Source organism: Alligator sinensis, unplaced genomic scaffold, assembly GCF_000455745.1.
Source record: "Alligator sinensis unplaced genomic scaffold, ASM45574v1 scaffold651_1, whole genome shotgun sequence".
Lineage (NCBI taxonomy): Eukaryota > Metazoa > Chordata > Crocodylia > Alligatoridae > Alligator > Alligator sinensis.
In genome coordinates, this window is record NW_005842014.1 from 2,060,849 (window position 1) to 2,205,027 (window position 144,179).

At 45.6% G+C, this 144,179-nt stretch overlaps 1 non-coding gene across 1 annotated transcript; it reads right to left on the reverse strand.

The window, feature by feature from the left end:
• Positions 1-35,728: 35,728 nt before the first annotated feature.
• On the reverse strand, positions 35,729-35,801 carry TRNAR-ACG. The gene has a single exon. It is a non-coding gene; the product is annotated as a tRNA-Arg (tRNA).
• Between the last annotated feature and the right edge of the window lie 108,378 nt (positions 35,802-144,179).

Genomic DNA, 144,179 nt, shown 5'->3' on the forward strand with positions numbered 1-144,179 from the left:
GGGACTTGGTGGACTGCACTGTACAAGAAGGGACTGGATGCAGGAGGGTTACCAGGTGAAGGGCACATATCCCAAGTGTGACAGAATCCATAAGATGAAGTGAACTTGGGTGCATGAAAGGCCAAGTTAGAGATGGAGCTCAGGCTAGCATCCAGGATTAAGGACAACAAAAAGTCCTTTTTCAAGTACATTGGAAGCAAGAAGAGGGCACCAGGCAATGTAGGGCCCCTGCAAGACTCAAATGGTAATCTTGTGGCTATGCCAGACAAGAAAGCTGATATTTTTAACAGTTTCTTTGTCTCTGTTTTCTTGAACAGGGATTGGGATATCCCACCTACCAGAGGTAGGGACAATCTTGGGGATAGCTCTATCATGCCTTCAGTCAGTGCAGATGTAGTTAGGGATCTTCTGGATGGGCTAGACATTTTTAAATCTGCAGGTCCAGATGCCCTCCACCCAAGGGTGTTGAGGGAGCTGTCAGGGGTTATTGTGGAGCCTTTGCCCAGCTATATGAGCATTTGTGGTCATCTGGCCAGGTGCCGGGGGATTGGAAACTGGCTTATGTGGTCCCAATTTTCAAGAAGGGGAGGAAGGAGGACCCAAGTAACTATAAGCCCGTAAGCCTCACCTTGGTGCTCGGGAAGATCTTGGAGAGAGAATCATCAAGGAGCACATCTGTGGGGGGCCTGCAGGGGAGATCATGCTCAGGGGCAATCAGCATAGCTTCATCAAAGGCAGGTCCTGCTTGACCAAGCTGATTGCCTATTATGGCCAAGTAACTAAACCCTTGGGTGATGGTGTCACCATGGACGTAGTCTTTCTAGACTTTAAGAAGGCCTTTGACAGTGTCTCTCACCCCATTCTTATCAATAAATTAGGCGACTGTGGCATTGATGCCTACACAATTGGATGGGTAAAAAACTGGCTGATGGGGCGCACCCAGAGAGTAGTGGTGCACGGGTCATACTCAACCTGGTGAGATGTGAGCAGTGGGGTACCCCAGGGCTCGGTCCTTCAGCCCACACTGTTTAACATCTTCATCAGCAACTTGAACAAGGGTGTTGAAAGCGTGTTGTCCAAGTTTGCTGATGACACTAAGATGTGGGGCGAGGTGGACACACTTGAAGGGAGAGAGAGGCTGCAACTAGATTTAGACAGACTACAAAAGTGGGCAGATGAGAATAGGATGGGGTTCAACATAGACAAATGCAGGGTGCTGCACCTTGGGAGAAGGAATCCACAGCATACATACAGGCTGGGGAGTTCCTCTCTTGAAAGCACAGAGGCGGAAAGGGATCTTGGAGTCATTATTGACTCCGAGATGAACATGAGCCGCCAATGCCAGACAGCCAGCAAGGCCAGCCATACCTTGTCATGCATCCAAAGGTGCATCTCAAGCCGGTCCAGAGACGTGATACTCCCCCTCTATGCCACTTTGATCAGGCCGCAGTTGGAGTTCTGCGTCCAGTACTGGACGCCTCACTTCAAAAAGGATATGGCCAGCCTGGAGAGAGTTCAGAGGAGGGCCACCCATTTGGTGAGAGGGCAGCAGGACAGGCCCTATGAAGAGAGACTGAAGGACCTGAACCTGTTCAGCCTCGGCAAGAGGAGGCTGAGGGGGGACCTGGTGGCTGCCTACAAACTCATCAGGGGAGATCATCAGAAAATAGGAAGATCCCTATTCTCCCCAGCACCACCTGGGGTGACAAGGAACAATGGTAATAAGCTGATGGAGAATAGGTTTAGGTTAGAGATCAGAAGGCAATATTTTACAGTTAGGGTGGCCAAGATCTGGAACCAACTTCCCAGGGCAGTGGTCCTCGCCTTGGGAAAATTCAAGAGGAGGTTGAATGATCACTTGTCTGGGGTCTTGTGAACCCAGCATTCATTCCTGCCTGTGGCAGGGGTCAGGCTAGATGATCTGTTCAGGTCCCTCCTGACCCTAGCTACTATGAAACTATGAAACTACTACTATGAAACTATGAAAGCTTGTGCTCTCTCTCCCTCTGACTGTCTATATATATCTATCTATCTTATTTAGTTGGTCTATACGGCTAGGGGCATAAATTACACATAAACTGGTATAAGTGATTAGAAACCAGTTCAAATCCATAATGCAACAGAAGTTCAGTGCACATAAACCACTTTCAAAATGGCTGAAACCAGCTTAAGATAAACCTGGATGGATGTAGTATGAGACTTAACTGATTTAGGTTAAATCAGTTTATTGAACTTCAGTCCCAGATCCCCTCCAGGTTCCAGTTAACTTACAGTCCCCCAGCATCCCAGGATGCTTTGCACCACCCCCACAACCCTCCCTCCTTGCAGGGTGGGTGGGCTAGCCTTGGCCCAAGCTGTCTGCTCCAGCTGAGCAGGGAGGCATGGTCTAGTGCTCCCCCAGCTTCTGGCCTAGGCCACTGCAGGCATGTGGCTGCATTTCCGTAATCAAAAGTGAATGTCTGTTCACTTGCTTATCCATTCAATCTATGCAGTTTAAACTAACCTGTGAAGATTGAATTGATTCACCCTCAAACTTTTTGACTGTCTGTATTTAGCCTAAAGGTGTATATCTACTATGCCTTATGAATCCAACAAGAACACCTTGTATAGCAATGTACATTGATGGGTGTGGCATGGGCATTTGGGGGTGGAGCCAGATAGATTGCTGCCATTTCCCTCTTCTCCTCACACACATGGATCAGACCATTATCTCTATTTCATTATCAGCAAGAAAACAACTGCCCGAGCTGGAATGAAAGCGTTCCTCCAGCTCCTTCTCTTTATGGGAGTGCTTCGTGCTGCCTTGACACCATCATTTTTGTGCACTGGACCAGTGGATTTGTGCTGCACAGTACATTAGATGCTATTCCCCATTATAAGTCTATAGCACCTTGTGGCAGTGAGATGTGGTGCCTGATTCCTATAGGTGCGAAGTACTTGAAATGCACACAGACGCCTCCTTGTATTATATATTCTGTTAAGCAAGTATAAAATGTATGTGCTTTCTAGCATAGCCAGATGTGAAAATGGGATTGATATTACTTATCTGGGGGGGGAATGCATTTGAACTGAAAGCATAGGCGTATAGGTAGCAGTTTTAACGGCTATAAGCACTGGATCATTTTTCAGATAAGGCTGGAGATTTTTATTATTACCTTCCCTGAAGGAACATGTCTCTATTTAATTAGTGAGTTCTTTCCAATTTACCATTTTATTTTACACAGGTTTTCAGAGCTCAGGGATAGGTAGTGGGGCCAGAGGAAAGTTTTTGTTCTCTTACCTTTCAGTATTGCACTGCAACCACCATTTTGCCCAACACAGGACTGAATAATTGATTACTGTTATCAGCGTTTGATAAAGGATAGGGAATTCCATGCACGTACTTTAAAATACCTTTTCAGAAAGCATCCAGACATGCAATGGAAAAAAACAGGCTACCCTTTAAAAATGAAAGGCTTCAATTTTAGTGTTCACAGATTGTAGTCGGATGAGAAGCCTGAGAAACTGGAATCCCATGACTCTCTGCTGTAAAGGAAGGAAACGAGCATGTGTCCACCTCCCCTACCCTGGCTCTGCCAGCGTGCCATTCATCTCTGAAGGGCCTATGATCAAATCTCTTGCTCTTTTTCTTGCCATACTGCTCCCCCACCTAGATGCTCATAACTTCCCTCAGGACTTCATGACTCTACCTTTCTTCAAAAGGCCAGGCAGACATGCAGCTTTATAGCCTAACTGTATAAAATACATGTACGGAGAGTACAAGCTTTCATGAAACCAAGTTTACATCATGTGATGCCTACCTTTCTTTAGTCCTTCCAACTTTCCACCAGTACAAGACCTTCCCTCTCTCACCACTCTTGTGGTGCCCTATCCCTTGGTCACCTCCCCCTGCCTGTAGGAAGTTCAGATTCCTTATATCTGCTTCTATTCAGTTCTTCACTGTGATCCATCTAATTTTTCCTGTTTTACCCCTCACCCCTATACACAACTCCTCCTTATAACCCTTTAGACCCCTTCTTTGTTTTCTCTCATTCTCTCCCTCCTGCTTTTTTTTTTCTTGCTGCTTCCTGTCTCTGAGAATGGGACCTTTTTTCCAAGCAATCTTACACTTGTCTTTCAAGTCTTCAAAACATACGTCTGCCCCTCACAATCCATTCAATGCATTTCCACTCCTGTGTTGACTATTCCTGTGTTGTGTGATGTAGTCTCATGGCTTACAATAGTAGTGCTACAGCTGCTCGGAAAATAGGCCATCTCCCGTGAAAACTTGAAAAGAAGTAGTTTTCATTTTTGTCAAAAACTATATATTTTTAAAATAGTGCAGGTTTCTGTCAACAAATAAAAACATTAATCCAAGATAACTGCATTTCAGTTCATGTATTTAGTTTTATTCAGTAAGTTATGCATTCACACTTGCTGTAATGAAGCCCAAGCTGTCCTCAAATAATGAACCCAGACAGGATTTGAAGAATTAAAGGAGAAAAGTTTAATAACCCATGTCAAAACTCCTGGACCCTTTAATAATTATGCTGGTGATGAGGAGAGGGGAAGGAAATCAATAAGTGGTTATTTTCACAGCTCTTTGGTAAACCCACCTGCATGGGTTTGCCATGTTTGAGACTGGATTTGCAAGAGCTAATTAGGTGAAGTAACAACAGGCAGCCCCCGATGGATTGGGCACAGCCTATATGTACATCTCCGCCGAATATGATGAAAGCAGCATATCTAAGGAGGCACATCTAATATGTTTCTCATTGGCAGCTGGCACTTTTCTGTAGCCTCCAGTGATTTGTACAATAACAAGCTGTCGGGATCAGAAAAAGATAGGAATATAAAATGTTTCAAGAAAGGTCAGGTGATCACAGAACAGCAGGTCTAATCCAATGTCAAAGACACTTGGCTGCAGGCAAATCGACTGATCTATGGTTTCATTTGCTTGATTCTCAAGAGGTATGACCTCCACTTCCCTCCCCATCCTAATGATGTGCAGTCAGGTTAATTTGTCAGACTTCTGCTTTGTATGATCCTCTGGGAACAAGCTGTGCATTTCAAAAAGTAGTTCCTACAGCCTGAGTCTGGAGCTAGTGGGTCAAAGGAAAAGCATGTTTCAGATTTCTGTGTTTTGTTAAACAACAGTTAAGACACATTGAAGAAATGAGTTAAAAGGGGCCTGAGACTTAGCAGGGACTTTGGGAACCACTTGGGGATGAAGTAATTTGATGCATTGCTCTGAAGACAATGTCTAGTTGCGTGTAATTCTCAGGACACAGATTATACCAAGCAGTGGTCTGTGGTCAGTAGGCAGACATGGTTCCCTGAGGTCCCCATACAGGGTTTGGAGGTCCCCAGCCTGCTGTTTTGATCACAGAGCTCCTAGAAAATTCAAAGCAGAAAAGGTAGCATTTGCACATCCAGCTAAGAACTCAAGATCCTTTCTTGTCTCTCCAAGCAGTCAGGGAATGAGGAAGAGAAGAGAGAGAAAAGAGAAACATCATTCCCTCTCTGCAGTGAGAAGATGGGCAAGGGAAAAGGGGAGAAGAATCAGCCATGGCGTGATGCCTGTCTGCAGAAACACTGCGTTGATAGGCCTTCGGTCTGGGAACTGTCTGTGGCAGGGATTCTGGAGTAGGCTTTGGGGCGATGATGGTCCAAGAAATATGCGAGAAGCAAGATTTCTTTGGCGATAGCATTTATCAGACCACCTGTGTAGTTGTGAGAGATGTTAGATGAGTTTCTGGGAACAAAGTGTCCTTCTTCGGGGTTCTGGGGACAATCTGCCAGCAGGGGAAAGCCTGATAGCACAGCTCTGTTAGAATCACTCCGGCAAAGAAAATTGGTATAATAAAGTCCCAGTTAATTAGATAGACTTGAGAAATGATCTGCAATGAATCAGATGAGGCTCAACCAATACAAGTGCAAAGTTCTGCATTTGGGATGAAATACGTGCATGCACAAATACAGACTGCGGAACAACTGGCTAGGCTGCAGTACTGCAGAGAAGGACCTGGGAGTTATAGTAGACCAGGGGCAAACAAAATACAGCCTGTGGGCTGGATCGAGCCTGCCAGGAACTTTCATCCAGCCCGGGGTGCCCAATGAATTGTACCCCACCCACCCTTCTGCCCACTAGGCGCCCACATATACACATGCCCTACATACCCTACTGCGCCTTGCTCCCACCCTCGTGGATGGAAGGCCCCACCCCAGCCAGCATGCAGCTTCCAGGCAGGACTGCTGCTGCTGCTGCTGTAGCCACCAGGGACCTGCTTGGCTTCCCCAGTGTCCCACTCACTCAGGGCAGCAGGTAGGGAAGCAGCAGGGGCAGGGGCAGAGCTGCAGGTGGGTGGGAGCATGGAGTGTGGGGTTAGGGCTGGCGGCAGTGTGCAGCCAGTATCCAGGGCGGGCAGCAGCAGCAGTGCAGAGCTCGGGTGAGCAGGGTGTGGATGTGAGGGAGGGCAGGGAGCCCACTCCCTCGATGGCACACAACCCTGGTAGTTGATGGCAGCAGCAGCAGCAGGCAGAGACGTTCATGCCCAGCAAGGCTCTGGCCAGCACTGCATATTGCAGCGAGGAACACAGCCCCCACCAAGCCATCTCTATCGCTGGTACTCCCTGCTGCTCACGCACAGCCCCTACACTAGCATGCCATGGGACAGAAGCCCTGTGTGCTGAAGCTGGTGCAGGGGGCGGGGAAGGCAACCAGCTCCAGCATGCGGGACTTCTCTCCCATGCCGTGCAATTTCAGGGGCTGCGCGTTTGTGGTAGGGAGTGCCAGCAATAGAAACAGCCCAGCAGGGCCTGCGCCCTTCACTGCAATGTGCAACTCTGGCCATAGCCGCATGCCCACCAGGCACCAGCGCCTGTGCTGGGCATGAGTGTCCCAAACGCAGGGACTTTTTCTTTCCCATAAAAACAGAAAACTCTAGTATTCCCTACTGGATTCAGGACTAAGATTAAATCTGCAGTCTAGCCTAATGAGAATAATATTGGCAACGCTGTGCTTCAGGATGGCTGCATACTACAGACTCATCAGTATTAATGTCCTGAAGTAAGAGCTGTGCATTTAAGTGCATTAATAACATGAAATTACGTGAAGAGTAGCTCTTTTGATCTTATGCTGATATATTTGCTTTGAGCGCAAAGGGAATTATTAACAGAGTGTATGTGAAGTAGATGTTGTGTGCTTTGATACTGTGTATGTGTTTAGGGGGAGAAATACTTTCTTTCATTGAAAAATGGGCAAGAGAAACTAAGATCAATAGAGTTGATCCTACCTTGAGAATAAGGGTATGGACTAGATGACCTCTTGAGGCTCCTTCCTGCTCTATTTTTCATTGATAGCAGGTTGTTACAAGAGTGACCTATTCTGGGTACCAATAGGTGGTATTCCTGAGTATGCAGCATTACAGTTGGATGGAAACCAGGGTTTAACTTTTGCAGGAAACTTCACTTGGAAGGTTGGGTTTTGGTCTTTATTGGGCCAAAAAGATTTCCATGAACCCCCAACATTTCCAGCAAACAGAAATTCCTGCAGCTGCTGAGTGAAACAAGCAACCTAGTAACCTACACTGCTAACACGGGGTGCATCTACATGGGACATGTTACTGCACTGTAGCCTAGTTTACTGCACAGTACAAGTGAGCGTCTGCACATACACACCCTTACTGCGCAGTAAGAAATGGCTAACCGCAATTAAATTTGCTACCTACAAGTGCAGGTAGCAAATTTAATCATGATTAGTTACTGTGCAGTAACACACATATAAATACGACCCGGCAGCAAGTAGATGCGACCTACATGTAGATGTAGATATGACCTGCAGCTGCTGTGGGGCATACATTGTGCTGCACAGCTGCTAGTTCCTTGCTGTGCCCCTGCTCTGGGTGCTGCTGGCAGCTGCCCAGAGCCAGCAACAGAGGGTTAGCTGTGCGTGGGCCCAGAGAGCCAGCGTGAGACCCAGCAACATGGCCTCATCCTCCCCATCCAGGCCTGGAACTCCTTGTGTGTGCACACCCATGCCCTCCACCTGGGGCCCCGACTGGAGCCAGGATGAGGTTGGCAACCTAGTGACACTCTGGGGTGGCACATAGGTGCAGAGGCAGTTTGAGCGGGGTGGGAGCTTGAATGCCCACATTTATGAGGTCTTGTCTGGCAGGATGCATGAGTGCAGACACTCCTGGTTGACATGGCAGTGCCACAATAAGGTCAAGCCCTTGTGGGCACAGCATGTGGCCATGACCAACCACAGTCATGGGTCCGGTTGTGCCCGCAAGACTGCAGTGAATTCTGGGATCAGATAAGCAGGGGAGCATTGCATGATGGGGAATCTATGCTCCAAATGCTAATCAACCCACATTTACACACACCCAACTCAGCATTTATCCGACCAATTCTAATCTGGATTTACAAAGGACTCCCCCCTGCCACCCCACACACACACACACACACCTCTAAGCAGAAGTAAAGTTTAATAGGCCTCTCAGGCCGTACATTCCCCAGTCCCACTATGGGAGGCCTATTTAAACTTGATTGATTAAAACTCGGTTGCTGGGTTAGGGAATGCTGAGGCAAAGAGACTGAGTCAGAGGGGGTATGAACAACATTTGTACAATAGTAAAGGGTTCATCACAGAATGCAGCCCATTGGAGCCCTGACCACAAGTGTTGTCATACTTTTCCCAGGATGACTGGTGGAAGTCCTCCCCACAAAAGGTTATGAACACTCCAATAATTGCCTTCAGTCTGTTAAAAGACTATAGTAAGATCTGGAAAAGTCATGCTAATCTGAGGCTTGTTCACAAAGGTAAAAATCCAAAACCCTGATGCTGCAAGCTATCTATTGTTTCTGAAGAAACCATGAGATATCCCATCAGTATATCTGCTATCCATAGGAATTTTAAGCTGGCTCCTAAGTGTCTGGTTACTCCTTAACCTTATGTTTTCCTGATTATCAATCAGTTTCTTGAGATGTTCCAAACCAGATAACCCCTTGTCAAGAGAAAAGACAATTATTTACACTATTAAGAATGTTTTCAAGAAGCTGAACTGAGGGTATAAAAACCTGTAAAAAAAAGCAGCAAAGTGTGTGTGTGTGCGCTTCAAGAGGAGAAATCTCTCTCACACCACCCGCTGTTGTTCCGGAGAAGCTGGAAGAAACAGATCGTCTCCCTTCAAGGATTGTGCTAAGAACTTTACCTGTTAGCATTGGAACTCGAGTGCCTTGGATTGGTGAGATCCCAGCTCTCGCTCTCTCTCTCTTTTCTCTTTTCCCTCTCGGCATAGATTTCTGAACCTGAACTGTATTACTTAAGCTTGAGCTAAGTTTCCCCAAATACTTAGTGAAACCAGGGTAGTACTGTAATTGTTTGTGTTTGTTTTCCTTTGCATGTCTATCACTACTAGTACCATTATATATTTCATATACTTAGCAATAAATAACTTTTATAGTCAAACTGGTAGTAGCTGGGTATATTTTTCCTTCTCTACTTCTCTTTCCCCACTTGCTCTGCAGCAACACTTTTTTTACCTAAGCTAAAGATCCCTGTGAAGCCCAGAAATACTGTGGGGTCTGCTCATCAAGAGGCTAAAGATTGGGACGTGCTGAGTTTGAAACACATAAGGGGATCAGCTTGTACAGGCTGATTGACCCAGTTTGGCTCAGACGTGCCCTAATGAACTGAATGCTAGCCCATGAGGGTGCCAGGTGGACACCCAGTCAGATTCAGAGGTATTCTGCTTGCCTGTGTGCTTGTGTCTGACTGCAGTTTATTGTTGCTCTGATGAACTGATTCTTGGCATATGAGGATGTCAGCCTGTCCATGCTGAGCAACCCAGCCAGGTCAGGTGTGTCACATTAATCTGTGTGTGTTTGTGTGTATGACTGATTTGGTGACTGGAGGAACCCAGCCCCATTGAAATGGAGTCCTGCAAAATAGCTCCACTGGGGGTGAGGACTTGCAGAAGGGAGATATACAGCTCCGTATAGAAACACAAGTAGCACATTGATAGAATTACCAAGACCCTAGAAACATATCTCTGATAAATGAGCACACCCCAGAGTGATGGGCAAATCTGGTAACACCAGTACAGAACGGGAACATCTGCAATAGCAGAGCTGTGTGGGATAAGAGAATGGTTTCTCACCCACATTCAGTCCTCCTCATTTTTTCCTGTGAAAGCAGGGATCCCCAATATTTCCCAGGCAGAGGATTGCACTAGCAGCTTGCCAGGGGCCCAAGGGATGCATGTAACTTGTCTGAAAGAAATGGGAGTAGAGGTGTCACAGTCATGGTGTGTGGAAACCAGTTCTAAGCATGTAGAGGTCTTTCAAGAATCAAGAAGCCTTTCTCTGGGCTTAGGATGGAGCATCCCATACTAGGAATTGCAGTCTCCATGAGAAACTCCTCTGGCATAAAAATGAGGGAAGCCTTTGTATATGCACACAAGCCCTCTGAAATGAATAGGGAGTAACTGCATCATTCTGATAGGCAGAACAATTGCACTCCCAATCTATAGTCAACTCCCTTCTGATTTGCTAGAGTAAGTTCTTGATAGGGAATGGCACTGGTATGTGTAACTCTGCTTTTTAGATTATCAATGGGCTCCTTTAAACTGCAAAAATGCAACACCATTTTTCTTCCTAAAAGGTAGATGCAATCTTGTGGTTCCACTTTAAAAAACACACATTAGGAGATTGTAGTATTCACCCTGCCTCCCTCCCTCCCACAACCTCCTTCAGTTCCTCCCTGATTGCTTTTGCAAGTTTGCAGGCCCGCTATAGGCCCCTGGTTAATGTCTAGACCTATTTACGAGAGAGGATCAATCAGAATTGTTTTTGTTCTTGCCTGATTGATAAATATTTCTCAGGCTTAGCTGACAGTTGAATCACCCTGCCTTGGTGAAGCTAGATTGACTTGGCAGCACACTAAATTTCACCTAAAGTCAAATCAACTGAGCCTCCTTTCTTTTTATATTTGCATAAATTAAACCTGAAGCACTTTTCCAATCTATATTACTCCAGGGTTTTTTTCATTCATTCTTTTTTTTTCCCATTGCTGGGGACTTTAAAATGATAAATTGACTTTTTTTTACTGGATTCGTCTTATCTGCTTGCCCTTTTGGAAACATAACTGTATGCACTTTCTTTATCTCAGTGTGGGACCATGTCTCTTGTCACATAATTTACATTCTTTGGGAGACAGGACTGGTAATGCTGTAATATTTTATCACCAAGCTGATAGTTAACAGTTCTAGCTTTCCTGTCATAATAAGCAATTTTTGTCCCCATTGTGTCTTTTCTTTGGTTTCCTCCTGTCTATTCACCTGCCTTATTAAATCCAGAAGTATTATGATTCCATAACGTGCAATGTTTTCTGCTGAAGGAATCTTTGCCTCCCACTGTTTTTCCTCACTATGTGCATGATGCCCTTCAATTGTTCTTCCAATTACTATCTCAAATACAGAATAGGCCGAAATGTCATGGAGTGTTTCCTTACAAGCAAATACGATGGAAAAGAACAACCAGTATGTTTGTCACGTTTGGCAAGTGTGTTTGTCACATTCGGTGCCTTGGCAAATCTCTGCTGGCTGTTGCCAGGCTGCTAATGGAACGTACAAATGCCAACCAAGATCATGGCCCCATAATGCAGGAGACTGTAAACAGTTGTGAAAAGAAACTGTCCCTGTCCCAAAGACCTTCGATTTAACTAGACAAGATAGATAAAAGATAAGAGGAGAAATAAAAGCAGTAAAGTTTTTTGAAGTGTTTTGAAGTAAAGTTTTTTGAGAGGCTGGACCCCCATAAATTAGCTGGTCCGGATAGGTTGCACCCAAGAGTGCTAAAGGAACTGGCAGACATCATAGCACAGTCACTGGCAAAGATATCTGAGAATTCGTGGTGCTGAGGCGAAGTACCTAAAGATTGGAAGAGGGCCAATGTGGTGCCCATCTTCATGAAAGGGAGGAAAGAAGACCCGGGAAACTACAGGCCCATCAGTTTGACCTCAATCCTTGGAAGGATTTTGGAAAAAAATATCAAAGAAACCGTTCTTAACAGGCTAACAGAAGGCACCATCCTGAGGGACAGCCAGCACGGGTTTGTTGCGGGTAGGTATTGCTTGACTAATCTCATCTCCTTCTATAACCAGGTGACCTATCACCTGGACAAAAGGGAAAAGATGGGTGTCATATATTTGGACTTTAAAAAAGCCTTTGACCTGGTGTCCCATGATGTCCCCATGGCAAAATTGGGCAACTGCAGCCTCGACTACTCAACAGTCCAATGGCTGGGGAACTGGCTCCAAGGTCAGACCCAGAGGGTGGTAGTAGATGAAACCGAATCAACATGGCACTTGGTGACTAGTGGTGTCCCTCAAGGCTCCGTTCTCAGACCTGCACTCTTTAATGTCTTCATAAACGAGCTTGACACTAGTGTCCAAAGCAGACTGGTCAAGTCATCTGCTGATGGCAGCAGACTTTGGGGAAGAGTATCCACACTTGAGGATAGGCTGGTGATCCAGGCCAACCTCGATAGTCTTACTATATGGGCAGATCAAAACCTGATGGCATTCAATATGGAGAAATGCAAGGTGCTCCACCTCAGGAATAAAAACCCACATCATACTTATAGGCTCAGCAATGCTACACTCACTAGCACCATGACCAAAAGAGACTTGGGAGTCATGATTGACCGCTAGATGAATATGAACTACCAATGCGATACCGCAGCTGGCAAAGCAAACAAAACTCTGGCTTGCATCGACCGATGCATCTGGAACAAGACCTAGGATGTCATCCTCCTGCTGTACTCGGCCTTGGTGAGGCCACAGCTGGACTACTGCATCCAGTGCTGGGCTTCACAATTTAGGAAGAACATGGAGAAACTTGAAAGAGTCCAGAGGAGAGCCACGCGCATGATCAGAGGGCAGGAGAACAGGCCTTATGAAGAGAGGCTGAGAGCTATGGGCAGTGTTCCCTTTACGCTGCATGGCTTGCACAGCTGTGTAGGCACACCTGCACAGCCACGCATGCCACACAGCTTAGAGGAAACACTGGCTATGGGACTCTTTAGCCTGGAGAAGCACAGGCTCAGGGGTGACATGGTAGCAGCCTATAAGTACATAAGGGGTGTGCATCAGGATCTGGGGGAACACCTGTTCACCAGAGCACTCCAGGGGATGACAAAGTCCAATAGTCACATACTCCTGCAAGACCATTTTAGGCTGGACATAAGGAAAAACTTCTTTACTGTCCGAGCCCCCAAGGCCTGGAACAGACTCCCCACCACCCCGGAGTGGTGCAAGCACCTACTCTGGATACTTTCAAGAAACATTTGGATGCTTATCTTGCTGGTATCCTTTGACCCTAGCTGATTTCCTACCCCATAGGCAGGGGCCTGGCCCCGATGATCTTACGAGGTCCCTTTCAGACCTAATCTCTATGAAATCTATGAAGTGACTTGCCTAAGGTCACATGCCAGATTAGTGGCAGAGTTGGGTAGAAAACCCCACCTCTGGTCCTGTATCTCGCCCAGCAGATCATGCTGCAATACCCATTATTTGAGTGAGTGAAGGACTCTGATACCTTTAATACTCCTATCTGGGACTTTCATAGATTTCATAGACTTTAGGGCTGGAAGGGACCTCGGAAGATCATCAAGTCCAGCCCCCTGCCCAAAGGGCAGGAAGTTAGCTGGGTTCATAGGATCCCAGCAAGATAAGCATCCAGTTTCATCTTGAAGGTGTTCAATGAAGGCGCTTGAACCACCTCCGGTGGCAGGCTGTTCCAGACCTTGGGGGCTCGGACAGTAAAGAAATTCTTCCTTATGTCCAGCCTGAAATGGTCATAAACTACTACAAGACCATTTCAGGCTGGACATAAGGAAGAATTTCTTTACTGTCCGAGCCCTAGGGTCGGCTTCCCTGACCTCTGATCATGCGCGTGGCTCTTCTCTGGACTCTCTCAAGCTTCTCCACATGCTTTTTGAAATGTGGAGCCCAAAACTGGACGCAGTACTCCAGCTGCGGCCTCACTAAGGCCGAGTACAATGGGAGAATGACGTTCCGGGATTTGCTTGAGAAGCATCTATGGATGCAAGCCAGTGTTTTGGTTGCTTTACTAGCCGCAGCATCGCATTGCAGGCTCATGTTCACCTTGTGGTCAATGATGACCCCCAAGTCTCTTTCTTGCATAGTGCTAGCCAACATAGCACTGCCGAGCCTATAAGGATGCTGCGGGTTTTTCTTCCCAAGGTGGAGAACCTTGCATTTATCGGCGTTGAACACCATCAGATTCTCGTCCGCCCACTTGCCGAGCCTGTCCAGGTCAGCCTGGATCACTCGCCTGTCTTCTGGTGTATATGCTTTTCCCCAAAGTTTGGTGTCATCGGCGAACTTGGCCAGTCCGCTTCTGACTCCAGTGTCCACATCATTAATGAAGATGTTGAACGGTATGGGTCCGAGGACAGAGCCTTGGGGGACCCCACTGGTCACAGAACACCACGATGAGTGACTTCCATCAATTATTATCACAGTACACCACGATGAGTGACTTCCATCAATTACTACAATTACAATTACTTTGACGCCCTATAAGACCACATTGCTATTAGAGGAACTTTACAACTCCTGAATGTATGATCAGGAGTTTAGCCAATGCTGTGCAAATATGCATAAGGTAGCATGACATAAAGTTCAGAAGAGATGTAGCTAACTACTGAGTCTCAGGTCCCTGATGTAAGTACTCCATGTTAAACTGGGATGTAACAGGAACAATTCAGCCAAAAAACATTTTCTCAACAGCTAATGCTAACAGCTCATTAAGTGAAAATAACCCCATTTTGATCCAACAAACACAAAGTGGAACAACTACAGGGCATCTGGAGCAAGGGCAGTCAAAGCCGTTGGCTTTGGCTCATCTACTCAGAAGCTGAACAACTACCCCTGAAAGGATGTTAACCTGAGAGGCCTGCCACTGTCGGGGTTTGAAGCTCTGAACTTAGACACCTAAGTTCTCTCTGGGTCTAGCTCTTTTTTTCCAAAAAGCTTAGTGTTTGGGGCACAGCTTGCATGTGCAGGACTAACAGAGAGCTGGGGGTGAAGACCCAGCTTGGCAGAGGTAAGGAGACAGCCTAAGGAAAGGCAAGTTAGTTCGGGAAGAATGTCAGGAACAAGATAAAGCCTAGATGAGTTTAAGGCTCAGGAAATTGGCCATCCTCCTCGCAAACCTTAACTTTCTATATAGGGAGAGTCTCCTGAATTTGTACCCCTGTCCAAAACGCTTCCTTAAATATACTTGACATGAAATGTTTGAAGCATAACTAAAGTTGGGCTAATGTTGGGAGATCCAGGCTGAGAATCAAATAAATCAGGACAAGGCCGGCGTATCAGTTATTGAAGGTATGAGTATTGATGGTTCTCCCCCATTTCAGCTGTCGCACTATCCATTGAACACCATTTATCTGGTGGGTAATTGCCTGTAGCTGATTGGCTAAACATATCCTATATAACAGCATCTTTTAAATGGAAAGCTGTGTCTGAATTGCAAGTTTAATATTCCTTTTCCAAATTGGTTTTCATGGTAATTCACTACCCAAACCACACAAATCAACAGAACCGAACAGAAAACAGCTTCACATCCATAACTAGAAATGTAGCTTGTCCAAATTCTGCCTTTAATCACCTCTGTACAGCTTCATTGACTACAACCAATAACCTTCTTGTTATGCTCCATTCTTCTTGGCCTGTCCTAAAGGAAAACATTCATTACCCTAGCCTCAGATCAAAATATTTTTTGTTTCCAAGCTGAAATAATTTATTACATGCTTCTTTGTATTTGCAGCCTATTGCTAAAAGGGTTTAGAGGAGTCCTCTGATACCAGTCCTCAAATAATTACATATATGTGGACCTTTCCTAAATACAGGACATATCAGATGGACATGTGAACTAGCGATGAAATAAAGCCGCTGGTGGGAGGAAGGACCAGTGGGAGGAGGAAGGAGCCACTGGTGGGGGGAAGGACAGTAGGAAAACTGGTGTGCAGTATAATGAACCCCAGTAATAAGGGGGAGACACTTCAGGCAATGAAGAAAGCCATTGCTTGATAAAACTGTCATTGGCTCTTCAAAGGAAAAGTGTAACTAGTTTTAAACCTTATTTAAAATACTTGTGCACAGAGGTAGGCTGTGATGTACCATTTTTCCATTGGTCTGGGTACATCCACAACTCTGGCTAGATGAGACTTCATGGTCCTAGACAGTCTAAGTAGATCAATTGTATTTTTCAAGACACAAAAGGGTAGTTTTAAGGGTAACAGTTGGTGGAAATGTCTTTGGTTTTCACTATCCAAACCAGGAAGTATGATAGGACAGTTGGACAATGAGGATGACACTTGAGGTGCAATAGCTGGTGTCTGAAAGCACTGTAGAGGTCAAAGGGACAAACTCGTGTCCAGGACACAATGACAGCAGCAGCCACAGCCAACAGCCTAAGATCTGATTTTTTAAAAATAATTGTATTCACTGCAGAATCAATCCATTGTGGGGAGCCCATAGGAGCAAATGGCCTTTTTACTTCATTATGAAGTGACTTTGTGGAACTGCAGATTCTTTCAATTGACAGGAAGCATGACAGCTAATTGGTGCTGGAGAAGCACTGAGAACCATCTTGCCATGTTATCTGTGGTGCCTTTTGGACTATTAAATTAATATGAATTGCTTTTCCTTCAATCCCAATGTATGTGTTGAATGTGTTGCCTGTTTGGTCTTTCACAAGAGATTGTTTTAGTAAAACTAATAATGTTGGCCTTTTAAATACAAATAAGCCAATGCCTAAAAGTTATAAATAAGATGTGTCTCTATGTGTATAAAGGTTTCCTGTATCTGTTGATTTAATGCTTATTTGTGCAAACTAAGGTATGCCCAAAATAGACAAAGCTACAGAATCTGTGTCTAATATTAGCAAAAGATAAAATGAATCATTAATCCTTGCTGAAAGATATTACTTATGCATTGCTACAAAGGCCAGATAGATGGAAAGAGGGGAGGAGAAGGTTAAGTCTACATTGTACAGTGCCGAGCAGTGTAGAGATACCTGAGCCAGCTTGAGTATTGTCATGTAAGTGTGATACTCTGCTCAACAAGGTACCCTGAGACTCCAGGGTAAACCAAACTCTGCATAGCTGTTGCAAACACAACTATGGTGCTCCCGCTCCCCCAGCTAATTCTAAATACCTGAGCTTGGGGCCTGTAGTGTAGAAATACCCTCCATTGGTTTTATTTGGCATGGCAAATAAATGCCAATCGCAAAAAGTTACAAATAGGTTGAAGAAAGCTTTGTGGACAACAGATCAGCCAACATTTAGACCACTCCTCTCCATTGCCTTCAGTCAGGTTGGGATCAGGACTTTGAAAGTTATACCAATGGCCAAAACACAAAATTCAGATTTGGAAAGCCTAGATGTGGAATTGATGCTTAGGGAAGTTGTGGACTCTCCATCACTGGAGGTGTTGAAGAAGAGGTTAGATAGCCACTGGTCAGGGATGATCTATGTGTACCTATGCCTATGTTCTACCATGGGTCTTTCCCATGCTTCTGGGCTTTGCTGGTTGACCCTCCCCACCCCTTTCTGCTATATGAGTCAGGGTGTTTTTTAAGCTTTCCAAGAAGCACTGGGTGTTGGCTACAGCCAAGGCAGGAGACATTGACTGGGGTCCAAAGTCAAAGTTTCCTGGCTAGAGGGTCAGGAGTGGACACATATGGCCCACGGGCTGAATTCAGCCCACCAAGGAATTCTATCCAGCCCGGCAGGTCCCTCGGCACTGCCCAGTTCAGGTGCAGGGGTCAGCCTGGGTTGTGGCTCATGTGGCCAGTTCGGTTGCCTCTGGCTGCATGGGTGGGCAGGAGCAGCACTGCAGCCAGACTCAGCTTCCCACCAGACCAGACCTTGCAGCAGCAGTTCACTCTACCTGGCTGCCACTGCCAGTCCACCCCATACCCACCACTGGAGGTGCCAGAAGGAGCAGGTAGGTGGCCAGGCAGATAGGGTCTCCATGGAGACTGGCCCAGGACCCCTGCAGGCAGCAAATGCTTGGCCAGGCAGCTCGGATGGGGCCATGAGTGGGCAGGAAGTGGCATCCCAGGAGCAGGATGAGTGGGCAGGGACCAGGGCCAGGGCTGGGGCAGTGACAGCATGAGGCCAGGGGCCTGGGGCACAGCTGCAATCCATTCCCCACAAAACCCTCTCTGCAGAACCAATGCCCGTCACAGGGATGTGTGGGGAGTGCATCATAGCTCTGCCCCAGGCCCTGGCTCCACACTGTCACAATCTCAGCTCTGCCCATCCATCCTGCTCCCAGACACTGCTCCCCACCTGCCCACAGCCCCATCCCAACCGCCTGGCTAAGCGCACCCTCCCCATGGGGGTCCTGAGCTGAACTCCACAGAGAACCTGCCCATGTGCCTACTCCATCTGGCACCCCTGGCATTGAGTGCACAGCAGATGGGCCCAGGGCTGGACAGGATCAATTGCCTTCCCTCCCCACAGCATGCCAAACCAAGTCAGGTCAGCACCCCCGCAGCCAGCAACAGCTCGCTGAAACTCTTTAAGTGGCCCTCCAGTCCAAATAACTGCCCACTTCTAACGTATAGAATCGTAGAAAATTAGGGTTGGAAGCAGTTGCATAGTGACAAGAGGGTGGAGGTGGGCTATGCCCCCAGGCACAGGCCTGGTGGGGGGGCACCAGCCGCATCCTCCAAGGGGTACTCAGTCCCCTGGTGGCACTTCTGGTTTCGCTGCTGGCACTTCCGGTTTCACCACTGGTGTTTCTGGGCTAAACGATCAGCCGCTGGGAAACCCATCCCCTGCCCCCCTGCTCGGTGATCAGAGACCCATGCTTCACCATTGATTGGAAGGGACCTCAGGAGGTCATCTAGTCCAAACCCCTGCTCAGAGCAGGATCATCCCCAACTAGATCATCCCAGCCAAAGGTTTGTCTAGCCGGATTTTGAAGCTTCCACCACCTCTCTGGGTAACCTGCTCCAGTGCTTTACAACCCTCCTACTGAAAAAATTCTTCCTAATATCTAACCTGAACTTCCTTTGCTGCAACTAGAGACTGTTGCACTTTGTTCTGTCATCTGCCACCACTGAAAACAGTATGGCTCTATCCTCTTTCGAACCTGCCTTTGAAGGCTGCTATTGAATCCCCTCTCAGTCTTCTTCTCTCTAGACCAAATAAGCCCAGTTCTCTCAGCCTCTCCTTAGAAGTCATGCTCCCCAACCCCGTCATCATATTTGTTGCCCTCTACTGGACTCTATCCAATATGTCCACTTCCTTTCTGTAGTGGGAGCCCAAAACTGGACACAATACTCCAGGTATGGCCTCACCAGTGCTGAATAGAGGGGAATAATCACTTCCCTTGACCTACTGGCAACACACCTACCAATTCATCCCAGTATGCCATTAGCCTTCTTGGCAACAAGGGCACACTGTTGGCTCATATTTTGCTTATTGTCCACTGTAACACCCAGGTCCTCTTCTATAAAGCTGCTGCCCAGCCAGTCAGCCCCCAGCCTGTACTGGTGCATGGGCTTGCTCCATCTTAAGTGCAGGACTTTGCATTTGTCCTTGTTGAACCTCATGAGATTCCTTTTGGACCAATCCTCCAATTTGTCTAGGTCACTCCAAATCCTAGCCATACCCTCCAGTATATCTACTACTTCCCCCAGCTTGGTGTCATCTGCAAAAGTTGCTGAAGGTGCACTCTATGCCATCTTCCAGGTTGTTGATGAAGACATTAAAGAAGACCAGCCCCAAGACCAACCCCTGAGGCACTCAACTTGATACCAGCTGCCAACTAGACATTGAGCCATTGATTACTACTCTCTTAGCCCAATGCTCCAGCCAGTTTTCTATCCACTTTACAGTCCATTCATCCAACCCATATTTCCTTAGCTTGCCTGGAAGAATGTTGTGGGAGACTATACCAAAAGCCTTGCTAAAATTAAGGTAGACCACATCCACCAGTTTCCCTGCATTCACGGAGCTGGTCATCTCAACATAGAAAGCAATCAGGTTGGTCAGGCATGACTTGCCCTCGGTGAATCCATGCTGACTGCTCCTAATAACCTTTTTCTTTTCCAAGTGACAACATTTTATAGAAGCAGATCATTGGCTGCCATGAATGCATTGTAGCAATCATATGGGTCTACACGTGATTGGCAGCGATGTCACCACAGCAACACACTCCCCCAAATCTAGTGTGCCACTATGGCGAGGTAGCAGCAAAATCTAACCCAAAAGGATGTACTAAAGCACGATCACCATATGGCAACGTGTAGACATGCTCTATGGCTCTATGATTCAAGGTTTGATGCAGAACAAGTTTCCTAACCCCTCTGCGTTTAAGCTTGCTCTACTGTAAATAGAAATCTTAATGCATTATTGGTTCAGAGGATGATTGTGAGGCTTATTTCATTAATATTTATAATGTATTCTGATAGGAAGCAGTATTGACATGCAAAATATTATGAAAGGTGCATTTAAACTGAGGGTCATGCTGACAGTATGTCATTTGGATTTCTAATGGAGAGAGATTATTGCCAAGGAGTAGCTGCACAGGAACTTAGAAATGCAACAAATGAAATAGCTTCACTTGGACAAGCTTTTCTTTCATTGTAGGTTGCTGACAAAGCATTCACAACTCTTGTTTGGAGTGCATGTATGCGATGCAGCATCCTGTCTCTAGGTTTTAGCTGAGCACCAGAGTCAGGTGACCATGAGTCACGAGGCAATTTGGCCGCCTGTAAAAGGGAACTGCCACAGTCCCAAAAGGATATGGAGGTCCTCTGAGGGAAGTCTGCAGTAGCCTGGGCAGATAATATGCAGAGACAGACGCGGGAGTGGGAAGAGATTATAGGAAGGACCAAGAGATGGAACAGGTTGGAGGAGGAATTGTCTGTTGGAGGGTTGTCTTTTGGGGACAGGCAGGAGTATCTATGCCCACAAGAAGTCTGGTGGATGTAAAGCATTCAACTATGTGAATGATTAGTGAATATCTATGCAGCCATATGATGAATTTTGCATGGGTTGGTTTTGCTCTGTTCTTTTTTCTTTCCTGTTAGCTGCTTTAAAAACCTAGGAAATGCCCCAAAAAACCTACATTAAAATGATGAATCGGTCTTGTGGAGTAAAAAATAAATGTAATTAAAAACTTCATCATATTGCATATGAACATCGGGGCTGAAGTAAAGCTCTGCAAGCTGCTTTAATCCTACCCTGTCCTAACTCTTGAAAGCCTTACTTTGGAACATGAATTAAATATAAGTGCCTGTGTGATAGCTGTATATAACAAAACACTCTCAAACCAAAGATCTGGATAGCTTGCTTCCAGCCCAGCAGCCAAAGGGAGATGGATTTGAATAGCTTGTAAGGTACTTCTTTGGTTGCAGGTCTCACAGCCTTGCTGTACTCCACCCACTGAGGCCCTGCCAGGAGGCTTCATCAAGTCAAACTCCTGTGCCATGGAAGAACACATCTGTCATAGGTAGTAAGCTCTCAGGACACACTCAGATTCTGGGGAGCTACAGCAAGCAGATTTCTCTGATCATGACGGCAGTGCTGCACTTACGTGCCGACCCCTTGGGATGCACTGTTTACATGGTGCAATGGCAGCCATGTGAGGCACAGGGAGACCTGGGTGGAGAGGTGGGCTTTTCTCCTCCTTCCTGCGTGGAGTGAGGACTTCTGACACGTGGAGGAAGATCTCCACACAATCAGTCTGATACAGTCCACTCCCCAGTGCTAACAGGTAGGCTCGGACTGTCTTAGGGACTTGGAGCAGGTTTGAGCTACATGGAGATGTAGGCTTCTAGGGTTTACAGTCTTCATGCATCCCGGTGTTTTCTTAAGTATATGTAAAGTGATGGTACCTGGCTCTTCACATGTTCTTTTCCACAGCATGTACCCACAACGGCCAGGGATTGCCTCCCATCATTGGACTGGGAGCCCAATGTTTAGAGCTCAGACCAGGTGGGAGCCAGGTGGCCCGAGGTCTAGTCCCCGTTCTGCCCCTGGCCTTTTGAGGGACCTTGGGCAAGATGTTTCCCTGCTGTTTCCTCTCTCTAGCTGCACTGCTCAGACGGTGAGCTTTTCAGAGCGGTGTCTGTCTCTGACGAGTCTGTACGTTTCCCAGCATCCACTAGGGTTTTGATGTCATTTGGGGCCTCGAGGTAAGGTTGTTAATAATTAATAGTAAGACATTTAATATTGAGCAGATTACACTTATATAACTCTTCCTCCCAGAGGACCTTAGAGCATTTGGGATCATCTAATTATTCCACAAAAGAATGGGCTTCTCTCTCTTTTTGTGCTAAAATCCCAAACATTTTTAAGACTCCAAGAAAACTGGCCACCTTCCAGTTAATTAACTTAACAGTAAAAGGAGTAGAGGAAAACAAAATTAAATGCTATCCAATTTCCTGTCAACCCGTTTCCTCGCTAAAAAATAATGACATTGCATCTGTCTCTCTTATAATACGAAAAGCTACACTTGCACACCCCTGCAACATAGTTTTTTTTGGTTCTTTATCACAGACTGATGATTAAAAAGCCCCTGGTTTCAGTCACGGACAGCGAAATAACTTAGCAAGAGCTCCTGAATACTCTGTAAAGACAGAGTAATTAAGGCGTCTTGCCGCCAATCCAGAGGTACAAGGTTGGAAGAATGGCCATAGGAACAATTTGTGGGAAGTGGAAGCTAATCTGTGGCAGTTTATTTCTTTTATAGCAATGGCTGTGCTACGGTGGTAAGATGATGAGCGTATAGCTGGGCACTTATCATGGAGCAGCTGATATTATAAACCCCCTACCCCCTCTTTTCCCCAAAATAAGCTAGCAGAATATCTGGACTCTTGCTGAAAGCTGCCCCAAGTGACCCAGCTGTAAATTCATTCCTGGATATTGGGCTGGGGTGAAAGGTCAAAGGCAAACACAACACCAACCGCATCACTCCCTTATGTACCCCTGACTTCAGCCCTTATGTACCCATGACTACTATCCCTGATGTGTTTTAACCATGGTAGCCCAATGGGCACAAGATTTGGGGCAAACCATCAACTCAGGCTCCTGAGTTGGAAGCATGAACCAAGAAACAGCATTTGCAGACAGTTTTGGATAGCTGCCCTCAAACTTAACCCCTTGTTTGGACTTCAGTCGTGCTTCTGCATATGAGCACTGCTGAGAATGGTCCTCAAGAAAAGAGCTAAGCACATATTTGAAGTCTGTGCTGGATCCGGATGCTAAGTATTGCCTGATTTCTTTGATCAGTTATGCCACTAGTGTTGGTGCTAAGATTCTAGTATCTAATAGATTCTCGCTCCTGATATGTTGCATCGTTTCTTCAAGTCAGGTTTAATAAACATGAATTTAGCACAGGTAACTCAAAGATATTCATTTTTAGCCAGCCGTCTAATTTCTCCCACCTCAGCCATTAAAATGGGGGGAAAAAAAGCATTAGATGAGATGAGATGAGATTTCTGTACAGAAATCTGCCTGCTGGAATTTTTTCAAGTAACACCTCGCAGACTCCTGGCTCTCCACAGAAATACCAGATAAAAGACAGAGGAAAAGAGCTGACAATTCCTTGACAGAGGTACATAATAAATATCAAGGAAAAGCTAGAAATATACAGCTTGACCAGAGGTTTATATCTAGTAAGAATTGGGAAAAAATTAAGAATAGAGAAACTTGGGTTGAATATCCAGGAAAAAAATGTATATGGGACTCCTATATCAGACTGAGAAATGGCTCCCAGGACACCTGGGAATGCCTGCTATTGTATTTTCACTCTTAACTATCTTACTAAGTGGTCATTTTGCATCTTAAACAGGTTTAGCTGCAGGTTGAAGCCAAGTAAGCTACAACTATCTTGGTTAGTAGATATTGTCTGGAAACAGGGGTCTTTATGTCTGTAACAGCTATCTTGTTAATGCACAATGCCATGTTTTCTCACATACAACATACCCCTTTATTCCAAAAGACAGCTTCTGGAAACTGGGATGTGCATTATAGGCAATAAAATATGGTAACAACAGCTTAAGCCTCTGCTGGGTAAAAGCAAAAATAACTGCACTCGCTCCGTGGGGAGCAAAACAGTGAGCAAGCTGGCCTCCCCAGCTCCTGTTACTCAGTTACTTACTGTAAGGAAGGATCTTTTTTTCTTCATTCAGCCTTTCAAAAACAAGGTGTGTAGCTTATTAGGGGAGTGGTATGCATGAGAAAATACAGTACTTGGAACAGCATCGGTACCCAGTTTGTACTGGAGTTAGCTAAATGTCTTCCCGGAGAAGTCGATGGAGATTTTGCAAGATTGTCTTTAAAGACAATCTAAATGTGTTTGTTTGACAGGAAGGGTTCTGTTAACTTGTCATCTTCTTCCATCCCACTGCATGGAAAGCAGCATCTCAATCTTGACCATTTAGCCTGGGCCTGAGCAGCAGGAAGGTTCAACCTAATTTTGCCACTGATGTCCTATGTAGCTTTGGCCCTGTCTTTTCACTTCTCTCCCTCAGTTTCCTTCTCTTTAATATTATGATAGCACTTACCTGCCTCTCATGGGTGCGGTGAAGGTGATTTGCTAAAGCTTTACACACTACTCTGAAGATGTAAAGTTTTAAGACTCAACTATTCTTACTGTTCAGTTTTTTGTAGCCTGGGAATGACTCCAGAGCAGTTGCATGCTAAGCCATGTTGTAGTGGTGAGGCAACACTCAAGTGTTAATACTCAGATCCATCACCAGCGATGCTCTATTTCTGTCATGTTTGCTAACCTTAAGAGTGCTTGCAAATAATGAAACTCCATGTTGGAAAAATCAATATTACATTATAGCACGTAAGTCAACACCCAGCCTGACTCATAAGCTCTGCGGTCAGCCCCGCCACGCGGCTTAATACAATAAGAAATGTTCTTCTGTATCGACAGATCATGAATATGATGCTTTCTCCGTATTTCTTTTGCATTTTTTCATTTCAACTCTCCTTTTGCACCTGAGGCCCTCCTGTTCTGCAGGAGCAAAGAAGAAAGTTCTGTTTGATCTTTAACTAGTTTTCAAGGAGACATAACATGATACAGGCCTTGTTCCATGCCATGGAAGTTCAAGGGAGCCGTGCTATTGACTTCAGTGGGTGCAACATGATATGGAGTACATCGGGGGTGGCCAGCCTGCCACCACAAGTGGCACAGGAAAACTGTGCGGCAAGTGGCAGATTGGGGAGGGAGCAAGGAACACAGCGGCCGTTTAGGCAAGAAGTAGAAAGCAGAGCAACGGACTGGGCAAGGAGCACAGGGCAGGGAGCAGAAAGCTGAGCAGCAGATTAGGCAGGGAAAGGTGATCGGAGTGGCACTTGAGGAGGGCACAGGGCTAATTTCTGGCATGTCTGCTATAAAGGCTGGCTCCTACTCTGACTACATGATGCAAAAACGTTTTAAGTGTGTGAAGATCCCTGGGAACTTTTGGCTTCATCTCTGCATGGTACTCAGGACACTTGGTGCCCACTGTCTTCAGCTGATGTTGTGGAAGGTCAGTACATCCCAGGACGTACCAGCACCCTGCACAATGAGGGCTAACCTGCTATGGGTTTGCTTTCATTCACCATGGGCTAAGAGCATGGGCACCAGCTGTTAGTCTTGAAGCTGCCACACACTGAATATCCTCTCGTATTTATTTTTGTGTCAGTTTGTGCCCCTACATATTGCCTTGCACAAGGAGGAAGGAGGTCTCACTGAAAGCCAGCCTGATTGTTAATCCTGAAAACAACCTCCAAGTGCAAAGGTCTGTGTATACCTTCAGCACTAGCGGTGAAAGACTGACTCAGTTGCAAAACAGTGTTTGGCTTTCCCTCTGCATATTGGCCTTGGACTTTAGCTATGCTGGGTGTTAGGAGCCTTACAGCTACCCCTAAAGGCAGCCCTTCAGGCCACAACACCAGTGTCAAAAAAGCCAAGGCTGGTCAGGGACAGTTTGCTTATACTGCTTTGAATCCTGCAGTGTGATCATTACCTCCTGCTGGGAACACGCTCCCCCACCAGCTGAGCCTGAGCAAAGAAAAACCTCTGCTGCTGCCTATTTCTTGCTGTACACAGGGGCCTGATGATCAGCATTTTAATTGCCAGGTCTGTGTTCAGTTGAAGGAAAGTGGCTTTGTTTAGCAGCTCATTTGACCCCACCATTCAGCTTATCATCCCTCCCCGTGGCCAAGTGCTCTTCAGTTTGGCTTCTCTCTGAATACTAACAATGATTATTTTTATCACAACATTTCTAAATGGAGCACTGAAGTGGTGCTGTTTGAAGGGGTGCTACAGCATACACAGGCATTTCAGAGGAAAAGGTCCACAGAGAGTAACTCGTATTTACACTCTCTCCCGAACAGAAGATTGTATCACTGGCCATTATCACTTCCATTTGCTGAAAGATTCAACTGGAAATAAACCGCAGAACATGGCATTGCTTGTCTGTTCGTGTTAGTAAAACCGGTTTTGTGACAGCTTGCTAAAAATGTCACAACCCTACCCGTCAAAGCACCTTTCATAGTAGATAAACTGAACATTAATTCTAAAGTTCACGAACACAACGGCTAACTGGTAGGATTACAGAGCACATGTACTAATGTCTTCTAACTGCCCCATGTTTTTAAGCAGGACGTGCAGTTCTGCCAACAGTGAGGTGACGGGGAAGAACGCTCTCAGAATAAAGCTAGCTGCTTTTGGACCTGTACGATCACCCTGCAGCCAAAATTTAGTTGGGTTGCATCAGTTCCTAGGAAATGCCAGTTAACATCCATTTGCACAGACAAAAAGCAGGGATTTACAAGTGCATTACAAAAAGTACAGTTGTAAAGATAGGCATGCTTTTCATATCAAGCTTTGCAACGCACCTATCTTGCATCTTGCTTGTGGAAAAGAGTGTTTTGTAATATCACCTGATCCTTGCTGTTTGAACAGAAACAAGATGCAGCCTTTAATACACTCCATTGGCATGACAAGGTTCCTGAAGTCCTTGTCAACTGGTGCACGCGAACAGAGAATTTGCATGCGATGGTCTTGTTCACAGCTTGCATGGGCACAAGTTATTATGCGAAAGTGGAAGGGAAGAATTTCCAAGTCAAATGGGTTTTCTCCACCCCTGATTTCCTACTTTTCTTGGATTGTGTGGTTCTCTGATACATGATCCATTCAGAGAGGCAAAGGGAAGAAACTGGGTTAGAAGACAAAGGTTAGATTCCCAGCTGATATAAATAAATCTGGCTCTGAGCATAGTGGAGCCTAATTTATATTAAGTAAGAATCAGGCAAAGGTCTACTAAGGAGAATTGGAAAATGAAATTGATATATTTTTTTTTTGGATCTGGTCTTAGATAACTAGCTAGAAGTCCTCGTAAATTAGGAGCCTAAAACTGGAAGCGGGCATCTCAAGTTCACAGTCCCCTAGTCAGCAGCTGCCTAACCCAGCTTCATCAGAAGGAGTGAAGAGTGCCTCCCACCCTTCCCCAGCCCCATAGCCTGGTGATTAGGGCACTGCCTTGGAAGGTGGGTTATGTGAGTTTGAACCTCCTCAGACTAAGGAGGGAATTACCAGTAAATCTGGGTCTCCCATTTCCTGGAAAGTGGCTCTAGCCACCACTTTTTTTGTACAGGAATCTTCATTCCCCAATCCCAACCCCCAAAAGTAGCATTTCATGGCAATTGAAGGTAACTCCTTCAGACTTTGTGCTAAGAATTTGTGGTAAAATAATCCCTGAGATATTGGTCGGCCGCTTCCTGACAATTGACTCCTATTAAAGTTGAATCGGATCAGCTGCAGCTAATTTAAGATTTCACAGGTGCAGCAATGATACAGCCTACAGGAAGAAACACAATATAGAAGATCTGCATCTTGAGCTGGTGGCTGATTTTAGATGTGTCCTCCACTGTGATAAAAGGATTAACATAAAGGGTATATTAAAGCTATTAGCTTCTGTCAGCCTCTCCATTTATTGTTATTATAACAACAATTATACTTGTTATTAATTGTTAACAAGTATTGTTTTTTGTGGATTTATGTCTCATGGATATTTTTAGCCTTTTTAATGCCATGCTTGGTGCAGTACTGTTTGCAATTAAACAACTGCTTTCACTCTAACCTTTCCATGAGCTTTCTACTGATAGGGAGCTGTAGAAAAATAATGCTGGAAGGGCCCATAGGAGGTTATCTAGTCCAATAATCTGCTCAAAGCAGGATTATTCCTGTCTAGACCATTCCAGATAATTGTTTGTCTAATCTGGATTTGAACTTCCAAAGATAGATTGCACAACTTCTCTAGGTAGCTTGTTGTAGTGCTTAACTATCCTCGCAGTTGGAAAGTTCTTCGTCATATCTAATCTGAATCTCCCTTGCTCCAATTTAAGCCTGCACACTAGTTATCCTGTTTGCTCTGGACATAGAACAAGTGATCACCATCCTCTTTGGTAGAATGCTTTGAAGACTGTTATTAAACCCTCACCTGTTGCTATTAAATCCTCACTGGGTGCAGTAAATTACTGCACAGTAAGTGGGAATAGGCCAGCGTGTACACGTGCAGGCGTTAAAGTGCATTAATGCTGCATGTGAACTGATTTAGGAGTAAAGTTATTCCCAAGCCAGTCCACAGACACAATGTTACTGTGTAGTAAGGTGTCTGCACATGTGTTACTGTGCAGTAACTAATTTGGTGTAAATTTGATACCTGCATGATGCACGTATCAAATTTACACTCAAGTCAGCATAAGTCATCATATATACTGCGCAGTATGGGTGTGCATGTGTAGAAGTGTGCCCATATTTTGCAGTAATTTCAGTTACTGAGCAGTAAATTAGCATGTATAGATGCACTTACTGATACTAAGTCTTCTCCAGTCTGACTACTCTCAGTTCTCCCAAACTTTCCTTGTTTTAGAGGTTTTCTAGACCTCTAATAATTTTTGTTGGACTTCTTCCAGTTGGACTTCGCCTTTCTTGAAGTGCAGCATGTAGCCAGCACTGGATATAGTACTCCAGGTGATGCTGAATAGAGTGCAAAAATCTCTTCCTGTGACTGCTAATATTGCTGCAAAACAAAAACGAAACAAAAGGACTGTTGACTTGTATTCAGTTTGCTGTCCCTAATCCCAAATCCTCTTCTGCAGAACTACAGCCTAGCCCATTGCCATTTTGTGTTTGATTATCTGTCTGTTCCCTCCTAAGTGTTGTACTTTACACTTGTCCTTAATGAATGTCACCTTTTACTGATTTATCATGGATGTTATTTCATCTTAATCCTGTTGTCCAAAGTGCATGCTATCCCAGGCAGCTTGGGGCCATTCAGAGGTTTTCTAACTATACCCTTGATTCCATTTTCCAGGTCAGTAGTAAAGAAACTGAACAGTACCAGATACAGGACACATTCTTGGGTCAGACTCCATGGCTGTGTCTACACGTGGCTATATGGTGCCTTTGTTACTGTGTCATTATTTTGGAAGTACTAAAAGATGACACAGTAACAGCCTGTACTGCACAGTGCTGGCTGTGCATGGTTATTTTTGGTGGCTATGTCACCAAAGCAACATGCTATAATGAGGGAGCGTATTGCTACAGTGACATAGCCACAGCATCATGGCTTTTGCCAATGGATGCTATGGCGCCATAGCATCTTGTGTAGACATGCCCACTGACTCCTCCCAGTATAATCATTTGACCACAGTTTTCCTAACCTGGTGTGTACCTACTTGACAGTAATTTCATCTAGCCTGGAATTTATTGTAAAATCAAAGGGCAAGAGGGCATGGGACAGATTTGTTATCGTGTTTAGGCTTCTTTATGTCATTCTAGCAATAAGAAGCAGCTCCAAACCCAGCTTCACTGGCTGCTTTGGATTTACATCAGTTCTGTGCCATACTAACTTCCCCTGTTTCTACTTTCTTGATGATACACAACTTCTAAGGGGTCCAAGCAAACAGATAGTAAGTATATACACTAAAGGAGTAATTTTTCAGAAGTATGTTTGCAGTATAATGGTCAGCAGGGGGGAGAATGGGGGAGGCAAAATCCACTTTTGGTTTTCCTCTGCCTACCAATGGGAGATATAATTGTATGGGGCTTTTTGACTGGGAGCTTCTTTCACACTAAATTGGATGAGATTCTTGAGGGGAGATCAATAATTAGATGCCTAATTTAGTATTGGTCATGTTATTAAGTCTCACCATATGTGCACTAATCAGCTTGAATGAATGAAATAGGATTGTAGTGGCATAGTAACTGGTTGATATGGTCTCTTCCCATATTTTTCTTCTCCTTTACTGAAACAATTGGAGCATTTTTTTAGCTACCGGCAGACTCACTTAAACAAATTAAATAATTCAGAGGAGAAGTGATTTTTTTTTTTTTATTTAAACTATACACAAATAATTTTTTGAAAGTTTATAACCAGTGAATGGATTTTTCAAGGTTAGCTTGAATCCATATAACATACTTTATGTTCTTTTCCTCTGGTCATAATAAATGTTCTGAGAAGTCTTCAGATTTGAGGTGCATAGTAATATGGGCAACAACTGACAGCTCTGTCTAAAGTATCTTCTAAATCTAAAGCACGAGAGAACTATTCCATTACAAGCAAGGTGGTTACTGAATCTACAACCAATCTTATCTTAACTATTTTTGATTAACAATTAGCCCATTATTAGGCTACAAAAGCAAAAGTATCCTCCATGCCTAGAATGGTACAGGTGACAGTGGGCGCGCCTACACGAGAGGCTTTACTGCCAAGTAGTGTAGTTTACTGCGCAGTAAGCATGTACATCTACATGTGCACATGCTTTGCGCACAGTAAATCTCACTAATCACAAGTAAATTTGCTACCTGCAAATGCAAGTAGCAAATCTGTCATCATGATTAGTAATGGCACAGTGGCACTCATGTAGACGCCCGAGCAGGAGCAAATCTGCTTCCAGTCAGCCGGCTACCAGGGGGTGGGAGATTGCTCCCTGCCTCCCAGGGGCTGCCTGCTCCCTGCCCTGGGGAAAGCCTGGGTGGGGACTACGCTCCAAGCCCCCCGCTCTGAGATCTCCATCCTGTTCCCTACCCAGCTCCATGCTCATGGATCTGAGTGAGGAATCGCCTCCCTAGCCTCTACCCTGCAGTTGTGGAGCAGGGACTGGGAACTGTCCTGGTCAGGGTGAGGATCCAGCCCCATGCCCCTTGATCGCTGCAGGGGCAGGGGAATATTGTTCCCACCCTGGTAGCAGGCAGCCTCCCCAAGGCTAGGGGAGACACCCTGCTCTCATGCTCCCTGCCAACCCCTGGGCTAGCACCCTGGGGGAGCCTTGAGCTCCTTGTGGGGGTGGCAGGGGTCCATTGCCATTAGCAGCAAATCTGCTCCCACTTCCCTGCATATGTAGATGCTTGCCCAGGAGCATTTACTTTCAAGTAGTTTATTCACAAGTAAACTGATCCCGGATCAGATGCATTGTGTTGATGCACCTACTGTGAGTCAAATACCCCACATTAAAATTGAATAAACCAATGAGGAAGATAAAGGCGTCTCTTCCTTTCTGCTATGGAAGAGAGACACTTTCTCACTCTTCATATTTTCTAAGTTCTGAATAAAAGGCCACATCTTCTTTGTTACTCAGAAGTTTGAGGTCAGATTTTTTTTCTTTGTATAGAGATTTATCTCTTGGTATCATTATCATGTTAAAATAGATTTTCCTTTTTATTCTATAGCTCTTTTCATGTCCAGTTCCTCTTCGCTAGCCTTGATAGACCTCCATAGACTTATATATGAGCTAAGATTATTTACAACTTACTCCATTCATTTGTTAATTTACAGTACCTATAAATAATTTGTCACATTGATTTCCTAGATATGTGGGATACCAACAAAAGTACTACCAAAATTGAATGCTGTTAAAAGCCTAGTTATACCTGAGGGTGCCTTACATTTTTTAACCAGATATGTAGCATAAGGAAAAAGTAAATCAAGACAATAGCATGATAAAGGGAGTGCTGGTAAACTCGCTGACTGTATGAAACTAAATCCAACATAATATTCCAGTCCTTACACAAGGAAAGAGCGCAATGTCTAATAGAGCATTCATCACCGAGACATAAACTTTACCCACTATTACTTGGTACATAAACTTCCCTTTGCAGGTATTCCATGGTTTTTTATATTAAGTACTGACAATGCAATTATGCCTGCTTTGTCACACAAGAAGTTATGTGAATGCCCTCTAACCCATTAAAAGTACAGAAGTGATAGCTTAAAATTACTGGTGATATATAGCCATCCATTTATTAGGCTCTCCCTATGGCAAAGGGTCTTAGGTTTCTTAATTTTCTGGTTACAATACCCAAGATGCATAATGTATAATCAATAAAGTTCTTGATCTGTTTTATACAGGACGTGTAATTAGCACTGAAATGCTGTTTCTGGGATGTATTATAGAATAAAAAGTAGCCCATTAAACTAGATACTTAGGCCATTGCCTTTCTTGTCCTTTTCTTCCTCCTTCCCTAAACATATCTTGTGATAATTCTCATAAATGGGGATGTGTGTGGGAGGGAGAAGCAGTAACAAATAAATGAATGGGCTAAAGGCTGATGCTTCCTCATGAGATAGCGGAGTAAGAGGCAAATCCTATTTAATCTTTTATGCATCTAAGCCTTTCTGCACCTTGCACTGAATACATGAATAAAGTCTTGCCCCATTAGGGGAAGGGGTCGGGGCTAGAACCTAGGAGCCCCTTCTTTCTCCAGCAGTGGTCATCTCACTGAGCCCCCCTCCCTCTTCAGCCTCACATATCTTCTTTCCTGGATGCCTAGTGCAGGGGTGGGAATTTTTTTGAGCCTGGGGGCCACATAGAGAGTTCTTATTAGTTGTAATGGGCTGAGTCGCCACCCCCCTCCCACAACAACTCACCAAAACTCCTAATGTGGGATGTGGCCTCAGGCGGGCAGAGAGCAGTGTTCAGGTTGGGACAGGAGAACAAGGCCAGGATCACGGGGCAGGGGCACGAGGCAGTGACAGTGCAGGACCAGGGCCCGGGGCAGAGACATGATCCGCTGCCTGCACACCCCTGCGATGGGCACAGGTTCTGCAGGCAGGGGTGTACAGAGAGCGGACTGGAGCTCTGCCCAAGGCCCCAGCCCCATGCTATATCACTGCCCCAAGATCCCCCCGCTCCAGAGACAGCTGCCTGCCCACTTAGTTCCTGGCCAATCTCCAAGGAGATCCCAGGATCGCGGGGCAGAGATAGCATACGGTACGCGGTGCGGAGGGTGGGGTGCAGGAGGGAGGCATGTGTGCGTGTGTATGGAGGGGGGCTGCCTGGGCGCTAGGTCCCGGGAGCTGGCCAGGGGTGTGGGGTGGGAGGAAGGTGGCACGTGCAGCGGAGCTTGCTGGCGCAGTGCAGTCCATGCAGCTTCCTCTCTTCCCTGCTGAAGCTTCCTTCCCACCCAGAGAAGTAGCAGGAGCAGGAGGAGAAGCTGCTGCTGGAGCGAGGGGAGCTGAGCAGCACCCAGGGGGCTGCAGCCCCACCAGAAGCTGTGTGCGTTGGCTGAAACTGGGCCCAGAGGGCACAGGCAGGAGTGTAGCGCTGGCTGCCCTAGGTGGGGCTTGGCCCCATGCTGAGCACTGCAGGGGCAGCAGGGGCCAGATCCAATCAATTGGCAGGCTAGATCTGGCCCACAGCCTGTATTTTGCCCACCCCCATCCCTAGTGGGCCAAGTTCAAAAGGAGACCCAGAGACAATGCCTAGCCCATGACCTGGGGGTTAAAGTGCTTGGCTGGGAAGGGGACATACAGGTTCATGTTCCCTCTGGATGGGGTTGGGGTTAGGATCTGGGTCTAACCACTAGGCTTTGGGACTAAAGAGGTACAGGGTCCTTCCTCTGTCATGCTGTGGCTGTAATTTGACAGTGCTTTTGACCCGAACCCATGCACATGCCAGGTGATCCCATTTTGCCTTGGAGCCCACGTAGTCATAGTAGAGCCATAGGGGGCAAGCAGGTAGAAACAAAATCTCAACTGTGCATCAGTTCCCAAAACAGTAAGACAGGTTTTAGCCCCAGGTTTTAAATCCCATAAATGTCATGGCTGCAGGCCCAGGAACCCCAGAGAACCCAGAGGAGTCCAGATTTAGTGGATCTCAGAGGGAATTTTTGTTGAGAAATAAAATCAGTCTAAATAGTACAGCTGCTTTAGCTGAGGGAGCGTTATGAACATGAAGCTTGTATTTAGCAAGATCAATTTGTATAATCTACTTTTTTAACTTAAAAGAGCTATTATACTGTAATTGTCGCAAGATTCATTTTGCTACAAAGCTGTCTCCAAAGTATTGCCAGCATTCTCTTATGGCAGTTTTGGATTAAAATCAAAACACAGCAAACACTTTCAGTAATGGTTGCCTTGGTCGTTAGGATCTCAACACTGTAAAAGCCCTAAATAAGATCATACGAAAGTAGGGCTGGACATGGGCAGATCTAGGATTGTGTAAACAGGGTGTAGATGGTGTGAGGGTTCATCACATATAATACAGCACCCATTTTCCTCCAGTTAAAGAGAAACTAGAAGCTTTACAAATATGCTGGTGGCCGAGGGCTATATTCATTCAGTTTAGGATCAAAGCAAAAACAAATAAAACTTTACTAGAATATGCATTAACTTGCTAGATCACACATTATGTTTAAAAAGCACAACAAACTAGGCAACAATTAGTCAAAAGATAATTGTTTCATTAGTACATTAGTACTGTAGCAGCTATAGTAAAATGTATCTCTCTTATTTAGAGTCATAAAACAAAATGTAGCCTTCTTGAATGTCATAGATTTCATAGACATTAGGGCTGGAAGGGACCTTGGACTCATCGAGTCCAGCCCCCCCCGCCCAAGGGGCAGGACGTCAGTTGGGGTCATAGGATCCCAGCAAGAAAAACATCCATGTTTCTCTTGAAGGTGTTCAATGTGGGTGCTTGAACCACCTCTGATGGCAGGCCATTCCAGACCTTGGGGGCTCGGACAGTAAAGAAGTTCTTCCTTGTGTCCAGCCTGAAATGGTCTTGCTGGAATTTATAACCATTCGACCGCATCATCCCTTGGTGCGCTCTGGTGAACAAATGTTCCCCCAGATCTGGGTGAACTCCCTGGATAAACTTATAGGTGGCCATCAGATCACCCCTGAGCCTGCGCTTTTCCAGGCTAAAGAGCCCCAGGGCTCTCAGCCTCTCATCATAAGGTCTGTTTTCCTGACCTCTGATCACGTGTGGCTCTCCTCTGGACTCTCTCAAGCTTCTCCACATCCTTTTTGAATTGTGGAGCTCAAAACTGGACACAGTACTCCAGCTGCGGCCTCACCAAGGCCAAGTACAACAGGAGAATGACATCCTGGGATTTTCTTGAAAAGCATCTATGGATGCAAGCCAGCATTTTGCTTGCTTTACTAGCCGCAGCATCACATTGAAGGCTCACGTTCATCTTGTGGTCAATCCTGACCCCCAAGTCCCTCTTGTCCATAGTGCTAGCCAGCGTAGCACTGCCAAGCCTATAGACAAGCTGCAGGTTTTCCCTCTGAAGGAGGACAACCTTGCACTTTTCACTGTTAAACACCATCAGGTTCTCCCCTGCCCATTTCCTGAGCCTGTCAAGGTCAGCCTGGAAGAGATCTCTTGGCTCACAAAAGAAGCTCTACGAGCCAGGCAGGAGTCGAACCTACAATCTTCTGATCCGTAGTCAGACGCGTTATCCATTGCGCCACTGGCCCCTGCACAGTAGTACAGTTAAATACGTTACAGCCAGGCATTTCCGCACCTGAGTTAAGGGTTTGGGCTAAAGCTAAAAACAGTTTGCAGTTCTGTGAATGAGAAGAGAGGCATTACCAAGAATGGCTAACAGACAGCAAAACCACAAAAGAAACTATAGCTTGAATAGTATAACATCAAGATCATTAAAAAGGAGAGGGGGTCATTAACAACTGTTAAACCAAGAGATATTAGCAGAAATCAGGTAGATTGTCAAGATCCATTAAGTCAGTTGGTTTAGGGGTCAGGGCTGCTTGACTAGAAATGTCTCTCCCCTTTCCCTGGCACTTGGTTTTAAAGTGTGAGTGGAGCATAAATCAAAGTGGGGAGTGCAGCTGCTCCATTGCATCCCTCCTGGATCTGGCCCTGGGGTTAGAAGGGCCTCACAAGGTCATCTAGTCCAGCCCCTGCTCAAGGTAGGATCTTCCCTGACTAAACCATCGCAGACAAATGTACATCTAACCTGCTCTTGAAAGTTTCCAGGGGTGGAGATTCAACACTTTCTTTAGGTAGCCTGTTCTAATACTTAACCACACTCAGTCAGAAAGTTCCTCCTAATCTCCAACCTAAATTTCTTCTGCTCCATCTTGAGACTGTGCTCGTAGTCCTGTCCCCTGCAGCCACAGAGAAAAGCTCATCTCCATGCTCTCTATAAGCTCCCTTACTGTATTTGAAAACTCTTATTAAATCTCCCCAATCGAGGCACTGCACCTCTTCCTTCAATTCCACAGTGCTAATTCAACCAAAAAGAAAGGTTTATCTTGTGGATAAGGCAGTAGCGCATCTACATGAGACACTAACTGTGCAGTAGCCTAATAACACTGTGAAGTAGCGCGCTGGGCAAAAACCATGCTAATACTCTACTGTGCAATAGTATTAGGCTACTGCGCAGTAAGCGTCACTAAAAACCCGTGCGCTGGCACTGCTGCACAGTAGCACAAGTTACTGCATGCTGATTTAGTACTTGGTTAACCAAGTGCTAAATTTAATGCACAGTAACTACTGCACATTAATGAATGTGTAGACACGCCTAGTGTCTCTGCATTTTGTTCTTATTTAACAAATGATAACTTTCCTTGGCTTTTTTCATCTGTCTTATTTATTTCAATGTTCTCTGTGGCAGGGCCTGTCTCTTACCAAGTTTGAGTCCAGTGCCTAGCACTGTGTAGTACTGATCTCACCAGGGGCTTGAAATTGGATTGAAATAGAAATAAAAACCAGAATGAATATTTAATCTGAAGTCATTCAATGAATATTTTATCTGGCCTCCTGCTGGCTGGGCTGCCGGCGTACAATTTGCACCTAGCAGTCACCATCTACACAAGTGTTTGATTGCAGTTAATTACTCCACTATAAGATAGCACTGCCCCTAACCATACGATCTTATGGCAGAGTTAATTAATTTACTGCACCCTAATATTGGTGTACATCTGGACGGTGACACTTTGCTACGGAGCTGATTAGTCAACTCTGCAGTAAAGCTCATGTGTAGATGCATCCAGTAATAACAAAACAAACTCTTGTACCACGTTCAGCTCTGGCTTATACAAGCAGCACTCTCATTGCTTCTATTATAGTATACTCGCTGTCTTGCTTTAAGCCTATGTGCAGCGGTATTGAGTGGGCAAGAAAGCAGTTAGGTTGATATTTTAAAAACAACATTTTGAATTGGTCCTTGCTCTCTTTTGCAATCCATTCTAGAAGAATGCTAATGAAAGCCCTACCAATCTGCTGATGATGCTTTTTAATGGAGTTAATAGCCTAAAATTTTAATAGAGCAAATGAATTATTGGCTAAATATGGAAACCTCTGTGAATTATGCTAAAGAGAGGGCAGTGCACAATGGCAATTCACATCTCACCGATAAAGAGGATCTTAGACCAGCGTAAGCAGGGACTGCTTTCTCTTAAAAAGCACACTTATAATAAAGTACCCCTTTGGAATATTAAGCAGTTATTTGGTCATAAACCAGTATTCAAGTAGCTCAGGAGGACTTAGCAAGCATGATCACTGAAGAGTACTAATGGCAATTTCATGCTAATACTAAAGTTGGCCACAGAGCTACTGCTTGGATTAAACTTTTATAAATCTTTATTAACAATAGATTAAAATAGACAGTGGATAGAAGCAATTTTTACCCACTGCTTAGCTTGCTCTGTGGACAATTGGTTTGTTAGTGGTCCACTAGTTGGGAGCTCGCCGAGGTCTTGGGAAACACGGGTTCCAGAGCATGGCCTGTGCCAGGTTTCTTCTGTGACCTTGAACAAGGCAGTTAGGGCTAGATCCACAAAGTTACTCGGGTTCATATGGGATCCAGGTGGAACCTCATTGTCCAAATGCAGTCCTCAAAACCCATGCCTCACCCCAGAGGCATACAGGTTCTTGCCTGTAAGTTTCCTGGGCGTCTAAAGTCTCCCCTCTTTGGAGAAGGACTAGGCACCAGGTTCTTTTGGGTGTGGATATTCTCCACTCCTCCTGTGCCAGATGTGCCAGAAAAAAATCAAGACATGTTTGGCCCAGGAGGTAGACTACAAGGGCAAAAAGGAGCATGACTCTGTAGGCTAGTGGTTAAAGCATTCATTGGAGGGGAGGGATCAGGGGCCTTTTCATTCCAGTCTCAATTCTGAGAAGAGTCAGTGCATTTTTGATTCACTGGAACATGCAGATCTCAGATTGGCTTCCTCAGTTGTCTGTGGGCTCAACGATGACTTCCCTGATTGCTGGAAGGCTGTCATCCTGCTGTCTGGAGACTGCCACCAGTGATGATGACTGGACAAGATGCACAAATTGTCCTTGGATCTGTGGCTGGAACCCAGGGCTCCCCTTGCTCAGGTGAGTGCCATAATACCTGCATTAGTTGACCACTCTTTCCCCTCTTTCCTGCACCAGCTTTCTGGCCCAACAAATCTTAAATTTCTTCATGCACAGTGCTATGGCTTCAACTGGAGGGGTAAAGTGCACCCTACTGAGAACAGCCAGTAACCTAATGAACTTGTGAGAGCTGCAGGTTTGAACCACCTCAAGCAGAGGTTGGAAATGACCCCGGCTCTCCCGCATCCTGAGGACATGCTTTGATGCTAATCCCAAAGCTAGTGCATGAAAGATGGGCGGCAGCTCTTTTGGCTCCGGTTTTACAAGAAAGCAGCAGCTTCCCCTACACAGTATGTGCCTATCTCAACCTGTGAGGTGTTCTCCAAAAGTGCCTGGATTTTATCCTGAGGATTAGATACCTGGAAAATTGGCATCCTGACACAAAACACCACAGAACCAAGTCCTTCTGAGGATCTAGGCTTTTATCTCTCTGTGCTTGAAATGTCCATCTGTGAAACGGGTATAATAGCCACCCCTCCACTTCACACAAGTGCTGCAAGCATAAATAACAATTGTGAGGTGCTGTATTACTGTCATCATGGGAACCATGTACATGTGAAAGAGAGACGTCCTCTTCTGTTGTGCGTGACTGGTTTTCAATCGCAGGGGTAAGAAGTTGTGCATGCTCTAGGAGTGAATAAGTGCCTCCATAGCCCGAGTGCAGAATATGTGCATAAGGGGGATCTTGCAGGGGGAGACCAGAGAAACAAGTTTGCATCTAGGAAGACTTGTTGTCAGGCCTGTCATACTGTTGAACATTGGAAAGCTTACTTCTGTGTGTAGTAATACGCAGAAGCACGAGATATTGCAGTCCAGAAATGATGAGGTCATTTCTTGAATTCGGAAAAGCCGACACAAGCTGACTTGAGCAGTCGGGGCTGCAAGCTGAGAATGCCTATGTGGGGAATCAATTGGTTGCTACCCTTAAAACTCAGTCATTCCCATACCATATCACCTAAAACATTACTACTATTTACTATGAGATGTAAAGGACAATCTTCTCTGTCTCAGTGTTTGTAGTCATTGGCCCATGCTGAATTCCTAATGGATATTACAGCATGCAGTAGGCAGAAGTCAACAAGGCCTTTAGTTTTTAGGTAGCACTTGTTTCCAAATGAAACCCTCATTTTAGCAGGGGAACACTGCCAAACCAAGTCAAATTGGAACCGTTCACATTTATACCAACTGTAGCTCGAGCCTTTTAACTGCAGTCACAATATATCACTTTCCAGTGGCATCAGGCTCTTGGAAGATCATACAGACATGGAGTTGATGGTGGAAAATCAAAGCATTGCCAAGAAATGAAGCCACCCAAGAAAATAGCAGAAAGCTCGTGGACTAACATTGTCAGTCCTTGAGGAGTCCTATTCAAATAAAATGTCTGGAAAGGTGAACAATTCTTTATTTGTGCTTGTAAGACACCTTTTTCATGCAGAAAATGGATAGCAGTGGGGTAATTTTTTTCTTCTCTTTTAATCTGAAGCTCTCCAGGGGGAAAGAGGATAATCATTGAATTCTGATAAGTATAACAAAAGGGCCTTCACAGGTTATTCTGAATTAATTGTGCAAAAAAAGGAAACTCCCACTAGAGGCTTCTGCTCGGAGCTATATTTCTTATATATATGGGAAAAGCAATCTCTGCTGTAGGAGAGATAGGATTGGATGACTGAAGTTATCAAACAGCGGAAAATCTCTCAGAAAAAAATAAGTACTACTTCAAGGATTTAATGTTTGGGGACATTAGACCTGCAGGAAATCACTCAGTAAGGCAATTAACTCAGAACACAAGTTACCAAGGGGATCTGAACTCTTATTTCCCTCAGGTATTTAGAGGGTGTTCATCACTGCAATATTGAGCTGTCAAGATACAGAAGTGTACACTAACTAACCCGTAATAGGATTCAAGTGGATTTTTCTCTTGCATATCTGAGTTCAGCCACATAGCTTTGGATCGTGCTAATAATATCCTTCCACTCTTTGTAGTTCTCTAGCTTCAGTTACTCTGCAAAAACCTTGATGAAAAAATAGGTTTGGTAAGAGGATCAGAAGTTAGTTTGGATTCTGGACAGCTTGAAAAACCAGTAATGGGGTCCTTTCACTAAGATGGTCAATGCTCCAGCTACCCAGAGTTTCCCTTTAGACCTCATTAATATCACCTCTCTTGAAAAGACCAACTCTTTGTGAGATAATAATGAGACTTCCCCTGAGACAGCTCAGTCCCTGTGTACAGAGTCTTTGAAAATACTGTTCTCACTGGGTGCATCTACATGTGAATTAAAGTGAAGTAATAAACTCTGGGGCAGTTTCAGCCAGAGTCATAGATTCATAGATTCAATGATTGTTAGGGGCTGGAAGGGACCTTGTAGATCATCGAGTCCAGCCCCCTTGCACTAGGTAGGAAAAGACACCTGGGGTCAAGTGACCCTGGTGAGGTGACTGTCCAGTCTCCTTTTGAAGATGTCCAAGGTAAGTGACTGCAACACACTGGAGGGAGTTTATTCCACAGCCTGGACACCCTGACTGTGAAGGAGTTTTTCCTGGAATTGAGCCTGAAGAGGCCTTCCAGGAGTTTGTATCCATTGCTCCTGGCCTTCCCCAGGGATGCCCTGGTAAACAGATGTTCACCAAGTTCTTAATGTACTCCCCTAATACAGCGGTAAGCTGCTACCAAGTCCCCTCTCAGCCTTCTCTTCTTTAGGCTGAAGAAGCCCAGGTCCCTCCATCTTTCCTCATATGGCTTGTCTTGCAAGTCCCTGATCATACGGGTGGCTCTTTTCTGGACACTCTCAAGTTTTTCCACATCCTTGTTGAAGTGCAGCGCCCAAAACTGGACGCAGTACTCCAGCTGTGGTCTCACCAGTGCAGAGTACAGTGGGAGTATCACTTCCTTAGTTTTGCATGAGATGCAACAGTTGATGCATGCCAGTGTGTTGTTTGCCCTGCTGGCCACAGCATCGCACTCCTGGCTCATGTTCATGAGATGGTTTAATCACTACCCCTAGGTCCCTTTCAGATTGTTACCATTGCACCTGTAGGTATGTTGGGGATTGTTTGCCCTCAGATGGAGCACCTTACACTTCTGAGTGTTGAACTTCAGCGTTTACACATGCGCCCAGGACAGCAGCACTTTGAGCTGGATGGAGCAGCCCCGGCTGGCAGGGGGCACAGAATATGAGTCCCGGGCTCTGCGTGGTGGTGTTGGGTGGCTAAGGGGCAGCTGCACCACGGGGGTCAGGCAGGAGTCTGGCCCCTAGCTGGTTGGGGTGACCAGGTGCAATTTACATCTGCAGTCCCCATCTCCACGTGTGTTGGATCACACGTAATGACTCCACCCTAAAACAGAAGCCTCTGGAGTATATGCTGGTATTAGGACTCAGTAAACTAATTAACTCTGCCATAAAATAGTAATCTTATGGCAGAGTTCATTAGTTTACTGAGTCCTAATACCAGCATATATGTAGATAGTGACCCTTTACTGTGGAGCTAATTAGTCTAATCCACAGTACCATATTTTTGCACATATATCCTGCACGATTTTACAAAAAATATGGATGGGAGTGGGCTATATGGGGGTGCGGGCTATCGATGGACTTTTTTCCCCCGCAGGGCCTGGGCAGGCCGGGCTGCACTGCTGCCGCTGCGGGGGCCCAGGCAGGCTGCACTGCCACAGCCGCGGGGGCCTGGGTGGGCCAGGCTGCACCGCCGCTGCCGTTGCCCCTGCCATGGGGGCCAGGGTGGCCTGTGCCACTTCCCCGCTGGGCCGGCGCAGGCTGGGCTGTGCCACCACTGCCACAGGGGCCAGGGCGGGCCGGGCTGCATCGCCTCCCCGTGTATACGCCGCCGTGGGGAATATAAGGGTGCGGCGTATACATGGACTCATTTATAAAAATACAATTTTCTGCGGGTTATACATGGGTGTGCCTTATACCTGTGGGCAGGCTATATGCACGAAAATACAGTAATTATCTGTATCTGAAACTTTTGGGTTTCAGAGTTTCTCCTCGGTCCATTTCTCAGGTAATAAATGCAAGAAGAATGGTACTTAGTCCTGTTCTAGACAAGCTTATGAACACACACTTAGCAGTACAATGAGGAAGCTATGTTGCACCATTTCTTGGACTGGGCATGCACAGAGTAGGGAATAGATAAACCAGATGTACCTCATGGGCTAGGGGCACACATTACACATAAACCAGTTTAATTGTTCAGAAACTGGTTTAAACCTCTAACAGAATATAAGTTCAGTGCACATAAACCAGTTTCAAAATGGCTGAAACTGGTTTAAGATAAACCTGGTTGAATGTAACATCAGATTTAAATGATTTGGGTCAAAATGGTTTATGCAATGTCTGTCCCAAACCCCTTCCTGGTTTAAGTTAAACCAGAGTCCCCCAGCATCCCAGATGCTTTGCAACCCTGGGCTGGGCTGTCTGCTGCAGAGGACAGGGCTGGCTCCACCCCTCTGCTCCCTGGCTGGAGCTCTGGCAGAGACGGCAGGCACAGCAGGCTCTGCCTGGCTTTCCCTGGCCCTCCCTCGATGCTCAAGCAATGACCCCCCCCCCCTCCCATCTCCTGTAGCACGGACCCCAGCCCCACAGACCATAGGCATGTGGTATGCTAGCTAATGCTAAGAGGTGTCTGTGTGTGTCCAATTTCACTGGACCGGCAGACAGAACAGTGTCCTCTTAGGGCTTTTTGGAGCTAATCAACAGGTCAGCTGGTAATGTCCCTCCATTCCTTCCTTGGAAAAGCCTGTTTAAGAACTTGAACTAATGAAAGAGGCTTTTGGTTTGTTGATGGGTGATAAAAGATGTGTTATCAGCTCCCTGCTAGCTCCCTCACCTGTCAGGTTTGCTGCAGACAGTATTAAGAAGCAAGGAGAGGGAGATTGAAAAGCCCAGTATCATCAACAGATGCATGCACTGCATACAAATAGTCCTCCCTCCCCCTTCCCCTCCCCCTTTGCCTCAGAGTTCTAGCCTGGGGTTGGGGTACAGCAACCCTCTCGCCCCTTGAGCAGCGTGCAAGGAAAAGCCTGGGATGGTACAGGCCAGGGTGTTCATTTATACCCCTCCCTAATTACAGCAGCCTGCTGGGACCGGGCCACACCTCCCCCACTCGGATCAGCATTGTGGAAAGGAAGGGAGGGTGCTCTAGCACCCCTCAGCTTCTAGCCTGAGCCACTGCAGGCATGTGCCTGTACTTCCTTAGTCCAGAGAGGATGTCTGTGGTTACAAACCAGTTCAGCCTAGCCAGGTTAGACTAAGCTGTAAAGATTGATTCAGTTCAGGCTCGGGCTTTTTGAATGTCTGTCCCTAGGCATGGAGTCACTTCTGGGGATGGTATGGACATGCCCCCAGAGTTTTCAAGGATTATGTTAGCCTAAAATGAGACAGCTCATCACTTGTGTAAAGGGCAGCAGTTCCCAATGAGAGCTGCCTTTTTACAGGCGCATAGTGCTCAGTCCACAAGAAAAAAGCACCTTCCCCCACTCCCAGCTGCACACAGCACCCAGCTGCACTCCACGCAGCCCAGCTTTGTTTTGCTCCCAGCCACCATGGAAGGAGCAACCAAGGGTGACTGTCAGACAGTAACCAGCGGGCTGCATGTTAACCCTTCAGGGGCTGCCTGAGCCACCAGTTGGACAGCCTTGAATTAGGGTGTGGTTTTTATGTGAATAGCAATGTTGAAGTCAACAGGATTATGCCTGGTTTGCAAAACTGCAGGGCCAGGTCCATAGAGTTTACCTCATTTGCAACTTCCGTATCAACAGAGCTCCACATGGAAAAGTCCCCGTGTTTCCTTTCCACTAATGCTCTGTGACCTGGTCATCATCACAGGGGGACCTTCCCACAGAGTGTCATACAAGGTATACGAGTGTATGCCTGGAATTGGTCAGATCAGAATACTGTAAATCATTGCAAGCAAACTTGTGGTTTTTCAGAGATATGCGGCTATAGCATAACATGGATATAGCTCTCATGATCTTACAGTGTATAATATCTCTGTTGCATACACTCGATCCATGAAAAATAGGGGCTACATTTTTCAATCTCATGGTTCAGTCCCTTTCCTCCAAGCTGATCCTTGAAAAGAGATTTCTCTGGGGTTGGAAAAAGTGGGGAATAATGAAGGGCCAGATGGTCTCCTATTTTTAAACTTAGGTAGTTTAGCAGCTGTTGTGAAAGCAGAATGTGGTCATTCCAAGTACTAACAAGCAGAGATTACTCATCTGTTTGTACTATTTGGGCATATATGCACAGAGAGAGGTGCCTCAGCCTTTAAAGCAGCATGCACTGTGTAATAGCTTATTGTCCCACTGCACCTTTTATCCAAAGACCTGTTACCATTTCCATGCAGCACTGTTGAATTTTATGCCTTTGATGCAGTGATTAGTGAATGAGGGTCTCTGGCCTGTTATGCAGGACCCAGGCTAGTTGATCTTAATTATTCCTTCTGGCCTTAAAATCGATGAGCTGTAGCAGCCTCTGGCATAGAAGGTAGCAGCTCCCTGGCTCCCAGCATGCTGTACAACAGTGGTGGGAGTGTGGGAAATCTGAACTAAGGACTTGCCCTTGGAAAAAGTTTGATTGGGCCTTTTAATGTGGCTTGTGATAGGACTTGGAAGGCCTGAAAGTCCCAAGCACAATCAATTTATCTCAGTAAAATTACCAAATGATTCAAAGGGATCTTTGCTGACCTCAGGTCCATAGTTAATTATGTATTTTTTTAATCCAGAAAGGGACAGAGAATAACTTCATAGTTTCATGGTTATGGTGCTTGCTTGGATGATGGGGTCTGGAGCTCAGAAGTCCTGATCCAGAAAATATGTAAGCATTTTATACAGTGGAGAACAGCATCATTAGGGGAGACCAAGCACAGTTCACCCCAGACTACCATAGAGTATTGTGGTTAAAGCTGTTTCCCGAGAGGTCTACGTTCAAGACTCCTCTAAAAGAAGAGGGAATTGAACCAAGGTCTCTCTTGCTCCGGATGAATATTATAATGAATAGGTCTTTTGACTCCCAGCCACAGCTGTATTTTGGGAACCCAGGCCTTTGTTTCCCTGGATTTTATTACATGTATCCAAAGGTGAAACAATGGTGAATCAAACTGAAAATCTGTCTCAGTATTGTCCAAACATTTAATTCAATCCCAAATTGAATTGTTTTCCCTGTGTAGGTAAGGGAAATGAGAAAACAAAACTAAACATATCCTGGGTCATTCTGATGTGAATTTATATCTATTTTTTTTTTCTGTTTGGAAGATGAGCCCTAAGATCAATTATTTGTGCAGCCCTCTGGGCAGAACACATTTATTCCTTCTTATGCCACAGTGTCTGAGCACCTCCCAGCTCTCAATGCATTTAGCTTCTCATCAGCTCTTGAAGGTAAGGAGGTATGATCCCTATTTTATAACAGGAATTGAGGCACACATGATATGCCTTTGTTTTAAAACTAGAAGAATGAAGCTGGGTCTCATGAGTCCCAGGCTGGTGTGACTTATTCAATAGATTATCCTTCCCCAAGGGTCAACCAAACTGAGATAATTCCACACAGCTAAACCTTCTCTGCAGGGAGACGGCATTTGAACTCCATGTGCATAAAAGCAAGCCAGCTGCCCTGCCCCTTTGAGGAAAGGTTAAAGAGGAATTCTCATTTATACTGGTTCAAAGCAAGAACATATTGGCTCGCTATTATTTGCTTCCATTTTTTTTTTTTACAGAGGATCCATTCATTATTCACAGAATGGGCAATATTTAATATTTATAGCTCTGATAGAAGTAATTGAGATGAAAAGCAAAAATTAAATTGGATCCCATACTGGGTTTGAATTCTCTTGATAGGCCCATTACAGCAGCACTGGCACGGTCCCTAAAGCGTTCTGGTGCATTGCCACATGAAGAGGAAGGAGAACAAAATCAACACTCATTTTGCTTAATAAAAAAAGAGCGGGGTGGGGGATGGAGGGCGGGCGGAGGATCATCCATAGGTAGGATGTGTTTTATTATGAGGTTATTGGCCTGAAACAAAGCTTGGCAAACTCTCCCATCCCCAATCGTTACTGCCTAATTAAAATTTGGAGACGAGTGCTTCATCACAGCCCAAGGAGAGTGCAACAGTCAGAGTGCAGCAGAAACTTATACAAGTTTATTTCTTTTAGTCACCTGTATGAAAGTACAGTACAGCTTAGCTAGATCCTACCCAATATGCTCCGGTCAGGCTGCTTTACCTCAGTCTATTATGCCATTAGCAAGGAAGCAAGTTACCATCCTGAAGATAACACAATTTTCCTGTGTTGCAGAGGGTTGTGCACTGTCAGCTGCTGGACTCCAGCATAAGTCATGTCATTCGGGCAGCGATTGGGCATGTCAGGCTCCTGTGACGCTTTGAAGAAGGCTTAAACACCGAGTAGTACTTAGGATGTGGAGCTCATCCAATGCCATGTCATCTCCTGTTCCCAGCAAAGCTTTCAAGCCCGCTCCAGAATGGCACGTTTTCACGCATGGGGAGTTAATAAATCCCAGCAGTTGACACTTATTGATTGGAGCTCCTGAATAAATTGATCAGTTGCTCTCTGGTGCTGGTAAGTTATTAAAATAATAATCTGGGAGGAAATCAGTGTCACGGTAGTGAGGCTTCACATTCCACCTGTGACAGAAAGGACCTGGGGATAGGACAGGCGGAAACTGTGGAAAATTGGGTTTTCAACCAAAGAAACTTTCACTGAAAATGCCTGTCTGTCTGATTTACCATGCAAAACCTCCAGTGCATGTGCGTGTGTGTGCGCGTGTGCGTGTGTGCATGTGTGTGTTAGGGAAGGGTGAGGGGAGAAAGAGAGAGAGGAGACTTTTTGCTTGATTGTGTCCCTCTTACTTCCTGCCCCCCCACTCCACCAGTATCCAAGATAATTATTTTCACTCCAATTTTCAGGGGGGGTTAAGATGGAAAACAGTTTTCCAACCACTTTGAGACTCAGGGAATCGGAGCACTGCTCTAAGCCCTGTTATGGGCCCACCCCGTAACCCCACCACATTTCTTCTCCATTCTACAAATGGAGATGGCAATGCTCTCTGCTCACCTCTGAGCTAAAGAACATGTTGAGAAAATGCAATGTATTACTGCAAAACAAAAGGCTATGTGTAGGACAGTTCAAATCCTCGCCTGGCTTTTATTACCAACCTTGACATCAGTAGGCCTTGCTCGAAAGCTGACTGGAGTGGAAAACCTGGGAAGTGAGGTTCCTTCTGATCAGGGATGAGCTCAGTAAACTTAAGGCTTGACCTTTTAAGGGTCAAAGGCCCTCAGCCCCTCATTTTTCAGGATCTGACCCTGTACCTGCAGCTCAGGGCTTGATGTGTGAAATTGGAACCCCCTCCCCACCCCCCATGGATCCAAAATTGTTTTTAAGGTCTGCTCTTAAATTTCTGGCAGCACCGCCTACCACCTGCCTGCCAGAGCAGGCGCACACACACACACACACACACACACACACACACACACACACACACACACACACACACACACACACACGCCCTTTCAGTGATGAAGTGCCCACTGGGAAGGGACCAGCTGCTGAAGGGACTGCAGCAGCTGGCAGAAGGATTTAAGGGGTCTACATGTGCTTTCTGATGGCTGCCAGGCACCCAGCAGAAGCCGCACATGGCTCAGGAGCAGCAGTGTAACTCTGCTGGCTGAGCGCAGGGTCCTGCAGCCACAGATGAGCTCTGAGTCTGAGCACACACAATCCCTCGCTGCAGAACCGTGAATGGGGAAACCAAACAAAAATCCCCTCCTACCACTCCCGGTACATGCACACACACATGTACATGCACACGCACACGCACATGCACACACACATGCGCACACACTGAGCTGGTGCAGGTGCTAAGGCACCCAGTTAACAGCCCAGAGGTGGCAGGTTTGAGGCCATAGCAGAAGTGCTCATGGAGCAGCCACATTAGAGTCCAAAGGACCTGCAAATTCTGCTAAATACCTTGTCACGAAGGCATGACAAAGGAAAGGAAGAACATGTGTGTGTATGCACACATACCCAGAACAAAAATGTTCTGTGTAGACTAGAGCCAACACTCAAAAAACAGCAATGGCTTTTTACAATAGAGAGTGCTCCTGGGCACAACCTGCACTGAACTAGCATCCACTGCTACCTGTGTCTGGAAAATCCCTTGTACCTTAGGATGTGGACAGCCATTTCCTCTTCTTTTATCTCCCTTCCTTTCCATGGGGAATTATAATTCTTGTTTCCAGAGTGTGAACCTCAAGAACTAAATTCTGGAGGACCAGAAATGATCAGGACTCTCCACTTGTTTGCTTTTGGGGGACAGGAGGGGCTCTGAGACCCAACATCTTATTAAACTACCAGAGGTGTTTTCTTTGCACGGCCTTAGCAAGAGTTGAAACGGGGCTCAGAAGGAAACACCGCAGCATTCAGCCACACTGACACATTTCTACTCATGTCTTCACATCTCTGCCCCCAGACTGATTGCACAGCACAGTGTGCAGGGCATGAATTGGGGCCCGCTGGGCCAGTGTAGGCTACTGCTGATGGGACCCCGACGGGAATGGAGAGAAGATTTCTGGGTTTCCATAGCTCCAGTCATACGACAGTAGCTGTTAGGTGCTGAGAGCAATCAGCATCTCCCCTCCTCCTGCCTTGGATGAAGTTCCCTGGAACAATGCTATGCTTATTATGAGCCAGCTGTGCAGCTCTATTAAATGTTGTCCTTTCCTTTCATGGCTGGCAGGGACTTTTTCAAATTTCTTAGGCTCTGCCAAGTAGAACATCATAGTCTTCTACTTACGTCGCTTCAGGTTTGTAGCTGTGAACTGGGTCTCTGTCCGAGCAGCTTGTTATTCTCTATCATCTTGAGGCCGCCCAAATGGCACATGAAATGGTAGATCACATGGCCACTGACCAGCTGCCACTGAACAGCTGTATAGAGCGGTGTCTCTTCGCGTTCTCAACGGTTTTTCACCGATTCCCTTTTCTGCGCCATTTCTGAATGAGCAGCATTAAGAGGCAGTTTTTAAAAGTGCTCCAGTGCTCAGCCCTGGTGCACATTAGAAATAGTTTCCATTTCTAAAGAGCAGGTTGAGAAATCAACAACTTTCGCTTGTGCCGGGTGAAAGTTTCTCTCCCCCCAAGATCCTCACCGGGAATGGGAAAGGATGGATTACATAGAAATGGTAAAACATTTGCAAACTAACTTGAAGCATTTTGCAGTTGCAACTCTGGGACACAAACCCTGCAGGCGAAATGAAAGAAGTTTGATTATTTTGAGTGATTGGTGTGACTCTCCGAGCATTTCACAGAAAGATGGAGATTAGCAGCTCATCTCCCTGCTAGCGCGGCATTATTCCCGCTGGTACGTTCCTTGTGTTCTGCCCCATTTTAAATGTTCAGTGCTCTGTGGAGAAGTCCATACTTCAGACTATTAGATTTCACTGTCGAGCTATTTTTCTTACTCTCATCCTATTTCTATTATGGTAGTTAGGCCCATTTGCATCACAAGATACTTCATCATACTTCAGAGCAGCTGACAGAGAGGGTGGAAACATTTCCATGTGGGCTCCATATGCCACATAGCATGAAGGGCACCACGCAAGCAAATATACTTCATCATATCATCCTATCCTCATTACTTGTAGCTTTTACTAACATGGTACCCTGCTGTCATTTCTTAGCTCTCTTGAACCAGTACTTAAATGAATCTGTGCAAACTCGGATGATTATTGGTGTGAATCCAGAGACGCTCAACAGCCAGATACTTTCTTTATGGTGAAAAGGAGCCCACATTTCAGTTACACTAAACCAGAGAGAGAAGGAGGGAGGGTTTTACTTGCCTGCTCTACAACTCAAATCTTTCACAGATTGCAGTCCAAGTCCACAGTACCCATTTTTTTCTTCCATTATGGCTTAGTACAGACAGTCAAAAAGCCTGAGGCTGAATCAATTCAATCTTCACAGGTTAGTCTAAACTGCATAGATCGAATCAGTATGCTAGTGAACAAACATTCACTTTTGATTCTGGAAATGCAGCCACATGACAGCAGCGGCCCAAGCCAGAAGCCGGGGAGTGCTAAAGCATGCCGCCCTGCTCAGCTGGAGCAGACAAGGGTAGCCTGCCCACCCTGCCAGGAAGGTGGGGGCGGGGCGCAGGGGAGGTGCAAAGCATCCTGGGATGCTGGGAAACTGTGAGTCAACTTGAATCTGAAGGGGATCTGGAGCAAAAGTTCAATAACTGATTTAGGTTAAATCAATTTGAACTGATACTACATCCATCCAGGTTTATCTTAAGCCAGTTTCAGCCATTTTGAAAGCGGTTTATGTGCACTGAACTCTTATTGTGCTACAGATTTGAACTGGTTTCCAATGATTTATACTGGTTTATGTGTAATTTCTATCCCTAGCCAGTATGCAATAAGCCTATCTTTGCTGATCAGTCTTCTCTATCAGGCTTTCACAACATTGCTGCTTTCCAGTTGTGAATATCTGGAATATAGATTTTTTTTTTTCATGTTAGCAACTTATGCACTTATTTCAGCTATTTCGCATATTTATAACTGAATCGTGCTTTGTTTTCCATCCATATATTACCAACCTTTCTGGGTGCATCTGCATTATCCCTCAGCTTTCACTGCCTCTGTGTGTCATGTGCATTTCGTTTAAACCTTCCCCTTTCCAATGCATTAATTAGTATCTTAATGACTGCCTTGGGTCTTTTTTTAACTATATTCTACTCTTTCACCTAACCCTAAATCACTGCATTGCTGTTTATCATCATTCTTCATGACGTCTCTTTAAAAAAAAATAGCATTCGTATCCATACTCCTCTCAAACTAAAACCATTTTACCTTTTTAGACTTGTTTTAGTTTCTCACTTATATAATAAACTAGTTACAGCTGACATGGTGAAACACAAAGCTGAAAACATGGCTATGAAAAGTATTGCAGCATACTCTGATGCTTCCTGTGCTGCTATGTCTTTCCCTCTGTCCTTTGTGTTGAGTCTTTACTCCCTATTTCTCATGAAGATCATAGCAAGATGATCCTCTTCTTTTTCATTGTGCCACTTATTGACCCCATTTGCCCTCCTTATTTTTCTGACTGTTAAGCTGTGATATCTCCCAGTGGTTTCAGATAGGCCACTTTGCAATAAAAGCAACCCCTCACACACAACGCTGCCATATTTCTGGAGTATTATCACGCTCTCTGTGCACTCACAGCTAACTTTCCATAGTGCCAGAAGCATTTTGAATGAAGACAGAGTACAGATGTTTCACCTGAGAGAGGAAACTCTGAGAGATCTTGCCTGTACAGTGCACTTAAAAGTAGAATGTCTTCAGTGTAGAGTTGGGCAACTTATTTATTTAAAATTTAATTTGTTTATTTTATTAATAGTAAATTCACCAAGAAAAAGAAAAGAAGCAGAAGAAGAAGAGTTTATGAATGCAGGGTGAATTCAGTGAATAGTTTTAATTGGGAAGTCACTGGTAGGGGAAGTCATTGAAAATATCAAAACATTTTATTTCCGATTTTGTTTAAATGAAATGTTCTGTTTTCAGAACAAATCTTGTCAATGTTGGTCTTGAAATGCTATTTTTCATGTTAAAATTTGTCCTATATATTAAAAAAAAGGTGGGGGGGGGGTGTTCCAAAGGGTTCAATGCAACAAAAAATATCTTTTGGGGGTCATTTTGGGGTCAAAATATATCTACTTATGTTGACCCAAAACAATTTGACCTGAATCAGACGTTTTACCCCTGACACTTCTTCCTGACTCTTTTATCCAGCTACTGAGCCTGAAAATCGATAATTTGACCTGTTCTGTGCTGGACTGCTAGAGACTTGGAGAAGGGCGAATACTCAGCAGTCTCCATCTGTGCTTACTTTACTGGCTGTTGCTTGCAGTAACTTCACTGCTTTTGCTCTACTCCGTGTGAAAATTTGAACTACATTTAAAATACTAGGACAGTTGATAGGAAAATACTCTAGGTTTTTTTAAACCCCTGCTGAAATGTTCATGAGTTGTTTTTGTCATCTGAAATGTCAGAACATCCCCTCATCAAAATTCCTTCTCCAGCTGTACCATTTATACTTCAGAAAAATTTGCTTTCACCACTTCCGTTCAGGTACCCAAGAATAACTTACTGAGGTTCTTTTTTTTTTCCCACCAAGAACCAGGCTGTAATATTTGCTGCAATGAAAATATAGTTAAGGGATATATTTATTTTTTGGCTCTGGACATGATTCTATAGCTGAAAACTTGTGATTGACTGTGCATATTTTCACAACTGAAGAGTTAATTAATTACAGTGAAGAATCTTCTGATGCCTACATTTTCTAAGATCTCGTTTTTTCTTGTTTTCTCAGTTGCTCAGGGCCTGATTCAACAAGACTTTCACTGGGCCAGATCCTCTGCCAGCTTTATTCATCTGAGCATTGACTTACGTTGCCAGGAGACCCATTGATTTCAAGGAGGTCTTCACCCCCTGCATGCTGTATACGATTGCTCCATGGGGAGCTGTTAAAGGTGAGCAATATGGAAGAGAAGGGCAGATGGAAGCAGGGTTGATGGTCTTTTACCACACTCCCTCAATAAGGGAAGTATTTTTGTCCTCTTCTGAAGCTCAAGAGGCAGCCGGACAGAGATTGCACAGCCCCTCTGTGAGGGATCATTCTTTTTACCTTCTTGTCTTCCACATACCTCTTCAGTTCATACCCATCCACTGCACTCGAGCGTTGTGTTGGGTATACCTTTTCTACAGGGGAAGCAGGAGAGTTGTCACTATTAGAAGGCAATAAAAAAGCAGAAGCAGAATACTTTCAGAAGTATTCTGAAAGAAAAGGAGTTGTTATAAATTGAGCCACCAGGGTTTTATCTTGAAATGAATTTGTGTTCTGGAAAGGTCTTCTTTCTGGTGGTGACACCATTAGGTTCTAGCATGGTTTTCTCATTAATGCTGGAGCAAATCTGCCAGATTTAACAAGTAAGATATATGTTGTCTTCCTGCCAGTCCCACAAATTCTGCTCCTATTTCTCCTATGTTCCCTATCTTTGGGTTATCTCATTTATGAACACATATTCCTTTCTCTGCTGATGACTTGCATCCTGAAGTAATCTTCAAGTTAGGATTCCAACTGACAATGAACAAGAAGAGACTCCAGCTTCTTCTCCCAAACTAGAGACAGACATTCAGAAAGCCTGAGCCAGAACTGATTCAATCTTTGCAGGTTAGTCTAACCTACCTAGGTTGAACCAGTTTGCAACTGTAGAGACATTCCCCCTTGACTGAGAAAATGCAGGCTCATGCCTGCAGTGTCTCAGGCTAGAAGCAGCAGGCCACTAGAGCAGCCCTCCCTTCCCTTTTGCAGTGCTGAGCTAAGGGGAGGGGGCATGATCAGGCCCCAGCAGGATGCTCTAATTAGGCAGGGATGTAAGCCCCCACCCTTCCTGCACCATCTCAGGCTTTTCCCCACCCACTGCTCAAGGGGTGAGAGTGTTGCCAGACCCCAGCCCTGGCTAACACTCCGAGGCAAAGGGCAGGGTGTGGAGGGCATGCATCTGTTCATGATACTGAGCTTTTAAATCTCCCTCTCCCTGCTTCTTCATACTGTCTACAAACCTGACAAGGGAAGGAGCCAGCAGGGGGCCGATAACCATGTTTATCAGCCCATCAACAAAACAAAAGCCTCTTTCATTAGTTCAGGCTCTTCTTAAACAGCTTTTTCCAAGGAAGGAATGGAGGGACATTATCAGCTGATCTACTGATTAGCTCCAAGAAGCCCTAAGCAGACACTGCCTGTCCCAGTGAAATTGGATACACACACGCAGACACCTCTCAGCATTAGCTAGCATACCACATGCCTAGGGTCCGTGGGGCTAGGGTACTTGCTGTGGGACATGGGAGGGAGGGAGGGCCCTGCTTGAGCAGTGAGCAGCGAGGAGTGGGGGGGCAGGAGGAAACCAGGTAGACCCTGCTGTGACTGCAGTCTCTGCCGGAGCTCCGGCCAGGAAGCAGAGGGGCAGGGCCAGCCCTGCTGTGGAGCAGAGAGCCCAGCCCAGGGCTGCAAAGCATCTGAGATGCTAGGGAACTCTGTTGTAACTTATACCAGAAAGGGGTCTGAGACAGACATTGCATAAACCAGTTTAACCCAAATCAGTTAAGTCTGCTACTACATTAAACCAGATGCATCTTAAACCAGTTCCAGTCATTTTGAAACTGGTTTATGTGCACTGAAATTATGTTCTATTACAGTTTTAAACCAGTTTTTGATCACTTAAACCAGTTTATGTGTTATGTCTGTCCCTAGGCCCAAAGGCTGTTAGCTATGATGAAGAAACAAAAATGAAAACTTCTTTCTGAAGTTGAAAAAGCAGCTGAGACTCCACTTACCGATGTGGAGAAAACCTATTTGAAAGTGCCATTGCTACCTAGTCACTCTTTAGAATAGCTGCACATTAAGGTTCATGCCAAAATCACTGGAAAGGTTTTAACTTCTGGTAAGGTGCCTTCTTCCGGTTGCTTTTTTGCAATCTAGAAGCCTGCTGTCTTTGAAGTTGATGGGATTTTTTAGTTAACTTGTCAAGTTACTGTCACTTTTTTTTTTAATTGAATATTGAAGAGAAAATGTTGAAATGACACAAAATACCACACACCTTTCAAAGGCACTTGCATGTACCTCTCTTGTGATCAAATTATCTTAGTCTGCCTGTTTGTCACTCTGTCAACCAGCCCTTCAAAATCGAATTGTTCCATCTGCAGCATTTACAGTGTAACTGTTCCAAAGATTCAGCTCCAGCACTTAGTACCCAGAACGCCCCTTCGTGGCATGAAGTAAATGCAGATGGGTGTGGGCAAAAGGGAACTTGTGACCTATAAATCCTTGGGGAGAAGGAATTTAAAATACTCACTATACAAAAACAAAGATATGCACGCAAAACTCCCTGAATGATTTCTGTGCTTCCCTGCTCTGGTTAAAAAAAAAGACATCTTGGGGAGGAAGTTGGCTTAAATCCCCCACTAGGTAAGATCAAAATGTTGATAAAAAGCATCTGGAGGAGGAAACCTGGAATACAACTGCTCTTTCCGTTCAGCCTGTGTATATGACCCTCAACGCATGGTGTTGTTTTCATACCCTCCTGTGACAGTCGTCTCCTTTTCATCCTTTGCAACCTGTAGGATGTGTTAGATAAATGCTGTGTGGGTCTTCCTATGACTGATTGACTTGAACTGTTCTGGCATGGAAAGGTTTGCTTCTGGAGTGGCGTGAGCTTCGACTAGAGGAGGCCTGCGAGCTGCGTGTACATGTAATACAGAGGGGACAGCCCAGGTGCTGCTGCAAACCAGGAGGTTTTGTAACTCTCTGATCCCTCCTTATAGCCTTCTGACTCCCAGATAATGTCCCTTTCAACTTAGTCCCTGCCTATCTTTTTCATGGCAGGGGAAGTTTAGCTTCATTTTCTGTCATATGGCCAAACACTAGTTCCTGTACGTCGGCATAGAAAGCAGTTTCTTTTTCTTTCTACTACCTTACAAGAGTGCATGGTCCAGGTTACAGCCTGGGATTTCTATTCTAGATCAGATCTCCCTAAGTGGGATGTTGGATAGGCATTATGGGGAGGGGGCAGAATTGGGGGAGCAGGGATGGGGACAGGAGCTAGGAACAGGAGCTGAGAAATTGCTAGAGATCGCTGCCCTCCAGACCCCGGAGTCTCAGCTCTCTATATTCTCTCAGCAAATAGGTGTGAAACCCTCCCCAGCAAAGACTGTATCTCACCTGGCCCACATAAAGGGGAGCAGCCTACTACTGCTACTGGTTATTGCAGCCGCTCAAGGTACAGGGATCTGGATGGTGGATCTAAAAGCTACAATTCTGCCAGTGACCCAGTTTACGATCATTATGATTTTGCATGACAGCAAGTGAAATATGCTTTCCTCTGTCTTAATTTACTTAAAAGAAATGGCATTTTTGAAAAGATCATAAGGTTTGCAAAGCCAAGCACTCAAACATCAGTTGCCAAACTGAAAGGTGGGCATGAAAGGAGTTCTCTGTAAAGGATCGTTCAGGTAGCGAAGCATTTTTCCCATAACTTGATTTTTTATTGTGGTCTGGTGTGCTTAGAAACTTGTGTTTGAGTTTTGGATGCAGCTCACTGTTGGCAGGAGGCTGCTATAGAATCGGAGAAGGGTGAAACAGAAAAAGGCTTCTTTGGTCATCTGCTTCTTCTCATTGCCAGTACAGGATTATTCTTTATTATCGAGCATGTGCTAGTGGTTTGTCCAGCTTAGTTTCCTATGTGCCAAGCGATGGGCTTTCACATTTCCTTCTGGGAGGTTATTATTCAGGCTAATAAAGCTGTTAAATTAACTTAAAAACTGAGGCTGCTCTATTCTATATAATTAAGTTCTTGCTGACGGTAATGTGCCCAAAGTCTGAGGCAGTAGGATTTTTAATTTTTATTGATCTGGGGTCTTTTTTAATGTGCTTCAAAGAAGCAGCATGCAAGGAGCCAGGAACTGCTGGGCACTGGCATTTGACAGACTGTAGACATCAGCTTGGCCATCACATCTGCAGTGGCGGGCTGGCATGATGGCACATTTAGGGCACAGCTGATCTCCAGCTTTGTGCTGATAACACAAGTGCACCCTTGCTTAGGAAAGCACAATAGTGGTGCAGTAGCCAAGTCGTTCATGCCTGTTCAAATCTAGACTCGGTGATCAGAGGAGTTAGTACCTAAGGGCTGTTTAGGACGTGTCTGATGGACTCAGTTAGCATCTGTTCAGCCAGGGCAGCGCACGCTGCAGAATCCAGAGGCTGAGCAAATTGGGCTGTGTCCATGAGGATGCCCCTATATCCTTCATTCCCCTCTCACAAGCAGTTTCCCAGGCCCCTTTATTTCAAGGAGTCCCTCAACCCTGAGTCCTCCCCACTGCCCTTCACCAATGCCTCTTTGTAGTCTCCATGCCAGGGTCTCTGCCCCCTCCCCAGTGCCCCTGTTTTTCCCCTTCCCATCTCCCCCCACACTCCGAGTCCCTGCTTCAGCCCACATACCCACTTCCCTTCTTCCTTGGACCCCACTGCCTTCATCACTGACACTTCCCTATACCCCCTTTCCCTTGTGGGTCCCTGCTCCCCCCAGCACCACCTCCTGTTCCCCTGATTTTCCTCCCCTGCACAACTTCTGCCCCAGGTTTGCACTTCTCCCTCTTCAAACCTTTCCTCTGTTAACATCCAGGCTAAAGTCTCTGCACCCAGTAAGCAAAGCTGTCGCCCATAATATGCCTAGGCAACAACAGAGAGATTTTTCTGCCTGCAGCACCAAGCTGCCCAGAGACTCATTTTTCCTGGGAAACTAACTTTTCTGTTTTTCACTGCGCCACAATCAGTCTGGCTGTGCAGGCCGATGCAAGAATTTCCTCTCAAATTCTGGAGCTGACCAGCTGCAGGGTCCCAAAGTTACCGCTTTCCAGCTGAGCATAAATGCTGTTAAATGCTAGACCTCACTCCATGTGGCCAGCAGTGCGGTGGACCCACAAAGTGTATAATTGGGCACATTTTTAAAAGGTACTAAAAGAAATCAATGGTCTCAACGTCTGTTTTTCTCCTATCAGGGATTATTCTGCCATGGTGCCTCCACTCTTGCCCAGTATTGTCCTTACCAGGGGGTGTGCGCATGTGATACTATAACTATGGACTATTTTTCCTCAGATTTAACTGTGTAGCACTTTTACTCCATTGTACAAAACAGACAGAAGCAGCTGTCCCCAGTGCGGTGATGAGGAAGCTTTTTTGCACTGGCTGCCTTGGAATAAAACTAACTAAAGGAGCAGACCCATGACACTGAGATAACTTACTCCTGTGTATTGTTACTCCCTAGTTTCCAAGAGGTGACTGTGTTCTGGAGTAGAGTGACTTACACTGGTATCAGAAGATATATCATACACCTGTTCCATACTTACCCTGGAATAAAGTCAGATTACTCCAGAGTAAACGTGTTGTGTGTCCACACTGCATGTTACCTTCTGGTTGTGAGACCCTATATTTCCTCCAGATATTAATAGTAAATAATCAGCATTGCCCAGCTTGTCAACTTAAGGTTGCACTTCAGCCAGTAATTGTCCTTTCAGAATATTATGGGAGGTCACGTCCATCCTGCTGTCCAGTTGAAGGTGCCACAGTGGTGAATGAGGGATGGATTTACCACTGGTGTTTGTAGCTGCAACAACAATGAAACCACTCGTCTTTCGGGGCAGTTAAACAGATATGTTGTTTCCACCCTGAGGATCATCTCTAGCTAGACAGTGGGTGTAAAGTTTTAATGAGTCACCTACTAGATTGGATTCTGCCTCAACGGTCAACAGGGGAAGGGTAGGTCTTGGGCAGCCTCCACTCATCTATACTCTTATATAGGTGTACACATCAAAGGTCTTGGTGTGATGGTTGTAGGACTCCATACAAGTGGATTCATCAGGCGCCTGACTTAGACCTCTTATGTACACACCATGCTCCAGGAGATCATCAGTTGCCTACTACTATCTTGACCCAAGGACAATTATGTGTTTTCTCTATTAGCTGTCCTATGTTACAGTAGCTGTTAGCTCTTCTATATTAGCTGCATAACATGCTTATGGGACTGTATGTGCTTAAGTTCTGTAATATTAGGGAAAAAAAATACCTAACCATGAAGTATGTTAGACTGGAGAATTTTATACGGATCTTTCTGAAGTCTATCCATCACTAGTTAATACACCAAAAGTAATATTAAAACACTGGCTACATATTCAGTGCAGTAGATCAAGTGCATATTGAATTAAATAAATCAAATGCAAAGGGGAATAGTACATGAAACATGAGCCTGTGGTCTGAGCACTGTGAACTGCACAGTGATTGTTTATACATGTCTACTTCAAATGTGCATATAAATAAGACAGAGTTCTTGCACTGATATATAGCATAATATCCTGACATTTAATACTTTGCAGGGTTTTGGGTTTTTTCAAGTCAGTTAAATGGAAGCTTTAGAGCAAGATAAACTTGAAGACAAGCCCAACTTCTATATCACCTCTAAGCCACCAGTCACTTAAAGAGGACCCTGCACAGTAGCAAACATCCTTCTAAGACTCCTCAATCCCTTTTGTACCTCCATTTCCACCTGACACGCTCTGTCCATGACTAGACTTGGCTTGTTACACATGCTCCAATGTGATCCACTACAGCCAGCTAAGCAGCTAACTCCACTTTCCTAAGTAGAACAAGATCACAACAGAGGTAAGTTCATAGGCTCTGCAGAAGTCTCCGTGTTCCTGGGCAGGAAAGGCTTGCACAGTACAACTGCTTGGTACTAACATGAAACACGATGATGGCATGAATTCTCAGTTCACACATGGATTCTCCCCACATGTAGGAGATGTGAGTTCAACCCTCCTCATTCTTAGGAAAGTGCTGTAACTTAGCTCAGGCCATAGGCTAGGTTAAATGATGGTCTGCTATGGCCCGCAGGACAGATTTGGCCCACAGAGCTATCTGATCCATCCCACAGACATGGGGATTCAGCGGTGTTTGGAGGTATGAATAAGAGGCATTGGGAGCTTTCTAGTGCCCTAGCACCTGTCTGCCTCTGAATCGAGCTGCGTCATTCCAGCTCATGGTCTGAAAAGGTTGCCAACCATGAGCTAGGCTAATACCAGAGGATACTAAGCTTGAAAAGGACTCAGGGGTCTTCTAGTCTAATCCCCAGTCAGTATATGGCACTATATTGTGGTCCCTTTCTGCCTAAAGTTTTTGGGTCTTTTTGCAGAGTCTAAGCACTTTCCTGGATGGGACGGGATCACGGCAAAGCATAAGTAGAAACAGATGCCTAGGTGGATGGATTGGATCACTTCCCAGCGTGTGCAGGAAGCCAAGTCTAATCGTGTACAGCACTTCCACACTAAAGTCAAATAGTTCAAGCCATTGATCTTTCCTCAACACTTCCTTTTGGTTAGTTTAGGCAGGTCTCTGGCTATGAATCCCAGGCCATGACACACGGGTTTGTAGCAGGTAGATCATGCCCGACTAATCTAGTCTCCTTTTATGACCAGGTTATAAAACACCTGGACACAGGAGTAGGGGTAGATATCATTTACTTAGACTTCAGGAAAGTCTTTGATACAGTATCCCACACCATACTGGTGAACAAATTAAGAGGCTGTGACTTGGATGACTGCACGGTCCGGTGGGTGGCAAATTGGCTAGACGGTCGTACCCAGAGAGTGGTAGTGAATGGGTCGGTATTGACCTGGAAGGACGTGGGCAGTGAGGTCCCGCAGGGCTTGGTCCTTGGACCAATACTCTTCAATGTCTTCATCAGCGACTTGGACGAGGGAGTGAAGTGTACTCGGGCCAAGTTTGCGGATGATACAAAACTGTGGGGAGAAGTGGACACACTGGAGGGCAGGGAACAACTACAGGCAGACCTGGACAGGTTGGACAAATGGGCAGAAAATAATAGAATGCGTTTTAACAAGGAGAAATGCAAAGTGCTGCACCTAGGGAGGAACAATGTCCAGCACACCTACTGCCTAGGGAATGACCTGCTCAGCAGCACAGAAGCAGAAAGGGATCTCGGAGTCCTAGTGGACTCCAAGATGAACATGACTCGTCAGTGTGACAAAATGTAACTTTACTGTGCATCAGCAGCTGCATGACAAACAGAACCAAGGAGGTGATACTTCCCCTCTATCGGGCGCTGGTCAGATTGCAGTTGGAGTACCACCTCCAGTTTTGGGTGCCACACTTCAAGAGGGATGTGGATAACCTGAAGAGGGTCCAGAGAAGGGCCACTCGTATGGTTAAGGGCTTGCAGGCCAAGCTCTACGAGGAGAGACTAGGGCACCTGGACCTCTCCAGCCTCCACAAGAGAAGGTTGAGAGGTGACCTTGTGGCTGCCTATAAGTTCATCATGGGGGCACAGAAGGGAATTGGTGAGGCTTTACTCACCAAGGTGCCCCTGTGGGTTACAAGAAATAATGGCCACAAGCTAGCAGAGAGCAGATTTAGACTAGACATTAGGAAGAACTTCTTCACAGTTAGAGTGGCCAAGGTCTGGAACGGGCTCCCAAGAGAGGTGGTGCTCTCCCCTACCCTGGGGGTCTTCAAGAGAAGGTTTCCTGCCTATGCAGGGGTTCAGACTTGATGATCTGTTGAGGTCCCTACTGACCCCAACATCTATGAATCCATGTATCAAATGGAATGTGGGTGCCTATTTCAGAGTAATGCAAGCCCAGTACAATGGGGTGCCTCAAAGTTAGGTATTGCAAAATTCAATATTGTGTCTGCTCAGCCCAAGCCTTTAAATCTAGCACCCCTGTTGAAAAATCTTAGCCATGTCTATGAGAATTAAAACCGCTGAACTAAGAGCTTTTTTTTTAAAGTACAAAATACTGAAGGGTTAGTACTGGGCCAGATTCCCAGAAATATTGCACAGCACATACAGAGGTGCACAGGACCTTATGAGTAGTTCTCAGAGCAACCCAAGGCTTTGTCAGTAATTTGACGCTAGTTTTTAAAGAACCCTAAGGCTCTTTTATACGAGTTGCACCTTTTGTACTTCATTTCAGTTTCTTTGGCTAAGTAGAGAAGCACATACTCACAGCATGTCTTTAATACTTCCATTTAGCACAGGAGACAGAGCAGTGAAAGAAACTGAGGATGAATGGAAATTGTATCTTGGTAAAGGTCTTGGTAAGTTCTGTCTCTATATAATTTTACATATGTAATATTGCAAAATATATATGTATTCCCTGGGTACATTTCATGCTGAAAGAATGGGAAGGTCTTCATTTTTTAAAAGCAATGAGGATATTTTAGTGTGAAGGCAAAATATGGATTAGATTTACTCAGTTTGTTCCAAAACCTATCAAGGCAATAGGCATCTTTTGACAGACTTTGAATCAGACCTCATCTAAACTGATGATGACCCAGAGCTCCTCATCAAATGATAAATAAAAGGTATCCAGAATGCTAGGATTTTTCAATAGACCATTCAAGAGCATTAAGGCCAGTTGCAAAGTGACAATGGGCAAGACAGTGTTCAAAAAAGTTTGATAGAGAAGCATATAAAGATAAGCAGAAGGATGAAAAGGAAACAAATGCATCTGTTAAATGTGGCTTAATTAGAAGGAATACAGAGTGGACTGGCAAGAAATTGATAGCCAGATTGTATATATTTAGATTTATAAAGCTGCTATATGCAAATGCAAAAGAAAGGAAAGCGTATAACAAGTCTTTCTACAGCATTCAGAAGTTAAAAACAGATGTAGAATCTGTAATCCAATTTTGGATTAAAACCTGTGACACTGAGAGGATCCTCATATTCAGGGCAAGTGCAGACTTTAAGGAAGCTCCTTTGGTTATTAATGAGAACTCTTGAAAAATGGGGTGCTGAGACAAATTTGGGAATGGAATAGATCTGGCTTATGAGATATCTGAAGGAATAAATTGATGATATTGTTTCACCGGTTGCTAGTGTCATGGTACAAGGGTTGAGAAATAATTTCCCAAATGGAAATGGTGCATAATTGATAGGGTAATAATGGGAGGTTTAATTACCTAGGCCTACACTGAGTTACTTTCACAGAAGGCAATGAAATTACCACTGTGTTTTGTAAATCCAGCCTGGGATTGCTGCTTAATTTTCTGTGCTTATTAATGAACCAGGAGGGGGATGAGAAAGGGAAAACACAGTGACAAATATGGTTTCTGTTTTTGAGAACCTAGCCTTGTCTCAAAGCTGAAGTGTCAAAGCTGAAATACAAAAGATTGACCCCAAAACACAGAAAGACTTACTCAAACAGGTTAAAAAATTGGTTTTTATAAATGAGAACACAGAGGATGTGGATACAAGGCCATGGGCCTGGATGCATAATGAAGAAGGCGCAGTCTGGTAAGGCAGTCTTTAGTACGAGAAGCCCCCATTGCCCAGGAAAGTCTATTCGCTCGGGTGTGTTTCAATTTCGGGGCAGCAACTAAAAGCATTCCTAAAAATTATTCCATTCAAGAGACAATTGCAGGAACATTTGGATTGGAAGGAGCCACTTGGTTTATGAGGTCCGGTATGCTGCAATCACAGCATCAACAAGAACATCTATTGTACCATCCCACACACACACACACACACACACACACACACACACACACACACAGAGCAAGAAACAAAGCATCTCCTAACACCCTCCAACAAAACATGGGATCTTTGGTGAGAATAAAACAGGATTCCTCAGACTCTAAATGTCCTGTCTGGAGGGACGTCAGATACAGAAACCAAAACAATCACAGGTTCACATAGGCCTGAAAGGGACCTCGAATCCAACCACCTGCTTAAGGCAGGATCATCCTTGTCTAAACCATCTCATCCAAGTGTTTGTGTAATCCAGTCACCAGTGGTACTCAACCAGTAGCCTGCAGACTGGATACAACCCATTGAGCTATGTCATTCAGCCTATGGGACACCCCAGGGGGCTGGAAATTTGGTGTGGTGAGGAGAGGTACCATTGCGAATTAGTCCCAGAGCCATGGAAATTAATGATGCCACCGTTCTGTCACTACCCAATTTATGGGACTGTGGGGAACCCCATGGTCCAGATGACATAGTCCCACATGCCAGATTGCACCTCCATGTGGGGTCACACTGAAGGATCTGGCACATAAGGTCACACCAGTGCACCAGATCACACCCATGTGCCAACCTTGCATGGACTGGCCCCCCACCACTTATCTCGGCAGCATAGCCAAGAGGTTGAACACCACTGGGGAATGGATTACAAAACACTTGGATGAAATGGTTTAGACAAGGATGCTGCTGCCTTAAGCACAGGGTTGAACTAGATGACCTCCTGAGGTCCTTCTGGGCCTATGAGTCCATGATCGTTATGTTGTCTGCAGACAAAGACTCTCCAGAAAGGACATTTAGAAATGTCTTTGAAATCTTGAATGGCCAGCCCTTGATAAAGAACTCAAGTGCCTGATGGCTGTAGCAGATGAATACAGGCAACCCTGACTTAGCGCTCTTAATTGGTTCCCGTAAAACCGAGCATTAAGCGGAAATAGCATTAAGTGAAACCGAAAGTTTTTGATGAACCAAGATGGTGATCACAAGCATTATAATGAAACTCATTGAGTGCTAAATGGAATCAAGTACCAATGTAAAACAAGAGTTGTAGCAAAATAGCGCTAAGCGGAACAGTGTTAAGCGGGGATTGCCTGTACTACCATTTAATTGTTACAAGAGGTTCCCCCCCTCCCCCTGGTAATATGCCATTTTTTAGACAATATAGCTGTATATTCTGCCAAAGACTATAATTCGCAGTACATAATGAAATAGTTTTTTTTACTAGCATGTGTAAAACGTGTATCCTGATTCATCTGGCTCATAATTGGTACCATTCAGTCACCCTGAAACAAACAATGCTTTCTAACTCCTAAGACTCCTGCTGGATTATAGCACAACCAACACATGTTCTCCTAAATATTCTGGAATAATTAGATGATTTAGGGTTGATAGAGAGACAAAACTACAACCAAAAAAAAGGGTTATACACTAAGCAACCACTTTTCCAGTCCAAAACTAACATTTAGGTGTCATTAAGCTCTTAAGTCCCCTGCTCTTTTCTGGTCTACTGCTTATAGCACCTAACTTGTCTCATGTCGTGTACTGGAGCTTGACTTGATGCTGTGACTTCCAGTAGGTTCAAGGGTGCCTCAGAGTTGAACATTATGACACCTACATCCCTTTATAGATTCAGCATGGAGTAACTGAGGGGTATTTGAAAATTTTACCCCCAGATGTTTTTGCCTATATGTGCTTACATATATTTGTATCTTACTTTGACGTGTTGGGATATTTAGTTCATGGCCAGTTATTTCAGTCCAACTGAGAGCAATCACTGACTAAGGCATTCCCAACATGTTGCACAAACCTAATGAGGTAACCTTGTGGAAGTTTAAATACATCCATAAATCTTTAATTTTTATCCAACAGAGAGCTTTCACCCACAGATGAGATAAAAAGCAAACTCAACTCACACAAGGGTTACTAGGAAATCTCTGAACCTATTGTTATGGTGCCTTTATACTGACTGGGACTCTATTGATAGTCACCCAGTTACACACCTCAGACCTGCTCCAAGGTTACATCCTACCTCCATTATTTTATCTGACACTAAAGGCCCTCAGACAGGTAAAATTCTCAAATGCCCCTCAGTCACTCCATGCTAAATCTATAAAGGGATGTAGGTGTCAAAGGACACATTTACACGTTCCTTAATGTGCCATAATTATGGTGCATTAAGTTTAGTGCATTTAGTCTTTATGCGCCATAAAGAGCACCACTGAACATGAATGCAGACGAATGCTTTTTAAGTGATGTTAATGCGCATCAGACTAAATCTACTGTGCATTAGTGTATTAGCATGTTTTTTGCCAGCCACATTAATGTGCAGTACAATTAGTCTCCTGCACATTAAGCAGATGTCTTGTGTAGATGCATCCAAAATGTTTGACTTGGAGGCAACCTGGAACCTACCAGAAGTCACAGCATCAAGTCAAGCTCCAGTACACTACACGAGACAAGTTAGGCACCATAAACAGGATACTCAGGAGCCAGCATGCTTGATGGGGAGCCACTGAAGCTAGACGATAGGAAATACAGAGGAGAGAGATGAGGGCTAAGTCCCACACCTCAGCAGTAGCTGGGGGTTTAACTCTGGGCCATCTGGTGGCCTGTCATCTCAGTTCTTGGGGTGCTGGCCATGACTTCCTTCCTGGAGTTGCACCTCTAAGCCAAGCCAGCCCTTTTATAAAAAAAAAAAAAAAAAAAAAAAAAAAAAAAAAAAAAAAAAAAAAGAGAACAAGAAAAGGCCTCTGCCCCACCTCCAGCCTCACCATTATTACGAAGAGTCTAATGGCTGTGCTGGGAGGCAGAAAACATGCTTTCAAATTTCCCTTCTGTCTGATGTGGCCAAGGACATGAGCCTAAGTCTTCCACATCCCTGGAGTGCCCCGACCACCAGACTGCTGAGCTGCTGGTGCACCTCTTAACCTATCCTGCTGGAGCTACTCCACCTTCGAGAAATAATTAGCCACTGACTCACCAAGGGCAAGAGAGACCGACTAAAAGGGCTGTGCAAAATTTTGCTGGCCATTTCGTTTTGACACTGTTTCAACTCATTTCAAGGTCAAAACAGCAAAATCAAAGTGAAACAAAGGTCATCGAAATAGCCTCAAAACAAAACAAGGCTAGTCAAAACGTTTCAAAGTTGAAACATTTTGACCATAATGCTGGGGATGGGAAGTCAGTCCAGCTGGGTTGACTTCCCATCCCCAGTGCTAGATCACGCTGGGGGTGAGGAGTCAGCCCAGCTCCGGCCTGTGGGCCAGACTTTGCCTGCCCCAAATTAGAGTTATGGGCCCAGGAAAGGACTCTCAGAAATCAGCCCACTGAATGGGAAGCCAGCTAAGCAAGCTAATAGGCAATTCAAAGGAGAGAATGCCTCTCTTCAAAAAGTGTCATGGTGAGGTCATGCAGGAGGGCCGTGATCTCCTCAAGGCCCCCTTCCCGCGCCAAGTTGGCCCAAGGGCACCCTCAGATTCTCGCCCGCCACGTCTTTGGTGTTTCAATATATTAGGGAGGCTGCCTTACGTCTTCTTGGACACGGTTCGCTGTAACCTCTGGCCTCGTGGACTCCCGGACCCCTTGTGGGTCCTGTCCTGCAAATGGGAGCTTCAGAGCACCCTAGCCTCATGGGCTATGCATGGCTCCAACCACCCCTTTATCACGCCCCAAGCCTCACAGCTGGAATAGATGTTGTTCAGTCTGGGTCTACACCCTCTCTCTGGTGCTCGGGCTCTCTGTGGCCCTGTCTCTCTCTGCGCCTTCTCTCCTCCGGGGCCTTCTCAGTAACACCGCCCTGTCCTCTGGGGCCTTCTCAGTAATGCCACCCCTTTTCCTGGGGCTCACCACAATGCTGCCCCCTTCTCTGGGGCTCACCACGCCCGCACTGGGGCTTCCCAGCAATGCCCCCTCTCCGGGCTCCTCAGTAATGCTGCCCCTCTCTGGGGCTCACGACACCCACACTGGGGCTTCTCAGTAATGCCCCCTCTCTGGGGCTTCTCAACTGCCCCTCTCTGGGGCTGGGGTCTATGCACCCCAAATGCTGTGCCCTCACTGGCACTGGGGTTCCCATACTACTGTGAGTCCCCTATGAGGCCTCCTCCAACCCCTAATCGCCTCACCCAAACCACCGGTGACAAACAATAAACAAAAATGCAAGCCCTTGGCTATAACATAAACAGAAGCCGCTTGGCCATAACAACATCCAAGCCTACCGGGGATTCATCATTTCACAGCAGTGTTAAATGCTGCTTCTGCTTCTGCTTCTGCTTCTGCATCAGGCTTCTCTTCTCTTCTCTTCTCTTCTCTTCTCTTCCATGGCAGGAAGTTCTTTCCTCCTTGGCTGCTAGCAGGGAACTGCCTCTAGCCTCAGCCCCTAAGGTTTATAAGGGAGCCAGGCCCTGCCCCTTTCAGTCAGCTGACCGCTGGCAGGTGAGATTGGTAGTTAGCTCCAGTTGCCCTGGCAACCAACAGCTGGAATCCTTATTCCCTGCTAGGGCTCTTTCTCTAGCAGTTTCCCCTCTTTGGGAGCTGGGGTTTCCCCTCTTTAGGAGCAGGGCACCTAAGTGCTCTGTGACGGAGAGCTAGACACGTAATGTGCTACTGAGATTAAGAGCAAAATTGGCCTGCTGGCACACTGAGCTGATGCAGCCGTATTGGTGTTGGGACCCAGCTAGTGCCTCAACACGTGTCTCTTGGTGAGCTCTGTAGACAAGCCAACTTGCTTGCACCTAGCACAAGTGCTGGATTGCACCAAGAAGAGATATTCCCTAAATCCCCCTGTAAATCTACTCTTAGGTCTGTAATCTGTATTGCGAAGCATTTAACATTTTGGAAACCAATGACAAGGTAATCTTCCACCCTGATTCTGGAATGGTGCTGAGTCAGCACTGTGAGCTTCATACCAAATGGGAATTTCAACAAGAAATGAATCGGAACATCGCAATCGGCGCCAATTAAAATGGGCTCAGCAAGTCAGGCCCGTCGTGTGTTTCTTAACAAAGCCTGAGTAGGATGGAGGCAGCTCTCCCCCAAAGTGGTCAGGGAAGGAAGAGCCATCTCAGAAAGGGAGTGAATGAGACTTATTGGAAAAGGGAGTACAGCAAAGCTGTTTGGGAAAATGGTTTAGATTGGGGAAGCTGTTTTCGCTAGAGCTCTTCAGGCCACTAAACTAGACTCTACAGTAAAATCTCTCTTTTCTCCCTCATTGCAGCACCAGTCCTGTCTGCCAACAGAGCAAACTTTCATTTTACAGCATACGCTTTGCTTCGCTTCTCTTTTTTTGACTGGTAGTCTGCAAACAAAGCCGATGCTTATGTTCGCAGTAGGATTATAAACTTCCTACTTCCAAGCCATTAAGCATGGTCTGTGACAATGTGCACACCGTATCGTATTATACAAATACATGTAATCCATCAAACAAGTCAAAACATAGGAGTCTTGCAAGTTTCTATAGCCAATTTATAAACTATATGCGCATTGTGGAATATGCAAGGAAAACACAAGTTAACTGAACTGTTGAAAGAAAAACATACATTATGCATGAATCAAAAAAGATATGGAAATTTGTGTGGGGAGAGAAATGGAGGCAGGTAATTTAAAACAGTAAATCCCTAAAAGGCATGTTACGTGTTAAAGGTCCTGGACACTACAGGCCAGATCCTGTTCCACCTAGGGTCATCTGCACATCACCCTTGCAGAGTGATGTAGCGATGCACTATATCGCTGTATGGCATGCTATGGTGACATAGCGATCACATGGGTCTACATGTGCTCAGCAGCTACGTTGCCATAGCAGTGCACTCCTCCGGTGTAGCGCACAACTACAGCAATGTAGCAGCAAAATCTAACTGTGTGCCATGTGCATGGTGCAGTAACCACCACCATGCTTTAGTGTTTCTAAAGGGATGTACTAAAGCATGGCGCTGTAGCAACATTGCCATACGGCAACATGTAGATGCACCACTAGTGACATTTAAGTGGCATTTAGGTATCCAAGGGATAAAAACTGTTTCCCTTTATGCACCTAACTGCCTCGTCCATAGCTGCTTACCTGCAGGTTTGGGCCTTTATGCACCATTTGTGATTTAGCTTTGGGTGCAGAAGTAGACAGCTGAGCAATGAAACAGGCTCTTACCAAGGAAGTGGTATACCTTGGTTCTAGCCCTCACCTGGGGTTTGATCCAGCAGCTACAGGCTTGTAGCAGAGGGCTCTGACCACCAGACTACAGATTAGATATTGCCTTGAGCCTTCTATGGGCTTCCTCCTGAAGACAGCCCCCTGGGCTATGTGGGGCAGCATGCAAGGTAGAGGAAAAGCTGCTCAGAGGGATGGATGCTTCTCTTGAAGGGATGTGACCTAGGCTTCTAGTCTGATTTCTTGCACCCAGTGGGTCTGGAAGGTTTCCCAGTGCTGTTTACCCAAAGCAAGGTGCTGTGGGTCAGCTTCAAGACGAGGGCTGAAAGGGGCACTGTTCATGCCAGGACCAAGGTCTAGTTGTTATAGTGCATTGCTAGGAAGCAGGAAATGCAGGTTCAGACAGTGTTTGATTGAGGGGGGTTTCTGCTACCTGGGAAGTGCCCTAGCGCTTGGACTAAAAGTTGGGAGCATTCTGCTCCCCCACATCAGGCAGCAATGCTCACGGAGCCATTCCCTTTTATCACAGGAAGACTCACATGCTTCAGAGCCAAAAGCTTGCCAGTGAGGCTGCTCTGGGTTCACCCTGGGCCCACAGGAGAGCAAGGGCAGTGCCCCCTTATATCCTGTATCACAAAACAGAATTCCCTTTGCACTTTTTCCTGACCATGCATGACCTTATAGACATCTCTCATATTTCCCTTTAGTCTTTTCAGTCTCTCCTCACGTGCAAGTCAGTCCATTGCTTTAATCACCTGTGCTGCCCTTCACTGGTTTTATGTCTCTTTTCTGAGATGATATACTGGAATTAGGCACATTACTCAAGATATGGGCACAACACAGATTTATGGAACGATGTTTCTGTTGTGGTTTCACAGATTTCATAGACATTAGGGTTGGAAGGGGGCCTTGCAAAATCATTGGGTCCAGCCCCCTGCTCAAGGGGCAGGAAGTCTGCTGGGGTCAAATGATCCCAGCAAGATAAGCATCTAAGTATGTTTTAAAGGTGTCCAGAGTAGGTGCTTGCACCATTCTGGGGAGAGTCTATTCCAGACTCTGGTGACTCGGATGGTAAAGACCATTTTTTCTTATGTCCAGCCTAAAATGGTCTTCCTGGAATTTGTGACCATTAGACCTTGTCTTCGCTTGGGGTGCCCTGGTGAGCAGATGTTCTCCCAGTTCCTGGTGCACACCCCTAAAATAAGTATAGGCCACCATCAAGTTCCCCCTGATCCTTTGCTTCTCCAGGCTGAAGAGTCCCGTGCCTCTCAGCCTTTCCTCATAAGACTTGTTGTCTTGCCCTCTGGTCATGCCTGTGGCTCTCCTCTGGACTCTCTCAAGCTTCTCCACATCCTTCCTAAAGTGCAGAGCCCAGAATTGGATGCAGTACTCCAGCTGCAGCCTCACCAAGGCCGAGTACAATGGGAGGATGACATCCTGGGTCTTGCTCGAGATGCATCGATAGATGCAAGCCAGGGTTTTGTTTGCTTTGCCGTCTGCAGCTTTGCATTGGTGGCTCATGTTCATCTTGTGTTCAATCATGACCCCAAAGCCCTTTCAGTCATGGTGCTAGTGAGTGTAGCCCTGCCAGGCCTGTAAGTATGATGTGAATTTTTTTTCCCAACGTGGAGCACCTTGCATTTCTCATCAGGTTTTTGCAAGGCTGCCCACCTTGCAAGCCTGTCCAGGTCAGCCTGAATTGTCAGCATATCTTCAAGTGTGACCATACTTCCCCATAGTTTGGTGTCATCAGCGAATTTAGCCAGTCTGCTTCTGATACCTGAATCCAGATCATGTATAAATATGTTCATTTCCTTTCCTAATGACTCCAGATAGTTTCATTTGCCTCTTTGGCTGTCACTGCACATTAGCAGATGCTTTTAGAAAACTGTCCATAATGAGTGCATCTACACAGAGCTGACTAAATTAGCTTCTGTGCTGCTGTCCACATGTACACGCTGCACCTAGTAGCAGTTTGCTTCAGAGTTTGCATTAATTGCATGTGTAGATGCACCACTGACTCCAAAATCTCCTTCCTCACTGGTTATCACGCACTCAGAGCCCATCTCTGTGTGTGTGCAATTGGGCTAGTGTTCCTTTTGTGTCAGGCTTTTTCAGGGATATGAACATAGGCTTTCAATTCCTGCAGTGTTTTCTGGATGCCAGACTTTGGTGGGGTTCCTGAATAGGGCACTCAAAGCCTGTTCTGTTGAAGCTGTTCCACTTTGTTTAAATAATAAAACTATATTTTAGAGCAGGGGCTCTCTGATGTGCCAAGTACTGCCCAAAGCGCTGGACTGTAAAGTCAATCTCACACTTGCTTTTTCCCCAAACTCTCTTTAAAATTGCAGTCCAGAGCTGCTTGAGAGCCCGGAGGTGGCTGAGCCTGTGTAGGAGAGGGAGAATTTGCTGCCACCTCCTGGTGAACACGGAGATGCAATTGCATGGGCCAGGTTGGGTCTGCATTTCAGTTATGCAACTGCTTGAGGCATCCCCAGGGGACTACAATTATGATCGGGGCCTGGGGGAGACACAATGCTGCTGTCCCTTTAGGTTAACCAAATGACAAGAGAGCTGCACAAAAATGCGTTGGAGTGAGGAACCGCCATGACCAATTCCACATTTAGGATCAGCAGATGATAGCATCTGGTGAAGTGAGGCATGGCTCACAAAAGTGCATTCATCTCTGATTCAGTTCATCTATCAGGTGCATCTGAACCTTGCCGGCTGCCTGATTTGACACTGACATAGCTAAGTACCTTTCTCCATTCAATTTTCTAGCAAGGTTGGATGAAGTTAAGGAGAAAGCAAAAGCACTGTCATCCTTGGCTAGAAAAGCTTTTTTACTGGGTTGGGAACCATGTAGCACTAAGCTGCTAGAGCTGAGGCCATATAAAAGCACGTGGCCAGTGGTGGCCAGCGCAGAAACAGCTGCGGGGGAAGCCATGGAGAGCAGCAACTTTGCTGAGCCAATTCTGAGGACTTCCCTAAGTGGAGCAGCCCAAGCATTGCATCCTGCTCGACATTTAGACGTCGCTAGCCCTGGACAGCAAACCGCAAGCAAGGCACAGGGTGAGAGGGAGTTGGTTGACCTGCACACATGTAGTCATATTAGTCCCTCACAGCTGAGAAAGGACTAAATACAGAGACATCCCAGGCTGGGAGTCTTACCGCATACATTTGGTTCAATTGCCAATGACTTTGTTGACTGATTTATTGCTGGCTTTTTCATGTTTATTCTCTAGCAAAGGTCTTTGTTTTCAACCCCTGGATTCATTGTCTGCAAGCGGAGAATTCTTACCCATCTAGGGCCGGAGAGCTGGTTTTCTGGATTTCCCAGCAGAGGCTCTGGACAGTGTTAAGTTTTCAGGCAATTGAACCCCAGTCATTTTCCTGCTAACAACACTTGGCCAAGGGGTGTACAAGACAGTAGTAACAAGAGAAGAGGTGGCAGGATCTGACTCTTTTTAAATACTTTTTAATACTATTTGTACTTTTGATTAAATGCAACATCTGACAAAGTGGGTTGTTGCCTATGAAAGCTCCAGCCTCTCTGAACCAATTAGTCTCTAAGGTGCCACCCTGCCCTTTCCTTCTGCCTCTTAGTTGAACAATTTATCTAAAAAATGGCCTAGAGGAGGCATTTTTGGCACAAAATGGCAAAAAAAACCTGAGGACAGACCTCCCTCAGCTCATGCAGACAGACTGGCCTCTGCTTTAATTTCACGGATGTCAGCAACGTTACCCCAGGGATGAATTTCTGCTTTACTCTTCAATACATTTGAGTTGCATTTCTAGTGATTGTCCCTTATCCTCTGACCAAAATCTTTCTGGCCATGGGCCACAGTGCACATTAAGTACCTGAGTTCTGAATTTAATTACAGTGTTTAAATAATGATATAGAGCCCTGATTCCATTTACTCACAATGAAGCAAACCAGCTTTATGTATTTAACACCTAGGGCACTTCCTATCTCTATTAGCCTTGGCTATCTCTCCATTTGCTATTTAATCACCTGCTGTCAATTATAAAATCCCTAAGAGGTTGGTCTTTTTTACCATTAGAGGAACTGAATACGCCTGGCATTTTAGCAGCTTTTAGTTAATGCGTTATGTCCTGGAGAGAGAAAGATTTGATTGACACAAAGTAGATTACGTATTTGAATACTTTTTTATACTATGCACCCGCACAGCTCTATTTAGACAGCTTGGGTATTTGCACAGTCTGGTCTGACTTTCCAGTTACGCTAACAGATGCGTCGTAGCATGGTGGCAGCAAAAAGGGACCTTGAAGTGAGTGCAAATGCAATTTCTGCTCAGCGGACAGTATAAAGGAGCCTTGGTAAACCTGAGGATGAGGCCCACTGCATTAGATATCTTCCTGACTGCCTGCAATATCTTTTTGGAGGCAGTCAAAAAAAGTCACGATAGGTACTGGAGGCAAGACTCTGTTCCATGCATTAGCTGCTTAAATGCACTAAGTTCAGTCTTGTTCTACCCTGCTCCAGGCTTTGCAAAGCAGTTGAAACAAAACATAGGTGGGTCCAAGGGTGGATGCAGAGGGGGTGCAGAGGCACAGCTGCACCCTGCGTTTCTGATCATGCCACTAGGGAATTTTAAGTCCCTCAAGCAGGTAAGAATTCCCTTCCCCTTCCCCTCTATTCTCCGAGGCATGTCTCCCCTCCTCCCCCCAGTACACCCTCTCCTCTGCCACTGCCCCCCCTGTATCAGGGAGTGGGGAGAGCTCCAGAGCTGCTCGTGTCCTGCTCCAGTTAGGCTGCATGGGGGCTGGGTTTGTCCTGAGACAGCAGCAGCTCCCTGCCTGGTCCCCAAGTGTTTCCCACAGACATGGGGAGGGGGAACCTGCCCACCGCTGCTGTCCCCAGTCAAGCCTAGCTCCCACACAGCCCAGCTGGAGCAGGCCAGAGCAACCCTGGAGCTCCTCCTGCCCCCAGGACAGTGGGGATAGCAGCAGCAGCAGATGGTAGGGGAAGGAGAAAGGTAAGAATGAGCCTCTGAGCAGAGAGCGGGTGGGGAAGCAGGGCAATTCGTACTTGTTTTGGGGAGTTGCTTTGCTGTTCCTGTCTGCCCACCCTGGCTGGGATGCATGGTCTGCCCACCCTGGCTGGGGAAGGGGAGGAAGCCTGGAAGAAGGGGGTGCACCCACACAATCCTGGAGTTGCTTCTGGGTGGGTCCCCAATCCTCCTCTCTGCTGTTTTGTGACTCAGTCTTAATGTTTAGATGACGGTGTGGTTACAAAAGGACATTCATTAATGGATATTCAGGACTCAAAGTGGGTGGAAGAGGCTCACACCTGGATGTCTAAGTCCACTTGCATGCCTAAGAGGTAGAAGAGTGCCTGGCCCTGTAGCAACACAGCAGCACGTCTCTGCTGTAAGAAGCAGGAATTTCTGGTTCAGGAAGGCACCTGCTGATGCTGGGTGAGATGCTTGCCCGTCCCCTGAAACCTAGACAACTCCACGATGTTAAGTCCCATTTCTTCATGTCATGACTGGCACCTGCAAGTTTGCCCCTGCTGCCAAGCCATCTCGCCTCTACCACTGCAAACTCCTTGTTTCTAGCTCTGCCTCCATGCTTGCCTACCCATTTTCTGTGTACAGAGTTGTTCCCTCCTTCTGTAGGACCTACTTGGTCACCTATATTGGCTCCCTGTCATCTTCCCCACTGAGTTCAAACTCCTTGGGGGAAAGAGGTCCATCTCGGGTATGAATAATCACCTTCCTGCACCGTGACTAGTCGACTGCAGAGAGCAGAAGGCTGATCCCTCACTGCTTTATTCTCCCTATTACCTCTGCCTTCCGTGCAAAGAGTTTAAAGGGCTGCCAGTCTGATGTGTGTATTTGAAGGGACTGCTTGCATTTTTATTTATAAAGATCCTGATTTATGAAGCAGCTCAGATTTCTTTCCATTTGGGGCTCTCTGACTACCAGCATGATACCACAAAAAATATGCAAAGAAATCGGTATGCTGTTTTCTACTAAACTGCTCCAATGGCAGACTGGATTGAACGGCAGTAAGCTAACGGCGCTCTCCATGTGAATGTCCAAGGATGTATTAATGAAAGTACTGGTAGCAAGAGGCTCATTGTGTTGTTATGTGTTCAGCGCACCGGCAGCCTTTTCGACTGAAGTCTATGTCAAAGTTTTCATTGATATCAATGCCAGCAGGACTGTATGCCTTATTCTTGCTGTGCCTTTTGCCTGTATTTGCCATATGCTCCAAAGCTACTGTATCTTTTGAACAGTACCTACTCTTTGAGGATGGCAGAAAGGGAAAGGTAATAGAGGACACAAGGGCAATTAAGACAGACCCAGCTTTGGTATCTTTCCAACTTGGAAAAGGACTTTGCGTCAAAGCGAAAATTCCCCAAACAACGGCCTGTGGATTGACTGCACAATTCTCTCCCTGTGCAGTGTATCATTTTTTGCCACTGGAGAGTCTAATTTAGCACCTCCCTTGCACTGATTAGGAACAGCTTTACATTAATAAGAATAGCCTCTTGACAGCTCTTAACACTGATTTACCATGCTGCTGCTGACTGTGCCAGCGTCTATCTGATCTTCGTAAATGGATGATCTGCAAATGCCTACTGCTGACTTGCTGAACCAGAAATATCACATGCACCAACTCGCCAGACCCTGCTCCACTGAGAACTTCCACAAGGCAGATTTTCTCCTTTGTAATTGCCAGTATGTTGGTGTCAAGTCTGCAGAAGCATGTCTGCTCTGTCTAATGATCATTAGATACCAATCTGGGAGCCCTGTTCCCTCTCTTTTTGCTATTCCACCTATCACCAGGAAGCCTTTACTTCATCAGTGGTCTGCTGTCAATCTCATGCGTTAGTCTGCATTCCAGGGAAAGCTAAGGAGAGAATTACTTGCTAAAAACATTACAGCTTTTCTCCCACATTCTTCCAAGACCCATGATCATACCATATTTTCTTGCTCTCTGCCTCCCATCACTCAAAGAATATGTAAATCAAGATGCTGATTGTGGTCTGGGATCTTGTTTGACTTTGCACCTGCCTGTCTAGTATCATTTAACGCTATTAAACATCCAGGCATTCATTTTTCTTCTTGTGATGACTCTCAGTGACTTCTTTACAAGCATCTTGATCATTCGCAACTCCATTTGATTGTGTTAAGAGCAAAGGTTTCTCGGGTGTTACGAGGAGGAAGTTACATCACTTTCTTTTTTGTTGTTCTTTTCCGCACACTTAACAACTGCCCTATCGTAAGCTGTCAAATCTAGTTGTTCATTTTCCTGCTCTAAATATTTGGTTGCACCTTTCTACTGGCTTCATGGTTATCAGTCTAAAAGAGACCATTGAGCTTCCCCTGCCTATTTTCCTGAGCCCCTTTTCCCCGTCACCCCATATTTTTCAACTATGATTATTCTCTTTTAGATGAGAGAGAGATTCTGGCCACTTCTGGTCATTAAAGCCTCCTGAAATTTCCTCCAGAAGTAGCAGAGATGGAAGCCATCATGTAATGCCCAAATTCCATTGGTCGAGTTGGACTCTACTTTCCATAGATGCGGCACTTTTCTCTGATCTAGAACTTGTGTCGGCTGTAAGGGCATAGGGTATAGACTACCAGCATCCACAATGACTGTACCTTTTTCTTATTGGTATTGCCGCCTACCAAGATGGTCTACAATCCTATACCTAGCTCATGCATACAGCTCCTGCTTTTTACAGTTTTGTGTGTGCCAGACAGACCCGTGACCAGATTCTCGGCTAACTGTCCAAACTCTGAAAGCAAAGTTCGTGGACCACAGAACTGACAATGTTTTGTGAACAAGCCTGCCACAAAACCATCCACAGATACCCATCTGAGTTTCTCCCTGCCCCATTGCTTGTCTCAAAGAACAGAGAAAGATTTGCCCTGGGATAACTCCTTATCCAAGTCTGAAATCCACTGCCCTTATAACAAACCTCACAGATACAGCAAGGGAATCTCTGCTAGCCCTAAGTGGCTTCCCTTTTGGGTTGTGAAAGAAATTTTAGGTCCCCCTTTCTGTAGATTGGCTACCCTAGAATATCACTCTTTCAGAAATAACTCTTTACTCAAGGCAATAAGTAAGGAGACCAAACGACAAAAGGGTTTATCATTTACAATAAAAGATTTATAAAAGAAAAACATACTTCTATTTTGGAAACAGGACAAAGGACAAGTAAGGTTTCTTACCGTCTCGTCTCATCTAACCCTCCTGAGAGACCTGGCAGTATTTCCAGAGAGCAGCCTCCCTGCTGATTCTCCCAGCCCTTCCTGCTGGGGACCTGGAAACTCCAACGCCTGGGATCCAAAGACCATGAATCTATCATAGATAGACCCTAAAATACCTGCAAGCCACTGCCTGCCCCCTGCCATCAGCATCATCCTGATTGCTCCTGGGCCTCAGAATTCTTCAGAAATTTCTCTCCCTGGGACATCAGGCATTCCTCCGGCCACTTATTTCAAATCCTTTACTATTGTGCAGTTGTTTTTCCCATTACAAACAGGCAATAACTTGCATGCCCATCCCAGCAGTGGTCCTTTCTGTTTGCAAATAGGAATAACAGTTGTCCTTGTCCAAAAAGGCATATCACCTGACCAAGGGAGAAGCAATTAACATCATATATCTGGACTTTAAAAAAGCCTTTGATCTGGTGTCCCATGATCGCCTCATGGAAAAATTGGCCAACTGTGGCCTTGGCTACATCACAGTCCAATGGCTGGAGAATTGGCTCCAAGGTTGGATCCAGAGAGTGATAGTCGATGGAAGTGAATCATCATGGTGCTCTGTGACCATTGGTGTCCCCCAAGGTCTGTCCTTGGACCTATACTCTTTAATATATTTATTAATGATGTGGACATTGGTGTCAAAAGCAGACTGGCAAAGTTCACCGATGACCCCAAACTTTGGGGTAAATCATCCACACTTGAAAATAGGCTGCTGATCCAGGCCAACCTTGACAGGCTTAGAAAATGGGCAGATAAAAACCTGATGACATTCAGTATGGAAAAATGCATGGTGCTCCACCTCAAGAGAAAAACCACGCATCACACTTATAGGCTTGGCAGTGCTATGCTCACGAGCACCACGGCCGAAAGGGACTTGGGGGTCATGACTGACCACAAGATGAATTTGAGCCACCAATGTGATGTCACAGCGGCTAAAGTCAGCAAAACTCTGGCTTGCATCCATAGATGCTTCTCAAGCAAATCTCAGGATGTCATCCTCCCACTGTACTCAGCCTTGGTGAGGCTACAGCTAGAGTACTGCATCCAATTCTGGGCTCCATAATTTAAAATGGATGTGGAAAAATTTGAGAGAGTCCAAAGGAGAGCCACACATATGATCAGAGGTCAAGAGAATAGGCCTTATGATGAGAGGCTGAGAGCCATGGGACTCTTCAGCCTGGAAAAGCGCAGGCTCTGGGGGGACTTGGTGGCTGCTTATAAGTAGGTAAGAGTTGTGCATCAGGATTTGGGGGAATGTCTGTTCACCAGAGCGCCCCAAGGGGTGACAAGGTCCAATGGTCACAAAATCCCTCCATGACTGTTTTAGGCTGGACATATGGAAAAAACTTGTTTACTATCCGAGCCCCCAAGGCCTGGAACAGACTGCTGCCAGAGGTGGTGCAGGCACCTACTCTGGACTCTTTTAAGAAACATTTGGACACTTATCTTGCTGGGATCCTTTGACCCCAGCTGACTTCCTGCCCCTGGGGCAGGGGGCTGGACTCAATGATCTTCTGAGGTTCCTTTCAGCCCTAATGTCTATGAAATCTATTAAATCTATGAAAACACAATGCAAAGGGATAATTAGCCATTCTGCTCACTCCCTTTTCCTGACATATGCTGTTCTTAGTTCCTTGACTATACTATGTCCAAAATTATAAGCATATACATAGACATGACAGCATGATGTAAATGGTACAATGATAGAAGTGACATAAATTAATACAACATAACATTGGCAGACACAATGCTTTGGTTAAATCTGATATCTTTTATTAGACCAACTAAATAGTTGGAAAAAAATTTCTTAATTAGCTTTTGGGTTTAAAAACCCTTTCTCAGACTGAGGAAGCATCTGCAGTTGGTGTGTGCTCTTCCTACAGCATAACATTGGCTTTCCAATGAGACCACACCTGCCACATTAGTGAATAAACCCAAAAAATATCTGCATGACACTCCACGAAGCCCCCCAGCCCATGGTGGTGTCCATGACAAAGCCTGATTCTAGCACCCATGTCACCAGTGAAAAAATGAGTGGAGGAATCCAGGCAGACAAACAATCATAGGAGTTGACATGCCGGACCAATCACTGGCATATCTGCTCACTTATATCATTCAAACTGGCTCCCAAGCGACAGCTGCAGCAGAAGGAATGCTGATGAAAGATCAACACTGGGACTCAAGGACCCAATCAAGTGAGACCTCTTCCACCAGTGCCTCAACAAAAAATGGTGAATTCCTTCAACAACAATGGGAGAATGTTATCATCACTTGGGGTGCCTTCAAGTCCACCATCATTACTACCTGTGAAGAGACATTTGGATTCTCTACCAAGAAACATCAAGGCTGATTTGTTGAGAATGACCAGGAGACCAAGAGTTGATTAAGCTCAAGCACAAGACCTTTTGTGCTTGGCAGAATGACATCAACTCCAAGCAAAAGAAACTGAATCACCAAAAAGCCAAGGTAGAGGCCTAAAGGAGGACCTGTGATATAAAGAACAAATAGTGGGAAGACAAAGTGAAGGAGATTGAACATCTTTCTGATACCCATGGTATGCACAGTTTTTATAGTGCCACCAAAACCATCTATGGTACAAGCACCCAGGGACCAAACCCCTTGAGACCTAAGGATGGAGGAACCTGATCAGGAAAGGGGAGCCATCAATGCCCATTGGAAGGAACATCTTGAAGACCCTTTCAATCAAGATGCTGTTGTCTCCATTGAAAAGAGTTCTCAACTGCATCCCACAACGCCTAGTCAGAGTCGATCGTAGAATCCCTCCAACCCTTGACAAGATGAGGAAAGCCATCAAGCAGATGAAGAATGACAAGGCACCTGGATCTGATGGAATCCCTGCTGGATCCAGTGGGTAGACACATGCACCAACATTAGCAGAGGCACACTGGCATCCTCTTGCAAGCTAACATGACAAGTATTGAGGCATTGATCATCCAACAACAACTTCACTGGACCAGCTACATGACCTGTATGTCTGACTTCAGACTCCCAAAGCAAGTTTTATTCTCTCAGCTCAGTCAAAGCATATGCTCAAGAGGAGGGCACAGAAAGTGCTTCAAGGACAACCTTAAGGTCATCTTGAAAAAATGCAACATCAACATCAGTTCGTGGGAGACTATTGCCCAGGACAGCCCCAAATGGAGGAAGTCCGCTGCAAAGATCTCAATACTTTGAAACCTTACAATGACAATAGGAGATGAAAAAGGGAGCAGCAGAAACAGCGTGTCACAGACCAAGCCAAGAACCTAAAGTCACCTACCCCACACAGAAACATGTGCCTAAGCTGCAACAGGATCTGTTAACCCCAGATGGGCCTCATCAGCCACCTTCAGACTCACAGATACGACAATTATGGAAGACAATCTTCCTCAACTGCAAAGGATTTCCAATGATGATGATGATAATGATAAAGATGATGAACATGGTGGAACCCTGCTCTACAGATAGGAGTGGCATCGCAGGCCATGAGCAACATCTCATCCAGACTGCCCATAACTGTGATGTTCCACTATCTTTAGGTGCTCAGAGTTATTCTGTCAACAGCCATGGACTGCGATCCTAATCCTGTGGAGTGTCATATTTCAGTGATAGGACAAGGGAATGGACAAAGGGGTACAGGACCAAAGGAAGAGAGAATGGCAGATATTGCTGTGCTAGCCACCATCACTGTAATCCTTTCACGTGTGGTATCACAATTGCTGCTATTAGTAAGAAGTCCTGTATCAAGGGGAGAATCATGAAGCAAAAGTCCTGGTGGTGCAGGCATACAGGGGGCCCAAAACAGCAGCTGGACAGTGAGCTACCAAATGGCAGCATCCTCTGGTGAATTTGGGGATGACTGAGCAGCCCTGTTTAGGACTGCACTGCTGTCCCTAAAAATTGCCTGTTTTCATAAGCCAGACGGGGCTACCACATCTTTTGGTCATCTCTTACATATAAAGTATTAAGGAAATCAATAATCACATGTCAACTGCCTAAAATGAAGAACAGTGTTGGTTGCTGGAAAACCAGTTTGAAACTCAGCTAGCAACGGACAACTGACTGAGCCCAAAATAGATAATACCTCCTTTGGTGCTGGTGCTCAGCTGGAGACTGTCACCATGCTGTTGTTGGCTTTGTGATCCATAGTGACATAGTCATTAAACTTGGCAACCTGCTGCGGACCATGAACAATCAGCTGAAGCATGCATGCCTTCCTGTTTTATGAGAGTGCTGTGCAAACATCACAAATGCTTATGAACTATCTATGATGAGCCGCCAAGAGAAAAAAAAATTCTACAGCAAGCTGGACATCCTCATTAGCTCTTTCTCTAAGGATGAAAGAGGTAGCCTTGTGTCTTAGGCAAATGTGGACTAAATAATGCCAATTTGAATGGCAACCCACTTCTTAGCCCACAGTGCAGGGGCAGGCAATTATTTTGTGCAGAGGGCTGCTTATTGAGTTTTGGCAAGCCATCAAGGGCCACATGATAGGCAGCCAGGGGCAGATAAATATTAATTTTCTAAATTTTTAAGGGGCCCCCCAGGCTGGATAGAATGGCCTGGCAGGCCGCATCCAGCCTCCAGGCTGCATTTTGCCCACCCCTGCTGTAGTGTCAGGCACAAACTGGTGATCACTAGTGCCATGTTCTGGTGAACAGATTAAGGAAAAGGCACCTTAAATGCATTCAAAAATCTCACTGATGGCACCTTATTGACCATATCATCATGTATCAGAGGGGCTTGTGTGTTGTCAGACTAACTTCTGCCATGCATGATGCCAACTATTGGATGGACCACCTTAGTATTTCCTTATAACTGTCCCTGCAAGTCTTTCCCAAACATGGTATAACAGCTGCGAAACAACTACAACAGTTAGAAAAGGAGAAACTGATTGCTGGGGCAATCATAAGGAGCTGGCTGTTGCCCTGTCTCCTGCTGATGCTCTTTCCAAAGATGCCAATACTGAGAAAGAATGGCAAACTATATGGGAGTCTGTGTACCACATATGTGAGTTAACTGTGGGTTTTTGTATCTAGGCAGCATCAAGAGTGGTTTGACTCAGCAATGAAGTCATTTCATGTCCATTCAAACAAAAGCAGAGCACTCCTCAAGCTGTGCTGGCTCACCTAGATTCAACAGCCAGCTGGCTTTCAGGAAGGATTGCCATGAAACTCAAATCAGGGTGTCAAGTGGAGTACCGATACTGATAAATTGCAGGCATAGGTTGACAGACACCATATATGTCGTTTTATGCTGGTTTCAAGATGATATATAGACTGATGCAAGCTGTGATGATGCCAGGCAAGAACAGACCAAAATGCGTTAATCATAGATTGTGAAGCCATAAGACAGTGCTGGATCCAGCAAGTCCAGTGTCTGTTCAGTGTCGACATGGTGTCTCTGGGAACATGTTGGACTGCATCCCACACTAGGAGGCCAATGTTGCCTTGGACAAATTGCCAAGCGTCAATTAAGCTGACACTGGATAGGTATCCATGAAGTGTGGTAAGACACCAGTCCAGATGGTATCACAGCTGAAATCTACAGTCAGCTGCAGGCGCTACCCTGAGCAATTGCACTAACTTTTTCTATCAAATTTATGATACTGGGATTGTTCTGCAGGACTTAAATATGAAACAGTTTTTACTTACAAGGGCAAAGGAGAGAAATCAACTGCAGTAATTATAGACAGATCTCTCTACTGCTCAAAGTTGGCAAAATCCTTTGTCAGATGCTCTTCAACAGACAGCTGTTGCACCTAGGAGAAAGAAAGCTTCCGGGTTCTGGCAAATGGTTGACATGATTTCATTACTTGGCAAATCTAGAAGAAGCATTAAGAGCAAAATTTGAACCTCTACATAGCTTTTCTTGATTCAGGAGAAGCGTTTGACACAGTAAGCTGATCTGGACTTTGGAAAATGTGTAGACTTTTCTATTGTCCAAGAAAATTTCTGTCAGTCTTTAGATAGCTCCATGAGGGCGTCCATGCCAAGATAAAGATCAGTGATGACCTTCTACAACCCATTCCCTTTGATGAACACTGTCGAACAGGGAACGATTCTGTTTGCACTACTCTATGCGTGGTGCTAGATGAGACAATGTGCAACCGTGATGTGGGAATTGGGATTTGCTTCCAAACTACAGGATGGTGAAGTAACCTTTTCAGACCACCTGCCAGGACTAAGATCACCAACCAAACTATACAGGAACTCCTTTATGCTGATACTGCACTGGTGGCCCATTCCAGTGAAGCTCTTCAGCTGTTGACAGACCCTTTTGCTGTCTCTGCAACCATCAATCATCAATTTGAGGCGAACCAGCCTAGATCTACATCCATTGTAAAAAACTGAACTTCTGGTGCTTCACTAATTTTGGAAGCACTTTAAATGTTTGACAGGGGCTTGGTTTTTCACATTCAGAAAGCTTTCATGGTCATTTTCAGACTTATGAAGCAAGCTTGGAGTCAGTGTGGGATCAAGATCTGCCCCAAATTAAAAGTGTACAAAGATGTTATTCTCAGTACAATGCTGAGCAAGTGTGAGATTTGGACACTAGACACATCCATGAATAGAAGCTGTTTCAACAGCTTCAACAGCCTCTCACCTTCTTGCCTTACTCTGAATTAGGTGGTTCCATAAGCCAACCATTGACAAAGTCCCGTGGCATCTTGCCTGCATGTGTGCTGAGGCATTAATACAAAAAGTCCAGCTATGATGAACCAAATACATGGCTTTGATGGATGAGACATAAATGCCTGAGTAGTTCCTCTACCGAGAACTGGAGTGTGGAAAGGAGGGTGAACGCTCAAATAAAGAGCTTCAAGGACATCCTAAGGCAGTGGTTTTCAACCTGTGGTCTGCAGACCCCTGGCGGTCCATAAACTGTCTAAGGGGTCTGTGAAAGAAAACTCTGATCAATCAAAAGTATGCGAATACCCATACTCACAATCCAAAGGGGTCCATACCTCCATTCAAAATTGTTTAGGGATCTGCAAATGAAAAAAAGGTTGAAAACCATTATCCTAAGGTATTTGACCCAGTACAACCAGCTGGCTACCTCTTTTGCACTGTACGTTTTAAGTAGGCCAAAATGGAGCACCAAGCTGGGAGAAGGCATAACAGCATGCACTTGGGCTTGGAAAACCCATAATCAGTAGCGACAGACTGACTCACACGGTGAGCAGCTCTGCAAATGATGTGACACAAAGTGGTTGTTGAATGTAGGCCTGCATGGCCATCTGGACACCCACCATGCTTGACTCAGTCACTCTCCTGTGGTCCTCTCACCCTCAGCTAAGAGGGACACATGACTACAGTGACAGCTTGAGCTCATGCCACATCTCCGTAGCTGTGGAACGAATGCCTCCTGAGTGACACGCAAACAAGCTGAATTCAGTACAGTATTTGGTGAAGTATTAGGGGCCTGCAAATGAAAAAAAAAGGTTGAAAACCACTCTCCTAAGGTATTTGACCCAATACAACCGACTGGCTATCTCTTTTGCACTGTAAGTTTTAAATAGGCCAGAATGGAGCTTACTTAAATGTATTAGGTTGCAAAGGGCTTTTGCACAGTGAGAAATGAAAAACTGCACCTGGATGTAGGGGCAGGATGTCCTCATATCCCTGGCCTGCTCAATTTATTTATCCAGCCCCTTCATAGAGTCTCGACATTTATTCACTTGCACACTGCCTTAGCCCTTGTACCATTTTCCAGTCATCTGCATAAAACATTCCCACTCTGACCCAAGGGCTTATTTCACTGGCATTGTGCTCAGGCACCAGTGCCCACACGAGAGGCAAAGCAGAGGAAAATCACACTTGGATTCCTGCCTGTTGTGTTTGGAAAGGTAACTTTGTGAATGTGAATTGATGGAGCAGTGCTGCAGAGATCCTGGAGTGTGAACACAGCCATTCATCTCAATGGAGCGTTGACATGTGAGATTAACGGCAGCCGCTTGAAGAGCAGCTTCTCCAATGAATTCAGCACGCCATGGCTCACCTAATTTGTGACTGCAATCACTGCTCTTGGATGCAGTGTTTCGGGTATGGTAATTACACTGGCCAGTGGCCCACAATTAGTGGAAGCAGAGTGGCTGTGGATGGAGGGGAGCATGGTCTAGAGCCTCGGTCCAAAGTCCATAAATAAACACTATAATTTGGCCTTCTCCGCAGAATGGGTCTGAAACCCCCCCATCCACTGGAGAATATTCTCATCAGGATAATGAAGAAAGTTTCAGCTCCCTGATTGCAATTGCTCTGGTGCTGGCCTGAGTTAGAGCTGAGTTGGGGTCTGTGCACTGGGTACATTGGGCTCTATCGTATTCCTCCTTCCTTTGACGTGCTCCTTTGCATTGCCGGCGTTCAGGAAATGCAGGAACTGGCAACGCGGGAGCTCCCTTTACTGAGGGAATTCTCATCTGCCCAGCTGGCACTACAAAATGGAGTAATAAATATGAATCCAGCAGAAAGATGAATGATTTTACCCTGCTCACTCTTCTTCTGAGTTCATTGTTTCACCTTAGAGGAAAGGCCAGTTCGACTTGTTCTCAAAATCCACTGATTTTTTTTTTTAATTTCACATACATTTAGCAGGTTTTGCAAATTTCACATGAGAGCAAGTTTTTATGACCAGTCTTCTGGGTTTTTTAAGGTAAAGGATGACACAGCAAGCTGCAGGAGCAGACACTGTGCTTTAATGTGAATACCCAAAATAAAAACAAAAGGATTATGGAGGTGGTGTTCATAAAATAAAATGAGGCAATAAACCAAAATGAGCCATTCCCAAAAGTTAGTTATGACATTTCCCATCCTCATGGCATCAGCCCCCACAAAACAAACAAAAAAACCCATCCAGATGCTCATAATCTTTTGCCACATAAAGTTTTGCCAGGAGATAAACAAGAGTGGAGCCACAGACTGGAATCGTCTGATTCCTCTTGATAGCCAGAGAAACAATGTACCCTACTGAGTAATTTTGAAACCAGGAGCTGTTTGCTATTATAAAGTAAGTAGTGCGGATTGCTTTGAGTGTCTAGCAGTCCTGCAAAGCTTCCTTGTGATGAGGGTAAAGCTTATTGCAAGTCATCAACAAAATTCTCTTTGACTTTTCATAATTCGAGATCCAGGCTAGCGTTATCCAAAAATGATTCTCATCTAGAGTTCAGCTTCCAGCCGCCGTAGCGAGTGCAACTGCAAAGTTTGCCTACCCATCCAGATCTAACCTTGCCCAGAGTTTGGATTCAGGTATTTAGCTAATTCATCTTATAATGCTGTGAAACAGCCATAAAGTTTGGACCCAGATTTTACACTCCCAAAGTGTGGGCCTGTTTACAACTTTGATTTCTCACTCTTTAGCAAGTTTAACTTCATCTCATTTTTTTTGCCTGTTGGCTGTAGCCCTTTGCAACCTGTTTGACATGAAAAAGAAGTTTTCTAACATTTTATTTTAACAACAGCCAGCCAGGAAAGAGTCAAGCTGAAGCCTTACAATTCTCCCAGGATATTTTGCTAGCATATGAAAACTGAGTGTTTTATTTATTTTGTTTTTAATCCATCCATCTGGTCCTCAGGGCCTGCATGCACTAGAAACCAGCTACTGCTATTACTACTTAAATCACATGCAAACTGCTCAACATTAACACACATCACTGCCTTAGAAGCTCAGAAAAGCAGATAGGCCTTGCAGAGCGGCCTGAAGGTAAACAGGAGCTGAATGTGGTAGAACAAGAGGGTCAAGCATGTAGTAGCATCAAGGGCTGTTAATTGAGGCCATGTGTAGATGAAATGAGAGGTGTGTGTGCACAACACTTTAAAGTAGGCTAAATGCTTTTGCATCGCTTTAATGGAGTTGGTGTTTGCACGACTCGGCAGCGTATTGCGCATTAATTCCAGCCGCTGTAGGAAATTCGGCAGCATAATGCACCTTAAATGACTTGGGGTGCAGCCAACTAAAACTCCTTCGAACAGCTTTAGTTTGCTGCCCTTACAGTCGTGGAGCGACGCACCAGGCTCCGTGCAGCTCTGCAGCTCTGCAGGAAGCCCATGCAGGCAGCCTGGCACCAGCCTGGGAAAGCAGGCGCAGCCCAAGAAAAGCGACGAGCTTGATCTTTTTTTTCCCTCCTCTGGAGCCTGCCTGCATGCATGAGCTGCGCGGGGGCCTGGTGCTTCCCTCCACAGTTGCAGTGCCCCCTGGGACTGCCCGAGCCGGGTGCCTGCAGGTGGGTGCCACCGGGGGGAGGGGGGGGGGCACCAGCCCACTCCGCAGCCCAGGGACCACTCCGCCCGCCAGCAGCTTGCCCTCCCCTCCCCGCTGGAGAGGCAGGGAAGGCAGAAGGGTATGTGCATGACACGGGGGTTTAATCAGCCCTAAATTGAAGTGGTGTTTTTTAAACCCACCGTTTCAATTTAGGGCCCCCATTTCGTCTACACATGCCCTGAAGACGGCAGCCCTCTCCAGCTGAACTTAGGGAACTGTCTCTTGCTGCAGTGGCACAAGAAGAGGAAATTAGTCTCTCAGGCAGCCAGAATGAAAGCATTTATGGCATCATCAGTTAAAACTAAAGCTAGGAAATGCTAATGTAATGCTGTTTCTCCTTGATGCTGTACAGGTTTTTATAGTGCCCTTTTCACCATAGCATCTGACCGCCTTCTAGCACTAAATTAAGCAACAGGACTGACATCTGCCGCGCTTTCTCCATCCTCTCTCTAGTGGAAGACATGTGTGTGGTGGGGTGTTTTGTTTCTGTGTTTTTTAGTGTGCCATGCCATAGATATGTGAAAGAAGGCAGGTTGAGGCAGTGCCACTTGTCTGAGTAGTGCACAGATTTATTGCCCCCGAGAAAACTGTCTTCTGCATAGGTGAATTTTATCCTTCCAGCAAAAAGCTACTCTGCACTTGAGGAGTAGCATTAGGCCTGGGCCATTAAGTTTCTCTAAGGTAACTTGATTTCATATCCTATGAGAAACCAGCATAAAAAGCACAAGCTAATTCTGATGTTCTTGAGGTAGCCCGTGTTACTGAGGGGATATGTTGCAGCATCCTCTACTCTTGCAGGCTCCTGGCAGGTAGTCCAGATGGAAGTTAATGAAGGGGTATATGGCAGAAGCCAGGTCATCAACTGCCAGGATGAAGTCTCTTAGGCAACCAAAATATAAAGACAGGCAAGCAGACTATAACGTGCTACCTGTAAGATACTCCACTCAACAGATGGGCAGCCACGTTCTACATGAGCTGAAGTTTCCTAATAGTTGTAAGGCCATATCCCATGTAAAACGTAGATCCCAGAAGTGTGGATGTAAGACAAATAGAGACTAGCATTGAATGGACACTTGAATGAAGAACCAATGTACAGGCATGTCTGAACTCTGAAATCATGTCTAGATTAGGAACTGGATTTGATTTTAACCAACTGTAGCCAGCGGCAGCAGTGCAGCTGTTATCACCACCGGGCTGCACTGCAGACAGACAGAGGCCATTTAGATCAGGGAAAGCTGCAGTAGAGCAAGTCATGCCTTATATCTCTTTACCCATCTCAGCCAGAGGCCTGGACCTCTGTGACTACCACAGTTGCTGACCGGGGTCTATTAGTCAAGACCCCTCCAGATGTTTTGGTGGTAAGCAGCTAGAGCCTTCTTGATAGTCAGCCCCCGCCCCTCCACAGCTGGAATCTCCCAGAACAGACCCCCGGGCATCCCTTACCCTCCTCTTCACGGGGAGGAGAGCATTAAACAAGAGATTGAGACTTGCTTTTGAAAGCAGGTTGCTCATAAGGACAGAACCAAGTCAAATGACTTAGTCTGGGAGTTTCAGGCTTCATTCAGGTCTCCTTGATACATGCTGAAAATCTTTTTCTCTCTCTCAGGGAGGATAGTTTTTCCAATGAATACTGAGGAGCACAGTAAAGAAGGAGCCCATTTTCAACTGTCATTATTCGTCCCATTAGAGCCTATTAGGTACTTGCAGTTTGTCACTGATAGATGAGTTCAGACTTCATTTATAACGCTGCACACCCCTTTCAGCCCACATTTAGCGCCGTGCAAAGAATATCTCCTTCCTCATCCAGTTAGAGCTACTATTCTCCAGTAAAAGTGAACACTTACTGTCACAACCCTACATCTATGCCCTCATGGCAGTCACAAGGGGCAGGCCTAGATACTGTAGTTGCAGAAGGGTGGGTGCCTGTCATTTGAACTCGACTGAAACAAAATCAAGTCAGTGGTAATGCCGGTGATGTTCCAGTTTCATCCCAAAGACAACAGTGGTTTGCACGTGTACTCATACTAACTAGTACAGAGCAGTATTTTGGCAGAGGGGGAATAATGAGGGGAGAAGTATTCTCTGGAAAACATAGATGTGGTACAAGTTTTTTTGGTTTACCCCCCATTAAGTCATTATCCTGCAACCTGTCGGTCCAATGACTTTGTTAATATGAACAATTAAGGTTTATTACCTAAATGACACGCTGCAGGAACAGTGCATTGCATTAAAAGGCTTCCTTATTGGATTAATTAGCTACCACTTGTGGTTTTATGACCAGAAAAAATAAACAACCATCGTTAGTCCACGTTAATGTCATCCCGTTCTTGCCCAAATTTAGCTGTGGGGGGTAGAAACTTCAGGCTCTGTCCATATGTCAGATCATTACCGCATTTGCTGCATGCCTTACAATAATGCCCTAGAAGTGCAGTGTTTGTCTCAACGGATCGCGTAACTTCATTAGCAGCAATTGGCAATACATAAAGGCAGCAAAGAGAGACTTTGTCCCAAAGGGTCATTCTCATTTCCCTCACTTTGATGCTCCAAGCTGAGACAATGAGGGTTGATCTTTTGTTCACATGCATCTTTTCCAGAGAATTGTGGGCAAAGAGCCCTGTGGACTAGGATGTATGGAGAGTGCAAGGGCTAGGGACAAGATCCAAGGGACTTCACTGCCTGGTCACTGGAACCATATCTAGAAGTCTGTATTAGGCGTGTAGGCTCCCTCTCCAGAGTGCAGAGGGAAGTCTGGGCCCTTGTAAATGGGATTCACAACAGCCAGCACACTGGGCAAAGAGCCACCTAGAGCCAGCTACCTAGAAATGCTGAGGACAAGGGTATTTCTTAAGCTCTCCTGGGGTTTAGGTTCTTCATCCAAGGTGTTAGGGAGGCATCTCTACCCATTTTGAATCTATCCTGTCCTGAAGTAGACCTTTTGCTCAGGGACCCTGATTTCATAGATGTTACAGCTGGAAGGGACCTCGAAAGATCAAGTCCAGGCCCCCGCCCCAGGGGCAGGTCGTCAGCTGGGGTCAAAGGATCCCAGCAAGATAGGCATCCAAATATTTCTTAAAGGAGTCCAGAGTAGGTGCTTGCACCACCACTGCAGGAAGTCTATTCCAGGCCTTGGGGGCTCGGATGGTAAAAACGTTTTTCCTTATGTCCAACCTGAAATGGTCTTGGAGAAGTTTGTGACCATTGGGGTGCTCTGGTGAACAGGCTTTACCCCATATCCTGATGTACACCCCTTATGTACTTATAGGTGGCCACCAGGTCCCCCTGAGCCTGCACTTTTCCAGGCTGAAGAGTCCCATGGCTCTCAGCCTCTCCTCATAAGGTCTGTTTTTCTGCCCTCTGATCATGCACGTGGCTCTCCTCTGGACTCTCTCAAGTTTCTCCACATCCTTTTGAAACTGTGGAGCCCAGAATTGGATGCAGTACTGCAGCTGTGGCCTCACCAATGCCAAGTACAGTGGGAGGATGACATCCTGAGATTTGCTTGAGAATCATCTATGGATGCAAGCCAGAGTTTTTCTCACTTTACCAGCTGTGACATTGCATTGATGGCTCATGTTCATTGTGTGGTCAGTCATGACCCCCAAGTCCCTTTCAGCTGTGGTGCTAGCCAGCGTAGCACTGCCAAGCCTATAAGCATGCTGTGGGTTTTTTATCCTGAGGTGGAGTACCTGGCATTTTTCGGTGTTGGATGTCATCAGGTTTTCATCCGCCTATTTTCTGAGCCTGTCGAGGTTGGCCTGGATCACCAGCCTATCATCAGGTGTGGACGCTTTACCTCAAAGTTTGGTGTCATCAGCGAACTTGGCCAGTCTGCTTTTGACACCAATGTCTACATTGTTAATAAAGATGTTAAAGAGTATAGGCCCAAGGAGGGAGCCTTGGGGGACCCCACTGGTCACAGTGCACCATGATGATTTACTTCTGTCGACTACCACTCTCTGGGTCCAACCTCAGAGCCAATTCCCCAGCCATCAGCCTGTGATGTAGCCAAGGCTGCAGTTGGCCAATTTTTTCATGAGGAGATCATGGGACACCAGATCAAAAGCTTTTTTAAAGTCAAGATATATGATGTCAATCTCTTCTCCCTTGTCCAGGTGGTATGCCACCTGGTCATAGAAGGAGATGAGATTGGTCAGGGAAAACCTACCCACGACAAACCCATGCTGGCTGCCCCTTAGGATGTTGCCATCAGCCAGTTTGTCAAGAATGGTCTCTTTGATAATTTTTTCCAAGATCTTCCCTGGGATAGAGGTCAGGCTGATGGGCCTATAGTTCCCAGGATCTAATTTTCTCCCTTTCTTGAAGATAGGCACCACATTGGCCTTCTTCCAATCTTTGGGCACTTCACCAGAGTGCCACAAGTTCTCGAAGATCTGTGCCAGGGGCTGGGCTATGATGCTTGCTGTCCAAGCTAGCTGACTTGAAGCTGTCCAGCCTCTCCAGGTGTTCCTTTACATGGTCTACAGCAATGTAGGGTAATAATTCTCCCTCACCCTAGCCTTTAGGCTGATGAAAAACCAACGCAAAATACCCATTACGCAGGTTGGCTTTTTCCTGGGTGTTGGTTCTCAGTTGTCCCATTTGGTTTAGCAGGGGTCCAATGTTACCCTTGCTTTTCTTATGGCACCCCACATATCTAAAAAAGGACTTTTTTTTGTCTTTGATGCGTGTAACCAGTTGCAGTTCACTCGCAGCCTTGGCTTTCCTGGTTCACTCCCTGCAGGTCTAGACCAGTGCAGAATACTCCTCCTTTGGGGTGGATTCAGTCCTCCATCCTTTATAGGTCTCTGTTTTTAGATGCAGGATGTCCACAAGGTCTCTGCAGAGCCAACGGGGTTGCTGTGCCCTTTTGCTGCCTTTCCTCCGAGATGGGATAGACGTTGCTCATGCTTTCATGATTGCTCCCTTGAGGAACAACCACTCATCCTGAACTCCCCTCCCCTTAGGTCGTGGTCCCTGAGGGCCTTCCCAACAAGCCTCCTGAGCTTGTCAGAGTCAGCTTTCCTGAAGTTGAGGACTTCTGCATTGCTCACTGACTTGCCAGCAATGAGGAGCATTTGAACCCCTTCCCCCCCACACCCTTCAAATCACTCTATGACAAGGAACTTGAGCCCATACATCTCATGTCCTAGAAGAAGGCCACAACCCTAAGTTGCTTGGCATTCTGGAGTTGAGGCTTTCTGTGTGTTCTGCTTGAAGCTATGCCACTTAGCCTGGCATAATTAAATATTAATTGTGCCAAAGACAGTGAGTGAATACTCAATGGGCTACTGATTAGGGCAGGCACCTGGGAGAAGAGAGCTCCAGTCCCTGTTCCAGTTAATATTTAATTATTATATTCAGAGGAGAACAGCTGTGCAGGGTGGGATTGAGAGAAGTCTGTAGCTTGTTGATTATGGCACTTTTCTGGGAGACAAAAACTGTGGGTTCAAGTCCTCTTAGGCAGAAGAAGCATGTCTACATGTATGCATTTACTGCATGGTACAGGGGTGTATTTACAGATGCACGCCTGTACTATGCAGTAAATATGGTGGCTTGTGCTGACCTGAGCATAAATTTGATACCTGCATCGTGCAGGTATCAAATTTACGCCTGAATAATTACTGTGCAGTAACACACATGTAGACACCTCATGGTGTGGTGACACTGTGTGCGGGGACTGTCTTGGGACTAACTTTAGTCCCAAGTCAGTCCACACATGGCGTTAATGTGCTTTAATGCTTGCACATGTAGATGCCAGCCTATCCTGCTTACTACACAGTAATTTACTGCACAGTAAATTTAAGCCAGCATAAATGCACGTGTAGACATGCCCAGAGAGACCTGAACCCCTGTCTACCCCATCCCAGGTTAGTACTTCCAACCAGCAGCCTCTTAGGTAACAAGGGCAGGGCATCTCCTCAGCTGGCCATGTTTTGTGGGAGGTCCACTCCAATAGGTGTGCCATAAGCTGATTACCCGACAAGTGACTCTGTAGGGGAAAGCCTAATTTGTGAATATCTTCAGGACTTAGATGTAAGATAGGTGCCCAGATGATCGGCTCCGTCAGGATTTAGTCTGTTCTGACCACTGCCAGAAGCAGATATTTAGGAACCTGGGGCATTTTACTCACAGAAATATAGTCATCAAGTGACTTCAAATGTCTCCAGGATGAGGTAGCCACTGATCAGTTCTAAATTTTGGGCTTGGGCGCATAAAACAGTAGATAGTTTCAGCATTGGGAGGCTTAGCTGTTAGAAGTCCTGCCACTTTGTGGAGTTCACAATCCCAAGTTAAGTGTTTAGGACATTGGATAAGTAACTCTCGTCTAAGCCAGTCCCTGAAGTGAATCTGGTCATATGCTGAATGCGAGTTTCATGAGATCTATTGCAAAGTTGCATCCTGTGGATAAGTGTCATGATCCCATGAAGTTCAATTAGGACTGGCATTTAGGAGTTAAAAGGCGTTGTTGTGTTGACACAGAAAGTCAGTCATTTTCAGCCCAGAAGCAAAATGACTGGGAGATGGAATGCAATCTTGATTCATTATCTCTCTATTTTAAATGTCCATTACTGCATCTATCTATCCTTTGCTCCAGCACCCTCCTGCAGCCAAGCTGGCTCCAAACGTACTGGCTCTTGTCTTTCCTTTGGATTAAACCAGCAAGACTGAGAGGTGGACACTGGTGTGTAAGCAACTCCGTGTGTATGGGCAGCTCAGGCCATATACACTGCCAAGACTTTCTACTATTACATATACCACTTTAAAAATAGTGGCTCTCTCCTTACCAAATCTGAGTAATATAAGTGCAAAAGCAACCACTAAATAATGCAACATATAGTCTTAATATCTGTTATTAAGGAAAATCATTAACCTGTGGAAATCTAATTTACCAAATGTCCTGCCTGATAATTGAAGGGCAGGAAAAGGGTAAATGTATATTAGATCATAGAAATGATGATACTTGGTCCTAATAAAATGCATTAGTGTCATCGGAACAACTTGAAATATTTACAACCAGCGTTGCCTTCATCCCATTGCATCTGCTGTGATTCAATTATGAAGGTAGCACTGATCTGGTAATACTGTTTTGAGCCGGCTCAATTTGCCTTTTGCAATTTACACAAATTAGAGCAGGCGAGAGGGGCTGCAAGAGTAACTTTATTAGTGCAAAGGCTCTTTGGATGCAGCTTAAATGAAGGTTAAAGGAAGAAACACCGTTCAAAAGGCGGCTCCCCCTCACAAATTGCTTGCTGCTAGGAGAAAAACTTACTTGTTGACACCCATGTATGATCAATATTTTTTTATTAGGTTTTTCCTCCTTAGTCTGGTATTTTGTTGACACCATGGCAAATGGACCTTACCCAATAGCCATTATAGGTCTTTATGGTGTTGTAGATCATTCTTCCGAAAAAACAAACAAAAAAAGCTTATGCTTGATAAAATTGCTTGTATTTAATTTACACATTTTTTTTCTCCTTTAAAAAGACATTGAATATAGAACCTGATTCTTCTTTCTTTCTCTCTGTCTCACACACAGAAAGAGAGGGGGGGGCGGGAACTGTCTTCATTAGAGGCTATGAGAATACACTGGTATAAAAGCAGTATGAGAAGTAATTCAGACCCATCTTCACATGAGCTCATAGAACCGGTAGATGTGAATAATCCTGTGGCACATCAGTGGGAGCTTCATTCATGCAACTCAGGGAAGAATCAGGTCTATTGCTCCTCATAATATTCCTTTCCCCTATTTTCACCAATCTATATTATTGAATAAGTTATTATGACTTGATTGATTTTTAGTTCTTCAGACGTGTGTTTTAGAGGCCAGCCAATTCCTGTAAAGGGAAAGAAGAAGAAGAAAAAAAAAGGTGGCACAAAACATTAACCTCCCGCCCCCAGCTTTTCCAAGGAAAAAGTTTTCTGTAAGGTTGCCCTGAAAGGAAAACTGCAGTGATGAGTTCTAGTGCTCTTGACCGCCAACTACATTCTAGAAGAGAATTTCCAATATCACTTTTTCAATTGGTATTGACATTAAACCAGTATCTCCTATTGCTGTGACTGATCATTCCAAGCCTGTAAAGGCTATGTTGAGCTGGGATGGTCTTTGGCACCCTCCCAAGCATGCTTCAAATGCAGAAATGCACCAGTGGGATGGCTCTGGGGTCACCCCCAGCGGCCATTCTCAAGCCTATTGGAGACCAAGGTGTGCCAGGATACCCTGGTGCATCTTCATCACACTATTTCCATGTATGGAGTTGGCGGGTGGGCAGGACATGCTTGGGACACAGGGCCACAGCACTGGCAGAGTGCAGACATACCCTTGGGGGTCCCAAAATCATAAGGCAGGTCTGATGCCTACTGGCTTTCTTCACACAGGTCAGTGAGACAAAAGCCAGATTTCTAAAACTGACAGGGTAAAAAAAAAAGAGGGGGGGGGGTAGATTTCTTCCCTGTGGAAATGTTGTTTTTTGGCAGAAATCGAAATACTGAATTATTTCAAATGAAAACCAAATTGAAACCAGTGTGGCTACCCCAGGAAACTGAACTTGTGTTTTGATAGTCCTCCAGTGCTATCCCACAGTTCTCAGGACCTGCATGTTCCAGCCTTATTTTCCCCACAGCTCCTCACCAGCTACTTTATATTCCCCTGCTTAGCATTTAACCCCTTAGTCCTTAACTGCACTTGGCCTGTTTAGCCTAACAAAATGAAGGCTGATAGGGCAGCTGATTGCTGACGATCCATAGCTCTGGGCTAAGCACTAGGGAGATAAAAGAACTACATAAGCTAAAGGATGATGTTAGCGCAAAAGCAAATGGTATAAGCTGGCCATGAACAGCTTGCATGTTAGTTAATGGCACTGCTTTGCATACATTTTCACTTTTAAAATTGTTTGCAGGTGGCTGGAAGGCCTGAAATGGTTCATAATGTGGTTTTAGTTGGTTCCATTCTTTGCAGTTGCTAGTGATGGGTTTGGTGGTGCCGCACGTTAGCAGGTGAGCACCGGGGAAAGCAGGAAGAGCCAGGAAGTTGTATCCAGAGCTTCAACGAAGTACCAGATGCTCCCATAAACACATATGTTAGTTGCTACAGTAGAAGCAGACCCTTCTCAGGATCAGGTTCCTTGCCCTGTGCAGATGGGAGCTGCCAAATTAGCCACATAGACAGAGCCAGGCATAGCCTACCACGGAGCCACAGGTGCCACTGGCATTCCAGCAGCCTCCCTGCCCTCTTGCTGCTCCAAAGGCCCCTGTGTTTAGTGCACTGAGTTTGGCAGTCAGGCCCCGGTGCCCCCACATACAACACATGACGCACAAAATCCTATCTGCCGATTTGCCTCTGTCACACACCAATTGCTGCTTGGTCCCCCTCGCTCTATGCAATTCCCCATCTCCGCCTTCCACCTTCAGTCCCAACACTGCAGGAAAGGCTCCTCAAGAAACTCAGGCTCCGGTCATCCAGCCAGTCTTTCCTCCGTTCTTCCATGCAGCGGAAGGCATTTTGCACGCTACCCCTCTTACCGTCAACACCCCCCTTTGGCAAGGAGCCACAGGGCAGGTCTCTCCAAGGTCATGATCCCAGGCAGCCTCGCTAAGCAACTGCCAGATGCAGGAGCCGGGTTCCCTTGCTGGGCTCCCAAGGTCCTGTTTAGCTTCTGTCTTTCTTATCCATTTCACCAGCAGGGTTGTACGTGGCCAGGCTAGAGCGGTCTTGTGGTAGGACCCTGGGGCACGGGGCTGCTTGCCACTGAGATACTTTATGACCCTGGCCAAGTCATATAATATCCCCAGCTCTAAGCTAGGAATGATAGTGTTTCCTTTGGCTACAAACCAAGGGCCTGGTCAGGCACAAGAAAGCACTTTTCTAGAGGAGGTAAAGAATGAATAGATCCATATGTCCTTCCTCTCCCCTCTGTGCAGCACAAGCCTTCCTCATATGGGAGGGCTGTCACAGGCCACGGAGGAAACTTTCCCTTTCTGTCATGTTGGCAGACCTCACTCTGCATTCAGGCCTCAATCCTCCAAGGCACTTATATGCCAACTCCAGCTTGGGGGCATAAGTCCCTATGAAAATAATTGCAGACTGATGCAAGATCATTCGGAGGCTGGCTTCCAAGTCTTAACTCCCAGCACTAAAGAAAACCCTTCCCTTCTGCGCCAGCTGCAGCTCAGGGCTGGATCAGTGGATATCTTGCTTGCCACTTTAATTGAATTGAGTTGCTTCTGTTTGGCTGAGAAGTCACCTGCTGAGACCTCCACTCAGGCAATTGGCCTAAAGGCCACTGAAGGTAGTAGGAGTTTTCCAATGATGTCAATGGGCTTTGGATCGCACCCCAAGAGAGTGGTAATCCCCTCTAGCTTCCTACTTGGAGAATCCCATCTGGAAAATTTTCCCCTAATAACAATCCCAGACTTCCTTCTAGTTTAAAATATCTTCACTTGCATCTTGTCAACCAGCCTTCCAACCCCCAGGGACTGCACCTCTGCTGGCTGGCCACCAGTTGCTCAGCAAATTCATCAGACCCAGAATCTTATGCTCCCTGCTTCCCATTAGACACAAACACAATTGTCCCTACATAAATAACAAACTAGAATTAAGGCTGAGAGTGTCACTAATTTGGGGTACAAAAAGAATCCACAGTGCTGGAGGCATCTACATGTACCTTTAGCAGGCAGCCATGAACTCCAGCACCTACCATGCCAGAGTTTAATTGCTCCAAGGTACCACATTTACATATACGCCTGGGGCTGCAGCATGTTGAGCTGGGGCAGACCAGCCCTGGCTGGCAGGGAGACCCAGGGGAGGGGCAGCCTGTGAGCCTAGGGCTGATCCAATTTGGCTCAGTGTGCTGCGGAGGGGGTGGCTGCGGCCCGAGGGTGCTCCAGCGCGGGGCTAGCCGGCAGGCATCTCCCACACCGAAGCACCCTCGTGCCACAGCCAGCCCCCCCGTGTGCACTGCTGCGCACTAAAGAACTCCACCGTAGGACATTACTTGTATTTGCAAGTCCTAACCTGCAGCAGAGTTAATTAGTTTCCTGCAGCCCAATACAGGCACACATGTAGACACTGAGACTTTTCGGAGGAGCCAATTAGGCAACTCCGCAGTAAACTGCTTGTGTAGATGCTCTCAGTGTTATATAATTTCCTCCAAATGCAAGCATTGTGCAGGGCACTCAGAGCTAGAGTAACATTCATTCCGACATATATTAAAGCACAGAATAAACAATCTTAATTTGGCCTTCCGTGATACCATGCAGCACATATACAAATCTGCAGTCCTGGATTAAATTTAACTAATTCTTAATGCCCAGTTATTTTTCCCTTTGCTGTGTCATGGTAATATAAATCAAAGCCTGTATTATTTCTACAGAAACAGGAAGACTAGTAGTTCCTTGGACCCTTATTCAGAAGCTCTTACTTTATTTGAAATTGCATTTTCCCATAAAAGTTTAGAGTGACTTTGGTTTCCATATACAGGTGGGCCTAAAATGTATTTGAGACCAGAGCAGGATATGCTGATAGACTAGATTTATGCATGAATGAGCCCCTTTTTTTAATGATTCAATGCCTGAATAAATAATCTTGCATATATCTCTTGCCTTAAGATTGATGAGCTCCCACACTGATATTAAAGATAGTTAAGAATTACCCTCTATAGTATAAATCATCCAGTTGCTTTGAGGGATGTCACCTGGTATGACAAAAATGGGAGTGTATGAAATTAGAGAGGAGATTAATGTCATGTTCTCATGCTTTTCCCCCTACTACTTTATATGGTTTGCATCTTTCCTGTTTTATCTTCCCCTACCTGAGGTAAATTGGTTTATGAAACACCCAAATGCACGTAATGAAAGATTAGATACAGTAAACATTTAAATTACTGCATCTACCAAGTGTGACCAGAATGGATATAAGGGTGCAGATCTTTTAGCATCGTGAGATAAATTCCTCCCAAATGAGAAGTTTATTTTTCATTTACTATAACTCATCTAAGAAGCAACTGCTGGCCATCACATAAATGGCCTTCCCTTTGAAGTTAACTCGATGGAGCTCATTATATTTCAGTGCTGAACAAGGGAAGACATTTGATCTTCTAGTAGTAGGAAAGGCAGGGCAGAATAGCACCTTGGAAAAGAACTGGTTCAGGGAGGCCTAAACGTTGATAGGTAACAGCCTGCTTCAGCAGAGCTTAGCATTTGCTTTGCTAGCATCTGGAATTAGGCTGTCACCTATGAAAATGTATGCCTCTCCGAACCAGGACTATCCAGGAATGGGAGCCAGAAATGGGTAGGTGAATGTGCTGCACATGCTCGGTGAGCTCTGAGCTCACTGCCTGGTCAGCATGGGCTCCCACCAGAGCTCCACTTGAGAGTGATCTCTGAGCTCACCAGCTGATTGGGGCAGGGTCTACCCAGAGCCCCTGCTTTTGCACAACTCCAGAGCCCAGAGGGATGAATGCTGCTGCTGTTCACCCTCCCCCTCCCTCCTTCTCCCTCGCAGCAGGAGAAAGAAGGGGGTGAGCTGCCATAGCAGCACTGAAGCCCTGGCCTCTGAAGCTGAACCAAACCAGGGGCTCCAGGAAGACCCCACACCCAGAGCTAATGTGCAGCTCAAACAAAGGGGAGGGCACAACCATGCTGCCATAATCCTTTGGGATCCTCCCCCGGTCTCTCAGGTGCCACTCTGCCCTGCTTTCTGCCTGACTTCAACTAACATGTCTAACTGCCTCTGTCTACCAGTAGTGGCAGGCAGCGCCATGGCATGGCAGGCAATGACTCCATGTGTCGCAAGTCATTGACTTAAGTATAATCAGGATAGGATACATGCAGCATGTGTTCCCTTGCACTAAAATAAGTAAAGTTACAAATTAAAACCCATCTATTCATTTTGGTGCCAGTTTGTGTTCATCAAAAGTCTCAGGATTTGCCAACACTAAGAAGCTTCCTGAGATACTCAGATTGGTACCGCCTTTATAGTAAAAAGTAGGGGTGCACCAGTAGAAATTTTGGGGGGCAATACTGATGGCTGATTTTTAACGAGCCATATTGGCTGATACCAATCCCATTGCTGATATGCAGCCCACCAGCTTGGAAAGCAGCATACAGCTGGTAAGTCTGTTGTGGGGAAGGGGCAAGGGGAGGGGAGGGAAGGGCAGGGATGTGCGGGGAGCAAATCAAGGCCTCTGCAGTGAGGGAGGGACTGGGGCTGGTGCTGTGGCTGGGGCAGGGGCAGGTGCTGCACAGCTGGGGCAGGACAGGGCATAAGATGGAGCCGTGGCTCATCCAGAGGGCATGGTGGGGTGTGGTTCCTGCTGCTATGCACACCCCAGGAGGGCATGGGGGGTTTTGTGCCCCCAGGCCTCTGTATGGGGCAAGGGCAGACTGCTGCTGTGAGCTGGGGCTGGCACCAAGCTCTTCCCTGGGAGGTTGGTCCAGGCTGTATTTGGGGCAGGCGGTGATGGTGCTGGGAGGGTAGCTACAGCAAATTTTGGGGTGGCTGCAGCCCACCCTATAACTCCCTCCCAGTGCTGCTGCCACCTACCCCAATCACAGCCCAGCCCAACTCTCCCCTACCAGAAAGACTCTGACACAGCCTTGGCCCCAGCCCACAGTGGCAACCCACCCTCACTCTCCACACAGATCTGGGGGCACACGCCCCCCCATTCCCTCCCAGGGTGCATGTAGTAGTGGGAGCAACCCCGCCCCCCCCCGCACTCCCCAGATGAGTCACGGCCCCACCCCCACCTGGAGCAGCACCTGCCCCAGCCACAACACCAGCTGTACTCCCTCCCTCACTGCGGGGGCCTCAATCTGCCCCTGACACACCCTTGCCCTCCCCTCACCCCTTCCCCCACAACAGATTTACTAGCCGGACGCTGCTCTCCACGCTGCACTCCTGGCTGCCTGTGTGCTCTGCTGCAGCTGCACGGATGCATGGGGCATTTATCAGTGACATTATCGGCCACATCAGCCAAAAAACACCAATTGCCAATAATGTCAATTTTCCTTATATTAGTGTCAATATGATATGGGATCGATGTATCGGCGCACCTCTAGTAAAAAGGCAATTACATTAATACAAAGGTGCTTTATACTGGCACAGCTATCCCGATATGGGAAAGAGATTGAACTGCATAGTGATATAAAGGAACCAACCTCCTGAACTAATAATAAGTGGCGTAACTTGGAATTTTGCCCCCCGGGGCAGAGGGGTGGGAGTGTGCCAAGTCCCAGGCTATGTGTATGAGCAGGGAAACACTGAAGAATCTCATCCCCCCACATGCTGCTGATATCATGCAGATTTATCCAATGGCTTCCACTCTTGTGACACCTCTCAGTCAGTGCCCCAGTGCTGGTACCCTGCTCTCCCACACTTAGTTATGCTACTGAGTATAATGACTATTTCAATACCAGATGAAGCACTGCTGATGACATGTATTGTCTTGGACAGTCTAGAAATAGGATGTCAGTCAGTGCTTCATCACAGCTCATAGGACTGAGTGGAAAGTTCTTGTTGGCCACTGAGTTTGAACATCCTGGACTAAATCATATGTCACTTTTGCATACCTGAGTGGCACTTATGCAGGCTACAATATTTGGGACTTATGCATAGTTTGAGTGCTGTTTTGAATTGTGGTAAAACAGGATTGCCCAGAGACATGCATAGCTCTGGAAGTAAAGATGGAGGAGGGCAGCAGCCCACCCACCTTTTAGCCTAATGCATGGGTGTCAAACATGTCTGGGACCCCAGGCCATGTCTGTACGGCAGAGCAACTTGGAAATACACCAGTGGCAGCAGTTAATGCAGCTGTTGCTTGCCCCCCTCCCCTCACCTCCCCTCCCCTCCCGTGCATACCCAATATAGGACATCATAGTTGGGAACTCCAGGCCCCTCTAGAAGCCCCCCAGGCCATATCTTTGACACCCCCGGCTTCATGATTTAGGCCCTTTCTCAAGAAGGAAATTCAGGTTCTAGCTCCAGCTCACAAAGGGATTTGAGCTCACAAATGCTGCTCCCTACCAGATTGCTCCAACCACCAAGCCACAGACAAGGCATTTCCCAGAGCACTCCCTAACTCTTTCCTTGAAGCTGACCGACTGGGTAGCCAGAAAGAGAAGATACATGGGACGTGTAGAAGAAGTTCGATGGAAGGTGACTTAAGGATCCAGCTGCTACCTCATTCAGTCATTCATTTACTTTCTATGCTACTTCCCCCCATCCCCCCAATAAAAGGTGCAGGGCAGCATATAATAAAATCAAGATAAGTCATATAAGCATAACGTACATGATAAAGCAGTTCCCCAAACAATGACTCTAAACTTAACCCCACCTGCTAAAAGCCAGCCCATATAAGGCCTTATACTGACTGGTACCAGATGATGTCCAGGCTCGGTCTCTGGAAGGCCTCAAGGTGGAGGGGTTACAGAAATGAGAAGTAATTACTGCAAACAACTAAGATGGGAATGCAAACTTCTGAGTGCAATACAAGGTATATCAATCTTGGGAACTTAGCTAGCTTGGGAATTTACCTAGGATTACCCATCTCCTGTGCTGCAGCATGTCCAAGCAGGCTGGTTGGTATTTGCAATTAAAAGGTCTGTGCCAAATGGGGGAGAAGGGGGAACCATCCAATAAACTTTACCTTTGTAATTACAGCCTGACTTTTAAATACAAAGGAGCTGCATTCTAGCTCAACGTGCTCTGCCATCTGCCAGATGCTGCCCTTGGGAGAGAGAAAAGCTGTGCCATAAAGCACAGAGTCTATTTTCCATAATAGTTTTGCTTCTTTGAGTCCTTAGATACATTTCAATTAAAAGAAATCCTAGGAAATGCCCATAAAGAGCCTCTTACAGAAACAAATGCTTTCAAGTTCTTGTCTCCAAATTCCCTACTTTTTGAACTAGTCTTGTCTGCTAATGAAGTCTGTCTGTAATGGGATACAGTCTGATGTGACAGTTAGTGCCTAGAAGGCAGGTATAAATTGGAAGTTATTTCAGAATTATGATACCATGGCATTGTCTGACTTAGATCTGCTTAGATTTGTAGTTTGAAATAAATTGGATCATTAGAACGGGTACTGTGGCTAATGCTAATGAGCTGGGTGGTTTAATTACTTAAGAAAGCAGCTCTAATCATCAGAGTTTGGTTTGGTTTTTTTTTTTTTCTTTCCAAACCAGGAGCAGCGAGGCTGGTAATGTTCTCTGTGCTGAATGTCTTCTGATAGCACATTTACTACTTATCATGTCTGATTATACAACCATCAAAATGTTAAAAAGGAGGAAAACCCACACTGAAAAGCCTGGCCTTCTGTTGATAGTCTGAACATAGTCTCGTTTTCTTAATTTATGTCCTTGTGAGATAAGTTGGAACAATTAGCACCTTTCCTATCGAGGAAGAATAACAGGTATGAAAACTATGGTCCCCAGCTCATAACTGAGGAAAATGTTAAACAACCTCTATTAGAGATAGGATTTTTGTGGGTGATATCTGTTATCCTGAATGGTTAGGATAGAATTAGACAAACTTTCAAATGCAGTGCATTCTTCTTCAGGCCTTCATGAGGTCATGAAGGAGTAAATGTTTTTAAACAGCAGGCCCCATTAACTCATCTATAGAATACATTTAGGCTTTCTTGAAGCATTTGACTTAAAAACAGGGTGTCATATGATATAAAAAAATAGCATTATCCAGAGCCTGATGTAAACAGCTTAAAAGGACTGCAAAATAGCAAACAGACAGCTTACAAAGAGTGAGCAGGGATTTTTCCCTTAATTGAGTCTTTTCAGTGGTTTTAGACTCGGTGGTATTCAGTATATTTGTTCATGATTTGGAAGTAAATGGAAGTGTGCTATAGCTAAAAGTTGTGGATAGCATAAAGACTGGCAGAATAACAACCAATAAGGAGACAAGAGTAGTCATGCCTAATAATCCAGAGTACGAAGCTATGGCATCCAGCCTGGGGGTCTCCCTGTGAATTGGGAAATTTGGTAGCAGGGGAGCAGTGGCAACTCATAGTGGCACCCTTCCCCCACTACCAAATTCCCAAGCCCCACACAGCTGGATCAGGGTCAGGCCATGCCCCCCCCATGTCTGGATCAGGGCTGGGCTACTCTTTCTGCCCCCCATGCAGCTGGATTGGGGGCTGAGCTGGGCTGGGCTGGGTTCCCCCCCCCGCACACCGGATCCGGCCTGTGGACAAAACAGGTATCACCTATCCCGCCCATGGAGCCAAAAGCTTGAGCACCACTGATCCAGACCACTTAATAAGCTGAATTACATGCCTTTTAGGCAACCATATATCTGGAAACAAGGAATACATATTGTTCTTACAGAAGGGAAATGTACTGTGAAAAGCAGTTACTCTGAAAAAGGATCCAGGGGTCAGGATGGGCAAGAACCAATCTGAGCTCCCAGGGTGACCCTCTGGCAAAAAACCAAAAAGAGCTGATATGAGTATTGCACATGGACAAAAAGAGGATTTTGACTCTGAACATGGCACTGGTGGACTATATACTGGAATAGCACATCCAGTTCTGAGGCCCATAGTCTATGGCTTGTGTTATATCAGGGGTCAGATAAATGATCTCAGGGTAAAGTTACACATCACACTTAGACTATACTAAATCTGGGGAATGTTAAGCAGTGTCAAAATTAGATCATGCTGTGAGCAGTCACGAGTTAAGGGTTAATATTGTTTCTTGCCTGCATAGCTCCGACTTGCCACTAGGGTGCTGGTGAGCAGGAGCGTGGCTAGGAGCCAGGACACCTGGGCTCCATCCCTGGTCTGGGGGAGGGGGCAGAGGGGGGCTGAGCATCCTGGAAGACTGCAGATTGCTCATTTTATCTCCATGGAGCAGACTGAAGTTACCCTAACATAAAGCTAGGTAGCACAGCTCAGAGTTAACCCTTGCCTGAAGTGGTATAACTTTTGTTAGACCCTGACTCCGTGCGGCGCCCAATGACTAGGGAGATGACAGTCCAATTGCTCATGGATCCTGGTACTCACTAGCCAGAGCAAGCAGGGAGCAAACACCAGCACACGTTGCTCGCAACAGCTTTATTCAGAGTGGAGACAGCTTCGGACAAGGGTCCCAAAAAACAACAAACCGGGGACCTGCACTGAACAATAGTTTTTCCCCACATTTATACACTTTGGTTTATACTCATTAACATTCACTCCACCTCTGTCCCTCCTTTTGTTCCACCCATTTCTCCTCCTATCTCAAGCTCCACCTCTGTTTACTGGTTGCTTCATTAGCATGGAATTGCCTATGCATTTCATTCATTTACGTGTCTTTTAGTGGCTTCTTCACCAATCACCATTCACCTTTTTGCATATGTTCATTTCAGATTCTGTTATCAATTACATGTTGTTTTTCACATTCCAAGCTGTTTTTCTGTCTCATGTTGTACCGTCTTCCATCTTTTTTGGGCCCCTGCATCTTATTTCATTCCCCGCTGTAGCTGGTTCACAGCACACAGGCTTAATTGCTACTTTTTCCAGAAAAATGGTTAACACAATTAAGACGGTTACTTAGCATAAGCAAATGGCTGGATTAGCTATCATTCTGCCTTGTGGTCAGCAGCTTTGCTAGGCCACAGGTCATGCCTTTATTTAGCTGCAAATCTAGAGCTCCCTAAGATCCAAATATTGTCACCCTAACAGCTTTGACATGCTCAGAAAGCACTTGGCATAAGTCGCTGACTTTTAAATGTGCAGACACTCAGAGTGACTAGACACATGCTCCAGGGTTGGGGTTGTGGATGCGGGGTGCCTTTTAATTAAAATGCCCACAGCATCTCATGTGTTCAGTGTCCTGCATTTCAAAATGGCCACCATTTTGAATACATGAGACGCTGCAGCACGCTGGAGTGTTCTGATTAACTGAGTCTGCTCCGATGTGTTCTAATCAGAACATGTCAGAGCATGTGGAAAAGTGCCTTCATGTTTTAAATGTCCTTAGTCTAAATGTAACATATAACTACACGCTAATAGTCCCATCTGTTCTTAAAAATCCCGAAAAGAAGACTGGAGAGTAGACAGCTTGGAAGCCAAGCATAGATGAACCATGAGGAAATTTGGATTTCTTGGAAGCCATAATGCTCTGTGGCTCAGGCTGTCATTTGCATTGCCTGCCTTGAGACATCTAGGCCTTGAGCATAGGTGCTGAGCAGGTGAAGCTGCCATTAACTACAGTTGGAGATTTGGCATCCCAAAAAATCTGGAGCTGTCTCAGCTGGGCGCCCCGCCATGAGCCACCTAAAATCAACCAAAAGTTGGGTCTGCTAGTCTTTCTCCTTACAGCTTCCCCAGCTGAAAATAGTGAGAATAAGTCCAATTCTCATCCAAACTGTAAACCTCTGCAAGGCGTTGGGATAGATAATGCCATAGAAATGTGAAGTATTCACACCCCCCCCCCACATACACAATCTGCTTTGGAAAATGTTAAGATTACTACTAGAGGAAAGGAATTTTGGGGTAATAGCTTCTATTGGGTGAACAGCATGGTTGGGATAAAGCTAGACAAGCTTTTGAGTGCAAGACAGTCTTCACACTGAAGCATGGCTGGCCAGAATAAGCCAATAGAAAAAGCAGGTCTCCATGCCAAGTGGTTTACAGCCAGAAAAGCATCAGCAAGTATTGTGTATGATGGAGCATCACATTTCAAGCTCCGTTATGCTCATCAGGGGCTACGCTCTGTTAGGTGAAGGGCTATCAATTGTGGTGCCTTTAGTGTAGCAAGGTGGGGCTCCCTGCCTAGCCACATTGCTAGGTTCCCCACTTGCCTTTGGGCACGCCCCCCACCTGACTCGTCTGCCATGCCTTGTTATTAATTAATTACCAATCTTAATTAGGTGGGAGGCTACCCATTTACATCCCCACTGCTAGAGGGTGCTTTCTGTGGCTCCGTACCTCCCCTACACTGCAGCCCATGCCTCGCAGATGGCATTCTGATGTTACAGTGCTCCACGCCTACCACCAGTGTAAGCTTAGGCCTCAGTCAGGCCTCAGTCACATGCACATTCATACCTGAAGGTGGGAGCTGGGGTTAAGGTACCCCAACCCGCCTTTTACCAGGGTGATAACTGGCCTGGCATTTCCTGGGGGCTCCCACACCACTGAGAGCCCCACCAGGCCACCCACTCCCAGCATGCCCAGGACCAGGAACTTCCAATCCATCCCCTACAGCTCCTCCCATACCTCCAGTATGTTCCATGCAGCCTTGCAGCCAGGCAATGTTGTTGCCTAGCCTACCAGCAGCAAAATGCCCTGCTTATATAGGCAGCCCTGAATCTAAAATGGCTGCCTTAATCAGGCACCTGCTGGCTGCTAGGCTCAGGCCCTTAAAGTGGCAGGTGCAAACAGTGCCCTGCCACATTTAGCATTGAGAGAAAAAGCCCCAAACACTTGAGCTAAAGCAGCTCTGCACTGACACTCTTCTGCTTGATGTAAGCTACCCAATTTGAGGCAGGCAAGATCACTGGCTATACCACTGCCTTAACTGCTCATTCACTGCTGGTTTCAGTGAAAGGTTCATTTTGTTTTAAGTGAGGGCAGTGTTCAGCCTAAGCACTTAATGCACATACCAGCTGAGAGATAGTGAAGATTTTGAGGTTTCAAAGCTTTGATGGGGGCTGTGGGGAGTTGTGTGCATTTCAGTTGCCATAATGTCTACAGCCATGTGCTTCCCTGTTTTATTCAAATGTAGGTGTCTGTTCTGTCCTATTACACAGTAAATCCATCTAAACTTTATAAGAAATACCCTTCTCTTAATGCTACTGTCCCCTTTAAATCTAAATACAGGTTTCCCTCACTTTATGCTGTACATGCATTCCTGGAAAGTGGCGCATAACTCATATTTGCAAAAAGGGAACCCGCTTTACAGTGTAACAAATAGGGATATGTTCCAAGACCTCGACTGTACTGACCCCTAGACCCATTTCTGCCACTTTTACAAGACAATTTTGGTACTCACCAGCAGCAGACAGTACGCACAAGCACAGGGCACAATCATAATGGGGATGGCAACTACAGAAACACAAGTCTCAGACAATGAGCAAGGAGCACAGATCCACATAGTAGACTATATTTTGGTGTGCGTCACTCCCACAATGCACCACACAAAGGAGCTGACTGCGGGCTTCCACCACACTGATCTCATAACAGTGAATTTACCTCACATATAATGACTTTTTTATATAAAAAGGGTCATTGCATAAGAGCGAATTCACATATACAGAACCCACATAAAGCAAGGGAAAGCTGTACTCCCCATGCATTCGAGAAGAAAACAGAAATAAGGTTCATTATTTTCAGGTATTTTTGACTCTCACAAAACCATACGATCTGATATTACATAGTCCCAGAGCAAAAAAAACATTTTTCAGAAAATGTAAACCCCTTCCTTTTTACCTGAATGGCATAAGTAACATGCATATCATTGAAGGGGAGTGGGCACATTTATGTCTAGCTTTGCATGGTGACTGTTTGCTCACTTATCTTCTGAATATAGCTCTTGCCAAGAGCAGGAAAAGGGCTACGCTTCCCCCATAGCTATTGAAAAGTGATAAATTCACACCATTTGTCAATTTCATCACATGGCAGTTAACAGCCGCACAGATACTGAAGGCCTATTTCTGACTCCACACACAGCTATGAAACTCCCAGCAGTGGAAGCTGTGTTTGCACATATCTGGCAGTTTTGTAGTGTTTTTGTAGCGATGACAGTCCAAGGAAAATTGAAGCAGCAAGATTCATTTGATGTCTTTTATTGGATCAACTTAGCAGTAAAAGACATATAGTTGATCCAATAAAAGAGGTCATCAAACAAATCTTGCCTCTGGTGAAGAGGAAAGAAATTGGATCTACCTTTCCTGGATTGAGATCTAGGCTGTGTTTAGTTATTAAGATTTGCTGTGGAGGAGACTGTTGGGTCCTTGTGTTTTCAGGGGACAAACTAGAGGGAGCCAACTTATGTGCATGGCCTTTGCATGTGAGCTCTTCCATTTATTACTACCTCCAGACCAGATAACTGTCCTATGTTTTGGTAAGCCAGTGCCCCATCCCTCTGAGAAACTTCAGCTAAACAGTACAGTTGCCCATATAATCATCTGCGAGTACTCCAGGGCTTAGTCCATGACATTTTTGGGTGCAAATGTTATTGATGAAATCTGTCTATGAAATCCAATGGAGCCAAAGGTGGATAGCTCAACCACAGCTGAACTGAGATCAGCTCATTCCTTGCGCTGATCTTGAAGAATCACAAACTTGGATTCTGGGGCTAGGGATAGACATTACACATAAACTGGCTTAAGTGATCAGAAACTGGTTTAAACCTGTAACAGAACATAAGTTCAGTGCACTTAAACCAGTTTCAAAATGGCTGAAACCGGTTTAAGATAAACCTGGTTGAATGTAGTATCAAACTTAACTGATTTGGATCAGACCAGTTTATGCAATGTCTGTCCCAGACCCCTTCCTGGTTTAAGTTAAACCAGAGTCCCCCATGATCCCAGATGCTTTTCAGCCCTGGGCTGGGCTGGGCTGGGGTATGCTCTCTGCTCCAAAGAACAGGGCTGGCCCCACCCCCCTGCTCCCTAGCCAGTGGTCCAGAGGAAACTGCAGGCACAGCAAGGTCTGCCTGGCTTCCCCCTGCCCCCCATCCTCCCTCACTGCTCACTGCTCAAGCAGGGATCCCCCCTCCCTCCCTTCCACCTCTGACAGCATGGACCCCAGCCCCACGGACCCTAGGCATGTGGTAAACAAGCTAATGCTGAGATGTGTCTGTGTGTCTGTGTCTCCAATTTCACTGGGACAGGCAGACAGAACAGTGACCACTTAGGGCTTTTTGGAGCTAATCAACAGGTCAGCTGGTAATGTCCCTCTGTTCCTTCCTTGGAAAAAGCTGTTTAAGAAAAGCTTGAACTAATGATAGAGGCTTTTGTTTGGTTGATGGGCTGATAAACACTGTGGTATCAGCGCCCTGCTGGCTCCCTCATCTGTCAGATTTGCAGACAGTATGAGGAAGCAGGGAGAGGAAGATTGAAAAGCTCGGTATCATCAACAGATGCATGCACTGCACATCCCCCCCCACCTTTGCTTCAGAGTGCTAGCCGGGGGCTGGGGGCTGCCAACACTCTTGTCCATTGAGGAGCAAGAAGGGAAAAGCCTAGGATGGTGCAGAAAGGGTGAGGGTTTACACCCGTCCCTAATCAGAGCATCCTGTCCAGGCCTGCCCACACTCCCCCGCCCCCCAGCTCAGCTCTGTGGAAGGGAAGGGAGGGCTGCTCTAGCACTCCCTGGCTTCTAGCCTGAGCCACTGCAGGCATGTGCCTGCATTTCTTCTGTCCAGATAGAATGTCTGTATGGTTGCAAGCAGTTGAAAACCAATTCAACCTCGGCAGGTTAGATTAACCTGCAAAGATTGAAAAATTCAGGCTCAGGCTTTGTGAATGTCTGTCCCTATGCTGTTAAACCATGTACAGAAGTGGAGGACCCTATTCAATTTGCCCTGGTGTTTTCCTAATCTCTTCTCTCCAGGCACCTCTGCAAGCCCAGGAATGTGCAACAGAACCAACAAAGTACTTTTCCTCTCCTCTCCCACTTACATCCGCTGTTACATTTTTTTTTAGCTTGCTGGTGGCAGTGATCCATATGTCAAAACTGGTAGCTGCATGACACAAATATCATCAATCAATCTCCCCCTGCTTGGTTGTTGTAATGGGGCAGGAGGCTGAGAGGGATTCAGTAGTGAGGTAGTTGGCTCCTCACCCCCTGTGAAGATGAGGGTTTGCAAAGTAACCAGGTATATGTAGAACTACAGCAAACAGCTGCATTGGGACTGCTGAGATGCCCCAGCTGATCAGAAAAGTGGCACCTTTGCAGTACAAGCTGAAAGAAGAGGCAGTGTATCCTGTCCTTATTCAGCAACCCACTGTGAATTAACTAGGTTGTGAATCACCTGGATAGGAAGGAATGGGGTTCTGGTGTATACTTCACATCTTGTTCACTCTCCCTTTCTCCAAAACCCTTCCCCTTGGTAATCCTAGAGAAAGATTAGTAAGTGCCTACCCTGAATGCATCTTTCTGGACTCTGACCCTGGGGATTGAGGTCCTTTCTAGTAACCTTAGTACAGATACCTATGCTCTGAAGAGGGGTGAGATTTACAACAACCCACTGTGCTCAAAATTTCCTACTGTTGGCTCCAGGCAACTCTCTGCTTAGCAACTGGGTTTTTAAATGGCCTTTCTAACTGTCCCTAGGCCCTGAATGGGAGCTTAGGCACCTTACTCCAAGTATTGGATTCCACTCTGGGAACCAAGTGCCTAAAAATTCAGCTTCACAAGCACTTAAGTCCTTTATTAGATCTAGACCAGAGTCCAAACTTTCAAAGTGACTCGCAGCTTTTGATTCCACCTTGAAGTGGTCTGATTTTCAGAAGACGTGCAGCCAGCACAACAAAGACTGGACCCTTTGACATGTTTTAAGTTGGGCACCCAAAATACATAATTGGTTTTGAAAACTTCACCTTAAGCTACAAAAGGCAAAGGTTTTTATGGTATCTTTTTATAGACCTGAAGAAGGGCACTTTTGTGCCTCAGAACTTGTCCCAGAGCTCTCCCAAGTCTACAGTTTCATAGATTTCATAGATATTAGGGCTGGAAGGGACCTCAGAAGATCATCGAGTCCAGCCCCTTACCCAAAGGGCAGGAAGTCAGATGGGGTCATAGGATCCCAGCAAGATAAACATCCAGTTTACTTTTGAAGGTGTTCAATGTGGGTGCTTAAACCACCTCTGATGGCAGGCTGTTCCAGACCTTGGGGGCTCAGACAGTAAAGAAATTCTTCCTTATGTCCAGTCTGAAATTGTCTTGCAGTAGTTTATGACCGTTCGACCTCATCATCCCGTGGGGTGCTCTGGTGAACAAACGTTCCCCCAGATAATGGTGGTCTCCCCGGATAAACTTATAGGTGGCCACAGGATCACCTCTGAGCCTGCGCTTTTCCAGGCTAAAGAGCCCCATAGCTCTCAGCCTGTCGTTGTAAGGTCTGTTTTCCTGACCTCTGATCATGCGCGTGGCTCTTCTCTGCACTCTCCCAAGCTTCTCCACATCCTTTTTGAATTGTAGAGCCCAAAACTGGATGCAGTACAAGGCTGAGTACAAGGGGAGAATGACATCCGGGGATTTGCTTGAGAAGCATCTATGGATGCAAGCCAGCATTTTGGTCGGTTTACTAGGAGCAGCATTGCATTGCAGGCTCATGTTCATCTTGTAGTCAGTGATGACCCCAAAGTCTCTTTCTTCCGTAGTGCTAGCCAGTGTAGCACTGCCGAGCCTATAAGGATGCTGCAGGTTTTCCTTCCCAAGGAAGAACCTTGCATTTTTCAGTGTTAAACATCATCAGGTTCTCGTCCGCCCACTTGCTGAGCCTGTCCAGGTCAGCCTGGATAACCTGCCTGTCTTCTGGTGTGAATGCTTTGCCCCAAAGTTTGGTGTCATCAGCGAACTTGGCCAGTCCACTTCCGACTCCAGTGTCCACATCATTAATGAAGATGTTGAACAATATGTGTCCAAGGACAGAGCCTTGGGGGACCCCACTGGTCACAGGGCACCATGATGACTGGCTTCCATCTATTACCACCCTCTGGGTCCAACCACAGAGCCAATTTCCTAGCCAGAAGATTGTGGTGGACCCAAGGCCACAATTGGCCAGTTTCACCAGATGTGATCATGGGATACCAGATCAAAGGCTTTTTTTAAGTCAAGATATATGACATCAATCTCTTCTCCCTTGTCCAGGTGATAGGTCACCTGGTTGTAGACAGAAATGAGATTGGTCAAGCAAAACCTACCCACAACAAACCCGTGCTGGCTATCCCTCGGGATGTTGGCCTCGGCCAGTCCATTAAGGATGGCCTCTTTAATTAACTTTTCTAAGATCTTCCCCGGGATAGAAGTCAGGCTGATGGGCCTATAGTTTGCCGGATCCACTTTCCTCCCTTTCTTGAAGATAGGCACCACATTGACCTTCTTCCAGTCTTCAGGCACTACACTAGAGAGCCAGGAGTTTTCAAAGATCAGTGCCAGTGGCTGGGCTATGATGCTTGCCATCTCCTTGAGTACCCTGGGGTGTAGATTGTCAGGGCTGGCTGACTTGAATGTATCCAGCCTCTCAAGGTGTTCCTTCATGAGGTCAGCATTGATGGAGGGCAGGGGATCACCCTCACCCAGACCTCCCTGTCCCGTGGTGGGCATGGGCATCCCATGGGCCTGATGAAAGACCGACGCAAAGTACCCATTTAATAGGTTGGCTTTTTCCTGGGTGTCAGTTGTCAGTTGTCCCATCTGGTTTAGCAGGGGTCCAATGTTGCCCCTGCTTTTCCTCCGGCTCCCCACATATTTGATAAAGGACTTTTTATTGTCCTTGATGCTCAAAGCTAGTTGGAGTTCAGTTGCAGCCTTGGCTTTCCTGGTTTGCTCCCTGCAGGACTGGGCCAGTGCAGAATATTCCTTCTTGGAGTTGAATCCCATCCTCCATCCTTTGTAGGCCTTTCTTTTTAGCCTCAGGAGGTCTGCTAGATCCCTGGAGAGCCAGGGGGGCTGCTGTGCCCTCTTGCTGCCTTTCCTCCGAGATGGAATAGAATTAGTTTGTGCATTGAGGATCGCTCCCTTGAGGAGCAACCACTCTTCCTGAACTGCCCTCTCCCTGGGGTCATAGTCCCTTAAAGCCTCATTTACAAGCCTCCTGAGCTAGTCAAAGTCAGCTTTCCTGAAGTCAAGGACTTCAGTGTTGCTGACTGACTTTCCAGCTTTACAGCGGATGGTGAAGGTGATCAGCTAATGGTCCCTGTTACCCAGCTTTCCATCGATTACTAGGTCACCGATTAGGTTTTCCCCAGTAGCCAGTACCAGGTCGAGCAGCACTTTACCTCTCATTGGCCCGTAGACTTCTTGAGTCAGGTAGAGATCATCCACGCACGATAGGAAGCTTTGCGACCGCTCAGATTTTGCCGAGTGATCTTCCCATGAGATGTCTAGGTAGTTGAAGTCTCCTATGACAACCATAGTCCTGGAGCATGCGGCCTCAGCCAGTTACCGGGCGAACTCCTGGTCAAGCTCTTGACTTTGTGTGGGAGGTCTGTAGTAGACTCCCACCGTAGTGTTCCCTGTGTCATGTCCCCCATGGATTTTAACCCAGAGGGTCTCCAGTCATCCGCCCTGGTCTCCAACATCAGCTTGCAGGGACGTGTAGCTATTCTTAGCATAGAGAACTACACCCCTGCCCCTTTTATCTACTCGACCTCTCCTGTACTAGGTATAGCCATCTATACCTGTGGTCCAGTCATCGGTGGAGTCCCACCAGGTCTCCGTAATCCCTATGACGTCATAATTATTTCTGTTTAGCTGGAGGATGAATTCCTCCTGCTTATTCCCCAAGCTCCTGGCATTTGTGTACAGGCAGGCAAGTGTCCCCTTGGGGGCTCTTGCCTCGCCCTCAGATTGTACCAGGGCTGGGGCAGGGGTGGGCTTGGCCTGCTGGCTTTGCAAGGGTTGCTCAGCGGGCCAGCAGTGGTGGTAGTCCCCTCGCCCCCAGCGGGCTTTGTTTAAAGCCCGGTGAAGCAGGTCAGCCAGTCTGGCTGAGAAGAGCCTCCTCCCCAGGGGAGAGAGGTGGAGGCCATCTCTTCCCAGCAGCTTGCTGCCTCTCTCTCCAAAGAGCGGGCTGTGGTCATGGAAGCCAAAGCCTTCCTGACGACACCAGCGCTGCAGTCTTTGGTTAACTACCTGGATCCTCCTGTCCTTTCTTGGCCCATGCCCCGAGACTGGGAGGATTGAAGAGAACACCACCTGTGCCCCCAGACCCTTTAGCCCTGCTCCTAAATCCCTGTAGCACCTCATGACCCAGCTGGGAGTGCTCCAAGCCATGTCATTGGTGCCCACATGAATAAGGAGCCCAGTTGGCCCAGGACAAGATATCACAAAAACAACCTTGCCTTTAATACATTTCTTGGACCATCATGGCTACAGCAATGCTCCTCACCTTCAGTTTATATTTTGGGGATGCAAATAGGTAGCCTGATTTCCAGCACTACTGAGTACCCACCACTTGCACTGATTTCAACAAGAGGTGCTTAATATTCAGCAGTTCTCAAAACTGGAAACTCTCTATATGCCAAGCTGTGGAGCCAGGGGCTGATGTTAGCTATCCCCTGTTGACATTTCAGGCTTAGAGATCACTCCTAGACAATGAAGGGGAGGAGGAGGGACTTAGAGTGACCATCTGTGGACTTAGTCCCATAAGATAATAACCAATGACCAAATATAGGTGAATGTAATCATTTACAGAGAGTCAGCTTATAGATTTTGCTGTGCCTTCCAACATCATTTGACCTTAAATCTGAAAGGTGAGCTTACCTTGCGAGACGGTCACTTCAGAGCAGGTTTGAACTCCCTGCTCATGGATTTCAGATTCACTGACAGTCACAGACTAGTAAATCCCACACAGAGATATTTTAATTTGACTGAACTACATGGCCCACATGCTGTGCATCACATTATCTCCTTAACTTTCCTAGTCTGGTACATGGGCACACCCCTTAACAGAAGGAAGTGCCAACATCAAGAACACCGCAAAGTCCAATTATGCTCTAATCTCCATTCTCCAGTCCCAGGAGCCAATACACACATTGAGCAACAGCAGCTGACTGCAGCTGTGTTATAGGACTCAACATTTTTGCTCCTTCTTATAAAGAAACTAATACAGTATGTTATGTACAAGCCAAGCAAAGCACCAACTGGCTCAAGATTTCCATAATCTGCCTTTCACTAATCATTTGAATCCCATGTTGAAGCCCTCAGACTAGACGATACCTTAACTTTCCTTGGCTCTCCTCCCTTTTAGTCCCAGTTTTTTCTGTCTATCCATCTTCGCTTCCAGAGTTGTCATGTTATTCTGGCTAACTCCTTTGAAAAGTCAACCCTTAATCTAAAAAAATTATTGAGTGCTGAAGAGGGCCAGGTTTCTCCTCAACATGTAAATTGTACTTTGGTTATGCAAAGGCATGGGATTCGGTATCCTGGGCTTGTGTAACTCTGAAGTGTGATTGCCCTGATCCTGTCTACTTGCCATGGCTAAGATAAGAACAGACTTCTTCCAGGCAAACCATCTATCCTGCCTGAGCATCTAGTTTTTTTGAGCTGATTAATAGGATAAGACAAGCTTGCAGGAGGGAGTTGTTTTCTTTTCTTTTTGCAGAAACAAACTGCATTGATCTAGAGGGCTTTAAAGTTATGCTGCTTAACAGCTTGATGCCAACTGAAAACTGGCTGCTTTGCACCTCTCCCTAGTCGACAAATACAAGGCATCTCATTTACACAGGGATCGCAACATCTGGCAGGCTCCTCGCTGCTGGGGATAGTGCAAGCTGCGGATGCTATCAAAGCAACTGTATGAACCCAAGGTTCATACCTTGAACCATGAACCTATTACCGATCTGCCTAACTTTGCTAAGCTCATTTTAATGAAGCACAGCAATGTGGCTCCTTATTCAGCCGCTATTTCCGTGAACATATTGTAATTAACTGCCTAAGCAGCTGTACGGTGCTGGGAGAGGGCATTAAATGATGCGACTTTGTTGATATTACTTGAGTTCAAATGATTTTTGGACATTGGGTAGTGAGATCCAAATGCTTTTTATGGCAGTGTCTCAAGCCAAAATGGGTTTTGACACCTGAACGGGTGAGGGAGAAAACACAAAGAGTTACATCAGCAGCCTGTAAAACGAATCTGGAAGCTTGATCGCTACAACCTAACCTTTGCAGAGATCTCCATCTCACCAGCTACTCTCACACTTTTCGCTCTGCAAATGTTGTTTAAATTGACATTCTGAATGTGAACGTAACCACGGAGGGGGACATCGCCAACTCCTGGCATTAGCTCATAACTTCATTACAGCAAGAAATGGAAATGCACCAAATGACTCTCCTCGTGAATAAACACCAATAATTTATTGACATCCTGGGGAAAAAATTTGCTCCAAGATTCTGGGAACCATAATGCTTTATTAGGCATGAGCTAATAAAGCTAATCTCACAGGCAACTACAATGCTTAAAAACAACAGAAAAACTGGATGGAAGAATTTCAAGCACAATGTTTGCAATATGGTATCACCCTTAAGTGCAAGCTTTCTTGAAGGCTGGTCCAGTGCTGTACAATGAGAAGTATAATTATCTTGGTTTTATAGAGCAGAGGTGGAAACAGGGGCATCTTCTGCTATCTTTACACATGGTGAGAAGTGCCTTCCTCAGTTAAATAGTCAATGGCTCTGCTAAGGGCACCTATACATGTGACAGACATCTGCTCTGACACATGCTACTTATAGTTTCCTGTGATAAACCCCATGCTGTTAAGATGCTGGAGTAATCCTGGAGCACTTCTGTTTTGCTGTGTGCCTTAGGGGATAGAGTTCATCATGCTCCTGGGGTGATTCTTCACCTCTAGCCACCCTTGCTCTTCCTCACCCCAGACCAGATCATTGTGGCTTTAGTGGAGGACACTCTGCCACTCTTTGGGGTGGTCCCCCTGGGTTTGCCACAAAAAAGTGAAAGCAAATCCCTCCTTCTGAGATAGAGGAAAGCCTAAAGCATCAACTGCTTTGTGATCTCATTTGGCACTGGCAGTCATTAAGGCAAAACAGGACTGGTTTTATTACAGAAAAGGCAAAGCAGGCAAGCAAAAGCAACTCCAGTTTGACACAGATAGGTGGAAAATAGAGACACAAATGTACAAGACCTCACCCTGCTTCTCTATCTAGAAACGGCTCCAGAGACATCCCTTGTAACCAGCCACTTCCCTGGAAATGGCTTCTCTTGGCTCATGTCCTCTCAGCTCACAGACCCCGTCAGCCTGCCCCAGATCAAGTTTGGGAGCATCTAAGTCTTTTTACCAGCTTAGAAACTAAGGGCCATAAAATGTCCCTCTTCCCTAGCAATTTCTGCCTCCAACCCCCTCCACCCCCACAACCCCCTGCCCCCCCTTAAGACACAAGATTTTATACCTTCCAAATCTCCTTTTTGTTCCTGGGGAGAATTAATTTTATGCAAATTACTTTTCCCTCTCTACCAGGTGGGACCTGACTGAAGGTGCATCTGTCCCCTTGTGACACCCCTCTTTCCAGACAAAAGCTTGTGGGTCAATTTAGTTAGGGTCATTGTTTCAAGCCATACAATGAGCAAACATGATCCTCTTTGCATGGGAAGGCCCTAACCTCCCCACCCTGTCTGTGCTAGCACTCGGGTTCCTCTTAGGTACGAGAAGAGTGAAGTACCCCACCCGACCACGTGCAGCTGCAGTAGCTATTGTTTCTTAACCACCCATGTCTGGCCAAGATGCATCCCAACCGGATGTCCCTTGGGTGTGTGTTGAATACTTAACTTGATTATCTTCCAGTTACATCATGAAATTACCAAAGTACATTTGTATCAAGTGCATGCAGACATGCAAATGACAAAACTGAGCACAGCTTCACACTAGATACACTTACAGACCGAGCACCACAGGAGTAAATTGGATTTAAGAGAATATCGATGCATGCCCCACGGTGAACCCCAAAGGCAACTTGATTTGGGGGTAAATCCATGATACTTGCATCAGTAAAAATGTTGAGATGCAAACCCAGGAGGTCTTCCAGATTCCTCCTCTGCCTTAGGAGAGGCAGCATGGCCTCCAGGTCTGGAGCTCCACTGCAAAGCCCCGACAACTGATCACCACACAACCAAGACCCTCAGCAAGAAAACAGACGCTTGGCTTTCCATGAGCTCTCTTATCCTGAAGGCCTATTCGTGATCTTGCATGGTTCTCCTCCAGAGAAACCCTTGAAGAATGTGTTCGAAGGCCTAAAAGCTGGGGGTGGGCTTGGTTTTGCACAGGCACAGTTGCGGGAACTATTTAGCAAAGCCCCAAGCCGGGCATGCTTTGGATCTGGATGAACGAGATGTGAATATGGTGAGGTGTTTCGTTCTAGGTTTAGCCCATCCCTGCCTTCAAGGATGCCATCAGGCCAAATGAGGGGAGGAGGCAGGCTAGGCCCAATATCTTTAATATACATTGCTTAATTATGTCATTGGTATCTGTAGTTTATTTGTACCTTTAAAAAATCCCTGCCAGCTACATATGCACACCCTTACCTCTGTTACTTTGTCTGCTCTTCCCCTTCCCTTTGTCTCTTTACTGTACCCACAGGTTGCAACGTGCCAGGGAACATGAGGTCTCGTTGTATAAGGACTGACCAAAACCAGCTTTCTTTTATCCTGGCACCGTAATGGCACCTTCTGCAGACAGCCAGCTAGGGAGAAATGGCCACGTGTCTGCCCCTTACAACAGAGTAAACTTATTGCACAGCAAAATCCTGGGTGAATTACTCTGCCATGATCATGTTTTGCAACTCTTTTGTGCTGGAAGGGTGAGTTAGTCCAATGTGAAATTTTCATCAGACAAATCAAGAAAGCAAATAGGACAACCCCCTAGCATATACTTTTTAAACCCATCATGTCCCACTTCTGGTGGGATTATATATTCCAGCCATTTTAGCAACGGAAGTCCCCTTGACTTAATATTGGTATAATGCAGTCTATTCGGGTTGCAGATTTCATAGATAATTAGATCCATAAATGCTTAATGGTTCCACAGGCTTATTTTGGAGGGCGGGGTGGGGGGGGGAGCCCAGGAAAATCTAGGAGCAGTCTAGGAGCTTTTCTTCTAAAGACATGAATTTGATATTTGTACTGTTAAGATCAGTATTCATTCTTCATTTGAAGCAGTTTGTCTTCATTGTTTCGAGTATCCCTTCTGATTAGTTCCCAGGAATTTAGTTGAAGACACACACTCTATTCATTCCATTGATTGTGATCTAAACTATCCTCTCGGGTGAGAAATGCAAAACACGTTTATTCTCTTTTAATTAGACCTCTAGCATATCCTTGGCCTTGTAAAGCAAATGGAAGCTCTGAATAGAAGAAAAGAAGCTATTTCCTTCATTTTTTTCACCCTGTTCCATGATAGGGGTATGACAGAAGGAACTGGGAGTTAATAAGTATCATTAACCAAAATATGTCCTTGCAGCAAATAACTATTCATCTGCTGTTTCATACGTCTTTCATTTCCTGACATACCAGCTTAGACGTTTACAATGGATCCTGTCCTGCAGGGTGAAGTCCATTGAATAACACTGACTTTCTATTTAAAAAAAAAATTAAAAAGCAGAAAGGCAGCTGAAGATACATTTTAAAGGGCTGTGACACTATCATCTCTTATTAAAAATGTCGCAGGATTTTACAGATGCAACACATGACTGCGATATTAAGCTGCACTGTTCGGGGCTATTCCTCTGGTGCTTTTAAGGGGTCTGCGCTATGCCGTGTCATTGCAAATGCCTGTTGTGGTAGTTACAAACATGATGCCATGAGTTTAATGTGACTGTAGAAGAGCAGACTAGAGGTATGTCCTCATGGTCATCATTGGTGCTCGCAGGTCCAGAGACGAATCTTTGCTGGGTAGTCCATGTTGGTGAATGGCTAAGGTGCCAGATGGGGACTCATGAGACACAAGCTCTAGTCCTGGTCCTGTCCATACGCCCAACCTCTTCATTCCCCTATTAGAATAATGGGGTTCAAAAAAGACAGCAAGGATCATATAATCCAGCCCCCTTCCGGAGTGCAGGATGTGCTTGTCCTAACCCAGGGAGACAGACGGCTCTGAAGACCTCCTGTGAAGGAGATTTTGCAGCTTCCCTGGATGACCTGTCCCATTGCCCTACTGCTCTTACAGTGAGGAGGGTTTGGGGTTTTGTTTTTGTTTTTAAAGCAGACTCAAGTTAAATCTGGTTTGCTGCAGCAAGTGAAAAGAGTTTTTCTCCCTCTTCTGTCTGGCAGCCATTCAACTCTTTGAAACCTGCTGTCACGGGCCCTCTCAATCTGCTTTCCTCCAGACTAAATGTCTCCAGTTCTCTCCATGTAGCCTTATGCAACTTTCTTCTCCCACTTCCTGTACATTTTACCAATACAGTGTGAGTGTCTCCAGGCAGGAACTGTCTTTTCCTGTTGGACAGCACCTAGTACAACTGGGCACTAGTGTGGTACCTATAAATGCTAATGATGACAGGCCAAACCAAAGTCTAAAGGCCTCAGGTCCTTCCTCCACCCCACCCCCCAAAGTTGACCAGCTCCCTACTTAGAAGTGTGTAGACTCACCAACTGACATAATCCAAAGCGAGGGGGAAGAATTCACAAAGGGACTGTGCTAAATCATATGGTGATTCATCACCTGGCTTCTTCAACACAAAAAATACCAGCGACGGGAAATCAAGAGCAATTATGTCCTAGCTTATGACATGGTTTGGGCTGTGCTCAAGCCTTCACTTTCAATCCTTCACTGGTTGCATCCACTGTGCTTTGAGCCTCCCGTGAATAATTAATCCTACTGGTACTATTTGTTATAATCATTATGGTATTTATTAATTTGATTTGGGAGGCTTCTTTAATCCAAACAGCCAAAAGCATAAACAGGGCCAGAGGGCTGGATGCTGAAGCCTGAAATCCAGGTTGGTAATAGGATGTGACTTATTAACATTGGTGGCAATTAGTCAATGGATCACCTTGCTTGGAAAGTGGCTGTCGTCCCCACTTGCACTCCTTACATTGAAACTGAGTATCCATCAAAAGGAAGTGCTCCAGTTCACCCACGAACTAGTAAGCCTGACAATGTTCATTTGTGTAACGGGGGACTGGTGCTCTGTAGTGCAAGCAGTCAGATGGGTTAAATCGCAGCCATCCTTTTATGGCTGCAAAGAGAAACTATTAGGAAGCCGTGCAGACAGACCCCGGCCAAGGATCTTGTGGGCTTCTAGGCAAATGGGATCTCACCCAAGCAGAGGACTGTGGTAAGCAAGGGGTACCTTGCCCCACAGAGTCTGAAGGGCATTCTCTGCATGGGCACCAGGAGGGCAGAAGGCATAAAAATAGGAGGGGAAGATCAGACAATGGGGTGACAGCAAGGGTGACCTGATTTGCAAAGCAGAAGGGTTGTACACCAGGAAGTGTTACGTGTGTGGATACCACAGCACCGAGAGGCCAGGACCCCCCAGGCTGCATGCTGTAGAGACACAGAACAAGAGGGGTTACTCTCCAGAGGGAGTCATCCGACTAGAAGGTCAGAATCCATGGATAGATGCAAGCAGATGGAGAAGCAGAAGGACACAGTGAGATAAAACCGGTCAGCAACACTAGCCAATGATCTCAGCACACCAGTGACATAATATGAGATTGATTGTAGGCACCCCAGCCACAGAGAGTTTTCAGGAGGAGGGTTATAATGAGAGGGTTTTGCAGATTACAACCATTCACAGTTTGCAGCAACTACCAGCCGTGACAGGCGAAGTGCAAACGTGCTTATCTGAAAATCTCACCACTGCCAGTGGAGGCTGCTGGCATGGGCTGGTGAAAGACAGGAGCCAGTGCCCTGCAGGTAAACGAGACAGTGTATGTAAGGGAGGAATGGGTTGTCTGAGGCCTTGAAAGTGAGGCTAAGTAGTTCATTTTGGATACAATGGCCAAAGGGGAGCCAGCAAAGGGGCCAAAGAGAAGGTTGTAAGGGTCAGAGGGACAGTCTAGGAAAAGGATCCATGCTGGGCCGTTCTGTATGCATGAATGAGGTACGATGGTGGAGGAGCAGTGAGAAGGATTTTGGGGGCAGGTTTGCAGGAGCAGTGAGAAGGACGTTACAGTAATGAAAATGTAAGGCAAGGAAAGCATAGAGAGAGACCCAAATCTGAAGTGCACCAAATTGGGAGCCTGGAGCTCCCCCTGGCTGCTGCAGGGGGTCAGAGCAGAGCAGGAGCAGTCCTGGACTGAACTTCTCCCATTGAGAGCAAAGTTGCTTCTTATCAGCATATGTTCAAAAGCATGCCTAGATGCAGCTTAACATGCCTGAATTTTCTGCACAGAGAATTCAGGTGCATTAATTGCACATGTAGACGTGCCCAGTGATCAAGACGGGAGATGGGGGCAGGGCTTCCTGAAGGCTGGGCTAAAAGCTCTGCTTGGGCCATGCTAACTTTGAGCTAAGAGCTAAGCATCCATGAGAAGATGTCATAGAGACAGGCAAGGACACTGTCTGGTCAGATGCACACAGGGGCTGTGCTAACGCATATGGCGATTCACCACCTGGCTACATACCTCAGATAATACCATGTTCGAGTCCAAAGCAGTAGAGCAAATACAGCCTCCATTAGCCCCTTCACTCTCCCTAAACATTTTTTTTCCCAACAAAATCTGTCTGTGAAATGCTGCAGGCAGCCAGCTGTCCGAGTATCGACAAGCCCTACATGGGCTGCTAGCACATCATACCCAGCAAATACAATGCTGGAGATCTGAGTCTCTTGCCAGAAAATCAATAAATACAATGAGGAATCCATTGAATACAATCATGTGAATGGGTTTCCCATTAGAGTCAAATGATTTTGGGGTTTTTTTTGCAGAGGGAAAACTTAGTGAGTGCTGTACTGAGAGAGCAGGGGGAGGGAGAGAGTCAGGTAGACATTGTGAAAGGAAGAAAAATGGAGTGGCACAAGAGTCCATTTTGTCTGTAAGAGAGTCTACCTCTTCCCAGCCATTTGTCCATATTCTCCCATGTCAGACATATTCTATGTCTGAACCAGAACTAAAAAAATGTATGCATCACTTTTGATCTTGTAAGTGAGCTTGTTTTAAGATCTTGTCTTAATGTTTTCCACAGCAAACAGAGGAGCACAGGATCCTTGTGACTCAGGGGAGAGGGAAGGGGAACACAGCCGGAATAAAGAAGGACCAAGGGAGTCTGGCCCCATGAAGAAAGGCCACTCAGGCTCACATAGCATAGCCCTCTCAGTGCGGAATGGCCTCTAAGAGGACGCAAGCTCTTATTTAGTAAATTCCCCAATAGCACAAGAAAGATGGGACAAATAATCAAGATAGGTTGGAAGATAAAGATGGGGGCATATAAGTAGAAAGCAAAAGAAGCTTAGATGGGAACCCATTTTAGCTATTCAGGAACTTCAGAGTCAGCTGAGCGGAGTTTAAGAAGTGCACCTGCCTGCCCAGTGTGAGATGGCCTGCCAGTCACCAGCAGTGTGGTGTCCTCGCCCACGCCCCAGCTGTGCGGGGCGGTGAGTGCCCCAGCATGTCTTTCCTATGCACCTCCCCTCTCATGCCCCTGAGAGCTGAAACAGGGGCGGTTGCAGCAGAAATGCACGTCAGGTCAAAGCCGGGCAGCCTCTTGCCTGGCTGTACGGTGAGAAAGGAGTTCATTACAGAGGCAGGAGCTTATTCCCAACCTGCTTGAGCAAAATGGAAGCTAAATGGGGGAATGGGCATAGACCTGACCGATCTGTAGAGTAGGGTCTCTGATACAAGCAAGTACCTGTATTGAAGCACTATAGAAATAAAGGATCTAGTGAAGAAACAAAATGTTCCCAGCCCTCTTCTGCAGAGCCCCCTCTCTGTCCTCCCCTTGCGCCCACTGCCTCTGTCCTCCCTGTCCAGAACTCCCTAATGCAAGAGAGCAGCAGGAAGGGATAAGCGCACGTGGCTCATCTCGCTAACTCACCAGCTATATTTAAGTAAATGCAAAGACTCTGTGACTTCAGCTGGAGTTGAACAGATCCCAGGGGGAGTTTGCATCTCTGACGAGTCAGCCACAATCTATGGGCTGTATCTAAACAAGGAGTCTATCTTCCACCCCTTGTGCTCATCAGTTTTGTGTTTGTACCGTTCCGATCTGTTATACCGTGCTCATCAGATTAAACAAAATGGCCCCTGCTCATCCTATGTCTTTGTTAAAGACCTCAATTTTATATTTGCCGGAAGGGTGGATCTTGTTCATTTGGGATAATTTTATCTACCCTTTTTTGTTATTTTCATACTTTGGCCTCAACACCATCCTAATAAGTCATACAAAACTTAAAACATCTGTCTATTTTCCTCTCTCTGATCCTTTATAACAGAAATTCAATCATTGCCTAAGTATTATAGCGATAGTATTTTTCACCCACAAAGATGAAAGGGCTTCCACGGTTAATAAATGCTTGTGATGTCCCACAATTCCCCTTTGAAGCAGGTGAGTTTTGCTACATCGGTTGAACTGATGGATGAACAGCCTTGGGGTCCTGGTCCATTCCACAAAGCTTGAGTACAAAGATAACTTCACTATCTAAAAATCCTTTCTTTCACCTCCAGCTTGTGGGAAAACTTTTTTCCTTCCTTCTAGGCAAGGATCTGGCCATAGCAGTCCATGCATGTACCTATCCAGGGCTGGACTACGGTAGCTCACTGTAGCAGGGCTTTCCAACTTCGACACAGCTGAGGGGCTGCATGCCCTGCTGGGACCTCCTGGGCTGCCCTAGGGCAAGCCATGGGCCCCTGGGCAGCACAGACAACCCCCACTGCACCATGTGCCCACACAGGCTCCCCCCCCCACTGATGCACCATATACCCACGCAACCTCACCTCACCCTCCACTTCTTCTTCTGTGCTGCACTGCTCCATGGGAAGGGGGTAGGCAGCAGGAGCTGGAGGAGACAGAGGCAGACTATAAACTCTGGCTGTGGCTGAAATCAGAGTGATGAGGGGAGCATCAGCCATGTAGGAACCGAAGGGCCACAACTTAACCCCTCGGGGGCCACATGTAGCCCCCAAGCTGCCAGTTGGACAGCCCCGCACTGTAGCATAGCATGCAGTTACCAGGACTGGGCATGTCATTATTATGACAGAGATGGCAAGTGGGTCATTAGAGAGCTGAAGATCCTCTTGCACCCGCCCCTGAAGTACCACGTGAGCAACTGAATCGGTATGTCTCTGCACACAGACGGGCATTTTTTGCACTCAGACGTTAACACCAAATAATCTACAAGTGATTAGAAACACCAAAGAGGGAGACAAATTCTTTGCAGGTGTCCTAGTGATTAACCGAATGCAGTTGTGCCCAGGAAATGAGAGGCTGCCTATGAAGAAACATTTCAAACAGAGAAGGCCACTAAAACATAGGCCAGGGTCTTCCAAAGGAAGTAACCAATGCCCAGTCCTTCAACATGCAATTATAGGGAAGGTTTGACCACCATGTCCCTCCAGTTCACACCTAGGTTATACCGGTTACATTACTTAGGAGGTAACAGCATAAAACTGGAGCATCACTGATGGTGACCGGATTCCTTCATTGCACACAGCACTGGCAACTCCTGCATTAATCACAACAGCTCATTAAACACCCCAAATCTCAATCTCCCAAATTTCAAACAACCCTGGATCTCTTAGCTGGGTCTCTTGGTTGGCATCTCCATTTGAAAACTCCTCACCCCTGGGAGTTGCTACTCACACAGTTTAAGGAGGAGGGCAGGAAATGTCCTGATTGCTGATGGAGGTCACACCACTGGCAGAGGCTTTGAGGTCACTCTTGTGGCTCAGTGCTCAGGATCAGTGCTGAGGTTGCTGGCTGCCCCACAGGATCCCTGCTCTGTGAGTGGCATTTGGGGTCACCATCACAGGGAGTTGCTGCTGCTTCACTGCTAAAAGTCAGCACTGAGGTGTGCTGCCTGCTGCTGCTCCATCATTTCAACTCTAGGTCCCACCACAAAGATGGCCCCACCTGTTCTCTGCCAGGAGCCTCAGTAAGAATGCCCCCAAAGGGCAACTCCAGTCTGGAGTCTGCCTGGACTCTCTTAGCTTTTGCTCCTTTAAAAAAGAAAAAGAAAAATTGTGGGCTATACCACTGCTGGGCCTCTCTTGAGGTCACAGTGGGTGCATCTACACATGCAGAGTTACTGTGCAGTATGGGTGCATGTCTACACATGCATGCCTGTACTGTACATGGTGCAAATGTATACTCACTTACCAACTTTACTCCCAAGTTGGAGCACACACAGTGTTACTGTGCAGTAATGCCTACACATGTAGATGCTGGTCTAAAAGCTTCTTACTGTGCACTAACTTACTGCACAGTATATGCATGTGTAGACATGCCCAGTGAGTGCCGACCTCCTGCTGATCCCTGTACTCCTAAGATCCAGGGGTGCCGCTATGTGGTATTCACACAAAATCCTTGATGCAGAGACATCTCGAAATGTGAAGACAGCACAAAATCAATTGAATTTAAGATCAAACTAAGTAATAGGCAGCCTGCTGTACTTCTTACGTGGTTCAGCTTCACATCTGATTAATTAAAGCCCAGCTGGTTTCATTAGTTTAAATGAAGCTACAGAATTTCTAATACAGTCAAGACCATAGCCCTGTGCTACTTACATTAATCTTAAATTCAGTCTACTTTATGCTTTATTTTCAGCTTTCCCTTAACAACACAATGCTGAATCATAGAAATTTGTCCTTGTTAATTAAGTAAATTATCCTAAAATCTGCCTCCGTCATCATTAAGACTAATTCAGAAGCGCACTTACAGCAGGTGCATGAATTAAGCACCTGCTTAAGTGCAGTCCTGAACAACAGATGCTTTCCTGAGTCATGACTACAATAGTGTACTTGAATTCCCCAGGGACTGGGCTCTAGCTATTTTACTTAGTAGTTTTTTCCAACCCTCTTCTTCTCTACTTCTACTACCCCCGCCACATGTGCAGCTACCAAAGTGGGGCCATTCTTCACCCAGTTTGTTCTCTTGGGATGCCCATCCTTTACCCGTTGTCTGCTGGTGTAGGATTGGGGCCTTCCAGGAGCCTTGTCACACTTCCAAGGACAAGACCTAGCTATTTAATAAGATATTTATCCCATTGTTCCATGAATGCCACTAATCACCTTCTAGTAGCAAACTCAGATATAACCTTTCTTAACAGCTTTGTTTTAGTACATCCTCCCCTAACTGCTCTGTGTTACTTCACCCTCTGGGATGTCTTGTTTTGTAGGCTGTACACAAACTCCCTTAAATGTTTTTCACATCAGCTTTCATAATCTCATAGTTGTTAGGGGCTGAAAGGGACCTTACAGATCATCGGGTCCAGCCCCCCTGCACTTGGGTAGGAAAGACTGCTTTTCAAGCTTTTCTGTAGGATTTTTGGAGCGTCTCCATTTTCTGCCTTTATGTCCAGAGTAACTAAGAGAACCCTGGTTCTTCATGTGGAAAAGTCCTGGACAGTAAGAAATCCAGCACGGATGAGTGTTTTATCCTTCCATTCTACAAGGAGCCCCACATCAATGCTGTAGAAATAGGAAGTGTTTCTGCTGGTTGGGTTAATGGCCAAGGATCTGGAGGTGCAGTTTGTTTTGGATGAGTGCCTAACGTTCAGACACTTCTCTAGACCTTATTTGAACCCCTTAGATCAATCTATGAAAGCAGCCAGAACTAAACTATGCCCTGACTTGCCATCAGGTCTGCTAAATGCATGAACTTTGACCTAGGACATAGAGGGAACAGTGACTTTCAGGAACGCAAGGTTCTATTTTATATATAGATATCTGGAAAAAAATAAGCAAATGAAAGAATCATTCCCAATCATTCAAGTCATTAAGGTTCTTTTTAAGACCCACAAGAGAAATCTACAGATGCAGAAAACAGGATGGGGATGCTCACTTCTATGTGCTTTCCTGAAATACTGTGCTTGTTCAAATCAATTATCCCTTTACAGATATAATTCTGTAAGAGCATAATTATTGCATGTCTGGAACCTCATCAGCCAAACCAATCTATTTTAATTGTTTCTGTATCAGTGAACTGCAGCACAAGATTTTTTTTTTTTCAAACCACAAAACAAATTTAATCAACTCTGCCAAATAAGAAGTCATTTGTCACCTGAAAAGATTACACTGTTTATTTTAATTGTTAGCCAAAGGGGAAAAATATATCTATATATCTACATCTATATATATCTATATCTATATATGTATATGTATATAGATGTGTGTGTCTATGTGTGTGTGTGTGTGTGTGTGTGTGTGTGTGTGTTTACAAAATACACACATTGCCTCTCATTGCCATAGATTAAATTTATGCTCGCGGGGAGGCCTTGCACAAGGGCAATGCATCACTAAAGTACCTCACAAGCCCTGTTTGGGGATTTTTGTGAGCTTTCTGCACCCCAGTGCATCTCACCCAGTGAACTTCAAAACCTCTGCTGGTAAGGTTTCTCCCAGAAGTCACATATGTATGGTTCTTGCCCACTGAAACACTGCCCCTTGCCTTCCTCCGGATAAGTGGAATTTATAAAATGGATCTGACCCTTGCAAATCTGTGGAGTTCACTCCTGTGCTAAGCTGAGCTGGTTGGAAAAACTGCCAGGTTTTTTCATTCAAAAATTTGGTGGCATTTCAAAGCAACACCATTTCACATGTTAGGATTGCAAAATGAGAGTGAATGAGGAGTGTTAACATAACTGATGGGATCTCCCTCCCCACCTCACCCACACAGAGCAGACTTTGAACCAACGATACAGCAGGATGAAATTTTTCACGCTTCAAAAACTCATGTCAGGACAAGGTTGAATTTTTCAGGAAAAAAAAAAAATTCCCTCCTTTCATTTATTTCCTTGAGCTGCTCAGTGATGACGTTTCCTATTTTCTCCTGGAATAGTCCAATGTACTGTATCCTCCCTTGGATTCCCATATCGCTGCCTGGATCTTCTCCCTTAGAACCACCCCCGCGGCGTGGCAGGAATGGGAGCTTTAGCTAATTGCCGAGAACACGTTCTCAGAGAGATCCAGTTCCCTGGAAACAGCACTTCCTGATATTCCCCATCTGAGCAGTGGTACTCAAGGCAGGTGGTTGCACATCTCAGGCCTGTAGCCACTACCCTAGGCAGCTGGCTCCATCTCTGTGACTTGGGACGCCTAGGAGCCCCTAATAGCTATATAAGGTGAGGAGCTATGATAACTCTTAACATGAAAAACTTTTGTCTTCCATCTACGCATGTTGCTGTTGCTTATGTAAATGAGATTTCTGAATGCACATGAGATAGGCAAAGTGCACTGCATGCCACCTCCACATTTCTGAAGTTTCAATCTCCATAACCGTGGGTGATGCTTATGATTTCAGTAGGGGTGATTCAGGTCCTTTCTTATGATTTCTGTCTTAAGCTGTCTTTTATGAAAGAAACATCACATTTCTTATTAAAGTGAAACACAGCACTAAGTCCACCGAATATGTTTATGGCCGATTCAAATGGTTCCTGCTTATCGGTAAAGCTGATGTTAATCAGCATCACCTGGAACATTTTGCGAGGAGATGGGCTCTAACGTAGTCAAGATCCCCACAGACTGGCAGGAGGCTTCCACTCAGGGGCAGTTTGTGGAAGACAAAGAAACAGAGCGGAAGTCAATTCATTTTAGCATCGTTTCCATAGAAAATGAGGAAACAAAAGAAATGAGGTAAAGGAGCCAGGACGGAATCCTTCTGATGGGAGCACATTTCTAATTACATCTGGTTCCAGACTCTTTCACATGGCAGATTGCCTTCCTTTGCTAAAAGCATTTGAGAACTACAGTAAATTAAAGCTGAAGTCTCCAAAGTTTAAACCCTGTAATTTACAAAGCCATATTTCATGCACATCAAGTGCTTTTCAAAATCAATGACAACCATCTAAAGCAGAAGAGATATCATTTTAAAACTTGGTAACAGCTGTGATGGATTTATTAGCTCACAAGCACACTGATTTGGAAATAATGTTTGATGTGGGGTAATATATTCTATCGGTTTCATTTCCAATGGAATTTATTATTTAAGCTCCTATAGCTAAATATGAAAGCACAAAATACGGGATAAGTGGTCTGGCCCAGCTCAGAATATATTAAGACAACCGTAGCTTTAAGCCTAGGATGAGAAGGGCATGTAGGAAGTGGTATTAAAATGCTGGAGCAGCAAACCCTAATTCCCACAAAAATCTGCCTTTCTTAAGAGCAGACTTGCCACTTCTAAGGACCAGAGAATCCCACATTTCTTTCAACTTAGATCTGAGAAGCAGACGCTGTTCAAGCCCAACCTCAGGGAATGTTACAGGAAAAGATCCAGAGACAGTAATGTTATTAAAATAATTTTTTTAGGGCAAGCTTCAAATATGTAGGTTAGATACCGAACTTCTCACCTTCCTCTGGCTAGAAGTAGATACACGAAGCTGAGAGATGCAACTGCACTGGAAGCTCAGGCTCTGGGCTCTGAACTGGAAGGAATCACCTGTACAAGGAAATGGAAGGCAGAGGTCAGACAAATACTAGGTGTTGCTAAGGGCCAGATCCGAAAAGGGACTGACTTAGGCACCTAACAACCCAGGGTTGCATGAATCTGTAGCCCACTGGGTAGGACGCCCACTTGAAGGGGCAGGGTCTTCTGGATCCCGGTCCCTGCTCCAAGTGTTGCCTCTGCTTTTTAATCCAATGTCGCTTGATACAAAATGCATCATCCACCCAGATTTAGGGTACGCTATTAGGCCAGAAAGAGAGGGTCACTCCATAGCCCAATAGCCAGGCTGGTCAGCTGCAGGGGAGGGACCCAAGTCCCAATACCCGCTCCAGTGAACATTCAAGTACTCCATGCAATGCAAATCAATGCAACAGGGCTTAGGCATTAGCTAGATGCTGAGCTGCTTAGGACTGACATGGGCAGGTCTGGGTCTACCCAGAAAACTTCTTTCCCTGCTCCATTACTTTGTATTGAACAGACAGAAGTTACAAGCAGGAAATAAACCTGAGAACAGAGCCCACAACTCAGGACTTCCTGTTCCCAGCTGAGGGCCCCAACTACAGAGTTAAGCTGCTTGTTATCCCTGTGGCACCATGACTATTGTGTCTTTTGCTCCACACTGGTACAGCTCCAAGGGGCAGAGTGGAGAAGATCCTCCATTAGACTATGCAACATCCTAGTGCTCAGGGCACCCCTGTAGGGGGTGGGAGAAGTGAGTTTGAATCGTCTCAGGTTGAGACAGCAACTGGACCCAGGTCTCCCTCTTCCCAGCTGAGTACTCTCATCACTGAGGTGTTATGTGGCACCCCTGGTTGGATTTTAAGAGAAAACCAGTGGCCCCTTAGGAAGAACAGCTGTAGGTACCTTCCCTTAGGAGAGGACTCCAGGTTCTGGATGCCAAATGGGCAGAGCATTTGCCAAAATGCAGGAGCCTAAGTCCTGGCATGTTTGACACCTTCATGCAAAGAGGGCTTCTTCCCTTTGGACTTTACAATCTGAAAAGCAGACAGCACAGGACTAAAAAAAGGCTGCTTATTTTGGAAGCACAGGGAGAGTACGAGCATACTCATACAACAGACTGACCATGCCAGGGACTGAGCACACTGTGTTGTTCCACCTGTAGTATCTGGAGGCTTGTGATGGGAAAATAACTATTATTTATGGAAACAGAGTTACAACTATTTACAGTACAGAGGTAACAGTTTTGGTCCTGCCCTTGCAAGGATTTTTGGCTGCTCTGTCCCTGTTCTTCCAGCTGGAAGTAACTGCTGGCTTCACCCAGAGCCTCATGGAATACCACACTCCCTGGATACTCTGTGGGTTCAGGAGGACTTACTCTATATGTCACATCACCTTCTGTACTACCAGAATGGGAAGCCATGTAGTCACAGTCATGTGGTGCCTTGAGTGAGCTAATTAGCAATGGGGTTGCAGGAGCATTACTAGATTCCTTAAACCAACAAATGTCAATAGTCTGTATTTACTTGCCAGAATTGCCCCACCAGATATCAGGAGAGCAGCAACAAGCCAAACAGAATGCACCCAGCAGATCAAAGGCAGGAGGCAACCACTACATGGACACATTGTGGCTCCCAGTAAACTAAAATAACAAAAGTTTCCTCTCTACAGCACAGCTGGTGGATGAAGCACAGACAGCCGATGGCTAGGAAATAGTATTTAGAGGTTTGCTTCTAAGAACTGGCTTGTAGGTAAAGTAGATTGATTTTTATTAGTAGATGTTTAGGATTGTGAATCCAAAAAGATGACAAAGCCAGTAGGGAAATACAAATTGCCCGAGCGAGGGAATAAGATTAGAGGGATGGGGGTGAGGAGGGGAATGCAACTAGGTTACAGAAAACACAATGTTAACCAACTTGCCTTAGAACAATGGTCCAGGGCAACAGCAAGGGTTAATTGATTTTTAAAAGCTTGTTTGTGGCAGTTTCTTCAAGGCCCGTTGTGTCTAACACAGGCTGGGGAATTGAAGATGTGTACTGCATTATTTCAGAACATAAGATAAGAGACTCTACAGCATTGTCACCAGGTCATAGTGCCCAAGTGCAGAGCCCTAGGGATTTCTGGTTTTGGTAGATGGACCAAATTAGAAGGACACCGAAAAGAACCAAATTAGGATGTGTGCAAATGATGGGTTTGTGAAACAAGGGAATATGCTGGCAGGACAGGACATGGACAGTATGATGACCACAGGGAGAGCAATCAGTGATGCCCAAAGATGAGGAGTCATCAGAGGAAACAAAGAATACAAAAGGAGGGATTTTAGAGCAGCAAAGGGTCCCCAAGAGGGGAACCCACGGCCACCATGGACCGAGGGCATACCACCAGCCTATCTCATCCACCCCATAGAGGGTGGATGGGCCTCAGCCTCTGACCTCCAGGCTGCTGACATCTAACTTTGAAGAGAGACCCTTGAATGAAGCTTGCATACTAGCCAGATGTACCTTGACTCTGTGAACCCTGGGACTGATAGATATAGGATTGTTTGCATTACTCTTATCTGCTATCACTGTATATCAATAAAATTAATCTATTATTGAATGGAGAGGTCATGGTCGGTCTGAGGGTTTGGGTCAGTCCAGAACAAGGTATCTGGGTCTTAAGTCCAGTGCTAACAACAGCCACATAAATAAGCATGTGGCAATAGCAACTAGAGATGACCCAGGAGGGAGTTAGGATGAATATCAAAACTGCTGAACATCTGCCTGTAGATGCAGGGCTTGATTGGCCAACATGGAGAAGCTTAAACTGCCTCTAATCAGGGTTTGGTAAGTCTGAATTTAACATGCAACTGTGGGTATACTCTAATGAAGCAAACACCATGAGCAAACGTGGAGGAAACTTTCAGACTATACAACAATTACAGGCCTGCCCATGCATGGGGGAACCATGCATCAAAAAGAACCTTGCTAAGGCTACAGATCAAGCAGCAGTATACGCCTGATTTTTGAACTCAAATTTGAACATTGACAGGACACAAGAAGAAACAGCAGCCCAAGACTACACATGCAGTCTGTGGTGGATCAAGGACCTGGAGGCAGAGCTCATGCCTCCCAAACCACCCTCACTCTCCTTGGAAGAAAGGGTTTTAATTTCAGTGGAATATTGATTTTATTTTTACGTTCTTCTGTAGCCTAAGGCAATCAGACACAAACGTGTTGCGTTGCAAGACCCAGGAAGTCACCTAACTAAAAGTCCCTGGCAAGTTACAGCTTTCTCTGTGAGCCTCTGTTCTCGGTTCCCTCCTGGAATATAAATAGTAAACCAGAAACATGAAGGGGAAAAGTAAATTAGATTTTTAAATCATCTCTAAGCTTTAGTAATCTAGTGGGCTGTTAATAACACTGGTAAAGACATTTATTTGCCCAACCCTAAAACTAGTGGATTTATCTCCTATTGATTTAAGTTGATGTACAGACTACATTTCAATTTACTTGATTGATTCTTGTAGCTAGTGGGAGTCAAGTCACCTGTAAATTAGATATTTGTTTTTCCTGGAGGTGCCTGTTAGATAAATGTTTCTGTAAGCAAAAGCCCTCCTTTTTTGTTATAAGTAGAGTAAGTGAGTTAAATTTACTAAACAGGTGGGCCTCCAGTCAAGTTGAGTCAGTGGAGGATTTGACCCTGCAGATTCACTGACAATAGGCTAGAGCACAGAGGTCAGCTAGGTCTCTGGGGCACACACACAGTCTCAGGAAGCATTCAAGACGTATCTGATTGCAGATGCCAAATATATTCATCCCAAAGGGGAAGGTCATCAGATGTGACCACTTCTACATTATAGGGCAGAGGAGAACCACTTGCCATTGATTGGTTGGGGGAGAGGAGGCAGGGAAATAGGAAGCAGGGGTCCAGAGAAGCAGAACAGAGTTAGATGGGCTTGCATTTTTAATGCTGCCCAATTTGGACTGTTCCAGTTTGAGAAGGCTGGAGGCTGGAAATCTCAAGAGCTGTCTAAGCACGACTATTCTTCTCTCTCAAGGCAGTCAGGGACAAGCTTGAATATTGTAGTCATCTTATTCACCAAGAACTGGACACCCCTTTTCCCTTCTAAAAATACATTGCTTTAGGAATAGGGCTGAAGAGTAGAAAGCTATTCAAAACTCCAGTGCCCTTTTAGTCTCTCGGCTGCAAATGCTACTGATACACATCTCCTTAAGTATTCTCTTTAAAAGCTTCATGTCAAAATTTCTCAGACTACTTGACAAATCGAGTTTTTGCTACATTCAGCCCAGCAGGGGGAAGCTACTGTATTTTATAAGAAGAAGAAGCTGAAGTATTTCTGCTTCATTTCAAATATCAACAGCCAGAGTTAGATAATGGAAAACAAAGTTCCTCTGCTGAAATCATTATTAGTCCAACTCTAAATGATGTTGTCTCAAGCAGAAAGGATAAAGTTTGATTTTTCAAGTAGGTGGTATTTCCTTGCAGGAACTGAAATCAGCAGCATGCCGAGCCAGGACTATAAATATTATATAGCTGCTTCTGAATATCATCTTCAGGGAACAAGGGTTTATTTTTTTTAAAGTTACAAATAACTTATATAGTTTTGTGAATTTTTTATTCAAAGTCAAGAAAGAAGGAATGCCTTAGATTAAAAAGGAGAGGTTTCTTTTCAAATCTAATTTATATTTTTACCATTTGTATTTTATTCTTGCATTTCACTATCTTCCAACAATGAAGCTAGATTTAACAGCTTCTTCGGCATTCGCATGATATTGCTAATGATATGTTTACTTGCAGTATATTACTCAGCTGCTAAATGTGTCTGAATTCTGCATGAAGCTCCAGACAGGATGTGATTCCAGCCTAGCGACATAAATAAAGCTGGAACTCAATCTGCGTGGAAACCTGGTTGTGGCGATGAGCTGCTTTCTGTAATAAAAGCATCCTGCTTCTGACCAGCGATTGCCTGGATCCTGACAACATCATTTTGTCTGGGTCTCCAGCATTGCAACAGGAGGCTTACATCCAAACAAAATCTATTTTTACTGGCTATTTTGTTCTAAAAGTATATATATTTTCACGAGGGGTTTCATAAAACTTCATCTTAGATGTGAGCTGCTCACAGCGAACTAGCACAGCATTTAAGAGTCAGTTATCTGTGGATATTTGGATGCAAGCCCTAGGCTCAAAGTAGAATTGCAAAAAAGAGATACGTTTGCTGTCACTCACTTCCGACTTGAGCAGGAAGGCTCCGTCCTATGGGCTGGGAAGCACTGTTTCCCACATACTGTGGTTTCAGACGGGAGTGTGAAAGCTCATGATTTCTCAGGTGAATTCGGCTTTCACATGGGCAGAAAGGAAAGCCTGGGATGAGCAGTAAGTCACGGGCTGGACAGAGATCTGAACTAGGGCAAGTGCCACTACAGAGTGCCTGAACCTCTGGGCTCCTTACAGTGTCCACTAACAGCTTTAGACTGCTCTCACCTGCTGCTACAAGCCTGTCCTTCCCCATCTGCCATAAAGAAATGCAATAGCCGTGATCGTGGTGTGATTGCTCTGGTTGCCTGCAGGGTGGGTTTGATTGGCTCACATTAATACCACTCTCAGGAGCGGAAATCACTCTGCCTACAGCCATGTGAGTCTCAGACTCCTGAGGCTTATAGTTAACTACATCACTGTCACACACCATCCCCTATGCAGGTGCCATAGATTAAGGATCCCATTGAATTACAGAGCCAGGGCTTGCAGATGCGTACTGTTGTGGGGTAAAGATATCACAAATCCTGTGGAGGTTTGTTTTCCGCTCTCATTAGTTATTGCTGATGGCAGAGCTCATGAGATGCAGGACTCCACTCTGCACGGCACCTTTCCCAACAGGGGAAGTGGAGAGGAATTATTTTTGGAAGATTCTCCTATAAAACCAAACATGACAGATGAGTCACCTCCTCCTCGTTCTCCTGGAGGTTGATTTCTGTTTATCACTCTGCAGAGAGAAGTTAGTTAAACTTTACTTATAAACATTACCATGGTGGACTGGGAGCAATTCCTAGCTGCATGGCAGCTGGGGCATAAGCAGACTGGCAGGTGGCATTTGCTTGGTCAACAGGACAGGAAAACCAGGCACGAACAACATGGAAACAGCTGTCACATACTGAGGTGTCTGCAATCTGGCCGGTGGTTTGCACATGCTGTTAGCTGAGGGCCAAGGGGTAGCCAGCGACAAAGCCAGAGGGTCAGAATCTGAGCCAGGGTCGAAATGCAAGGTCGGGAGCAAGCCAGGACAGATGCCTGCGAGAGCTGAGTCCCAACCATCAAAGACGCAAGGGAAAGGCAGAGGTTGAGGTCAAAGCAAGATCAGCAATGGTGGTCAGATCTAGTCAGGACACAAAGGCAAGGAGACAGCAGAGCAGTCCAAAGACGGCAAGAAACTTGTTGTCCTCCCAAGACAGCTGCCCCAGGAAACAGGAAGCCTTATATAGGCAGGAGGATGCAATCAGGAGGTAGAAGCCTCATTTTTTGCCACTCTGCCTTCCTTTATAAGCTGTGGAGTGGCGGAGGGCTGAGCTGGTGCTTGGGACCAGGTCCTGACGGTGACCACTGCAAACCCCTTAAACTTTTTCCAGGACAGCGCTAGACCTTTGTACAATCAGTGAGATTCCCCTCACCCAGACCTTGCATTCATGTGCTCCTTTGCACTCCCGCGTCACCTGGGGCTAGACGTGCCAATATCCCGCAAGGGAAAGCGATTCCCGTTCCTCACACTATTCCAGGTCTAGCTGGGTAGTGTTGCCCGATTCAAAACAAATGAGGGTCTTTCAATCAGTATTAAGGGGGGTTCATGATTTGGGCCACAGAATGCTTTCCAATATAGTTCTCTCTGGCTTCCTAGTTCCTGAACAAACTAGATACAGCCAGTGATGGCTGACGTCCGCCCCCAGAGAGCTGTAGCAGGGACTACTGACTAGTCTACCAAGGGGAAATGTGGAGGTAAAGCCACATCTCAAGATTTCCAGGATGGTTTTGCAGACTAAGAAGAGTGGATACTTTGGAAAAAAAATTGCGAAGGATCTGAACAGCGTTTGAATTTTAGCCCAGCCCAATGTCAGAAGCCGGTGAGGATCCTCCATCACTATGATGCATTCCCAATGCCAAACTGTGTTTTAAGAAAGGCTTGTTATCCACAGGATAGTGCGGGCTATAGTATCAGTTTAAAAGTCTATGAAAGAGTTTCTAGAGGAAAGCTATATTTATGTTACAGGAGCTAGGACATATATTTCTACACAATACATGTGGGAGGTAGGGTTTTCATTTTCTCTTTACAATGGTTTAGTGCACTTAATGCATGGTGGCAGATTGACCAACTTGTAAATGGCCCCTCTCTTCATCCACTGGACAGGAAGAGCCCAGACAGCAGGACAGGGTTTCCCGCTCTGCCACATCCTTGTACCCCTCCCCGAGTTTCCTGTTTAAGACTGTCAAAGGGAAAGCCAAATATGCCAATCTCTCCAGTAGGAACTAGCTGGTTGTAAGTCCCATAACATTTCTCTCAGGCCTTTCTAAGGTGCCTGTCACCTAAACAGAAAACAACTATTAACCTTGGTCTTGAGCTTGCCCTAAACAGTGCTGTGATTGTCACATCGTATTTTCCCTTTAAGGCTAAGCATTACCTGTTTTTCATACACTTCTATATGCGCTCCTTTGAAGGCCATCTCTTTCATTATTCTAGTATGTCCTCTGGAGCAATTTCAGCATAAAATAGTGCTTCTTGAGCATCTTTTTTCTCTATTGCTTTTTCTTATTTCAGTATAAAAATGGCATAATATGTGGCCACTTTGAAGATGAAGAGAAAGTGGAAAGTGGACAGCGGAAGCAGAAGACAAGTGGGTGTGCTTTCTGTGTATGATAAAGAAAGACTTAAAATAAATACAGATGGGCAAAAAAGAGGTCTCTGTGACATGAAATATCTTAGATAATCTACAGAGGAGCATGTGAGGTATAGATGAGGCTCCTGGGTCAAGTAGTGAGCCAATGTTCTTCTGTTTTGATCTTACTGAACCATAGATATAATGGCACTTACCTCTCAAGAATGCTGTAACGCTTCTTTAATTCATGACTTATGTGCTATGGAATTATTGAGCAGCAGAATGCATAAATTTGCCCTTTCTTGGCTTTATTTCTACAAGAAGAATAGTCCATAATAGGACCTACTTTGTATACACATTTTTTTTTTTTAGAAAAAAGGCTGAATGTGTAATTCACCTGAACACAACACTGATTTTAAATACCCAAAAGCTTTACAAATATGGAAAAAAAAACGTTTTCACATCTGAATTGTTTTCATCAGTTTCTATAAGAGCTATAAAACAAACCAAGTTGGAAGGCTGTTGTTCAAGCACAAAACATCTTTTTCCCCCTGGTTGCCTTTGGGCTGAAACCAAGCACAGAAACCTTTGAGTTGACTGTGATGATTTGTTGGGTTTGTTTTTTTTTTCAAAAGACCATTATGAGAAACCAGAAAAGGGTAAAAGGAGCTAAAATAGCAGTTGGAAACCAACTCCTATAGACGAAGGGACTTTGGTCCTGAAAGCTTGCAGAAAAGAACAATTTTCTTGCCATTTTCCAGTTGGTCTAATAAAAGGTATCATTTTGGAAGCAAGAGTTCTAGTTTTTTGTATGTCTTCTTGTCTCAGACCAACACGGCTACCAAGTACACCCCTGAAACATGGAAGATGCCGAATTTCATCCGATTTTGGATTTTAAACTTCACTGCAGAACAACAAGGAAGTTTTTTTACCTCCCTGCCTCCCATCTGACACCTTCAGGGAAGGAATTCTACCTGATCAACACATCAAAGAGCTACTCAACACAGCTCACAAAGACACTCTCATGGACCCAGAGGGACAGCCTTCCATCTTCAGCTCCCTCTGTGCAAAAATGAAGTTTATTTCCAACCTATGGGGACTTTTTACCATCTTGTACCATCTACACTTTTCCCAGAGCCTGACGAAGGGACTTTGATCCCGAAAGCTTGCAGAAAAGGACAATTTTCTTGCCATTTTCCAGTTGGTCTAATAAAAGGTATCATTTTGGAACCAAGAGTTCTAGTTTTTTGTGTAACTCCTATAGATGGCATCCACCATAAATAGAAATGTTGTCGTCATGACAATCCCTCAATTTAAGGATGATCTCTACCATGACTCATTGATTGGTCTAGAGGTGACTTGAGAGTCCAGCTCTTGAGCCACAGATCCATCTGGAGAAGCTGCAGGCCTTTCCTCAGGGGATTTCTCTTTTTCCTTCCTCTACTTATTCTCTTCTCTGCTTTGGCTCCTGCTTGGTTGAGATTGTAGTACCATTAGAGGTACTTAGCAGCCAGCTCCTCCCAGTTCTTGACATTGGCATCCATTGTCCTGAAAATACACCTTCAATGTGTCCTTGTAGCATTTCCTCTGGCCACCATGAGATCTCAGGCCATAACTAGAGCACTTGTTATGGAAGTCAAGAGTCAGGCATCTACACACAATGTCTGGTCCAGCAAAGTTGGTGCTTGAGAATCACCAACTCAGTGCTGGTTGGTTTCAGTAAGAAAGCTGGTGAGTGCTGTGATCTTCCCAACTGAAGCAGAGGGTTTTCTGGGGGCATCATTGGTGATACCTCTCCAGGCTCTTGCGATGACAACAGTAGGTCACCCAATTTTCACATCTGTAGAGAAGAGTGGGGATGATGGCTGCATTGTAGACCTGGATCTTGGTGTCTTCTAGAGATTGTGATCAGTGGGTGCATCAACATGTTCATTAATGTGCTTTTGCTACTGCACATTAAATTTAGTACCTCTAATGCGAGGTACTAACTAAAAGCACATTAGGCTACCCAAAAGTGCATGTTTTTTTTAATGATGCTTAATGTGCAGTAGCCTAATTATACTGTGCATTAGTGTATTAGCACGGTTTTTGCCAGGACACTCTAATGTGCACTAAAATAGGCTACTGTGCATTAAAAGACACGTGTAGATGCACCAAGTAAAGACATGCCAAAGGAATTTCCCAAAGGAAGCACTTGTGCACCAGCCCCTGTGCTGGATCTCCTCATCAGTGTTCGCTCTCTGAGAGAGGTGGCTAACAAGAAATGCTCGACTACCTCCAGGGTCTTTCCCTTGATGGCAATTGGGGATGGGGTCACATTCATGGCCCAGAGCAGGATGACAGAGCATTTCAGTCTTCTCTATGTTGAAAGAGGCCCAAAGTTCTGCAGGCTTCTGCAAAGAGATCCAGCACAGTCTGGATGTGTTATATTTACTGAACTTACTTACTGGCATTATAGGCTAGGGACTGGATACTTCAATCACACAACGAGGTACAAATATCAGCGTGACAAAAAACATTTCAAGTGTGCTGAAATACACACTATAGGCCTTCTCTAGGATGTGGTAATCAGAATATTTAGTTACCCGGGGCTTGGCAATCCTCACAGCAGAAATACAACAACAAAGTGATGCCCTTAGCAACTGTAGCTACAGAAAGGAGGGTTTGGCATTTTCATTAAGCGGTATTTTATTGATAGCACCAGCATGAGTCATCATCACCATTAAAATTTCATTTGACACTAAATGGGAAGGGGAAAGGGACTAGTGGCAGCCCATCAAGCAGGTTTAACACTGTCAGAGCCCATGTCCTCTCTTTTGGAGCAAAATCAGACCCAGGGCAACTGAGAAAAATGAAAGGCTAGCAGAAGCAGAGTACATCTTTAATTCAAAGAACTCCTTTAGCCAACATGGGCTTTAAAGTGGCAGTGGTACAAAATTATGGGCAATAAATCTTGGATTCTTTTTAAAACACTGAACCACCTGCACCTGATACTTGTTGTCCTCTTGCTTAACAGGAAGACTGCTTCTTGGTTTGGGCACTTGGGGCGAATTCTCCCTTGACAACATCCTAGCAGTGATCAAGCTTAAAAAAAAAATATGAACCATGCCATTTAGTCATCTTGGCTGTTTGTAGACATGCTCACCATTTTCTAAACCATGTTAACTGATTCACATCACACAGTTTGAATCCAATTTTAATTTGAATTAAGGGTTAATAGATGATCATTGACCATCAGCCCTTTAACAGACCTAATTTGCAGTCTCTGTGTGTGGGCCCATGCATTTAGCACTTGCCCTTGGAAGTAATTAGGAGAGGATAATACGCCTGTTTAAACACTACTACATTGATGCAAACCTAATGACAGCGATCTAAAAGGCTGTTCCAGAAGCCATAATGGGTGCAATTAACCTTAGTGTTGATGGCCATCTCAGCCAATGTATTGGCAGTGTGGGGAGGAGCTAAGGGCCCCTTCTTCACAGACCAGTTGCCCGTGTGCTTGGGCAGGGCTGGGGGCTTAGTCAGGATACTGGTACTTAGTCATGGTGAGGTATTGTTCATAGAACCATAGAAAATGAGGGGCGGAAGGGACCTCAGGAGGTCACATCTAGTCCAACCCCCTGCTCAATGCAGG